Here is a 121,896-nt window from a genome sequence, read left to right as displayed (position 1 = left end):
CTATGGCTGGAATCGGGAAAAACTGATGATCTGCATTGGTATTGTAGATAGATTATTTGCTAGCGAACAGTCATCATCTTCATCGTTTTAACATCTATTTTTCCATGCTTACATGGGTCAGACAGAATTTGTTGAGGCAGATTTTCTATGGCTGGAAGTCCTTCTTGTCAAATGTCACCCATGGCCTGACAGGTTTCCACAGAAGATTGGAAATGAATGACACTGCTTGTATCACAGTGTCATTCATTTACATCAATCACCTGAAGTCAAAGCAAAGAGATACAAACACATACACCTATGCATACATATCTATACACTACTTGACAAGCTTCTTTCAGTTTCTCTCTCTTCCATAACCACTCACAAGGCCTCAGTCAACCTGGGGCTATGAAAGAAGACATTTGCCAAGGTATCACACAATGTAACTGAACCTAAAACCACATGGTTCAGAAGCAGACTTCTTACCCACACAGCCATGCTTGCATAATTCACAACTGTGTTGTTGTAAGGCAGAGTCATGGGTACAAGCATGGCTGTGTGGTTTAGAAGTTCGCTTCTCAACTATGCGGTTTCAGGTTCAATCCCAATGCAGGCACCTTGGACAAATATCAAATATCCTACCATGGTCTCAGATTGATCAAAGCTCAGTAAGTGTATTTTAATAGACAGAAGCTGTACAGATACTCATCAGGAAGATTGTTCCTGTTCTTAGGCAACAAACCTAATCCCTTTAAGGCCACTACTTAGTCCTTGAGTGCCTTTAACAGATTTCATTCCATTGCAAGCATTCAGACTAGATCTCTTGCCTGAAGATACTTTCTTCCGCTCCTTCCATTAATCATGGAGAACTAGGAAAAGGCTCATAGTTGCTTGCTTTCTCTGACTAAATCATTAAAAAGTTTTTAAAATGTTTAATTCAAATTTTCCAGTGAAGTAATATTCCTGCAGGAACAGGTATTTTAATAGCAGTAACTGTAAGGCACAGGTATACCAACCACATGGTTCCAGGTTTAGCACACTGCATGACACTTTGGGCAAGTGTCTTCTACTATAGTCAAGGGCTGACCAAAGCCTTGTGAATGGATTTGGTAGACAGAAATTGGAAGAAGCCAGTCATGTATAAACAAATATATATTATCATCATCCTTTAATGTCTGTTTTCCAAGCTGGCATGGGTTGGACAGTTTTACCAGAGCTGGCAAGCAGGTGAGTCGCACTAGGTTCCAGTCTGATTTGGCTTGATTTCTGTGACTAGATGCCCTTCCTAATGACAACCACTTTGCAGTGTGTGTTGGGAGCTTTTAACATGACACCAGCACAAGTGCTTTTTACATGGCACCAGTGCAGGGCTCTTGCAGGACAATCCTCTTCATCAGTGTGGACAGTATTAACACTTCTACTGAGGAGGAAATGTCAATGCTGTTCCCTCTCTCCTTCTGGTATATATCTAGACATCATGAGATGGTGGTAAGTGTGTAGCATTGTCATACAAGTGAGGCTGTTCATCTCCAGTCTTCCATGAAACATGTCTGGTCATGGGGAAATATCTACCTTGCTTGGAAACAAGGGAGGTTTGGCAACAGGAAGGGCACCCAGTTGTACAAAATTTACCTCAACAAATTCCATCTGACCCATGCAAAAATGGAAAAGTTGATGTTAAATGATGATAATTACTAGTAGTGATTGATTGTACAGCAAAGATCAGCATCTTCATATAAATTTTTCCACATTTTCCCATGGTCCACAAATATATTATATCATCTTACATACAGAAATATTCCTGTATATATCCACCATCATTTCTGTCACTGACAATGCTTATATAAGCAAATATTAAATAAAAAAATTATGCAAAAAGTTTGGTAAAAGCCATCACCTGCTCAATGGCCCACAACTACTTTAAATTTGAGAAATTTCTAGAAAGGTCTGAGGCCCACAGAGAAAACCTCAGGAGTGCATCTGTTATTGACCTATGTTACAAAGGGGGCCAAGAGCTAAAGTTGACCTTGGAATACCGATGCTTCAACTGGATACCATAAAGTATCAGTTCCTTCTCTCCTTAGATGGGCAGACTCAATCACTTCACACTTATCTTATGAAGTGAATGAATGTCACTACATCACATTCTGCTTCTTAAGTTTTTAGCTCATAATACATTAAAAAAATCCTTGTCTTAACACTCTTCAAATTTTTATATGCACATGTACACAAGAATTTGGTAGACAAGCATAACAAAAGACCAAAAAGCTAAATACAGAAATGTGTAACAGAGAAAAACAAGAAACATTTCCAAAAAATGGATTATTTGTAGAACTTTTTTCATTTTATTTTCTAATAACAGAAAGAAAAATATATAATAATAATAATCCTCCTCATAAATCATCAACATGTTAAATTCAGCGTCCATCCCACTTTTCTAAGCGTCCCTGAGAGAATACCAGGTTCTGTCGTGGTGCTGAACATATTTTGTACTCAGTTTCTGGTGTGGAACCATTTAAATCCTGGCTTCCATTTTTACCCTGCAACATGTTACAATAAGAGAATTTTAATAAAACACAAAAGAAAAAAAAAAAAACATCTGTTTGAGTTTAATATAAAAGTAAATTGTGACTAATTAACAACAATTATTTAATTTATGATTGAACATAATTAGTATGATCGTTATTATTAGAATTAGAAAAAATCATTAGAGCATTAGGCCTTGCAGTATTTGTTCTGGCTCAGTACATTTCAAGTTCAAATCTTTCCAAGGTCAACTGTGCTTTACACGCTACTATGGTCGATAAAATAGAGTGCCAGAACAAGTAGTGGAGTCGAGGGTGTTGACAAATGAATCTGCCCCCTCTCAAAAATTGCTGGCCTAGTGCCTAATTAGAGACAATTATTAAGGGTGGTGTTGGCAGAATCAGAGTATCAGACAAAATCCCTTGCAATATCTGTTCTTGATCTATAAGTTGAGTCCAAATCCCACCAGGGTGTTAACTTTACCATTCATTGTTCTGAGGACAATAAAATAATGTACCAGACAATTTTAGATCTTGTGTCTATGCTAGAAACAATTACTACTAATTAGGATCAGAAGGCAGTTAGCTGGCAAAATCATTAGCATGTCAGACAAAATGTTTTGCAGCATTTCTTCTGGATTTATGTCCTGAGTTCAAATTCTGTTGAGGATAACTTTGCCGTCCGTCCTTTTGGGAACCAATGTAATTGACTTAGCCCCCTCTCCCAAAACTCCAAGCTTTGTGCCTATGATAGAAAGGATTATTAATAAGACTGGAAGGCAGTGAGCTGGCAGAATCATTAGCACACCAGAAAAACATGCTTTGCAGCATTTCATCTGGTGTTGTGTTTGGAGTTCAAATTCTACCAAGGTCAACTTTGCCTTTCATCTTTTCAGGTTCAATGAAGTAAGTACCAGTTGAGCACTGGGGTCAATGTAAATGATTAGTCCCCTCCCTCAAAATTTCAAGCTTTGTGTCTTTAGCAGAAAGAATTGTTAATTAGGATCAGCAGAATCATTAGAGCATTGCACAAAATATCTTGTCATATTTAGTTAGGTCTCTATGTACTGAGTTTAAATTCGAACAAAGTCAACTTTATATATCATTCTTCTGGAATTAATAAAGTGAAAAAAAAAATCAAGTGGTGGATTGATTTAACTGGCTATATATATCCTTGCCCACAAATTTAGGGCCTTATGTCAATATTTGGAAATATCATCATCTGATCTATGGATAAAGGACATGTCATTTTACACTGGTGAGGTTGTTGTTGCTTCAATTTCTGTAGCTTGATGGTTGAAGTAAAATATAGAAAATAAATGAATGCAATATGGTCACAGCTGTTATTGATGTTGTTCAGCCCTAAGTTACCTCTAATCAAACAGATTTATTGATTATAAGCTTTTTGGCCATCATCACCATCTTGTCTTTTTAAACATGGAAATGACACATAATCTATAATGTCATTTCCAAATTTAAGACAGTACAGTGTTATCTGAGAGATCATTAGTCATAAAGTTTTGGTCACAGAGTAAGAGAAGAAGCTCAGAGATTGTCGTTGTCATCATCATCATCATCATTTTAATGTCCACCTCTTCAGGCTTGTATAAGTGGAATGAAACTTGAGACCAGTTTCTCTACAGCTGGATGATCTTCCTATTACCAACCCTTATCTGTTTTCAAAGAAGGTAATATCTTCTTCAATCCTTTGAGCAACAAATTACTCAATGGCAAGATATAGTTTCACAGAAGATTGCGAGAAAATAAGGGTAATAAGACAGAATTTAGCAGAGTCAGAGAGGCTGCATACCACACATTTATATATGTGGATGTGGAATCAGCAGAAAAGCCTGAAGAGTTTGGTGAAGATAGAAGTGAGTTTGGGAGTATAGTATGATGAAGAAAGGAACATCCTTGGAACCATTTGCCTTGTTTGACCAAAGTGATCACAGAAATTTTCACATTCAGTGATTATGTGCACCATGTGCAATATGCTTGTAAAGAGGAGAAATGCTGTCAAGATAGTAAAATAAACATGAAGTCAATAGCATTAAAAATGATTTCCTTTTGGTCAGGGAGGGTGTTTATTGGTTAAATTGATCCCAGGACATGACTGATATTTAACAATAACTGTTTATGGTTTAGGCACAAGGACAGCAATTTTTGAGGAGAAGCAGTTAAAACCATTGATTCCAGTATTAGACAGATACTTTCGTTTATCGACTTCAGAAAGAAGAAAGGCAACATTAACTTCAGTAGGATTTAAACTCATAATGTAAAGGACCAAAAGAAATACAAGGTATTTTTGCTTGAAACTCTTACAATTCTGCCAATCTACCCACCCACCAACCCACTTGATAATTGTTTCTTACACAGGTACAAACCTAAATTTTGGTGGGTAGGAGTTAGTTAATTATAACGAGCAGTCCTTGATTGGTACTTTATTGTATTGATTTTGGAAGGATGAGAGGCAGTGTTGACCTCAGCAGGAATTAAACTTACTGTAAAGAGTCACAACTTGTTTTACTCTAATTAAATTTTGCTAATGCTCCCAACCCAAAGAAACAAAACAAGGGAGATCATTAAAGAAAAGTTTAGGTATTTCTGAAAAAGGAATACTTTACCTGATAATGGGATATGAATGTTAATAGACGTAGAGAAAGTTTCCTACTTGAGTGAAGCAGTTGCTCTAAACTGGAAAACAAACCAGATACATATATATATAGTAGAGCTGATTAAAATAGTAGCCAATGATTATAATGATGGTTGTATTAGTTGCAGTAGTGAGGGTGATTTTATTATTATTCTGTTACAATATGAACATCATATAATGATTTAAGAGGCAAAATACACAAACACTGATATCCTAATATCGTATTTTCCAGCATACAAGTTGTAGTATATAGTGTAAATATGTAGAGTAAATGTTCAAACATCGTCACTATCCTTCCAAGTCCTGCTGCATTTCACATGGAATTTTGGTCCTCCAAAGTCATCTTGTATATGTTGACCTACCTTCTTTGGCTGTAAAATTTGGTCAGAAAAATACAACTTGTATGCCAGAAAGCACAATAACCTTTTCCAGTAGCACCGTAGAGGTTAAATTCAGTACTATGAGTTAATATAGTTGTCAAGTTTACAATATTGCTAGTATGTTGTCAGTCACCCAATACACTTTCAAAACAGCTACTCATACTCTCTAGTGATGAGAATGGCAAATGGGAAAAGAGGCTTGAATATCATCACTTTCTTGTAGCCAGAAGGAACTTTTGACACTCTCCTCATCTCACAAAGAGTCTTATAGCTAAAAATAGGAGACTTTGCATAATTCCTGGATTACTTACATTCCCATGTAGCAGTTACTACACTGATGTCAGCCAATTATAGATACAGGCAAAGGCTCACTGAATATTATTTGATGACCAGATAAGGTTTGGTGGAAGCAACAATACCAATAGAGGAAATGCAAGGGGAACATTAATACTACTTACTACACCAGTTATTACTGTACGAGAGATATAGATGAAGATTATAGAATTCTAGTATGGACATATAGTGCTAAAGTATACAGCAGTGGTGGTGGAATTGCTAAGTCATGATATCTGTGTCTTTGCACATTTTCAGTAGGAAGTCTCCACTATCAACTGCAAGCTTCTACTGATAAAGAAAAAACAGTAATTAACAAATCACTGGTTTTGAAAATAGCAAGCAGTCTTTTGCCACTTACTCACACTCCCTTTGCAATATCCTCTCACTTATATTATGGCATTTGAACCTCAAGGGTATGCCCTGGCACTTGCCACTATCTGTATCTCTCTCTTCCTTTACTCAACTATCTTATTTATTCTCTGATCCCCGTTCCGTGTGAGCATGCCTGGCATTTTACCATCTCCCTCCTGCAGTCTCTCTCTCTCTCTCTCTGTCCTTCTCCTGCACTCGTCTCAGGCTGGACAACCATGTATTTTCTTTGCGGTAGCACACCTGTTTCTATCTTCATTCCTAATCTTTCTCTCTCCAGCTGGGTAACCTTGTACTTCCTCTTCCTCTTGTATCTGTCTCACTATAACCCTTTCATCATTACCTCCTCCAATTCTGTTGACTGTTGTTTGAGCCACTTCTTCACTACCTCCACACTAACCAGATTTAGCGCCTTCAGACTATCATCTCTTCGGTGCCACGAAAGATGGGTTTGAGAGGCAGACATTATTCCAGTGACGAGGAAGTGAAAACTGTAGTGAAGAAGTGGCTCAAAGAACAGTCAACAGAATTTTACAGGGCAGGGATACATGCTCTCATTCGAAGGTGGAACATTGCTATTGAGAGAAACAGTGACTATGTTGAGAAGTAGGGATGTGATCCACAGAGGACCAGCTTCATTTTGATGTATGATACATGTTCCTGTGTTGGTAATTATACTTGTCTTAACAAAATGGCATTACTTTTTGATTCACCCTCGTATATTCACATTAAGATATACAAAATACTATATAATGTAGTGTTGTTGATGATGAAAGTAGTGATGAATGTAGACATACTTATAAATGTTTGCAGATAAATTTCCTTTATTTCATACAAAAATTAATGTAAGATTTTATACATGCATGACCACGTTGTTGTCACTGGTAGTGACACCATCATCACCATCATCATTTTTATGCTAACTTTTTTCATGCTGGCAGAAATTGGATGGGACTTCTTAAGGCAGTATTCTATGGCTAGATGCCTTTCTGGACACCAACTCTTGTTTTCAAGTCCAGAATTTTACTGTACCTCTTCACACATGACCCACCAAGCTGCCAGACATTTTCTTTATGCAGAACATAACATCACCATTGCTTCAGTGATGTCATTGTAAAGACAGAGATAAATGCACACACACGTAATGTACTTTCATATAATTTCTATCTACCAAATTTCATCACAATAGTTTCTGAGACTGGTCAACCTGAGGATACAGAAGACACTCACCCAAAGTGTCATGCACTAGTATTGAACCCAAAATCATGTGGCTGCAAAGTCAACTTCTTAGTCACACAACCATATGTGTGTGTATGTGTGTGTGTGGTTGCAGTTCTTTTTGTTGTTCTGTGTTCCCAGGTCAGCTCTTACAGAACAAACCTATTACATGTGTGTATTGTTGATTAACTTGAGATCAGCTATCATCTGGCAGACCTTTAATCAAAGATACTCCAGACTTAACTCACCCACCAGACATAATCTATTTAAGACTGTTTTGACTAATATGATGGGTTTGTTTTAAAAAAAACAAAAAAACACTGTGGTATGATTTAAGCGAGATTTTACTGCCATTTCTAGCAGGCTACTGAAGCAGCTGCGATTGTCTATTGACAACTGCAGTTACCTCGATATGAAACCCTAGTTACCATGCGCACATACATAGAACTGTATAACTCCTCCCACTAATATACAAAATATTACTAACCTTTCATTGGTACATAGTTTCCCAGATGCAACTCTCTGGCAAACCTCTTTGTTGAGCTTAGACTCAAATAGTGGAATGCCAAAGAAACAGTCTAGCAGAAGCCATGTGTCTTCACTGTCCTCTACAGTACTCTCGTCTTGGTCCTGTTCAGAAGGTGGAATGATGTTTAAAGTGAGGTTATCTCGAGCAATGTTACTGTGGTCCATTTGTTGATTCTGCAGATTATCCAATTCATTTGAAAGTATATCAGCACAAGCTTGGTTTTTAATGCCATTGCAGGGAGCATCTGAATGTTGTTGCAAATTACCCAGCTCATTGTAACTATTGTCAAAGCTGGTCACATTGAGTTCCTTCTCGTCACATTTTAAGTCAGAATCAGTCTCAGATGAAAGAATTAGATTCTGACTGAAGTTGGCCCCCAAAACATCCACTGATGATGGATGACCAGGTTTACCAATGTTCAATAATGTTATATAGCCACATGTGTGTTGTAGATCTATTGATTTAGAAAGTTTTTGAACAGCCTTATGGTATTGTGAATTTTTCAGAGAGAATTTTCCTGAAAGCAAATCAAAACAAATTATAATCCAAAAATTATTTCAATGGACTACTTTACACAATCTAACTGACACGGAAAATTTAATTTTAATTACAACCAGCATAGAAATATGGCCCTAAATTAAATCCTGTCTTATCATTTAACCCTTTCGTTACCAACCCGGCTGAAACCGGCTCTGTATGAGTACAGTCTCGTTTCCATAAGTTTTGAATTAAAATCTTCTACCAAACCTGAGTCAAAATTTATATTCCTAACACTAGCTGAATGATAACTAAGTTATTTTACTAAATTCTTTGTTATATTTAAAGTAATTGAAACAAACACAGAATATCTCAAAATAAATACAGTAAAGAAAGGGTTAAAAAACTCTCTGTAGGGAGTCTAGCTGCAACAACAAAAACAATAAAGATGTAGATATAAACAGAAGCAAGCATAGAGGAGAAAATTAAATCCATTTTCCCCAGAAAAATGACAATAAATTAGATTGAATTGGATTGAAAACTTTAAGTGATGTAGAAAATGCAAAAATTTTATTTATACTTTCAAGTTTCATCGACTCACCTGATGAAGGGTAACCATTTTTGTCGTTTAGAGGAAACGGCACAAAGATTGTGTTACCATCAGTTTCCCAACCATGGGCCTATTTGAAAATTGGTTGAAAGAAAAGAAAAAATAGAAAACTGTTACATAAAGCATGTGTGTGTTTGTGTGTGAGAGAGAGGGAGAGAGATGGAGATGATGCAAATGATGATGACTACATGAGCTAATTCTCATTTCTTTGTAATTAAATAATGATTACATTCAAAATCCAGCCAATGTTGATATGAAAACTAAATGTAAATGAGTGTCAGTTTTTGAGTATAAAATCAGTATTTTGTTTGTAAGATAATTTTGAAACCGGAGTTCCTATTATTAACAAAATCATACAAAATATTGAGATATTATTAAGTTTAGTTGCCATGAAAAGTGAAAACACCTAATGTTTTAATAATAGATGGTCCAATAGGATTTATAGCCATTATTCCCAATGCAGGACCTCACCATTTTCCTCAGATACCAGATTTTAATCTATTTTAAACAAAGTTGCAACTACAAACAATCCCAAGATCTTTGTAGGATTATTTTAAAATCAGAATGATGAATGGAGGGCTGTTGATCTATCATTGCTTTAGTAAAGTTGAATTCGTGGTAGATGATTAATCACAAACAAGTTCACTGCAAGTGATTAGATAACAAATTGCATTCATCACTGATCATCAAACTGAATTCACTGCAAATGATCAGATCACAGACTGAGCTCACCACAGATAAGAAGATCACATATGATCATATCACAAATTAAGTTTACCACATAGAACAGATCACACAGAGTTTGCAACAGCTGATCAAATGACAGATGTGGCTATGTGGCTGACAAGCTTGCTTCTCAACATACACCCATGGGCTCAGTACTCCTGTGCAGCACCTTAAGCAAACATCTACTACAGTCCTAGGTCGACCAAAGCCTTGTGAGTGGGTTTAGTAGATAGAAACTGAAAGAAGCCTGTTATATATGTATTTATGTATGTGTGTATGTACATGCATCTGTGTATATCATTGTCTTGTTTTGTGATGGTTGTAAATGAACTTCATCAACATACATAGGTGCAAGCATGGATGTGTGATAAGAAGCTTCCCAACCACATGGTTCCGGGGTTCAATCCCACTACATGGCACCTTGGGCAAGTGTCTTCTACTATAGCCTTGAGCCAACCAAAGCTTTGTGAGTGGATTTGGTAGACGGAAACTGAAGAATACAAACAAAGCTGTAAGAAATATGTCTGGCCAAGAGGAAACATTACTTTTCTAGGAAGCAGTTGAGGGCTGACAACAGGAAGGGCATCCAGCCATAGGAAAATCTGCTTCAACAAATTCTGCCTGGCCCATGCAAGCATGAAAAAAATGGATGTGGTGATGATGATGATGATGATGAATATTTCTGTTTGGTAAGGTTAATGTAATGTAAAGGTAGTGCTATTGTGGTACCAAGGAACCAGGAAGTGATGGGAAATCAGAGATCAAAAGATAAGTCAGTAAACATACCTGGATAAGAACAGCAGAATGAGAAAGAGCATCATTTAATGTCATTAAAATATTTGATGAAGCTATCACACCGGGGTCATGGTCCCATGTTGTTACCAAAAGACGGTCATATTCCTGTGCAGAAATAACAGAGAAAAAGTTTTTCCTAAATATCTGGTAAATTATCTGTGTATGTATTTATTTCCAGTTTCAAGTTTGTTGCATATTTATTTGTACACATATGTATTTAAACTTTATATATATATTATATACACATACACACATATGACTATATGCATATGAATACATGTCATTGTGTATGTGAATGTTTATACATGTGTGCATGTGTGTGAGTGTGTGTGTACATATGTATGTGTGAGTATGTGTATGTTTGTGTTACCTTCTCTAAACTTCACATGATAGTTGTAAATGAATGTCACTGTCACACAAGCAGTGTCATTCATTTCCAGCCATGGGAAAACATTACTTCATTTGGAAACAAGTGAGGGTTGGTGACAAGGAAAGCATTTGGTAATAGGAAATTAGCTTCAGTAAACTCCATTTGACCCATGCAAGCATGGAAAAGTGGATGTTAAAATGATGATAATGATATGAATAATTTATGTACATATATGGAATTTGTAGAAGTGAAGAACAAACAAGTTTTGGAGTAAGAGAAGGAGATACTTTAAATTGCTCTGACAATACTGTGTAATACTCTCTGAGTGTTTATTGATTTGATTTACAATATCACTGACCAAATTACATGAGTTTAAACTAAGACTTTGGGATTGTATTGTTACCACAGGGCAAGGTACATAATGATGTGGGGGGAAAATGAGAGTAGTTCCAACTAAAAACTACTATTTGTCCTAATTTACCTGTTAATTTTGTAAAAAACAGTATCTGTAGAGAGCCCAACAAAATATGCCTTGCAGTTTTCAATTAGAACCCTTTTATGTTCTCAGTTCAAATTTCTCAGAGGTCAACTTCTCCTTTCATCCTTCCAGGAGATCAATAAAATATGTACAAATCCAGAACTGATGTGAATTAGAAAAGCCATGTCACCGAATTTGTGACTTTATTCATCAGTTAGAGATCATCCTCATTATCATCCTCTTCAATGTAATTATTATTATTATTATTAAGGTAGCAAGTGAATAGAATCATAACCATGCATAAGTTAAAATACTTTGTGGTATTTCTATTGGCTCTTTATGTTATGAGTGTAACAAGAGGTAAATTAAGAGTTGGGCTTTACCAGTCTAGAAACGTATAAATGCATGCTCTACATAAAGGTAACGATAAAAATCAGAAGGTAATGTTTTTGGTTAACAAACATAATTTACTCCTTGCTCACACATGAAGTAGCCAGCACAACAGAGATAAGTATATGAGACAACAGGGTGTAGAAGGCATGAGTTAATTCCTTAATACACATCAAAGTAGTTAGTTCCAGTACTTGGCAGCAAATCTAAATTATCCAATGAATTTTGAAGTAGTAGTGAGGTGAGGTAGAAATCCCATAGTATGACAGGCCACAAACTTGTCAATAGTTTATTTTCTACATCTGTATGGGATAAAGCAGTGGCGAAAGGGAACCAGATGTTAATGTTCCGACATTTAGACAGCGACTGGATAAAATGCCTTTGAAAAGTGAGTTATTACTCTGGGCAGAAGTCATCATGTGTCTTCCTCTGCTGTTAGCTTTTAAAGAACAGTGGAATGCAGCACCAGTGTGCTACTACACTGGGGCGAAGTAACTCGACTGCCCTGCTAATGCTACATCAGTTTAAATGCTGCTGAGGCCATCTTTGCCCTTAATATTTTCAGGTTAGGTCAAATAAAATATCAGTCAGATATGGGATTGAAGTAATCAACAACCTCCTCCCCCAAAATTTCAAGACTCATATCTATAGCAGAAAGAATTATTATTATTATTATTATTATTATTATTATTATTATTATTATTAAGAGGAAATGACTGTTAAGCAACACAAGTTTAAATGCATTGAAGTAGTAAAACACTAGACTAAACATGTATAGAATAATTGGAATCTTACTATAATTGACTTTGATTTCATTCTATTGGGGAAAATATAATCATGTACTGGGGTTGATATTAATGAAATGACACCCTTTCACTACAAATGTGTGACTTAAAATAAGTAAAACCAAATACTAGGGTCAGCTAAATCAACTGTAGTCCAATATCCTCACCTAACAAACATCTGATCTTGTAACAATAGAAACTATAAAAGTACATACCTGAAATATTGCTGGTAACCGCCTCAGTTTTGTACCTTTTACTAATAATACTGATGGTGGCCCACTCCCAGTCAAGTGGTATATAAACAACTTGAACCATACTGAGTTAACCTGTTGAAGAAATTCAAAAGTTTCATGGGTGGTAAACATCTTCAAAGAATTACAGGAAATAATTAACCAAGGATTCTTTCACTTTGTTTTGTTTGTATGTTTTATCAAATAAAATATCATTTTTAAAGGGATTGAGACAAATTTTCTAATCATACAGGTGGTAATAAATAGAAGGTACAAAAATACCAGAACAAATTGAAGAGCTGAGTAGACTAAACTTAGAAGTTCCCAGCCTATAATCAAAATGTAATTTTGAAAGGTTTGCAACAACAAAAACTCTTTTTGTTTCAAAAAAAAAATTTGATAAACTATAAAACGTTCATGAATATGTTACACAAAAAAAAATAATAAAGGTTATATAAAAAATGAAATACAAAAATTACAACATTTAAAAACTGAAGAATATTCCATTCATCCATTTTCTGTGTTCACTGTTCCTCGGAGGTTTGTAGGGGTAGAGTAATCAGGCATTTCCTCTATAGAGTCCTGTCAGATGCAATTGTCATTAGACTTTCTGACTGGATTCCGAAGCATGACCAACTGAGACTAAGGGTATTCTCCAATCATTTCATTCTTGGTCTATCCCTTTATCTTCTGTTGGTTGGTTCAGCTTGAAGAATCCTTCTTGCAATTCTTTCCTGCAATATTCTAATTACATCACGTATCAGTGGTGTGGGAGCTGTGGCCTCCAAATGCAGAGAAGTAGCAGCTCAACCTGGAGAGACTCCCTAATCACTGAGCTATCCTGTCGAGTGACATTACTTCAGAGATTTTTTGGAGGAACCCCATTTTCATCATCATTTAGCATCCGCTTTCCATGCTAGCATGGGTTGGACGGTTCAACTGGGGTCTGGGAAGCCAGAAGGCTGCACCAGGCCCAGTCTGATCTGGCAATGTTTCTACAGCTGGATGCCCTTTCTAACGCCAACCACTCCGTGAGTGTAGTGGGTGCTTTTTACGTGCCACCGGCACGGGGGCCAGGTGAGGCTGGCAATGGCCACAATCGGATGGTGCTTTTTACGTGCCACCGGCACAATGCCAGTCGGGGCAGTGCTGGCAACGGCCACGTTCAGATGGTTCTCTTACATACCACCGGCACTGGTATCACAGCTGGCTGTTCATATTTGCAATGACACTGTTTTGGTCATTACCAACATTTTCTTCAAGAAAAGTACGAAATTCTAATTTTATAAAATTGTTTTATATTTAAATATTTAAAAACAAAGATTGTGAAGGGTTAATGAGGTGATGAGGTGCTAAAATAGGTCTTTTGATAAAATGTTGATTACTATTACTGCTTTATGAATTATATTGAAACATTTGGGTTACTGAGGAAGCCTCTATGTGAATCCTTGACTTGCAAGAAATAGTTGATCCCTCTCAAATGAGATCTTACTGTCTTGAAAAAAAGTTAAGGACATACTGGATAATCTAAGTCAAAATATACTTGAAATATATGGAATGGTCATATGTGAAGGTCTTTGATCATAAGTTTGCTCAATTAAAGCTGACTTAAATCTAAATGACAAAGACCAAGGAATTATATGTGATTACAGGATTTGGTTTTAGCAGAAGTTGAAGATATAAAGTATTGGACTACTTAAATAATGGTAAAAAATAAAAAGTTACAAAAAAGTGGTTAAGTAGTGTTGGCATAATCTTTGTGATTTTCTTCAGATTAAGCATGAATATGATTTAGGTCTTAGAGTGATCATAATGTTTAAGCTCACTAATTATGCAGTCTCATTATCTTACTGTACCATCCTAGACAGACTCATCTGTTACAAAAGGCAATATCCTAATAATGCTAAGGTCAGATTGATCAAACTTCTTTAAAACCTTTCTCTTTCTCTCTCTCTCTCTCTCTCTCTCTCTCTCTCTCTCTCTCTCTCTCTCTCTCTCTCTCTCTCTCACACACACATACACACACACACACACATTCACCACTGAATAAAAGCCAATATTTCATTTCATCCTTTAGCATTTAAACCAACTATATCAGGCCCAAATATACAACATGTTTTAGATTCTAACTTGCCAGATCCAGCCTCTTGCACTTCCCTTACAATGTCGTTCTAAAAATAAACAATCACGTCATCAAAATCTCGAAGCTACGAGATAATGCATGATTAATAATTCAAAACAATGCGAATAAATAAACATAACATTTGACAGAATAATGTAAATGCTAAAGGGTTAACATTCATATCCATTGTATCAGACGACTATATGAACTTAAGGAAGTAGCCTACTGATTACAGTCTTGAGTTTAAACTTTGCAACCACAACGATTTTACCACACTATTCTGTTTGCCTCAGCCAGCTAAGCTGACAAATAAATGTCTTTTAAAAAAGATGCATGGAAAAAGTTCAGTTTGAAAACCTTCCTACTACGGCCATTTTGGTGTACCGCTAGGGAAGGGACATAACTCTGTTGGCTTTAGTCTGTCTGCCTTGATGAATAGAGTCTAAGAGAGATTAACCGGGAAAATAAAAAAAAATGTCTTTTCTTACCTCTGGAATCGTAGGACCTATATGTTGTGGTGTACAACTACAAACTGGTTTTACTTCATAGCTCAATGGTGCCATGGAGACTAGCAAACTGAAAATAAAATTGATAAAGCAAATATTATTGATTTTTCACATTGGAAAAATGGCTCAAAATAAGAAAAGGACCAAGTCAGTTGCACTAATTCAGTATAAGAAGTGTAGGTATTAAACACATATAGAAGATGCTAGAATATGATAATAGATGGAAATGAAAGTGTAAACATTTAGGAATTATACTGAAGCAAAGATAATGGACAAAATGAAATGTTGCTTGTCATTCAAGCTCTTTCTGTCACTCCACTGCCATTACAACAGAAATTATATTACCATTGACCACCTTCACTCTCTAGTTACTATCAGCCCTCCTCTACTCTTATTACTGTCTGCTACCCATTCATTCTTTCTTTTTTTCTACTCACACTTCTTGCAACATAATCAATCTGTAGTGACGACATCTTGGAAATCTCCTGCACGCATGCGCAGAGTTGGATTCTTCCAAGGGGCCTGCCAGAAGTTCCCTCATGCGCATGCACAGAAAACTAGCAGCAGCAAAATTTCCCTTCTATCGATCTCTCGAATGCTGACAGCCGAACAGGACGGACGTGTTTTAGCAGCTCTTTCAAGCTGCACCTCATGGCGTTGCTACGCTATGCTTGAACGGACAGGATTTGGCTCACTCCACCTGACTACTGTGACGAGCTCCTAGGCTGCCGATTCGCCCCGAAGAAGAATGCATATATTGTGAATCCAGAAATAAAATATTTATGCTGCTGAAGTTAATCAGAAGTCTTGATTCTGTCCTTCGATTAATATTTTAATGTAAAGGATCAGAGCTGCACCCATCCAGTGCTACAGACCTTTCATCCTGTTACACATCCTTCCTGATTCTTCTATCACAGCTCTATCTTGAGTTCACCCTCATGGATACATTACTGAAGTGTACATCATAGGGCAGTGAGGACTCTCTAACCTTACTTGATACAAGACAACCCCATCTAGAGCCAGTACAATTATAAAATGCACCCTGTACACTCTTCTTGTAAAGTGGTCAGCAAATGAGCAGAGACTACATAGGGTCAAGTGTTGGTGCCATAATAACATTTACCCAAGATAATCTGTAGAGTGGTTGATGACAGGAAGAGTATCCAGTTGTAGAAACTAAGCCAAAATAATGAAATGTACAAGCAAGATGTGGTTCTCCAGTCTGTTCAGGAGAGCAATAACTCTGAATAAGAACTGACTCAGACTGTGATGACCTATCCAACTTATGCTAGCATGGAAAACAGATACAGCATGATAATAATGATGATACATATATATCTCGTTACTACCCACAAGGGGCTAAACACAGAGGAGACAAACAAGGACAGACAAAGGGATTAAGTCGATTACATCGACCCCAGTGCATAACTGGTACTTAATTTATCAACCCCGGAAGGATGAAAGGCAAAGTCAACCTCGCAGTTCGCCCGGCGTGCTAACGTTTTTGCCAGCTTGCCGCCTTCATATTCCTGAAATTTTGAGGGAGAGGTAAGTCAACCTCGGTAACTCAAAACATAAAGACAAACGAAATGTTGTAAAGCATATTGCCCGGAGCGCTAACAATTTTACCATATTGATTTTAATATCAAGGATAATGAAATCTTCAGAAACAGTTGGAAATTTGGACTGAATAGTTTGCAGTTTTTGATTTTATGCTCAAATTTTATTTGGGTTTCACTTTGGAGTTTATATCTCCATAGTTGATAAACTAAATACAAATAACCACTCAAGTTAATTCCTGCAACTGTACTCCTCCTCTTATAGAAAAATAACCATACATGTGTTGATTCATTCAACTATACGTGTATTGAGTCCCTCAGCTATATTTTCACTGCTATAAAAATTGGGCTTGTCCAAAAATAATAAAAAATTAAGCTAATTTCTTGAAATTTTATATTATATCAAATGTAAAACTTCTGACAAATTGAAAAGGAATTGTGCCTAGATTAGAAGGTATTATATATAGAGAGAGAGACAGCAAGAGGGAGAGAAGCATTTTCATAACTAGTTATTATTTCTGTGCTTGTGCATATATTAACTTAGTTTGATGGAGAAATATAATTGGCTGAAATTACTGGTTAACCAACAGAAGGGGTGACACTATTTTAATGCTGTGACCCAGAGCAGACTTAATACTCCTTGGTCCTGCTCACCAAGTTGCAAGTCTGTAATTAAGAACCAGCTTTCACAATCTCCATAAGCTGAAAAGAATCATCATCATCATCATCATCAAAGTCATCATCATTTTTGTTGATGTCATCATTTTTCTTATCGTCATCATCTCATTTTTGTTACATTTTAACATATAGTTTTTGAAACTAGTACTTTAGAATTTGTCAGATAGCTTTAACCAGCTCTGCACAAGCACATATATGTCTGGAACTAGTTGTCCAAATATGCGGATAGAACTTGCTGGTCTTGAACCTTGGATGTGATTCTTCAGGAATTATGCAGTAAGTGCCTCCATCATGTAATATTTAGATTTATAAACTGAAGAGTGACAGATAGAACGTAATGTCTATAATATGGTGGAAGTATAAAGACAGATAAAGTATAAATGTAAGAAGTACCTCTTGCTTCAGTTACTGAACTGTGACCATGCTGGGGCACCACTCTGAAGGATTTAGTCAAACAAATTGACCCCAGTACTTATTTTTTAAGTCTGGTACTTGTTCTGCTAGTCTCTTTTGCCAATCTTTTAAGTTACAGGAACATAAACAGACCAAACTGGTTGTCAAGCAGTGGGGAGAAAGTGGGAGACAAACACACACACATGTATATACATACATGATGGGCTTCCTCAGTTTCTGCCTACCAAATTTATTCACAAGACATCGGTTGACTAAGGGTTATTGTAGAAGGTGTAGTAAAAAGCTTTGTAGCAGGTATGTTTTGAAATCAACTGGAGTTGTTCCATGGAAATTTTCTTTTGGTGCCAAAATTCAAATTTAGACGAAGTCAATTTGAAAAGATTCTTTTCATTGGCTTACTAAGTTATTAGCCAAAGCCATCCTAGTTTTCAACCAAAAATTCTTCTGAAATTTAGTTTCTGGATGCTTCTAGAAATATCTCAAGTAACTTATAAAAACCCAGGATTTCTGATATTTTTCTGTGACTTTTAGGCTGCTGCAAGACGTTTTGTCACTCACAATTCTGCATGTCTTGCAGTGTTAAATTATTGTCATGCTCATGAAATAGACTTTGCATTATCTATTTTTCTCCATCATGACCTTAAGTCATTCACCTAAATTCTTTCTAGGGTAGTTTGAATAATTAGCTAAGAAATTCAATACTTGTGTTTCTTCTTGACAAGTAAACTCTCAGAAGAAAATGAATTAGAATAAAAGTCTTTTTTATTACATGCCTTCTCATAATTTGAAGTAAACTAAGGAAGAACAATCCTGTTTTATTGATAATACTGTTTAAACGATTGAATTTGGATTTAATAAAAATAATATTGAACAAGACCTTGCGAGTCAGATTTACATAATTTCTTGAATACTGGTTAGAAAACAACCTGCGTAACCTTGAAAAGAAAAACAACGAAGAGCTACCAAAAAGGTTTAAAAGTTACTTGTCCGAGGTGCTACTCAGTGGGATGGAGCCTGGAACTACAGAGTTGCAAAACAAGCTTGTCAAACACAGCCATGCCAACACTTATAGTCATGACTAGATAGGGTGCTTATTTTTTTTTATCGTTTAGTCACAGAGCCTCCAAGGCTGGTGGGTGTAAGTTAGCCTAGAGCCAAAGATTTGGCCTGAATGCTTGCAACAAAGTGAACTACATTAAAAAGCATCTCTGGGCTACCTGGTGATGTTAAACGGCAGTATGGGCATATAAAAACTGGTATGTTGTGTGTGTGTGTGAGGGAGAAAGAGAGAGAGAGATGGACAGACAGACAAACAGATAGAAAATCACATTAACTCATAATATCAACTGTCATTTTATGATACAGTAGCGGATACTAAGAATTATCTACCAAGAAACATTAAATATTTGATTTATAATTATTTTAAAATTTTCTAAATATACAGGTCAGTAAAATCCATGAGAACTTTTGGAGAAATGATAAATCAAAAACCAAGTGTAACAACAATAGCAAGCATATTATATGATACATACATAATACATATGTACAATGCATATTATACATATATACATATATATATTATTCAAAGGAATTCCAACTCTGTTTTTTTATGTTTTATTTATATTCTTTATAATATTAATGTAGAATATAGAATATATAGTATAAATAGTATATATAGTAAAATGAAATGAAGTATTGATTGTCTTATTGAATAGATGAAATATTGAATATAAAATATTAAGGGACTAGTATACTTTCTTGCATTAAAGCAGTCTTCAAGGTCCCAGGTTGTGACAGGAGTGTGTATATATATATATATATACACACGTAATATTATTGTAAAATAGATGTAAATAACTTACGTATAATTTTTGTTCAGAATCCGAGCTCGAGTAGCTGCATCCAAGCTTAAGAGACTCTCACATCGGATCAGATCTATGCCAAGGCCAGAGGAATTTGCGTTAGAGTCCGGAAAGAGGTTTTTGTTGTAACGAAGGAATCTGATCGTGTACCTTAGGGTAACAGCATGGTCGAAGTAACGCTGTGCTTCCCCTTCAGCTTCAGAACCAACCTGTTGTTTGAATCAAGCATGTTATTAATAAAGGATTAATAATAAAATAATCAATAAACTTTTCAGAAAAAAAAAACTTAATTCACCAGCTAACTATCGTTATCATCATTATTTTAATGTCCACTTTTCCATGCTCAGATGGGTTGTGTGGAGTTTATTGAAGCAGATTTTCTACAACCAGATACCCTTCCTGATGCCAACCCTTACCTATTTCCAAGCAAAGTAATATTTATCTCTGGTCAGACATGTTTTCATAGTATATTGGAAATGAATGACACTGCTTGTATGGTAGTGACAATCATTTACAACTATCACATAATGCCCAAGACAGAGGAGATAGTAACAGACACACACACAATGGGCTTCTTCCAGTTTCCATCTACCAAGTCCACTTACAATGCTTTGGTTGGCTTGGTGCCATAATGTAAGACACTAGCCCAAGTGCCATACAGTGAAACTGAACCTGACCTCATATGGTCAAGAAGCAAATTTATTACCACACAGCCATGCCTGCAACTAATATATGCGATAATGTTTTGAAATCATAAAAAATACCTAAAAATTCACTCAGTCTGTTTCTCTCTCAGTTCTGCAGTAGTAAGCATTCCTAAATGTCACATGAGTGACTGAGGTTAGATTCAACACAGTCAATGTTCACATTTTCCTTTTTAATCTGGGAAAGCCTGCAAAAATCACAGGTTCTTGCTCTCTTTTTACTCATTCACTTACTGAATTATGTTAATCTGATCAATGACTGAGAGAGTAGACAGATGAATGCAAAGAGAGCTAGACAACCAAAGGCTGGAGACTAATTGGTATACAGTTAGTGTTGCTATACTGTTTATGGCTCAACCCACAGTTATAAATAGGTGCTACAAAGAAACAATGACCCATCACATGGTAGGAACAACATGCCAAGTCAAGCAGTAATAATTATACAAAACTAATAAATATTTCATTAGTCTGCAGTTCAATTGGAATTGTTTGAAGGTGAAAGGCTCTACTATTCTAAGTTTCCTAAGATACATTGATGGTTAAAGGACTCACTAGTCATACAATTATGTAACAAGGATCAGTATTTTGTAATCTCCTTTTACATGATAAGTGCAAATCACATCATGGTTGAATTTGCTTTTCATCATAAAATTATCATTATCTGGGGTTGTCTAGAAATGCAACATCTACATAGTCACCTAAAACAATTAAGCGATTAGTAAAAGCATGGTATATGCTATCAAGTCATACTTGCCAGTGACAGCTATACAATATCTGTGTGTGTGTGTACATGTATGTATTCATGTAATAAATAAAATGAATCAATAATCTTTTACAGATCTGCAACTACGAATAAAAAATATGGCACCTACTTTTTCTAACTCTGTTAAAAAGCTGTCCATTGACTCATCACTCAGTTTCCCAACCTCAAACATTGTCACTGCATGACTCTTAAGACCCTGGTGACACAAAAGAAAAAAGAAGAGAATAATATAAACAATATATATACATATATATAAATAAAATAAATTATATTATCAAATAAAGTTAGGCATGAAAAATACTCATTATAGATACTATTTTTATTGCTTAATCTGAGGAGGAAGGTCAGGGGTCATGACATTTTTCAAGGTCTCTAAAAGTAGCAGAAGGAAAAGGTGGGAAAGTCCTCCTTAGAATAGGGACCTGGCCTGAATGCTTAAAAACGAGAGTGGACTCTGCAAAAGACAGACATCTAAGAGCCAGGTGATAGAATAACTGGGTAACAGATTAAAGGTATTATCAAAAGACACACACACATATTGAATGGGGGGAGTCTCTCTAGGTAGAGCTATTAATTCTTCACATTGAGCAGTCATAGCTTTGGTACTATGGACATGTGGTTAGAATGCCACAGAAAAGAATTGCAAGATGGATTCTTCCAGCCAAACCAAATGGCAGGAGACTTAGGGGTAAACCAAGAATGAGATGGTTGGATAATATCCATAGTCTCAGTTGGTCATGATCAGGAATCCAGACAAAAAGTGTAATAATAGTTGCTTCTGATAGGAGGAGGTGCATGAGGATTTAACTCTCATGGTCCTTCCAAGAGTGGTGAGCAGAGAAGATGGATGGATATATATTATACACACTATGTGTTCATTTAATGCTCAATTTTTCTTTCCATACTAATTGTTATGGGAGAATCCTGAACACCCATAGGAGAATCCTCAACACAGGCGTAGGAGTGGCTGTGTGGTAAGTAGCTTGCTTGCGAACCACATGGTTCCGGGTTCAGTCCCACTGCATTGCACCTTGGGCAAGTGTCTTCTACTATAGTCTTGGGTCGACCAAAGCCTTGCGAGTCGATTTGGTAGACGGAAACTGAAAGAAGCCCGTCATATAAATATATATATGTATATATATATGTGTATGTGTGTATACGTTTGCGTGTCTGTGTTTGTTCCCCCAACATCACTTGACAACCGATGCTGGTGTGTTTATGTTGTGTTTATGTCCCCATAACTTAGTGGTTCAGCAAAAGAGACCAATAGAATAAATACTAGGCTTACAAAGAATTCTTAAACTAAAATTAAAAGATTATTTAAGTGAATGTGCTGTAACTGTATTTTAATGGACCATTTAAGAGAATATGCTGTAAGAAATTGCATTTTGGAAACAAAATAATGTATGTAGTTACAGTGTAGTAGCAAGATAATCTAATGTTAATGATATAGTAAAGTTGAATAGATACAGTGTAAAAAAATGCATATATGTTGCTAATTTCTCTGTATACATGCACAACTACACCCATGTGCAATTATAATTCAAGAAAGCTGTACTCAGTTCAATAAAATGAATTTATCTGCATTCTTGCATTTTTTGGAAGCTTTATTTAAATACAGTTCTGTTGAGTGATTAGATTTTTCTCTGTTGTGCACAAGTAACATATATTCCTGCCATTTTTATAACGACTTGATTTTTCAATGATCTTTCAGTTGATACTGTAGTTTGATGCATTTTTTTTTTTCAATGATCAGATACAATTAAAGAGTTTCATTTCATTCTGCTTTTCATATTTTTGAATGAAGATGTACAATCTTTTAAAATTTCCTTTGGTTACATCAATTTCTGAGTGGTATCAGGATTCAGATTTGTTGAATTAACTTTTACTTCATATGTGATAGTCTCTGTGTTACAGGACCATTCAGTGTACGTGTATTGATGTTTCAACATGAACAATTGGCATCAGTAGGTTAAGTAATTTTATGAGATGTAAAACTCTTCATATCTGTTCAACAGCTTTCTATATTTATGGTTAGCAAGGTAGTATTTATAAGAAAAGATTTTACAATGTTGGACTTAAAGTTTAGGTATAAACCAAATGATACTGGGTTTGAATATGAGATTGTATCCTTGAATCCACTTGCTTTTGAGGTATTATTATAATAAGGAATTGCTTTGTCAAAAGTTTCCTTTCATTAGGACAAATTTAAATCTTTCTGCTTACATATTGCAAAATTTTTGTAGACTCAAGGTGAAGAGCATGAACCTGTGTCAATATAAGTGAGGTTTTCATTTCATTCTCTAAATGGTTTATTTATTCTTTTAATTTTCAATGTCCACTTTTCCATGCTTGACTGGGTCAGATGAAGTTTACTGAGGCAGGTTTTTTTCTATTGTCAGATGCCGTTCTTGTCACAAACCTTTGCCTGTTTCCAAGCAAGATAATGTTTCCCCATGACCAGACATGTTTTCACAGAATACTGGAAATGAATGACATACATTTACAACAATCATGCAATACCAAGACAACGTCTACAAACTTTCATAAATGCATACATACATAAGGAGCCTCCCTCAGTTTCTGTGCATCAAATCCATTCACAAGGCATTAGTCAGTTTAGGGCTATAGTAGAAGACCTTTCTTTATTCAAGGCACAATAGAACTGAAACTATGTGGCTGGGAAGCAAAACATCTTAAACACATGGCCATTCATCTTCCATGCTGGCATGGGTTGAATGGCTTGACAAGTACTGGTAAAATCAGGGGTCATACCAGGTTCCATATTCTGTTTTGGCTTGATTTCTACAGCTGAACACCAACCACTTTACAGAGTGTACTGAGTGCTTTATAAATGACACCATATGATTTAGAATTGGCAGAATTGCACAAGTGTTAGATATAATGCCTGGTAATATTTGTTATGATTTTCTATGCTCCACGTTCAAATACTGCCCAGGTCAATCTTGCCATTTATCCTTTTTTGGGTCAGTAAATAAAATACCTGTCTAGAGTAAAGGTGCAACAAAACTGTGCCAGGTAGGATGCTTAGTGGTATCTGCTCTGGCTTTTTGGATTCTGATAGCAAGACCTGAAACAATGCTGATACTGAACTGCAGTAGCAGACTGAATCTAAAAATATTGGTTGCCAGGAGACTAAAGGGGCCCACCCACGACTACAATGCTATCATTTTTTTTTTTTTGTTAAAAGTATTTTTTTCAACTGTCTACAAACACAGCTAGGCTGACATAATTAATACATTCTTCCAGGAGTGAATAAAAAATTCTCAAACTTGAGGGGATGGGCCCCTTAGATACTAACATGGGCCCCCATATATGAATTCTAATGGCACAGGGGCCCACTTGCCATCGGGCAAGCTGGCAACCTGGCCAGTCTTCAACTGTTGAACTGTATTGGTCTTGGGTTTCCATTGGGCAACATCAGTGACATAAAGAAAGGACACTTGCTTGTTTGAGCAACTACTAGTCTTCCACAAAAAAACCTTGTCCAGTTTTGTATTTTGGAGAACTATCAAGATGTATGTAGATACTCAGACCAACTATAAACAGACAACAAAGTCAACGTGTATGTATGTGCGTGTGTGTGTGTGCATGCATGTTTATCTGTTTATGTCTGTGCTTATGATGTGTTGCTATTTGCCAATCTCTCAAGTTATTGGCAAATAACTTAACAGTTTGGCAAGTAGAAATCAACAAAGCTGAATTAAGTATTGGGCTCGATACGAGGGAAGATTAAAAAAATTGAAAGCAGTGCCCCAGCATGGCCAAATTCCAATGACTGAAACCAGTAAAAGAATAAGAGAATGCACTCACACACACACACACACAAACACTCACTCACAGATGTATGTATACTGATGTGTGCAAAACTATAACAGAGCTGTGAAGTGAGTAAAATATCGGACCTGAGACAAATTTCCCATCATTAGGAATGCTGTTAGTGTAGAATCAAACAGGAAAACTATTCTCTTTGCTGACCCAGCATTTTGACCACTGACTTCTGTAAATGGATAGAAAAAACATAATTATTCCATGTAAATGCATCATACTGATATTGTTAACAAGGGATGGCACTGGACCTGTCAGTATTCAATTGCCCCTTTTTCAGTCATTATCACTATCTCTCTTTCCCATAAAGTTGTCTATGTATGAGGGGTTAGATCATAACTGTTTGTAACCAATACACCCTACCTTCACTCGTTCTGTGCCATCAGCCACACTCCTTCTTCCTCATGACATTTTTTTTATTGTCATCTATTACTCTGTTTCCCCATTATTTCTACTTACCATAAATCCTCGAGTATAATCCGCATTTTTTCCCCAAATTTTAAAGGTCAAAATCCTTAGTGCGTACTCTATACGAGGTTAAAAATGAAAATTATTTTCTAAGCAATGTCCGGGTCTCTATTTGCTGTCCGGCAATGTTTATTCAGACGCATTTTGTGATGTCGGGCGCGAAAATACCTTAAGCTAAGCCTGAAAGCAATGACATCATAAAAGAATCACCCATAACTTGCAGTAAGCAACATTTATTAAACGTTATTAGTCTCATTACTGTTATTTCTTTATTTTGTGCAAACAAAATGCACAAAAAAGCTACACGTTTGCATTATGTTATATGTACAATAATAATAAAGGACGTTACTGTATACATTTTTACAAACTAAGGACGTTATATAGACTTCCTTGACTCAAGTTAGAGAAAGGGTGTGTATTATACTCAAGGTTTAGGTTTTTCAGAGGTACAGCCCCCTAACAATCCCCTGCGTATTATACTCAAGGGCGGACTATACTCGAGGATTTACAGTACACTAGTTCTCTTGTCATACTCTCACTCCCTTCACCCATTCACCCTGGTTCTTCTCTGTCACAATTCTCTCTTGCCTCTCTGTCAGGTTCCTTGAATAAGCAATATATGCTGTTGGGTAGTGAGCACTTTCAAGCTTTGTGGAGCACAAAGCAATCTCACTAGTGCCAATGCCATGAAAAATGTGCTAAATACATTCTGTAAAAATGGATGGCAAGTGAGTGGAGACAATGTAGATGTCAATAGGATCCTTTAGTTTGGCCAATGGCATGACAGCCTCATTAGTGTTGGTACCATGGATAAAATGTGCCTAGTATATTTCACTCTGTAAAGTGGTTAGTCTTAAGGACATCCAGCTGTAGAATCCATGCTAAAAATGGAACATATGAGCAAGATGTGGTTCCTCACCTAATTATTAGGGCATTAACTCCGAATGAGGAATGTCTTGGAATATGATGATCCATCCAACACAAGTCAGTGTGGAAAGCAAATGTGATGTTGATGTTGACTATTGATGATGACTGTTGATGATGATGATGACGACGACAGTCTCAACAGTTTCCAAATTGGCATTATAATATATCTTTTTTACATTAGAATCTTAGCCGTTAATTCATAATTTATTCATATTGTTGTGCTTAATTCCCGTCACAACCATGAATTGAAGTGTGCTAGTTCACTATGTCAGGAGAAAATCTTTTCTCCTGGGGGCTTAGTAAACTAACAAATTACTTGTGATACAATTGCGATGTAGTGTTAGCAAACTATCTCTCTCTTTCTCTCATTCTTCACATCGTAACATCCTTTCTCCTCTATCGGCAATACTTCTCACATATGTTAGAGCTTCAGTTTATCTATGGATTAGATTATCAGGGAATGCTTACTTTCTCAAGACTGCTGGCTTAATTCAACTAATACCACATCTAAGCTAAACATCAGTCTGAGCAAGCACATTTGGTGTACTAAATACGTTTTACATTTACAATAATGCAATTTATATACAACTGTCCAATTCTGTCAATAATTATCTCACCTATGCTAGCATAGGGAAAAGGAACTACTGGAGACAATATTAAATATAAGGCTAACAGATGATAAATGTTAGTGACAACAGGTGTGTTTACCTAGAGAACTGTCAATACTTGAACTGTCAGTATTACTGGCTGTGTTTACATCCAACAGAGACTCGGTCTCAGTGAGTGGCATACTCATCTCCAGGAGAAGTTGGTCTTGACTTGGTCTGCAATAAATAAAAGTACAAAATTAGAAATAAAGAGACTGGCAATGATGGAGACAGTAATGGATTACAAATATTGTAGCTGTTGTTTACTCTGTTGTGAACTGGAGCTATGTGAAATAAAGTGTCTTGCTCAAGAACACAACACACAACCTGGTCCTGGAATCGAACTCACTACCTCATCATTGTGAACTCAATACCCTAACCACTGAGCCATAACGTGGAGAGTGGGAAGCTGGTTTGCATGGGCGACTGCTGGTCTTTCATAAACAACCTTGCCCGAACTTGTGTCTCGGGGGGTAACTTTCTAGGTACAATCCCATGGTCAGTCATGACCAAAGGGGAACTTTACCCTATTTACTCTGTCACAACTATATGTCTATCATTGCAGCCTCCCTTTACTACTACTCCTTATTTCTCTAGCACTATCTCTCCCATTTCTCCTTTCTCTTCCATCATGCTCTCCCTCTTCTCTCTTTCTTACCCTAGCCCATCTGCAGCAATCACCCTCTCTCCTACCTACATTATTGGTTATGCTACCCTGAACAAACTGACTAACAGTGCACAAAGGCTGAAGTGGAGTGGAATAATAATAATACATTAGGTAGGAGAGCAATGACAAATAAGGTGAGTAAAGGTGGCAATAACATGTGGGGAGAGTGAGAAATGTATGGTAATAAGATTGGAGCTTATAGGGGTGAGTCAATAGGGTTACAGGGGAGAGGGGGAGATAACAGATAACACAGAAAGGGTGATCAATGGAAAACATAAGAGAAATGATGTTAAGAAACAAGGCAAATGTTTTGACAGCTATTTTGGCCTCACTTATTTGGCATCGCTGATTCAATACCATATTATTGGACATCAGATATTTTTATGTTTCTCTTGTTTTAATATTTCTCTCTCTTAAGGTAACAAGCTAGTAGAATCATTACCGTGCAGGAAAAATTGCTTAGTGGCACCGCTTCTAGCTTTACATTCTGAGTTCAAATGCTGCCGTGGTCAAAGGGTGAAGTGGAGCAGAATAATAATAATACAGTAGATAGGAGAGCAATGACAGATAAGGTGAGTAAAGGTAGCAAGAACATGTAGGGAGAGTGATAGAAGTATGGTGATAGGATTGGAGCTTGTCAGAAGTACATAGAGGTGAGTCAAAAGGAGGTGATTCAGGGGAGAGGGAGAGATAACTGCCTTTCATCCTCCCAGGGTCAAAATACCAGTTATGCATTGGGGGTCAATGCATCCAATTTACCCTTCCCCCGAAATTTCTGGCCTTGTGCCAAAATTTAAAACCAATATTTCTTTCTCTCTCTCTCTTTGTTTATATATGAAAATATGTGAACATATTTCTATGTGTATAAGGCAGGGATCCCCAATCTTTTTACACCATTGACCTCTTCATGGAATCCTTGACCCCTTGTCAACTCCCAGGCATGTACAAGAAAATAAATAAATAAAAATAATAAAGTTCATGCACATTTATCAACCCTTTGAATAGCCCCATCGATCCCAAGGGGTTGATATTGACCACTAAGGAGACCCCTGGCTCTATGTGTATATACCTGCATGCCTGTACATGTGTGTGTATATGTGTTGTCTCCAGTGCCAAAAAGTACTGTTATCAATACAGGTTTAATATTCAGTTAGCCATACCAAATCACCTGTGTCCATTCAGCTGCACCCAATTGTCCCATTCTATAAGAATGGCTATGATGACTATAACGGTTACACTCACAGAAAAATCTTGTGCTTAAGGAAGCCAAGATGATTCACTTCCATCAACTTACTTTTTAGTTAACGTTTGTCGAGCTCTCCAAGATGAGTGTAGGTCATCTAAGTTGAGGTCATTTATTTTCTTGTGGGCAAAACCCAAACGACAGAACATGGAAACTGCATTCTACAACAAATATAAAATATTGTTTACAACATGAAAGAGAAGTGAACAGAGAGAAAATATATAGAAATACAATAGCAGTGAGTTAATGAAGGAGGTCATGTTATCATTAACCTGCTAGAAATTGCAGCCAAGTCTCCCTCAAGTCACACCTTACTGTTTTAAAAAGGATAGATAACAGATTAGATAATGTAGGTATATCTGAAATTAAGATACTTTTGATTATCAGTTCTGCTAACAAGCCTCTTACTCTTTCCTCCCTCAGACTAATGCCAATAATGGTCTAATATTATTAACATTTCTCATTCTTTATGCAGTGTTTTGACCTATAATATAATAGTTAAGAATATCATGAACCATACAGTAGAATACAATATAGAAATGTAAGCCTGCTGGAAAATTGTGGCTCACACTCCAATATCAATATTTGGTTAATATAAAATCCCTTTACTTACACGTAACAAGGGTAAAGGAATCATCATCCTCTTCTTCATCATCATCATTTAATGTCTGGTATGGGTTGGATAATTTGACAGGACCTGACCAACTCTCCAGCTAGTCAGACTCCATTTGTCTGTTTTGGCATGGTTTCCCTTCGTAATGCCAATCACATTACAGAGTGTGCAGGCTTCTTTTTACATGACACCAGCATGGGTGCTTTTTATGTGGTGCTGGCATAAATGCTTTTTACATGCTGCCAGCACATAAAAATTTTCAATTTCGCTCACCCTTTCTTGCAACCAAGAAACCAACAGGGCAATTATTGGGTTGTCCAGAAAGTTCATGCCAATTTATAGTAGCTTACCTTTCGACTTATTTTAGAACATGGTTGAGTCCATAAAATAAGATTTGACTACACCTCCATTTAGAGCACAGTTTAAGCTATCTTTTTGTGGAAGAAGGTTTATGTTCCTATAACCAGTGTTAATTTTGTAACCCTTTAAAATGGAAGATAAGAAAGTTCCTTTTCAGCACTTGATGCTTTGGAAACCAGACAAAAATTGCTGCAGCTTGGCTGGGATGTGCTACCCCACCCTCCATATTCACCAGATAGTGCTCCTTCGGATTTCCACTTATTCAGGTCTCTGCAGAATAGTCTTAATGGTAAAAAATTTCAATTCCTTGGATAATGTAAAAAGATACTTTGATAAATTCTTTGCCATGAAACTACCTCAATTATGGGAAGAGGATATTTTCAAGTTAAAGGAAAGATGGAGATGCACTGTGCAACAAAATGGTTCATATTTGGTTGATCAAATGTAATGGCAAGTGTTTATTGACCATTTTCTTTCCTTTAAAAATCAGCATGAACTTTCAGGACAACCCAATATTAACTATCTATCATTTTAGGATTGGTGATAAGCTTCTTGCAAGCCTTATAAGCAGTTTAATTTCAGTTTCTCATTGGAACCAGGAAATGAAATCTGGTTACCATACCAAATATTTTTGACAAAACACATGAACATCACACAATCTAATTTCAGTTCCTCAACTAAATCTAGAATATTTTACTAATAAAAAGATTCTTTATGGCTGTTGGTAAGTCAGGGTTCCTGGAGAACCTTTGCTTTATTATCAGTTGAAGCTATGGCAGTATTTACACTATCACTATCACTGACTAATGAGGAAGACTCTTTGTTGTTGCTTGACTTGACAGAAATAGTGGTCAAATCTTCTTCAAATCATATTTACTGTCTTAAAACACATTAAATAATGTCGATGAGATATAAATATTAAGTTTAATAAATTTAATATTGGATGGTCATGCTTGGGAAATCTTTGATCATAAGACTGTTTGATCAAAGCTGATCTGGTGTTAAACACGTCAAATCAAAGCCCTCTTTACAGTAGCATAGGCTTGTGAGCGAATCCCACTTCTGGGCCCAATTGTGTGTATTTATTGACAGTAAGCCACAGCATACATGGATCAGAATTGGGCCCCTAGACCCCTGTGGGCTTTGACAACTGTTCAGTGTGCCCATATCTTAATTCAGTCCTGTGTAGAGTGTGTCTTGTGTTCTTTAATTGGATGGTGATTATGTAGAGTATGTATAGAGTATGCAGCGTGTGTAAAACTAATCCTCTAGAGTATGTTATGCAAGTTGTATTATTTTATTGAATGCAAGTTGTTTAATATAATTGTATAGGGTATGTGTTGTGTGCAGAGAGGATAAGGTGAGTTATACTATTTAACTGCTTGGGCAAGTGTCTTCTACTATAGCCTCAGGTCGACCAAAGCCTTGTGAGTGGATTTGGTAGACGGAAACTGAAAGAAGCCCATTGTATATATCTATATATGTATGTGTGTGTATATGTTTGCGTGTCTGTGTTTGTCCCCCCAAAATCGCTTGACAACCGATGTTGGTCTGTTTACATCCTCATAACTTAGCAGTTCGACAAAAGAGACCGATAGAATAAGTACTAGGCTTACAAAGAATAAGTCCTGGGGTCGATTTGCTCGACGAAAGGCGGTGCTCCAGCATGGCCACAGTCACATGACTGAAACAAGTTAAAGAGTGAAAGAGTAACCTACATTACACAGTCCACATCATGAGTAAGGTATGGGCTGTACCTAGCAGGGACTATGTTTTGTATTGGGTGATGACTTGAGAGTTCTTGTATGGCTTTGTTGTTTTGTCATTTTACATATAATTTTTAAGATCAGATAGTGCAATAAATTCATTTCCCTCTAGAAATACAGAAAAATAACCAGAAAATGCATGAGACGAAACAAGAATAAAATATAAAGACAGAAAGGAGAAGAAAGAGTTTACCTTGACTAACTGTAAGTCAATCTCCAAAATGCTAGCCAGCTGTGAAATAAGAAAAGAATACCATCATCATTACCACTAGCACTACCATTAACACATTATTCAATTTTAGTACTTAACTATCATCATCAACAACATCATAAACACATCTATCATCATAAACATCACAATCTAACAAGCTCACAAGCATATGCAATTAAACACAATCACACTTCACCTGCATACTCTTTGGAAGCACTCCGTCGGTTACGACGACGAGGGTTCCAGTTGATCTGAATCAACGGAACAGCCTGCTCGGGAAATTAACGTGTAAGTGGCTGAGCACTCCACAGACACGTGTACCCTTAACGTAGTTCTCGGGGATATTCAGCGTGACACAGAAAGTGACAAGGCCGGCCCTTTGAAATACAGGTACAACAGAAACAGGAAGTAAGAGTGAGAGAAAGTTGTGGTGAAAGAGCACAGCAGGGATCATCACCATCCCTGCCGGAGCCTCGTGGAGCTTTTAGGTGTTTTCGCTCAATAAACACTCACAACGCCCGGTCTGGGAATCGAAACCGCAATCCTATGACCGCGAGTCCGCTGCCCTAACCACTGGGCCATTGCGCCTCCACTCACCTGCATACACACAAACACACACTCCTTTTACATATACAAGCTCAAAATTTAACTAACCAAATTATACACACACATCGGTTTCAAATTTTGGCACAGGGCCAGCAAATTCAGGGTACAGAGTAAGTTGATTACCTCAACCCCAGTGCTCAACTGGTACTATTTTATCAACCCCAAGAAGGGCAAAGTCGACTTCAGTAGAATTTGAACTCAGAACATAAAGACAGATGAAATGCTACTAAGCATTTTACCCAACGTGGTAACAATTCCGCCAGATCACCACTTTAAATTATGCACATGTGTCAAGAGAATCATAGTTTAAATAAAATAGTCAACATTCTCACCTCAGCCACTGTTGTGTGTTCATCAATAGATACAAATATTTTGTACAGTAATGTCTCAAAATAATCTCCAAGCACTCGGTTCATGACAAATCCTTGTAGAGGAGGAACTGTAAGAAGAGAAGGTCAGAATGCACCATATAATGATAGAATAATTGTAAATACACATGTAGCTACTATAGACCAACAGTGAATGGAACAGTTATAAATGAAGGATAGAATCTTAAATTTGAATGTATGTTTTATGAATTTCAGACATGAACAGACACAGGCGTAGTTGTGTGGTTAAGAAGCTTACATCCCAACCATGTGGTCTTGGGTTCAGTCTCACTGTGCATCACCTTGGGTGAATGTTTTCTACTATAGCCACAGGCTGACCAAATTTTGTGAATGGAGTTCATCATCATCATTCTTTAACATCCATTTTCCATGCTGGCATGGGTTAGAAGGCTTGATAGAAACCGATGAGGTCAGGGGCCACACCAGGTTACATGGTCTGTTTTGGCTTGATTTCTACAGCTGGATGCCCTTCTTAATCATCATCATCATCATCATCGTTTAACGTCTGTTCTCCATGCTAGCATGGGTTGGCCGGTTCAACCGGGGATCTGGGAAGCCAGAAGGCTGCACCAGGCTCCAGTCTTATCTGGCAATGTTTCTACAGCTGGATGCCCTTCCTAATGCCAACCACTCCGTGAGTGTAGTGGGTGCTTTTTACGTGCCACCCGCACAGGTGCCAGGCGAGGCTGGCAACGGCCACGGTCGGATTGGTGCATTTTACGTGCCACCAGCACGGAAGCCAGTCGAGGCGGCGCTGGCATCGGCCACGACTCAGATAGTGCTTTTTACGTACCACCAGACCAGGGGTCCTGGAATCTGCTGGGTGCCAGTCATAGGATTGGTTCAATTTCGATTCCGATTTCGATTTCATGCCAACCAATTTACAGAGTGTACAAGGTGCTTTTTACATGGTACTAGCACCTACACCAATGCTTTTTAAGTGGCACTTTGATTTTAGGATTTGTAAATGAAACCTGAAGGAAGCCAGCATGCATATATGCATGTATGTATATATGGATATATATGTGTGGGTGTATTTGTGTGTACCCTTGTCTTGACATCATGTGATGATTGTAAACAAACATTACTGTCAGTCAAGCAGTGTTTTTCATTTCTAATCTCCCATGAAAAACATGTTTGAGCACGAGGAAATATTACTTTGCTGGGAAACCGGTAAGGCACCCGGCCATAGAAAATCTGTCTCAATGAATTCTGTCTGACCCATGCAAGCATGGAAAAGTGGACATTAAACAATGATTAAGACTATAACTGAGTAATTTTAACATAAATATCAAGAGAATGAGAGATGCCATTAAGAGTCATGGCTCATAAAAATAGGAGTTTCCTGAGGTTTAGAAAAGAGGACTTTCTTGGGTGTGTGTGATTTGGCACTGTATGTGGTTTGGAACTAGATGTTTATAAAGTCTTTAGGTAACTATCAATGTAGAATATGTAGGTATGACAATATACAAAAGATGTCTACATATTGTTGTTTAGCACCAGATAAGCATTCATCAAGCAGACCTATGATCATAGTCATTCCAGTTATGACCATCTCTTAATTTTTTTTTTTGGACTGAATGTTTCCAAGACTATACCATTGTATGTCTCTTTTATTTAGAGCATACCATATCATTTGTTGATGACTTGGCTGCTATTTTTAGCAGGTTGAGTGACCATGAGGAAGATCTATTAGCTAAAAGACATGTCTACAAGTTGTTAATGTTTAGCCCCAGGAAAGCCCTGACTGAGCAGATTTATGATCACAGGCATTCAAGTTATGACTATGATAATTCTGTCTTTTCTTATGGCACACTAACACCTACTATTACCTTTATCCATGTATTGCTTTTAAGAACAGTAAGATATAATGTGAGAGAGATTTGGCTTCTATTTTTAGTATTTGAGTGACAAAGAAGTGTATGCTACATTGACTAAAAAAGATGTCGACAAGTGGAAAATGAAGGTGGAAGGTTTATGACTAGAGCGGTCAGAAGAGGTTATCAATGTAAAGAAGAACAGATGTACATCTATAACCAACTAGACTTCAATAGAATAACTTACCAACAATACAGTCATCATCAGCAATGGGCACATCTAAATAGACCAAACCTTTACGATACAAACCTGCAGAATGAAGGTAAAATAGGATCTTAAACAATTTTTGTAACAATATTTAATAATGAAATACACAACACATTTCAATTAATTTCTTCTCTCTTTTTTTTCCAAAAGACAAGAATTTAGAAGAATTTGATGAGACGATAAACTACTTATTTACTTGTGTACTGAGCTGGTGTTTGGAATATAGCAAAACAAAAGAATATAACATATGAAATTATAATAAAAAGTATTTATTTAACCCTTTAGCATTTAAACTGGCCATATCCAGCCTACAATATTCTATCTGTTTAACAAGCAAACCTACAAGACCCAGCCTCTCACACCTACCCTACAATGCCATTCTAGAAATAAACAATCACATCACCGAAATCTCAAAGCTACAAGATAATGAATGATTAATTCAAAACAATGTGAATACATAAGCATTATATTTGACATAGTAATTTGAATGCTAAAGGGTTAATTATAAGTAAAATAAAGGTGTGTACATTAATATTTAATTTTCAGATACATCCAAATTTATTGACTCTGAATTTTAATAATTAATGTAGTTTTTGTGTACACTCAAACATAGAAAGAGCTTCACAGCAGTAACTGTCTCAGAAGAGAACTCCTCCTGATGAACAATGTGTGTGAAATCACACCAAGTAGGGTTATGAATGGCATCATCAGACTCCATCATATATATTCCTGCATTGTTATATTTCATCAGCTACAGAAAATGAATCTGTCATTCATAGCCCACTAACATTAAAAAAATTTATAAAAAAAAAAGTCCATTCACATTTACATGAGTATCTAGTATAAATTAAATTTTATAACTTATCTATTTGTTCTTAAAACCCATATTAATCACACTGAGATGTTTTTAGTAATTCCACATGTAAAACCACAAAATTATCCAGCATAATGGCATAATGATATATGTGATCATATTGACAACCTCTGGTGATATCAAATCTTCTTTTCAAATCACAAAGGTCATGGCCTTTTTCTTATTCATGTAATTTTATAGATCTATAACAATAAATCTAACACCATAAGCATTATGAACATTAAAGGATTGGGTGGATGTAGTATAAAATTAGCAGATGTAGATTAGTAGAAGTTGAATCTTTCTTCCTCTTAACCTGTTGGCTGTCCTGTGTACCTGATGTGATACACAGAACATATTTTCTTGGTATAGCAGCATCATATATAATATACATTTCCAGTTTGTTTTGGGGGTTTTTTTTTTTCCCAACAGCTAGAGTAACTTGTGACTTATAAAAAGGAGAGCTTTATATTACTCAGAACTTCTGAAACAAGGGCTCTCTCAAAAGTCTGAAAACAAACATGGATGTTTAGGATAAACTTATGAAAATGCCTTGAACAGGCAAAGCATTAACATATTTTTAACTCCTTTTCGACTCTTATTTTCTCTTCAAGAACTAATCTACAACCATTATATCTCACTAATGTAAAGTAAATTAAGAATTGTAGAAAAACTCAGAAGGAAAGTAACATACCATGTAAGACTTTGTAATCAACATCATTTGCTAGCTGTGGCCCGTAGTCAATGACTTTGTCAATTGCTTCCTTCTCAGCAACATGGCACATCTACAAGAGACCCAAGAGAGAAATGGTATATTAATAAATAAAACAACAATAATAATGTCCTACAAAAGAATTAATTTAAAAGGAGTGGTTATACCTCATTAAATCAGCTCTTGTAAAAAAGTGCTAATTCTTTTAATGATCCTTAATAGGGTGAGAGACAAATTTTGTCCAGGTGAAGTTTCAACTTTAGAAAAAAAAACATTTATTTTGCTCCATAGTTAAGATAACATTTGTTTAAAGCGTTACATACATGTTTAAAGCATCTATTGGTGCTTAACTGTTTCAATCCAAAAGATTTTCATTCCACATTTCCTCAATTCACCTAAATATCAAGAATAAATATAGAGGCGATAACACTAGTAGACTTGGTCACCTTTGCCTTTGGATCTGTCTATAACAGCTGGGCTGTACAACAGCTTATTCCACATTAAAACTAATCATACTCTGGGTATATTTTACATTCCTTGCATACAAAGAATTCCCACCATATAGAGACACATATACACATGCACACACGTATTGAGAAAGACAGAAAGAGAGAGAGAGAGAGAAGGGGAATAACTATGGGGCTGAATTATATATAGCAAGTGCTAAATTTAGTAACAATACCTTGATATCATCTTCTGTGATGTAACCGATATTGACAATCCACCAATGGTCAGCCGATACTGAATCTACAGGTTGCATAGGTAATAGCTCACGTACTGGTTTTCTGCGGAAGAATTTCTAAGAAAAATAAAAAAAAATACAATAAATATTCCTTACCAGTAATATACTATCATCACCCACACCTCACTACAACAACTGGCTTCGTCTCTAGTCCAAAGAAATCAATATTTATATTTTCTTTAGTTTACCCACTATCTTCAGGAGGTTAGCTGTAATGAGTCATTATCGTATGTAAAGAACAAACTATACATCAACAACAGACTGCACTTAGCCTTAATATAGAAACATTTGATGTTTAAAAACTTACCAGATGTTGTAAGTCGTTTAGTAGCCATACTAAATACTGGTTGAAGAGGCCGTGGATTTAAAGATAGTCAACTGAAATCTCGGGACCAATATCAATAGGCTCAAAATACCAAATATATAAGTGCCTATACAGTATACTGGGGAGTATTAAGTTTCATTGTATGGTTAATGTCCAATCTCTGGTTATCTCAAAAGCTTTTTCTGGGTATACAGTTTAACCCTTTCGTTACCAAACCGCCCAAAGCCAACCGAAAAAAATTTTGGTTAATGTGACCAAACCACCCAAACCCGCCCGTATTTACCCATTCATATTTAAATGAGAATATCAGAGCAAATCTCTTTAGTACATTCGTGAAAACATGTATTATACTTCGTAAACAGTTCAACTACAGTTTTGTACAAAAATCGAAGTGTAATTTTAATTCCGTGAATTTTGGGAGATTTTTTTCCGAAATTTGTTCCTATTGTGTTTTTAAAATTTGTAATTTTGACAAAAAAACTGATACGAATTTCATTATATCAAGCAGTGAGTCAGAATTCGAAGGATTTTCTACTGAAGACCTTCATAAATCTAACTCTATGACTGAAAAAAAAAAGCACGTGGTATTTGATAATGAATCTGATGTTTCATTTTCTGAAAGTGAAAACAGTAAATCCGAGAGCTCCGACAGCGATAAAGAAAATGAATTGGCACCTGAATGGAGTGAAAATTTAAAAACTGTTTCTTTCGGTGATTTTTCTGAAGAAACTGGACCAAGCCACAGACTTTCCCAGGAGAGTAAAGCCTTAGACTATTTCTTTTTACTTTTTCGAATGAGCCTATTTGAAATCATTACGGCAGAAACGAACCATTACGCTAAATGTAAACAAAGCGAAAGAAAGGATAGTTAGTGGTTTCCCACAACCTTAAATGAAATTAAGACTATTTTGCCATAAATATTATTATGGGTATCAGAAAGTTACCCAGAATAACAAATTCTATTGTAAAATTTTGTTGTATACCCAATTGAATATTAGCTAATAACCCATTTTCTATAGCGATGTTTGAACAAAATTTTAATAATTTTATATTTTGTTGAATTTACCTGAATCTACCTGCAATTAGAGTCACTTTGTGACAAAAATTATAGTATAGAATTGGTTGAGAACATTTCATTAAATTATCTTCCAAAAATCTCATTAATATATTGATAAATAAAAAAGTTATAGTTGTTTAATGAAACCAGACTAAATTTATGATTATGTTAGAAATTAATTGAAACACATAAGGGGTGTATTTTGGTTAGAAATATAGTAACGAAAGGGTTAAGGAGGTAGGACTTAAAACATGAGGTCACCATTTAAAAAACATTATGCAATATCTAGTTACTAGACTGAACAAGTCAAGTAACTAGATACATACTCCTTTATGGGATTGTTATTTTAAAACAGTGACTATTGTTGTTGAGTAGTACTGACCACCTCTGCTAATACAAATACAGTAATTTGAAGACTTCATCATTCTACCTATGCCTATTCTGTTGGTTTTTATAGATATACTATCCAAGTAGTTAAAGTTTAAAACATATTCTTTTGCTTGTTTCAGTCATTTGACTGTGACCATGCTGAAACACCGCCTTTAGTCGAACAAACCAACCTAAGGACTTATTCTTTGTAAGCCTAGTACTATTGGTCTCTTTTGCTGAACTGCTAAGTTACAGGGACGTAAACACACCAACATCGGTGTCAAGCAATGCTGGGGGGACAAACACAGACACACAAATACATACATATATATATATATATATATATATATATATATATGGCAGGCTTCTTTCAGTTTCCATCTACCAAATCACTCACAAGGCTTTGGTCAGCCTGAGGCTATAATAGAATATACTTGCCCAAGGTGCCACGCAGTGGGACTGAACCCAGAACCATGTGGTTGGGAAGCAAGCTTCTTACCACACAGCCACTCTTGCTAGCTGGTTTAAAGACAGAAAGATTTTATTATGGTTAATTTGTATACTATTATGAGCAAGAAATTGTTGTGATAGCTAATTGACAGCTTAGTAGAACACTGTAAGAGAGCACACAGCATACTGTGTAATTTTTCTACTGCCTTAGCTCAGAGAGAAATTGAACCAACTCCTAAACTGCCTGTGTGTAAGTTTGTGACTTTAAACTGCTGGCATGCCAAGCCTCTATGATCTTGCATTCTATATCATTACAGGATTATTAAAATGCCAAAGACCATATATGATGACAGTAAAGGGCCTGGGCAGGAAAGTGTCTCTATTAAAACTAGCATGCACTATACTTTAGTTAGAGTATCCTGGAGCTAACACATCAAGGAATAATGTTTCTGCAAACATAATATTAACACAAATCCTTGGAGTAAGAGAATTTCAAAGCCACCACTTCTTGCCGGTAAAGTGAAAGTGGTACTCATATTTCCTATTACATTGTCTGGAAATCTAATGTATTTTGCATAAATGCATAACATAACATCTTCAGAAAACTTTAAGCTTGCAATTTCTGTCTTTAAAGAAAACAAAAAAAAAAGTTGATCTTAACATATAAACCCTTTGATACTGCTCCTAGTTCAATAATATAAATTCTCCATTTTAAAAATGACCTAAATATTTTCCACTAGATTCTATATGAATCTATACTCTAAAAACACCAGCTAAGTAATGATGAGGATATAAAAAAAAATAAGTCACTATTTTCAAAATTTACTGAAGCAAAGGCAGTGTATTTCAACAGAAGGATGATAACAAAAGGGTTAATGTAAATTTCAAATTTAAGAGGCCAGTCCATCACCCACATTGGCAGTAGAACATGACATTAAAACTGCAATAACAAATAATAAAAAAAAAAACTTACTTTACTAGATCTGTTCTGATTCATTAGGTCTATATATTGATTCCTACCAATTCCAAGAAGACGTAGACCTAGAAATAGAATATACAATTTAAAACACGCAATAAGTAAATGAGTGATAGACAAATGTAAATCCATTAATGTTCCCCCTTGCACTCACCCAGCCCCTAGTTCCTCACTGAACTCTTGTCGTCCCTCTGATTTCAAATAACCATTTTGCCAGAGCTGAATCAAGTTTTCCTACATCTTTCCCACCTACCTTTTTCACTCTAACTTCACGACCTGCAACAATTCAAATGAACAAAAACTGACTGCATGAAGTCCTCTCTTCCAATTTATTCATTCAGGTTATCAGCATTATGTAGATGAGAAATAAATGAAGATTACTGCTTTTTGCAAGATAAGCAGAAAACTCTTGATTTATAGAAATATTGATTTCTTTATAATAATGATTCCCAACATAGGTCTCAGATTTGGAGGAGGAGTACTTTATTATATCAACCATGAAAGCATGTCAGACAAAAATCAATCTAGGTAGAATATGAACTCAGAATGTAAAGGTATGCAATTAAACATGACAAAGCATTTTCTCTGTTGTTCTACCAATTCTATCATTCATTATCTTAATAATAGATTCTTTCTACTATAGGCACAAAGCCTGAAATTTGTTGGGGGGGGGGAGCTTGTCAATTATATCAACCCCAGTTCTAAACAGGTACTTATTTTAATCATCCATGAAAGGATGAAAAGCTAAGTCAACCTTGGCAGAATTTGAACTCAGAATGTGAAACTAGAAGAAATGTCACTAAGCATTTTGTCCCATATGCTAATAATTCTGCCAGCTTTCCACCTTTATCATAATAATAGTTGTTCATGTTATATTATATTTCTATGGACATGAAGCTCAACATTTTTTAAGGATATGTGTTTTTCAAAAGGTGGGATATCATTCAAGCTCTTTTTAACATTACTAAAGTGAAATGACTACAATGTGGAATCAAAATTGGGTTATGGATTTGGTTTATCAGATGCTTTATGACACTCACTAAAACATGATTTCTAACTTCATTTTAAGGCTGTGTATTTTGTGGGAGAGAAATATTTCATTAAAATCAACCCCAATATTTTACAGGTATGGAAAAGTTAAAACCCAAAGTTGACCTCCATCCCCAATCTGAATTTGAACTTGGTACATAGAGAGACCAAAGTATATAAAAGAAATGTTAACTTACAGTCTGCAGCAGTGAAATTTGGTAATGAATCATAACTTTTTTCTTGTGTCATGATAGAAGACATGATATCGATATAGTAGGAGAAAGGTGTGACACGCAAACCACGCACAACCACATCGGAAAGATGGTATGGATAAAGCATGAGGTGTTCACGACTGTAGCATAAAAGTTCTTCATAGTAACGGCGCTCATCTTTACGAAATGTTTTTACTACAAAACAAAGATAATATACATACACAAGTGAGAAGAAAGAAAAAAATTTGAAAAGGGAAAAGATCAGATTGTATCAATGGAATTTGTTTTAAACAGGAATTTGTAATAATGAACTAGTATTGTTACAAGTGAATTAAGCAGAATGTTAATCTAGATTATCAACCAAGTACCTCACAGGTACAAAGTCCATTGGCTTCCAGAATGATGCAAAGTGAAAACAACCTGCCAGAACTCTAAGTATGAATATAAAGACATGTATCAAACTAAATACTACAAGACTTTTAATATCACTATTGATCTAATTAATCCACTGTTCTCAAGAATTTGGACCCGGAGATCTCCATTTCCAGCGACTTCGAGGGCCACCTCCCAGTGGTGTCGGGCATCAATGAAGAGCCCTCGACTACAACAAGACGACCAAAGTTTTTTTTTTTCCAAGGTCTAGGGTCTCCCGCCCCTAAGCCCTAGACCATCACCTAATCACCCTTACCTGTCTTGTTGCTTAACAACAACAACAAAAACAACAGCAGCAGCAGCATTTTTATTAGCTGCAAAGACTTGTACAAACATATAAGGAAATAAAATCAACGAAAAATACATAGAGCAATTTTATATACATACAACTAGGATATGGGTCTTTTCTTAGCCACCCTGACACCTCCTAACCCTGAAAGTGCTTAGGGCATTTTTGGTATGAGCAACTTATCATAGACTCATGAGAAAAGCAGAGACTTGAGAGAAGAAGATTAGTGTTGCATGAAGCTTTGATACATTCCAGGTGGAGATTATTCACTAGTGCATCCATGGTTTACCTAGTTGTGTTTTTTATTGTTTAAATTTTATCTTTTTTGTTATCTTGGGAAGGTCGTTATACCAATAGTAAGCACATGCACTGGTTTATTTCATTTCTTTTATTATTTTTAGTCAGTCATTTAACCAATTAACTAATTTATTGATTGATGAATCTTTAATGATCATTGATGAGGTGGTTGCAAATGGTGATGGAAGGACTTTGATAAATTTAGCTGATTGACTGACTGAATGATTAATCAATCAATCAATTAGTTAAATGGTTAAGTAGCTGACAAATGGTAATAAAAGAAGTGAAATAGAACCAGTGTGTGTGGTTGTTATTGGCATAATGACCTTCCTGAGATACAACAAAATCTGTTCCAATATGTGATTTCACATCAAGACTCCCACAAACTAAATATAGAAACAAAATTTCACATTGTTTTAATTACTGTGATTTTATACATTTTGCTATTTCATCATCGTTTAACGTCCGTTCTCCATGCTAGCATGGGTTGGACGGTTTGACCGGGGATCTGGGAAGCCAGAAGGCTGCACCAGGCTCCGGTCTTATCTGGCAATGTTTCTACAGCTGGATGCCCTTCCTAACGCCAACCACTCCGTGAGTGTAGTGGGTGCTTTCTACGTGCCACCTGCACTGGTGCCAGGCGAGGCTGGCATCGGCCACGGTCGGATTGGTGCATTTTACGTGCCACCTGCACGGAAGCCAGTCGAGGCGGCACTGGCTTCGGCCACGTTTCGGATGGTGCTTTTTACGTGCCACCGACACGGAAGCCAGTCGAGGCGGCGCTGGCATCGGCCACGATTCGGATCATTTGTTCTATTATATTTTAACCTTTATCAAATTTTTAGAATGTCCATTGTATAATGTATTTATCTTCACACATTTACATATATAATTTTGTCTTGTACTCCTCACAAAAAACAGTACATGAACAATAACAAGAAAGATACATTAATAAATAGATGATAATAATAAATAGCACTAACAGCTATAATAACATAAATCTATAGATCAGCAATGCTCATACACTGTAGAAATGCATGTCAGTTTTACTATCCTGTGCATACTTGGTTGCCAGGCTCTCGTGTCTTGCAGAGTACAAGGCAATCCCAATCAGGCTGGTGATGTAAAATGCACTCAGTACACTCTGTAAAGTAGTTAGCAAACAAGCAGAGATAACACACCATCAAGAAGACTAGTTTGGCTAAGGACATGGCATTCCCTCTAGTGTTAATGCCAGAATGAAATGCACCTAGTACACCCTATAAAGTGGTTAATGTTTGGAAGATCATCCAACCAAAGAAAAGTATTAAAGGTTCATCAAAGTATTTAAATTATATATATAAAGGTGGGAAGATAAAGACATTATACAACAGACATTTTTAAAATGTTCATAATTAAGTGATGTTCTTTTTTGTGACATTATTGATACTGCCATTTACTGATATTGCCATTTAAGCTAATTCAGCCATAATTATTCAGCCATTTAAGCTAATTCAAAGTTTTCGAGATTAAATTTATATCACTGATAAGAGTAAAAATTTATCTTTCTATTGATATATAGTTTGAACTATGATTAACCCTTTAGTACTCAGGTTACTCTGTCAAATCAAATGCTTATTTATTTACATTGTCTTGAATTAGTCATACATTATCTCATAGTTTTGAGATTAGAATGATGTGATTGTTTATTCTTACTATGACATGAAATGTGAGATCTGGCCAGTTTGAACATAGAAGAGGCAGAATATTTTAACCAGATATGGCTGATTTGATTGTTGAAGAGTTATTATTAGTAAACACTTGACTTTAAACTAAGTGATGACTTAACATTCTAAAGCAATAAAACATTCATTCATAAAATAAAGTATCAAAAAAAGAATGAAAATTATGTTTTTAAAAATGATAAAGCATTCATTTGCAGTAGTTACCCCACTCCAAAAAAACACAAACTTGAATTATCAATCATTAGTAGTTTATCTGTTATTTTTTTACTTTTTTCAGTCATTGGACTGTGGCTATGCTGGGGCACCACCTTGAAGGGTTTAATGAGGTTTTTTTTTATAAGTCCAGTACTTATTCTACTGGTATCTTCTGCCAAACAGCTAAGTTACAGGGACATAAACTAACCAACACTAGTTGTCAAGCAGTGATGGAGTATAAACACAACACAAAGACACACACACACACACACACATACACACACACACACACACATGTACATGATGGACTTCTTCTGGTTTCTGTCTACCAGATCCACTCACAAGACTTTGATTGGCTTGGAACTATAGCAGAAGACACTTGCCTGAAGTGCTAAGCATTGGGACTGAACCCAAGACCACATCATTGGGAAGCAAGCTACTTAACCCCACAGCTATGCCTGCACTTATGGCACACAGCCACACACACCTGCACCTGTGTAGATTTTTTGAAATAGTCCAGCTGTGATGAAATCTTTCTAAATAATGATATCAATACAGGACAAAAGTTGAATGAGTGGACCTTCTAGGTGGCTGCTGTGGTACTAAGCAAGAAGAATTGATGTGATAAATGGTGGAAATAAGGGCTGGCAGTGTGGTGTGAGTGTTTTTCTATTTTCATTTTTTTCTTTTTTAAGATTGTACTTTGACAGACTTAGTGAAAAAGAAGTGGTTGGACAACAAAATAATATTCCATTGTCCTTTAATTAAAATAGGCCTTCAGTACCCTCTCCTCTAAACTCCACTTCATTTCAGTTGTCATGGAAAATTTCAAATCTTAAGTAGGCTACTTTCTATTCACTGCAACAATCCAATCATAAGAACAAACACACCCTTCTGTTCTTTTTCCTTTTCTCATCAACATCAGTTGTTAGTTGTCGGAGCACCGCATCCTTCAAAACTTCCATGCTTCCTGAGATTCACCAACACTACACCTGATTTTCTCCCCTCCATACACACGCAAGCATGTATCTGACTCATACACTGTTTGCTTTACAGTTATTTGTACATTACTGCATACACTTTATATGCACCTGAGCACTGTATACAATAATTTCATTATTATTATTATTAAAGGGTAAAGACCCCCTTCGGTCATGAGTGACCATGGGTTTGCACCTAGAGAGTTACCCTCCTAGACACAAGTCCGGGCAAGGTTGTTTTATGGAAGACCAGCAGTTGCCCATGCATACCGGCCTCCCCTCTCCACGTCACCGATGTTGTCCAAGGGAAAAACAAAGGGGCCGATACAGCTTGGCACCAGTAACGTCGCAACTCAATTCTACAGCTGAGTGAACTGGAGCAACGTGAAATAAAGTGTCTTGCTCAAGAACACAACACGCAGCCCGGTCCGGGATTCGAGCTCACAACCTCACGGTCGTAAGCTCGACGCTCTAACCACTGAGCCATGCGCCAAATTCCAGCCATTTTCTATTTGTTGATGTTGATCCCTCTTAAACCACACATCTCAACTTATTATTGCAACCAATTCTCTCTACCATTTACATATGTATATGCAAATGGTGGAGAGAATATATATATGTGTGTACGTATATACCATATTTCTAATATTCTACAAAGTTTGAAAATCCAGCCTTCGGTGAAAGTTTGAAGTAACGATAAATCTTTTCATGATAAAATAATTGACGCTACATCTTTCACTGATTCTTTTTAATGTTCAGTTTCTTTATATATATAAGAACACTTTTATTTACACACACACACATACACACCTCTATTAATTTCATTTGGGTTTAACCCTAGAATTTACCCTATTAAGCTTATCCATGCATACAAGCTATCAGTCAGTTAGTAATCAAGGGATTATTTTATCAAATGCCTGAAAATCCACAAATATCCACAGTTTTTGCAATTATAACCAAGGAGAAGTAAGTGAGTAATCATTAGATCAATTTTCAATGAAACAATTAATGTAATAAAAAAACATTTGCTCATTTCAGTTTCCTTGGTTATAATTACAGAAGTTAGCATGGCAGCAATAACGAGCCAATGGCATGACCAAAAACATATCCCTCCTCATATACGATATGAAGAGGGATACATCCAGAAGTGAACTGCTATATCCTATCTTTACTCTCTGTCCCTGTTACAAAATTACAAAATGCAAGGACACAATGCACCTATTCTAATATATATATATATATATATATATATATATATATATATATATATATAATAAAATATTAGGGAATAAATCCAAATTTACAGGGAAAAATCAGATTTAGGATTGAATCCAATTTTACAAAATAGTGGTTTTGTCTCTAATTAATATTATATATATATATACCTCCTCCACAGCAAGACACCTATCTCTGTCTCACTATAATCTTTCATCATCTGACACAAGTTCACCTCCATATTCTCTTATACATATTGTACTTATTGTATCATATTACTCCTTTATGTACACACCTCTATGTACACTGTTTTGTCATATATTATTATGTTTGACCTTAAAGTTTCTTATGTAGTGGCTTAATAAAGTATGTGATTGGGTATTATCTGGTAGTTGATATTTGATTTGGATGTATTTCTCCATTTTCTTATTTTGTATTATGAATTTGTGGTAAAACACTTTACCTTTGCCCATACAATACAGTAAATGAATTAATTGCATCGCAATTCTTAACATTTATGTATTAACTTTGTTGGGTACTTCACTGGCAGTATATTGGATATATGTTATCCCATGGAGGGTTGCATTTACAACCCCTATCTCAATTTGCAACTATATATATATATATATATATATATATATATATAACTGAGATTCAGTTGAATTAGGTACTTAAGTTGAAGCACCAAGTCAGCCTGGTATTATCCTCACAGCTCGAAGTAAGGTGAATAAAATCAAAATAAGCAACAGGATATCAAGAAGTGATGCAGTACAACCATTTCAAGTGGCTCCATCTAATTGAACAGTGCAACCATTGCATCAATTTAAATGCAGTGCTATCATCAGAAATTGCTGAAACTGACCAGTCAGGATGGAAATTCTCAATCGGTATTGTCAGGCAATTATAATCTGTCAGTATATATGTATGCAATTATGTGCTTTGACTACAGCATTAGAGCATTTTAGCTCTTATTTCTAGCAATGTAAGTGTTTCTAACACCCTAGTCATATTTAGTTACAATTATAGCTTTCCTTTTTGGTAAAACATTGCATACTGCTATCCATATCAATTTTCTCTCTCTCTCTCTCTCTCTCTCTCTCTCTCTATATATATATATATATATATATATATATATATATATATATATATATATAATACATTCAAAATAAACAACATCAAGAGATCTCAACAGAATAGAGAATATTATGTTAGAAGAAAAAAATATATATAAATAAATTTGAATATTCTGGACCAAAAAGGGTTTTCAGGCTTTGCAGAGTCTTCAGTGAGAATTAAATAACAATGAAATTTGGAAGACGAAATTATTCAAATTTTGGTCCAGAGTAGTAGAATATTTTTTGTTACAAATCAAAAACATATATTCTTTAAACACACACACACACACATGCACTTATCTACATTCGTCCACATCCAGAGATCATTGTTAGGTTACCATACTTAACTGCCCATAAATTTATGATCTGCAACAGCCATTAAGAAAATCAATATATAAAATGATAGATTTCGAGAAATTGATTTTTGTTTATTGACATTTTACTGGATCTCCCATTGTATGAAATGAAAGCATTAGGAAGCTTTAAAGGAAGAAATGTCTCCACAGAGTCGTGGCTGACTACAGATTTATGGTGCCGGTCTACCAGTTTTACAAGTCTATAGTTTATATTCTGTTATTCATGCTGCATTGCATTATCTTCAGCAAAAACGAGATGCATAACTCATCAGCTCTACTTAGCTAACTTTAATAGGGACCTTAGTAATGTCACTGTCACAACTTACTACTTTAAACAGTAAGGCAGACTAAGAGAACCCTATATAATGAGTGTGTTGCTCTTCATTACTTTATTAGATTGCAGTCTACAGTGTTGGATTCTTTGATCGTCTCTGAGGTTACTAGATAAGGGATTGATACCTATTTCCTTACTACCCACAAGGGGCTAAACACAGAGGGGACAAACAAGGACAGACATAGGTATTAAGTTGATTACATCGACCCCAGTGTGTAACTGGTACTTAATTTATCGACCCCCGAAAGGATGAAAGGCAAAGTCGACCTCGGTGGAATTTGAACTCAGAACGTAATGGTAGACGAAATACGGCTACGCATTTCGCCCGGCGTGCTAACGTTTCTGCCAGCTCGCCGCCTTAGTAAGGGATTGATACCACTGCCACCACCACAACCATTACTTTTAGAACTGCTTTTCTATGTTAGCATGGGTTGGACAGGACTTTTTGATACTGTTTTACAATAGCATGTCTTTCCTAGTGCCAACCCTTTTAGTTAATTCTTACAACACACATGGATATAGTGTATCTATTCTAAAAGCCAGGGACACACTCAGAAGGACATGTCTGTCAAAATATTTTGTGGTATTTAGTTATGTCTTTTTACACTTTAAGTTCAAATCTCATTAAGGGTTGAACTTTGCTTTCTTCTGTTTCTAAATAAAATAAACACTAGTCATGTACTGGGGATTCATAGATCACAAGATCATGGATTCAGTTCCCATTGTAGGAGATGTGTTGTGTTCTTGAGCAAGGCACTTTACTTCATGTTACTGGTCCATCAAAAATGAATACTAAAACTGACAGAGTACCCAGTCAACATCAAGTTAGCATGGCAGCAATAATAAACCCATGGTATGACCAAAAACATATCTCTCCTCGTTTATGATATGAAGAGGGATACATCCAGAATTGAGCTGTGGTATCCTATCTTTATCCTCTAACCCTATTACAAAATGCAAGGATACAATACACTTATTCTAACACCTGGATAGAAATAATACAGCTAAAGTGTGCATTTGTAGCACCTACGCTTCCCTATAAGTTAATTACTTCAGTATTATAATGGCTTGATGTTGCTTAACTTTGATGATTAGACGAAAACCAATGTTTTTAATGTGATATGGCTGTAAGCAATGTTTAGAGAGTAAATAAAAACAAAAACCGATATTTCTTACCAATATTTCCTTTATACCGTAACTGATTCTTCACACTAAATTCTACCACAACCTTTTCATACTCTTTTTGTGAATTTCCAAGACTCTGCAATAAATAAACAAACAAATGAATGAATAATCAAAAGATAACAAAATAGACAAGGGTTTCTTTCTTAGGCAAAGGGCCCCTCTTTTAATCTGATCTTCAGAGTATTAACTATTTCACAGGGCACAGTTCCAAGAGAGAGAAAAAATATTACAAAGGGAGAAATAGTTGTAAATATAAGATAAAGGAATGGACAGGTATAAACATCACCAATTCACAAAAAAATAGTGTCATTCATCCCTAAGTGTTCAGGCCACTTGACTGATGATGATGATGATGATGGTGGTGGTGGTGTTGACAATGGCAATGACGACAACTGGCAGTTTCAATAACACAGTGTTTATTAACCTTCCAATATAAATCAATTTCTACAGATAAGGAACAAGGTTAACCATTGAAGATGGTTGATGACATTGGGTAGTATAGTTGAGAGAACCATTCCCATTGTATTACTTTTTCTTAATAACACAGTAATAGTGAAAGAGGTTATAATATTGCAACTCATTTTTTTTAATGGTTTAAGATTTCAACTTATTTTTTTAATGACTAAGTCAAAGGAGGAAAGAGCAGAGACTAAGATCCTTCTCAGGGTCTCCAAGATTGGTGGGTGGAGGAAAGGAAGCTAACCTCTGACTGGGGCCCTGATTCAAATACTTACTACCCAAAAAGATAGTAGTGGTATTAAAATGGATGGTATATTAAATCCACTATCCAAGCCCAGAATCAGTCTCTTTGATGTATTTCTAGTTTCCATCAGCCATATTTCACTCACAAGACATTGGTCAACCTAAGGTTATTTCAGAAGATGTTTTTTTTTTTTTTTTAGAAGACATTCAATGTTTTATTATGGAAATTGAATCTAAAATCACATTGTTGTGAACTTAACCACACAGCCATGACTGATTGTATGGCAAGACAAAAACCAACTACCGAAAGAGACATAGCCTGAAGCTCTGGAGTTTTTGTCTACTTGTTGCTCATGGGCTTCCAATAATAATAATAATAATAATGACTGTTTGACATGTAAATATGAAACCTGAGAAATTCTAGAGAGGAGAAATTGCATGCTGTGTCGTTCATGCCATTCTTAAATGCATTAGTATTGTAATGAAAAGGGAAGTTATATGTGTAACTCAAGACACTACAGATAAGGCCAATTAGGCACTAATAACAATAATAGTAATTTATTTTTGTTAATCTTAAAATAACAAGATATTTAGATAAAGAGTCAGTGTGTGCAGAACCTATTACATAAACACATACAGCGAAGAGGAGAAAACATAGTAATGAAGAAGACAGGGTACATTTAGCTATGAAGATAACATATGTACGTACAATTAAGAGTGAAAAGTAAGACATGCTGGTTAGTAAATGCACACACACACACCTAATTAAGCAGGACATCAGAACATAAACAGCCTACATTGGGAGGATTGTGTTTAGCTAAGAAGACTGTTCATAGTAGAGAGGCTAGATATACTTAACAACATGGGCTATGAATGTCTAGAAGACAAGATATAAAAAATATTTTTGATGTAACAAGCACAGTAAGTAAATGGAAGTTTAGACATCTCATTTTATTGTATTTATACAGCGTTCTACATTTTGCTGCAAGAGTGATGTTTTTAAATGCAATGGAACATATGTCAAGTTATGTAGTATTAGTAACAACAATAAAATGTGGAAGAGAAATAGTGAGTGAGAGAGTAAGAGAGAGGTCCAACAAATCAGAAGTGGTGTTTTATATTTTAGAAGCTTCAAACAAACAAGCTCCTGCATTAATGACAATTTCACACACTCTGTTATTATCTCAACTGGTTTTGTAAAATAATAAGGATGGCTTCTCAATATTTCAGTCGTTGTTCAGTCCCAGGTCAGTCTGTTTGATCACTCATATAATCAAATGAATTACTATATTTTGTATTGCATTTTGCAAGCAATAGTGTCGTTGAGTATACGTTTCCAATGAACAGCCAATCATTGGCTCACTGTATTTAATCCATAATCTTCCCATCTTTATTTACAAATATTATATATCCAGGTCAACATTAACTGGGACACATACATTGTCTCCTTCCTTTTTTAAGACAGTTGTGTTGATTTGAGAAAGATTTGGCTAATATTTCTTACAAGCGGAACAGCCAAGAAGAGAATTTGTGATGCCATATGAAATTTGATATCATGCAAAAAGAAATTATATGTGTGTGTGTGTGTGTTATAGAGTACAGAAAAAATTTTTAAAACTATTTCCACAATCAAAAGCAGTACCACCATTTTAACATCCACTTTTTCATACTTGCATGAGAAATATGAGGGAGCGATGAAAAGTTCCTGGCTTTAATGGTATTGTGTAAAGCCTGGTTGGAGGTCCAACCTTCCAAGTTCTTTTACAGTACTTAGAAAAACTGAAGGACCACGAAAATAAGCATGTGAATCTGAGAGGGTAAGATGTCAAATAAAATTATAATTAACTGATCCTGCTGTATTTTCTTTTACACAAAGCCAGGAACTTTTCAACACCCCATGTGTGTGTGTGTATATGTTATAGAGTACAAAAAAATAATAAGATATTGCCACAATCAACAACAGCAGCACCACAATTATAACATTTACTTTTTTATGCTTGCATGGGGCAATATATATATATAGGGTGCAGTGAATAAACTGTCACCTAAATTACTTAAAAATGAAAATAACACTGACACCTCATTTAAACAAACATATTTACCAAAATTACATAAAAACATCTAGAAATACTAAAGAGTAAATTTATTCAATAAAATTGCCATTGGCTTCAACCACAGCCTCCAGACGACTTTGGAATCTCTTGCAACTCTTCTGGACGGTCTCCTTGTTTAAGTTAGTGAATGCTGACATAATTCTTGCCTTCAGTTAATCTTTCATGTTACAAGGAGTTTTGTTGGTCTCTCACTCAACTGTGCCCCACACATAATAATCAGGGGGGGGGTGTAGTCTGGGGAGTTAAGTGGTCAGATGTTAGAGGTAGTGTGGTTGCAGAAATTGTCTGACAGCCATGACTGGGTTTTCCTGCTGATGTGGCATGGTGCAGAGTCCTGTTGCCAGACATAGGGTCTCCCAGCAGCCACCCTCTTGACCCAGGGCAGCACTACCTCCTCCAGATACTTGATATAGACCTCCTTGTTGAGTCCAAGACTGTGTGGGAAGATGAATAGAAGAATAACGTTGTCATCAATAGAGATCACTCCAAACACTATGAAGTTGACTGGATGTTTGATTTATATCACTTTTGGTACGTGTCTTCATATTGCACTGTCCTCACACTGACACCCAAATACTCTGAAATGTTTGTATTGGAGCTTCCGGCATGAATGCTAAGCAGTACAGCATGTTGTTTACAAATTTCTAGCAGTGAATTGCATCATGGTACTGTTTTTCTCACAGACAGTGCCCAACTGACCCAACTATACTGTGTAGTTAATAAAATCAAAAACAAACTATGTGCATGCATTAAATTAAAAATATAAAATGGTGACGATTTACCCATCACACCCTGTATATTATCATTTAACGGCCGCTTACTATACCAGGTTGGACAACATGGAAAGCAGACAGTAAATGATGATAATGATATGTGTGTGTATCATCATTCATGAGTCAGAGAAAACAGGCACTCATACACTAAACAACAGAGTGAGTGTATTAATATTTATACAACACAGTATCACAGGTGCATTTCGGCCAATTTTACCAATGGGTTTTGTATACGAGATGTATTAAGTGTCACTACATGTAAAACATTCTGACATCAAGTGGCAAAGAGCCGGCACTATACTCTTTCCTACCAGCCTTTCCGACAAATGCCAAGATTGGATTATTTTTTGCCAATGAATCTGTACTACTGTATTGTGTGTGAGATCATACATACATACATACATACACAATCACACACACAAATGAGACTAAGAAAAATATGGCAGTTGAACTCTCCTCTTACATACAAGATAGTACCCCACAATGCATTTGTAGTATCAGTACTGATCCCAACATCTGGGATACTTGACTGGTCTGTAGAAGAAATTCACTCCATAGACATTAAAACCTGCAAGATTCTAACATCAACTGGAAATCTCCACAAAAATAATGATATCGACAGGCTCTACCTAAGAAGAGATAAAAGAGGTAGGGGCTTGAGATAAGTGCAGACAGCTTTGAATGTCACAGTCTTTTTCAGACAGCACTTGCTAGACAACAGCAGCAAAAACAAGTACATTAATTTAGTGCCAAAAAGTGAAGTAAACAATATCCTATATGTCAGAAGTGAGCTCCTCAGGAGGTACTTTCTTACTGATGGCCTTCAGATTACAAATTTACATTTATGCCAATAATACAAATAATTACAAATTAATATTTATGCCAATAATAATTGGAGCACTTGGTTTTGTAAGTAAATGCCTTTTACTATTTCAGAGGCAGATCTGAAACCAAATTAAAAACAAGATAACAGCCTTAAAATTGTCCTAATTGTTGGGTCACATTATCACCAAGGATCTCTTCTGGTGAAAGCACATCCATAACATAGATAGGACTGCATTACAACAATTGGTTGTTCTGTTCAAGACCAGAAGATACTTCAACTCCTAACATTATTGATACTCTACAAAACTCAGCTGAGACCCACACTGGAGTATTACTTCCATATCTAGGATGGAGTTGTTACTGCACATACAGACTTACTAAACAGCATCTAGAAAGGGGCCACCCAACTGACTAGCAAAATGCTACTGACAGATACACTCCAGTCTTTGAGCCATAGACAATCTGTCTCTACGCCTTACCTTTTCTACTGCTACCATAATGGCCTTTGCTCCTCATATCACCCCTATCCCATTTGTCTCTTCTCCTTCCACCCTCAAAGTTCTTTCTTCCCAGAATGTTGACCCTCAGAAATTTCTTCCCTGCTCATAACTTTCCTGTGGTCTTGACTTACAAAAGCTAATGAGGAAGATTAATGGCACCAATCTCAACAGTTTAGGAGCATCAGCAAAGACCATGAGCACAATCACTTTCTCCAAACCCACCAAATAAAGTATGATTTAACCGTTTAATATTCAGCTTACTCTGTCTAATGCAATGCTTATTTATTCACATTATTTTGAATTAGTTAAGCATTATCTCGTAGTTTTGAGATTTTGATTATGTGTTTGCTTAATTTTACAATGACATTGCATGGCAGATGTGAGGGGCTGGATATAGCTAGTTTGAACAGAAAAACCAGCTAGAAGAAAACACAGGCTAGATATAACAAGTCTAAATGCTAAAGAGTTAGACTAAACCTTTGAAAAGCATTAATTAATTCAGCCAGAATTCAATAATCAAAAGTTTCAAATACTTTATGTAAATGAATAAAGAGCTCACAAAAACTATTTCCTGTAATATTAATTATTAAAGTATTCACTAATGAAAAATTATTTTACAAGCCTAACTGAATACAACAGAGGAATTTTTCAGGAGAACAAGCACTGTGTCAGTGTATTCTCAGTTTTATAAACTTTTTGGAAATATTCATCATCATCATCATCATCGTTTAACGTCCGCTTTCCATGCTAGCATGGGTTGGACGGTTCAACTGGGGTCTGGGAAGCCCGAAGGCTGCACCAGGCCAGTCAGATGTGGCAGTGTTTCTACAGCTGGATGCCCTTCCTAACGCCAACCACTCCGAGAGTGTAGTGGGTGATTTTATGTGCCACCGACACAGGTGCCAGACGAGGCTGGCAGACGGCCACGCTCGGATGGTGTTTTTTATGTGCCACCGACACAGGTGCCAGACGAGGCTGGCAGACGGCCACGCTCGGATGGTGTTTTCTTATGTGTCACCGACACAGGTGCTAGACGAGGCTGGCGGACGGCCACGCTCGGATGGTGTTTGTTACGTGCCCTCAGCACGGAGGCCAGTCATTGCGGTACTGGCTACGGTCACGTTCGGATGGTTTTCTTATGTGCCACCGGCACTGGTACCACAAGGATACAAATTCCATTGATGTTCATCTATTTTGATTTGGTTCGATTTGATTTGATACGATTCGATTCGATTCTCACTTGCCTCAACAGGTCTTCACAAGTGTCACAAGAAGGAAGGTATGCACAGGTGGACTGACTACGTCCCAGGTAGGGGCCATGGATTATGGCTTCACTAGTCTTGCCGGGTCTTCTCACGCACAGCATACTTCCATAGGTCTCGGTCTCTAGTCATTTCCATGGTGAGACCTAACGTCCGAAGGTCGTGCTTCACCACCTCGTCCCAGGTTTTCCTGGGTCTACCTCTTCCACGGGTTCCCTCAACTGCTAGGGATTGGCACTTTCTCACACACCTCTCTTCATCCATTCTCGCCACATGACCATACCAGCGCAATCGTCTCTCTTGCACACAACAACTGATGCTTCTTAGGTACAACATTTCTCTCAAGGTACTAACGCTCTGTCGAGTAAGTACACTGACATTACACATCCATCGGAGCATACTGGCTTCGTTCCTCACGAGCTTACGCATGTCCTCAGCAGTCACGGCCCATGTTTCACTGCCATGTAGCATAGCTGTTCGTACACATGCATCATACAGTCTGCCTTTTACTCTGAGCGAGAGGCCTTTAGTCACCAGCAGAGGTAAGAGCTCCCTAAACTTTGCCCAGGCTATTCTTATTCTAGCAGTTACACTTTCAGCGCACCCACCCCCACTACTGACTTGGTCACCTAGATAGCGGAAACTATCAACTACTTCTAGTTTTTTCCCCCCGGAAAGTGACAGAAGTTGTTTTCTGCAGATTTTCGGAGGTCAGTGCTCCAGAGCACCTGCCACATACAAAAACTATCTTCCCAGTTAGCCTACCTTTGACATTGCTGCACCTCTTATGTGTCCATAGCTTACACTGGGTACATCTTATAGAGTTTCTACCTACACCTTTTCTACAGATCGAACAGGGCCATCTTCTTGATGATATTTGTGGGTTTTCTACCTTTCTACTTATTAGTACTTTGGTTTTAGCTAGGTTGACTCTAAGGCCCCTCGATTCTAAACCCTCCTTCCACACCTGGAACTTCTCCTCCAGTTCTGATAGTGACTCAGCGATTAGAGCGAGGTCGTCAGCATAGAGGAGCTCCCAGGGGCAACCGGTCTTGAATTCCTCCGTTATTGCCTGGAGGACTATGATAAATAGGAGGGGGCTGAGTACTGAACCCTGGTGGACCCCAACCTCTACTTTGAATTCTTCTGTGTACATGTTGCCAACTCTAACCTTACTTACGGCATCTCTGTACATGGCTTGCACAGCCCTCACCAGCCATTCATCTATCCCTAGTTTCCTCATTGACCACCAGATGAGGGATCGGGGGACCCTATCAAAGGCTTTCTCCATGTCAACAAAAGCCAGGTACAGGGGCTTATCCTTGGCTAGGTATTTCTCCTGCAGCTGCCTTACCAGGAATATAGCATCAGTGGTGCTTTTCCCTGGGACAAACCCAAACTGCATCTCATCTAAACTAACTCTCTCTCTAATTAGTTGGGCTAAGACCCTCTCCGTAACCTTCATTACCTGATCCAACAGCTTGATACCTCTGTAATTATTTGTATCCAGGGCATCACCTTTACCTTTGTAGCAGTTGACTAGTATGCTGCTACACCAGTCATTGGGTATGACTCCTTCGTGTATCACCTGGTTGACTATACGGGTGACTAGGTTATAGCCGACACTGCCAGATATTTTGAGCATCTCTGCAGTAATTCCTGATGGGCCTGGGGCTTTCCCTGTCTTCATGCTCCTAACTGCCTTAGCTACTACGGAACTATCAACTCGGATAGCTGGTCCCTCTGTTGGGTCAACATTTGGCAGACTCTCTTTATCCCATTCATTTTCTTTATTCAGCAAACTTTCATAGTGGCATCTCCAAACCTCTCTCTTTGCATCCTCATTTAGCGCAAGTGAACCATCATCCATGCGAACACACTTCTCTCCTACCACATCACGATTCTCTCTCACACACTGTCTTGCAACACGAAATACCTCAAGTCTTTCATCCTCACGGCTCAGAACATTGGCAAATTTTTTCTTATCCGCTTCCCCTCTGGCTATATAAACCTGTCTCCTAGCTTCCCTTTTGGCTGTCTGATACAATTCCCTGCTACCACCGTTCTTCCAGTCCTTCCAAGCCTGTCTCTTTTGTCTAATAGCCCCGTCAACCACCGTGTTCCACCACCATGTTACTCTGGGTCGAGATGGTACTTTGCTCCATCCACAGATCTGGTCAGTGGCTGTCAGCAGATTGTCCCGTAGGAATCTCCAGTTGTCTTCCACATTAAGTGAAGCTATATCCCCTTCTATTTCGTCAGAGGCTTCGAGTAGTATGTCTCTAAATCTCTGTGCATTTGCAGGATCTTTAAGCTTCCAGACCCTTCTCCTCCAAGCTGGTCTTCTTCTGGGCGACCATTTAGCTCTGATCCTGAAGTCGCTAACTACTAATCTATGTTGGGGAGTACATTCTTCGCCTGGGAAGGTTTTGGCATTTATAATCAGCCCTCTTTCCCTTTTTCTGGCAAGGATGTAGTCAATCTGGCTGGTGTGTCTGCCAGAACGGTAGGTGACTAGGTGAGAGGTGGGTTTCCTGGAACGGTAGGTGACTAGGTGAGAGGTGGGTTTCCTTGATTTGTAATTTTGAAACATGGCTAGCAATATAGGGGAGAGGAAAGCCAATTACATCAACCCCAGTGTTCAGCTGGTACTTATTTTATCAACCCCAAAAAGATGAAGGCAAAGTCGTCCTCAGCAGAATTTGTGCTCAGAATGTAAAGAACCAGAAGAAACACCACTAAGCATTTTGCCTGGCATGCTAACAATTCTGCCAGCTAAGTGGCTTAATTTTTTTTTTTTTTTTTCTAAAACATTAAGTAGCAGAGAAATAGGCTTATAATTACAGCATTCTAAAAGAATCTTTGTAGATTTAGGTTATTTTCTTCATTTTAACATACTAGGGAATGTCCTATGGTTTGCAAATATCTGTTTAAAGAGTTTTAATACATTATGAAGAATACTCTAAGGAGCATACAACTTGGCCCCTTTGAAGAGTGAAATTTCTTAGACTAAGTAAAATTTTTTATCTTATATAAAGTGCCACTCAGGTGACTGGTACTTTATTTACTGAACCCCTGAAGTATGACTGAACCCTTTTCTCAACAAATGTTTTGGCCTAATGCCTATAAAAGAAATTATTTCTAACAATATTAAGCCCAGAGCAGTGATTCAGTTAAAATGAGAGAGACCCAATCTTTCGCCTCCTACACAAAGCTTTACCAATTTTGGAGAAAAATCTATTACATTGTACACCATCCTCATCATCATTTAACATCTGTTTTCCATGCTGGCATGGGTTGGATAGTTTGACATGGAGCTGGCCTGTTGGGGAGTTGTCCAGACTCCAATTGTCTGTTGTGGTATGGCTTCTGCAGCTGGATACTCTTCATAATGCCAACCACTTTACAGTGAGCTGGGTGCTTTTTGTGTGCCACCAGCACAGGTGCAGGATCTTTTCGGTTTGAATGGCAGTTTTTAACATAATTTCTAGGTAACTAAAAAATTTTAAACTTCGTATACTGGTAGAATGTGTTTATAAAACATCTTTTCCTCTTGGCTTTATTGGGAAAATTCTATAGTTTGTAAGATATTTGTTGGGGTTTTTTTTCTTCAATTTCTTCAATTTCAACCAATCAATGACGTCCATTGAGGTAAAAAAAACATTCTGTGCCGTATGAATATGTCCCTCGTTTAAGAAACATATTGGGTTTATTTACATTTGTGAAGGAAAAAAAAGATACCCTTCCCCCCACCCCAAACCCTAAAACAGATTGAAATGCAATAGATCGATACTAGGGTCATAATTATGGGTGACAATTTCATATGACACCGCTAGAAAAAACTGCCGTTCAAACCGAAAAGATCCCAGGTACATTTACAGAGGACTGGCACAAGTGCATTTTATGTGGCACCTTACTTGTAAAGAACAAGTCTACAGGAGATTTGGGCTTGAGTCCCAAAGGCAGCCTTCTACTTTTTCTATTCAAAAGGGTCATTTGAAGTTTTATGTGCTTTACACACACACATACACAAGAAATGAGCGGGGGCGGTTTAAAGAGTAAGTCACGGGAATTTAACATGTATTATCCTTCAAAACTAGTGGAATGCCATGGAAGTAATCGAGGAAAACAGGTGATTTACCATTTCCAATACTGAAAATGACGTTGTGTGTGTAAGAACATTTAATAAAGTGTATGCGCGCGAGAGAGAGAGAGGGAGAATATGAGTGCATAGGGAAAGAAATACTACGTGTCCATGAGAGGAGGAGAGTTAGTATGTGTGTGTAAAGAATTAGTGTCAGAGAGAGAGAGAGAGAGAGAGAAAATAGAGGGTATGTAGGTTTTTATTTGTATTTCAGCTGTTATCAATAAACGTTCATTTACACGCAGAGGAAAGCCAAAACATCTTAGCAAGATAAGAGGAAGGATTAAGACATCTGTGGGGAATTGTAGCGACTCCTACATAAACAAGGAAATAACTACCTACTCTGATATCATCACTTGCCGCGAAGCAAAAACAACTGGCAAAAGATTTTTTTTTTATAAAATCCTAGATTACATACACAGATAGAAAGAGATTATAATTAAGAAAAAAAATTTAGACATGTAGAAGAACAAAAAGAAAACGATGACAAAGACGAAGAAAATGAAGGAGGAGAAAAAGAAAAAAATAATAATAAATGTAGAAGGATGAAAGAAGAATGTGAAATTGTGCAGCCGCATGTGTTCATGACATCATGGAATAGTTAAAGAATAAGAAAAGAATTACAGCAACAATTATGCAACGTCTCCAAATTGTGGAATGTCGAAACGAAACAAAAAAAACCCAGCTGAATAAAACTACTGTCAAGAAGAAGAAGAAGAAGAAGACCACTGCAGACTAATTATTTTAAAAATCAGTGTTAGACACTGAGAAAGGGGTGTGTTGAAGTAATTAAAAGACGTTATGTGTCATACCAAAGCAAAAAATGAAAAAATACAAAAAAAAGATGGAAGGCAAAAAGTGAAACGTGAGTGACGAAAAGAATTATTTCAATCGATGCTAATAGAAACACATCACGAATCAGAAGGGAGGGATGGAAGAAATCACATTAATTATATATTGAAGAAAGAAAAACATAAACTAAAAGCCAATGAAATAAGTTGTTGTCTACGTCAGCAAATAAAAATAAATAAGTAAATAAACAGGTTTTTAAAAACAAACCAATAGTGTGGGGGGGGGTGCTCGTGGAGGGACGGGTCTACGTGACATTCTGGAGGTAACAGCTTCATCTGTATCTCAAATCATAATATGAAGAAAGACACAATGAACAATGTACTGGGTAAATTGAAAGAAAAAAAATGGAATAGTCATGTCTAGAACGTCTTTGTTCATAGGTTTACTCTATCAAGGCTGACTTGGAGCTAAACAATGATAATTTTAAAATTAGTAAAAGAGGCTCAATGTGCTGTTATTTCTTTATTGCCCACAAGGGGCTAAACATAGAGGGACAAACAAGGACAGACAAAGGGATTGAGTCGATTACATCGACCCCAGTGCGTAACTGGTACTTAATTTATCGATCTCGAAAGGATGAAAGGCAAAGTCGACCTAGACCGAATTTGAACTTAGAACCTAACGGCGGACGAAATACCTATTTCTTTACTACCTACAAGGGGCTAAACATAGAGAGGACAAACAAGGACAGACAAACGAAGTCGATTATATCAACCCCTATATCTATGTCACGCTGGTGAGACCCATATTGGAGTATGGGATTCAAGCCTCTTCTCCTTATCTCCTCAAAGACATACAGCATCTCGAAAGAGTCCAGAGGCTGGCTACTCGCATGGTTCATGGTCTCAAAAATTTGTCCTACGAAGAAAGGCTGAGGACGCTCGACCTTTATTCTCTTGAAAAACGCCGCCGCCGTGGTGATCTCATTCTCGCCCACAACATCAAAAGCGGGAAGTGTAACCTCTCGAAAGAGCTGTTCTTCACTCCTGCTCCGGAGCGTCGGCTGCGGGGTCATTCCGAAAAGCTCTACCTGCGACGATTTCATCTCAATCGAAGGAGAGGAGCTTTCTCCGTCCGGGTTGCGGATCCGTGGAACAAGCTGCCAGACGAGATGGTGAAGATGCCGACGACCGCTTTGTTCAAAGCCTCCCTGGACCTCAAGTGGCCTGAACTCTTTACATGAACACCACCCTGTACTTAACTCCATGTCCCCCTACATGGCCTTGCTATTTGCTTTTGAGCCAAATTAACTAACTAACTAACTAAATAACTAACCCCAGTGCGTAACTGGTACTTATTTAATCGACCCCGAAAGGATGAAAGGCAAAGTCGACCTCGGCGGAATTTCAACTCAGAACGTAACGGCAGACGAAATACAGTTACGCATTTCGCCAGGCATGCTAACATTTCTGTCAGCTCACCGCCTTGAGGCTCAATGTGTTGTGGCAGAGAGGTGAGTTCTAACATTGTTGGCAGCGGTTTTTGAACCAGGGTCTATATGGCCTTTTGGGGTCCATATAAGAAGATTTTGTTGTAAAAAAAACTGTGCAATAAATTTTACAATACTTCTACAATACACAAAATATTTTCATTCTTTTTTTTATACAATTCCTAATAATACTTGATTATAAAAAATATAAGGTTTTTTAAAAGTCAAATGACTATGAGAGCCCATCCGAGTAAAATTGGAATCAAAGGGATCCATAGGTAAAAAATGGCCGAGAACCACTGGTTTAGTGGGGAAAGGCCAGCCCTTAAAAATTGCTTCTTTGTTAAGACCCGAAACTAGTTTTTTTCTTTGGTTGTCTGTCTCTCTTTCTCCTTTCTTTACTCATTTTTTGTTTTCGTCTCTCTCTCTTACTTTCTCTTTTTTATTTCCTTCTTACTTTCTCTCTCCTCAGCATTTCCTTGTTCCTTTCTTTCTCATAAAACATCTACTGAACAAACCCAGTAAATACTATGACTTATTTCACAGGCCATATAGGGATGAAACTCAGAACCAAACCCATTAGGGTTTTAGCCAACTTAGGCATTATATATATATATAATATATATATATATATATATATATATAATATTAATTAGAGACAAAACCACTATTATGCATAATAGTGGTTTTGTCTCTAATTAATATTATATAATATTTTACTATAAAATTGGATTCAGTCCTAAATCTGATTTTTCCCTGTAAATTTGGATTTATTCCCTAATATTTATTATATATATATATATTATATATATATATATATATATATATATGAGTGACATTTATCAAGCTAGATAAGTGAAAATATAGTGACATTTATTAGCTTCACGTGTGAATGAAAATAGTGTGACATTTATTAGTTAGACAAAAGAGGGCAGCGTCTAATACGTTCACAGCCCCACCCTGCACCGACTAGTGAGATCAATAACTAGCCACTGAAAGAACTGCTGTCTGATCACTCAATCAGCCACATATAGTAGCTAAATCTCCCTTAGAATGCATTTGTTTATAATTCTGCTTGCTCTATCAGGCTCACTCACCTAGGGTTAAATAACAAACATCAATAGAGCAGATGTTTGAACAACTTTGAGCTGACGTCTCCAGGATACAATAGGAGAGACAGATGTGTTAGATGAGTCCAATGCTGATTAAAGAGTGGGCCGCCTATGATATTTGCCATGGGCTTCCGTTACTTTTTTTTTTTTAAATACTGAACGATAGAAAACACACTTCTATAAGTGGCAGTTATAGCTGTGAATTGTCAAGTACACCTCTTAACACACACACACACATCAGTCAATTGTTTATAAGTCTGAAAAAAAAGAAAAAAAATTAAGTTGCCTGTATTGCTAAGAGCATTAGCAGAAGTGAAACCAATGGTAACTTTCTGACCAGGCATAAACATGTAAAAAGCATACAGCACACTCTGTTAAGTGGTTGGCATTAGGAAGGGCATCAAGCTGTAGAAACCATGTCACAAGAGACAGTTGGGAGTCTAGAAAGTTGAGAGTCCCTGCTAGCCAGCTCCATGTCAAATCATCCAACCCATGCCAGCATAGAGAGCAGATGTTAAACAATGACGATGATATAATACACACATAAAAGCACACACATATGCATGTATATGGGCAAAGTAACACATGTGTATGTATATAACAGTGAGTTGTCTAACAAACATATTAATGAAAAGACATAAGTACGTGTGTGTGTGTATGTGTGTGTGTGTGTGCGTGTAACAGTGAATTGTCTGATGTACATATCAATGAGAACATCTCTTGCACATCCTCTACATTCTGTGTTTATATTTCATTACCTTGCAATATTACACATTCTCAAGACAGCAAGCTGGCAGAATTGTTAGCACAGTGGCATTTTGTTCATCTTTATGTTCTGAGTTCAAATTCTGCCATGGCTGACTTTGCCAATCCTTTCAGGGCCGATAGAATAAGTACCAGTCGAGCACTGGGTCAATGCAATCGACTGACCCACTCCTTTGAAATTACTGGCCTTGTGCCAAAATGGGAAACCAATATTGTACATCCTCTATGTTCATCCACCACGTTCTCCTTTCTTTCTTTTGCAAATAGAAGATGACAGTGAAGTCAGTTCACCTAGCTTAGCAACCACTATGAGTTGATCCAAAAGCAGAGCTTCTAAACTGTCAATCACATCACATTCTACAGTCTTAAAATTTAAGTGACACACCGGATATTGTAACCTTAAATAAACAATGCCCAAGTAGATGAAACGATCATGGTTGGAATAATTTATAAGTTTACTGGATCATGATTAACCTGAAGCTAAACAATAATAATTCATTAAGAGCCAGTTCTTTTCATAATTGCAAGTTTGAGCTGAAAAGTAAATTTCTCTAGTGCTCATCATTATAAGCACATTTGTTCTATTTCGTATCATTCCATACTTGAAGACTGAAAATGAAAACAGACCCTAACACAGGAAAGTAAATTTCACAAGCATTGATAGCTGTGATCAACACACCTAGTCTGTTCTCTTGTGGGCATCACAGATTTCTTAGTCCAGTGAGCCCTCATACAATGCCACTTAACCACCAGACTGGAATTGTTTTAACCCTTTCGATACCAACCTGGCTGAAACCACATCTGGCTCTGTAGTACAAATGTCTTGTTTTCATAAGTTTTGAATTAAAATCTTCCACCAAACCTTAGTCACAATTTATGTTTCTAACACTAGCTAAATTATAACTAGTTATTTTACTAAATTCTTTGTTATATTTAAAATTTATTGAAAGCAACACAGAGTATCTCAAAAGAAATACAGTAACAAAAGGGTTAAAACACTAGATCTTTGCTTATAATTTAAACAGCAGAAGAAGTCCATCATCCAATTAGTTTCTGAGCAGGAAAGATGCTACCGTCATTGATCACATACACATAAGCCCAAACTATGAGCTTCCTAGCCAGTGAAGGATCACCTACATAGAGGATTCACCTACTTGAAATAGCTACCAAATGTCTTTCATGTTTTTATAAAAACAAAAAAATCAGGAAAGAGAATTACAGGACGATTATACCTGAAACATAGTTGATCAAAAGTATACTTGATTAGGACTGACCTAGGGACAAAAAAAAAAAAGAAAGAAAAAAAACAGCAGCAACAACATATATTCTCTTCATTTTCAAACAATAAATGATTTGTTTTCATTTCCTTCTCAGGAAAGTGTCCATGCTGAGAATGTCAGAAAGTACTTGACAGAAAATAAATAATATTTAGTTGGTATAAACGGTATTGTGAGATTGAGGACAGAGCGAATCAGAACTTTATGTGGGTGCACCAGCTGTAAATAGAGTCATAAATAGCATATGCAGCCATAAATTGAAAACTTGTACAGCTATAATGCATCAGTACTCCTCTCCCTGTCTGTTAAATAGAAGAAATGTTTGACCCAATATTAACCAAATGATTAACATATGGAAACAAAAAGAAAATTTTTCTCCACACATTATTTAGTTTGTTTTTAGCCACCATGACTAAAACCACCTTTACATATGCGGTCAATATTTAAATTTATTTTGTACTAGTAACTATTACAGTATGAAACATCTTAAAGAAATTGTTTGTGCTGCAAAGTGAATATATTACTAATGCATTTCATTTTTTGTATAACCTTATTTTGTGCAGCATAGAGCATATTTATTAAAGCTGGATGGTGTAATTAATCATCACCATCATCATCATCATCATTTAAACCTTTAGTATTTAAACCGGCCATATCAGGCCAAAATATTTCATCTGTTTTATGTTCAAACTGACCAGATCCAGGCTCTTACACCTACCCTTCAATGTTATTCTACATTAAGTAATTACACCATCAAGATCTTGAAGATATGAGATAATGCATGATTAATTCAAATCAATGGGAATCAATAAGCATTATGTTTGATAGAATAATCAGAACACTAAAGTGTTAACATCCATGACCAGGGCTGGCAAACTGGAGGGCTGCACCAGATTCCAGTCTGATTTGGCATCGTTTTCTACGGCTGGATGCCCTTCCTAATGCCAACAACTCCAAAAGTGTAATGGGTGCTTTTACGTACCATCGACACGTGCCATTTGTGTGACACCAGTATCTGCTATGACTGCGATTTTGCTCGGCTTGATGGGTCTTCTCAAACACAACATATCGCCAAAGGTTTTGGTCACTAGTCATTGCTTCTGTGAGGCTCTACCACATGTTCCCTCAACAGTTAGAGATCAGTACTTCTTTACACAACTGCCCTCGTCCATATACATCACATGACTATACCAGTGCAGTAGTCTCTCTTGCACACCACATCTGATACCCCTTATGCTTAACTTTTCTCTCAAGATGCTTACACTTTATTGAACATGCACACTGACATTGCACATCCAGCAAAGCATACTGGCTTCATTCCTTTCAAGCCTATGCATGTCCTCAGCTGTCACAGTCCATATTTCATTGTCATGTAGCATCGGCCTTACAGGCCAAGATCAATATCAAAATTCTCATAGCTGTTCACACACAGGCATCATACAATCTGCCTTTCACTCTGAGAGGCCCTTTGTTGCCAGCAGAAGTAGGAGCTCTCTGAACTTTGCCCAGCCTAAACTTAATCTCATAGCTACATGCTCAGTGCATCCACCTCCACTACTAACTTGGTCACCTACATAAGAAGCTATCTACTACCTCTAGCATGACCCCTTGGCAGTTGATGGAGTCTATTTTCTACACATTTTCAGTGTTATTGTACATGTGCATCTTCCACATACAAAAGCTAGTTTCCCTGTTACCTTCTTCTGATATTGCTGCACTTTTTATGTGTACAAAGCTCATATTGGGTGCATCTTATGGAGTTTCTACCTACACTTTTTCTACAGATCGAGCAGGGCCATCTACCTGAAGGGAGTTGGGATTTGACTGCCTTCCTACTTACTAAGACTTTGCTTTTTGGATAATTTATTAGCCAAATAAATTAACTAAAATTCTAAGGAAACCAAAATGATAATTGAAAAAGCATTTTTTTTTAAGTAGCTATCTATGTATCATACTTAATGTATATACACAGTTGACATACAAGTCACTGCAGTTTTTATCTGAGATAAAATCTCTTATGAATGTGATGAGTTTAACCCTTTAGTATTCAGATTATTCTGTCAAATGTAACTGTTTATTTATATTGATTTAAATTAATCATTCATATCATCTTGTAGTTTAGAGATTTCAATGATGTGATTGTTTAGTTTTAGAATGACCTTGTAGGGTTGAGGTGAGAGGCAAGATCTGGCCAGTTTCAACATAAAACAGGTTAAATATGGCCAGTTTGAATGCTAAAGGGTTAAAAACACAATCAGAAGGAGATAAAAAATCACCCTGGCAGCAGTTAGCGAGAATGCCAAATGAATTTTGGCCTTTTTAGGCCTTTTCAGTGACATGTGCACACCTAAATGAGATTTGTCACCTCTGATATAGGAGACAGTGAATAATAATATTCAATGGTATTGACAATAGATGCCAGGCTGAATATATTATCCAGTGTACACAACTAAAACAGTATTAAATTAAAATAGCTGTTGTTGTTGTCTCTTCTTCAAATGCCGTCACTGCATGCGAGACTGCCACTCTTGTGGGGGCCTGTGCAGTCATAGCAGATGGTGCATCACCATCAGCAGCTGACACAAAATTCCCCAGCTACAGATCCATGGCCTTGCAAGACCAATGCCCACCCATCCATCCATCCATCCATCTACTTACCTATCTATCATCGTTGATGTCATTGTCATCATCATTATTATTATTAGTAAGGTGGTGAGCTGATAGAATAGTTACCAAGCTGGACAAAATACTTAATGGTATTTCATCTGTCTTTATGTTCTGAGTTCAAATTCTGCCAAGGTTAACTTTACCTTCCAGAGTCCGATAAAATAAGTACCAGTTGAGTACTGGGGTTGATGTTATCAACTACCCTGATCCTGCTGAACTTGCTGGCCTTGAGCCAAAATTTGAAATCATCATCAACATTATTATTATTATTATTATTATCATTATCATTATCATTATTATTATTATTATTATTATTAGTGAGCTGGCAGAATCATTAGCATGCCAAACAAAATGCTTAGGCAGCATTTTGTCTGTCTACATTCTGAGTTCAAATTCCACCAAGCTCAACTTTGCCTTTCATCCTTTCAGGGTCAATAAAATAAGTATCAATTGAGCAATGGGACTGATGTAATCAACTTCCCCAGTTCTCAAAATTTGCTGGCCTTATGTCAAAATAAGAAAGGACAATTATTATTATTATTAATTCAAACTACTAATTTAATTAACAGGGACATTATCTTGGGGTTTGACATCAACAAGTTTCTGCATATTGCAAGAATCTTTCACAGGATTCTTGCAGAATGCAAGATGGCACTTTTCTGCAGGTTAAGAATGCATGTCTCAATTCCAGTATCCTACAGTTTCTTAGGTAGCAGCTTGGGTGTTGTGCCAAGTACACCAATCACCACACGGAACAACTGTCACTTTCACTCTTTCATCTTCCATTATCTCTTTGTCTCTCTTGCTAAGTCCTAGAATTTCTCAGTTTTGTCAACATCCTTGATATCTTCTATCATATGGTATTCCAGAGTCTATGATATTACATTTTTTTCTTATGATCATATCAGGTTTCCTTGCTTCAATAATGAGGTCATTCTTTATGGAGAAATCCCATAAAATTCTGTAATTAGCATATTTGATAATGACAGATGTGAATTGATTGCAGAGAATGTTGGTAGTGATTAGAGAAACAAATCGAGTGAGTATGGGTCTTTGGGTGTATAATAATAAGAGAAAGCATGAGTGGAAGTGAAATGTGAGAGTTAGTAACTGCTAAGTCCCGGGGAAAAATTTAAGGGTCAGTGTTCAGTTCTGGTTTCATGAAATTAAGAAACTGATATAAATCTTCCCTTGGGTAATCTACTGCATGGAAGATTCCCAAATAGTCTAATATAGTGGTTCTCAACATTTTGGAGCTCAGTACCATTTAATGTAAATGTTGTTTTACAAATACCCTTCAACATACACAATTCTCTTGTTTTGCAAAATAAAAAATTTATTATCCACACTGTACTATTTTATCCACTATGTACTTCTTTTTAGATAACTGAGTGGGCGTGTGCCTCTTCTGTTAAATTTTTGTAGAGATTACTAAAGGTAAGGACTTATATAATGAATTTATGTTGGACCTTGGCACATCACCATTCATGTTTCTGCTCACTGATAACACAATTTTCTATTCATGTTTTAATCCTGACAAAGTATTTTTTTCTTTTTAAGTGTTTAAACTATGAGTATTTTACCCAGCATCCCTACAGCACCACCCCTTGACATCTGTCACTCCCTTGTGATCTCTCAGTGCTCCCAAGAGGGTACCACCCAACCAGGTTGCTAGTTGGTTAGTTCACCTAATCAACAGTGATTAAGGCACTTAAATGTGCTTCCAAGATTCATATAAAGCATATATAATGGAACTGATCTCAAGACTGTTAGTGTTCCAAACACTGTTAATGTATCCATTCAAACAGACTGCTTTTACAGGCTGAAAATGTAGCCAGTTATCAAAAGTATTGGCCAATAAAGGCTATAATGTTTCACCACTGATAAACCCTGATTGAGTAGACCTATGATCAAAGGTTTTCCAACAGTAACCATCCCGTCATTTTTTCCAAGGCTACTACATTAAAATTTTTATAAGACCGTAAAATGTGATTTGAGAGAAATTTGGCTGTTATTTCTATCAGGGGGAGAAATCACAAAGTGGCATCTGTGTTGGGTTCTGGCCATTATAAGAGAGTTAAACAAGTTGGTTGTTTGGGATATAATACAAAAGGATGATCAATGCTGGGTTGTGAGGAGTAACTGTTAACTCTTTTAGGACCATATTTTTAGCAAGTCAACTGCCCAGGTTTCAATTAATTTTTAATACAACTAAGATTTTAGGCTGTTTTTGTATTTGGTTTGCAAGATTCTTGATGTGAATTTGTGTGTTGAAGCAAATTTTGTTGTGTCATTACACCAATAATGATAACACACGCACAGGTTTAATTCCACTTCTTTATTGTCAGTGAATTGGTTAAATATCTAATCAACTAACTAATCAATTGTTTGTTTAATGTGTTGGTTAAACAATTAATTGTTTGTTAGTCAAAGTCTTTTTTGTCGCTGTTCACAATCTTTTCAGTGACTTAGTGATTTACTCTCTCACTCCTGGCATCATGACTCTCCCAATACACAATAAGATTTTAGGAGTATTTAATAAAATATCTGTAATATCCACCCATATATTTAATGGATCTCAAGTAGAATCAGCATGACACAGTATTATAAAGCCAGACCTTTGAATTGTAAGTAGAATCCATCCAGCAGGCTCTCATACAGTTTCTGTCTACCTGGTTTCATGCACATGGTATAACAGAAACTGATACTGCCCAACATGTCACACAGTGGAACCAGAACCTGGTCCTCATGATTACAAAGCTAACCCCTTAACCATACTGAGGGGGAAGGAGAGACAGAGAGAGAGTGTGTGTGTGTGTTTAGTGTCTGTAGTTATATGTATATATGGTTTCATGCTAGTTTCCAGAAATTTGAACAAGGCAGACTTCAGCAGATTTTCATAAAAGTTGATCAAAATGTTCACTTTGCAATCATAAGATGCTGGATTTGACCTCACTGTGTGACACACCTTGATCAAGTATCTTCTACTATAACCACAAGTCAACTAACATCTTGTGGGTCAAATAAGGTAGACAGAAACTGTATGAAAGGCTATCAAATAGACTACATCTGGAATACTTAACCCTCTCATTACTGTATATATTTCGAGATGCTCTGTGTTTCTTTGAATTACTTTAAATATAACAAAGAATTAGTAAAACAACTTAGTTATCATTCAGCTAGTGTTATGAACATAAATTGTGACTCAGATTTGGTGGAAGATTTTAATTCAAAACTTATGAAAACAAGACATTTGTAATATAGGGCCAGAGCCGGTTTCAGCAGGGTTGGTAATGAAAGAGTTAAAAGGCCAGCTTTACCACACACTACAATACTGATTCTACTTGAGGAGAATTCCAGCAGGTTACCAAGTTCAAAACCTCTTATGAATGTTACTTTGAGAAGGAAGATCTCGACCAGTCTGATCTGGAGTATATTCAGTCATTTACACCATAACACAGTATTTTTTCTTCTTTTATCTTCTAGTCAGGAGGGAAATCAGTGCCCATGATCCTTCACATTCTAAGACTGATAAGAGTGAGAGAAGTATCCTCAAACTGGAGACTAGGTCTGAATGCTTTCAGTGAACTCTGTACTAAATGTGCCAAAGGTACCAGGTGGTTGGTGGAACACTAATTTGTAGAAACCACAGTGAGATCTATCCCACACAGAAGGCTATGAATGTAAATCACTCAACTGGTGGCCATATTATTGTGTGTTCAAAATCTCAAGGCACCAAGCTTGCAGAATCTTTAGAGAGTTGGAAAAATATTTAGCAGTATTTGTCCCAAATTTTTACAATCTCAAGGGTCAATAAATTAAAGTACTAGTTGAATACTAGGGTCAATATAACCTACTTACTTCCTCCCATTAAAATCACTGGCCTTGTGCCAAAATTCAAGATGTTATATCTTCAAATTTTACAGCCAGTCATTGCAATGTTCTACTCCATTAAAAAAGATTTGTAAATTTGCCTGCTTGCCTCATCTTGCCTAGCTGACAAAGAGGTCTCCAAATAAGTGTATCATCCAGCAGTAACAATATGACAATACACAAAACCAAATTCTAGGCTTCTAGGATTTGGCTGAAAGTACTGGTAACTTGAGCAGTTGCTTGGGACATTACATGTTTAACAACACCACATCATATTTGGGATGTTCGAAGAAAAATACTAAATAGAACAGGTACTTTATTCTTACTTTTAATAAATTGTGATAAATGCTTCATTCCGACATTTACAAATTGTATTACTTGTGAAAATTAAACAAAAAAAAATTAAAAAATTAAATAACTGTAAGAGCACCAAAATTCTGCTAGTCCAAGGTTCCAGCAACTATAAAACCAGTCCAGTCTAGGCTTAAGGAAAATATTGGAGAAGTTTTGGGACAAAGGTGAAAGCTACAAATTGAATATCTAGCTAGAACAGAGCATGAGACTAAATATATATATAACATACTTGGGTGACACTTTATATCAATGTGTTGGATTTTTACAAGTCAAGTGATTCATTTGTACATACCCTACAATGGTTCAAACTATCCAGTGACCATACTAGCCTTGGCAGCTGGCCAAAACAATTAAATCCTTACCAAAAGTGTCAGCAATTCATATCTTGGCTTACTCTACTTAATGTTAAAGAATTACCAAAGGTAGTTGTTGAGAAGAAATGACTCTTAATACTCAAAGAGCCCACTGAGGACCAGTATTTAGTTTCACGGCCTAAAGCAAATGAGAAATTAATCTTCCTCTGGATAACACTATCAATTGTAATCTATCAGTTAACATCCCCATATGATCTGGTACCTATGTCTGGCTTGAGACATAGAGAATAAAATATCTAGCCCAGAAGTACTGCAAAATACTTGCAGCAGATTTAAACTCACAAACTATGAGACAGTAGTCCAATACCTTATTCATATAGCCATTTTGCCTGTACAAGAATACGAAACAACTTTTTTATGAACTTTTTTTTTTGTTAAGTCTTAGGAGAAGGGACTGAATGCAACACCTTTGCAGATCCTTAAAATAACAGGGGAAAAGGCATCTCTCAAGACTGATGAGATAGATTCAGTTTATATTCAGATCGGATATCTAAAAGTCAGTATCGACAGGAAATACAATGGTGGTAGTGATAGCAAGGAGAATTCCAGCAGGTTGCCAAGTTCAAATATCTCCCATGAATTTTTACTTGGAGAAGGAAGATCTCCCCAGCCCGATCTGCTCAAGACGTACTTCACAAAAAGACAAAGAACTTCAATAAGTAAGTAGTGTCTGTCAAAAGACTTGTACAATATCGAATAACACATGAAAACTAATCATGTGCTTAAAACCATTGTAGATGTCTTTGTCAACAGCTTTTACGATCGACATTTCTACATTATCTATATGAGAATTATCGTAAAGTAAAATGCAAATACCTTGAAACTATATACAAAATTGAAAATATTATATTCATGGAAACTGGTTTTTTTATGCTGTAATCAATAACCAAAACTGGAGAGGGTTTTTTTTTTTACATAATAATCAATATAAATTAAAAATACATATTGCTATATTTCCACTAGAAAATGAAATTAAATTTTTCCAATAAATTACAATGACTGATGATTAATTTTTTTTTTCTTGTCAATTACAAGGATTAAGAGATTTTCTTTGAATTTTAAAAATTGTGTTTAAAAATAGCACTGGCTGAACGACTACTAATAATTCTGCTGTTTATGTGTGAATATGTGTGTGTGTATGAGAGAGAGAGAGAGAGAGAGAAAGCTGTAAGAGTTGGAAAGTATATATTTTATACAATGCAAACATTATCTCATGTCAAACTCAATATGTTAGGTATATATAATACTATATCATATCATGTGTGTGTGTATATATACACACACCTCTCTCTCCAGCCAGGTCACCTTGTACCTCCTCTACAGCAAGATACCTGTTTCTGCCTCCCTGTCCCATTATCATCTGACACAAGATCACCTCCTCCAATGCCTCCTCCTCTCTCAAAAGATTTTTGTCTTGCAAGTTACTTGGTGACCCTTATAAGTGCTGGTGCCACTTAAAAAGCATTCTGTCTACACTGTAAAGTGGTTAACTTTGGAAGGGCATCCAACTGTGAAAACCTTGCCAAAACTGACCTGGCCTGTGCTTGTGCTATGTATAAAGCACTAAGTCCACTCTGCTGGGTGGTTGGTGTTAGGAAGGGCATCCAGCTGTAAAAATCCTGCCAAAACAGACACAGAAGTCTTGTGCATGCTTCTGCCCGGCCAGCTCCTGTCAGACTGTCCCACCCATGCCAGCTTGGAAGGCAGACATTAAACAATGATGATGATGATGAAACCACGAGTCCCATTAGTTTGTTAGTTTGTTTTTTTTTCTAATGTTAACCCAGGACTATTTTATTCAGAATCACTCACCTTCTGGGAGAGTAAGGTGTAACCTGGAGAAGACTTGGTTCTTATTTCTAGCAGTTTTAGTCAATGTGCAGAAGTCCCCTCATTGGTTCACAGGAGGTACAGCTTCATTTAGGGATATCTGATAATTTTCTGGATCTCATAAAGGTAACATCAACATTGAGAAGCCAGTAATCTAAAATATAGACACTTGGTCCCTCTTTCTCATAATGTATTCTTCATATTCAGGTGAAAACATACAAAGCTAAATGCTTGGTGCAAATGAAAAAGAACTTCAAAGCAATTTCCAAAAATGTAGAGTGGGTTAATCCCAAAAAACAGTGTTTATCCAAACAACTATGCTAATAATGATTTCATATATCAGAAAGCCAAAGATTTGAAAGAGAGGGAGTGTCACCCTCAGTATACAACTGGTATATAATTGGCCTGGTAGCCAATATGAAGAGTAGTTAGAGCAGAAAACACAATGCTTGTAGTATTTGTGTCATCTCAGTGCATTCAAATCCTACTAGGGTCAACTTTACTTGTCACCCTTTTAGCATCAATAAAATAAAGTATCAGTCTTGGGCATCGGACTGGTGGAATTGTTAACATTTCCAAGTGAGATGGCTTGCAGTATCTGTCATGACTTTCTGCCTTCTGAATTTTGGGGAAGGAAGCTTAATATTACCCAGTCCTCAGTGGAGTTCATTCTGCTGTAAGCACTCAAGACAAATCTCCAAATTGAGGATGGCATCCTTCTTTCTTCTAGTGGAAGTGAAAACAAATAAAAGTTCAAAGACACAGTCGTGGGTGTGTGGTTGAGAAGCTTGCTTCCCAACCACATGGTTCCAGGTTCAGTCCCACTGAGTGGTGCCTTGAGCAAGTGACTTCTACTATAGCCCCATGTGAACTAAAACCTTGCAAGTGGATTTGGTAGGCAGAAACTGAAAGATGCCCGTCATATATATATATATATATAATATATATATATATATATATATATAGGTAGAAGGTGTATGTGTGTAATAGGGGAGGTGTGTGTATGTTTGTGTAGCAAGCTTTAAAAAAAAATACCACCCAAGCACTGGGATCAATTCATTCAAATAAAGTTCTTCAAGGCAGTGCCCCAGCATGGCCACAGTCAAATGACTGCAACAAGTAAAAGATAAAAGATATAGTGCAAGAGAACACAAAGTAAGCCTGATGTAGATATTACAGAGTAGTACTCATATGGATGAAAACTTAAATGCCAACACCTTCAACCAAGGCTAGTGTCTCTGGGGTTGAAAGTTACCTATGAGAATGAGCCTTGTCGAGGATCATTCTACAAGGGTAGAAAGGTAGATTTAAACACCAACAGGTTTAATGCATATATTTACATGAAATACAATTACATAACTCATTTTTACTTTATCCCATAATCTGTATTTTATGCCAGAGAGCCTCCTAAAACTAGACACCAATATATAAGCTTTGTTCGAACCTGATTAGGTTACCTATGGAGAAAACCAAACAATACTAAAGTAATTGCCACAGGCTATGAATCCACATTTTCTACTTTACAAGAATGAAGGACAATCCAGAAAAACAAGACTAAGATATAAGAAATTCACAATCAAGCATAACATATGTGCACTCCTATCATCAGCTGCACAAATGGATATAATTATGGTTCCGACACTTGGGTAGTACCATTCAATCCAATGGTGTCCACAGCATATAAAATATAAATGTTGCCCCAGCTGCACAAATGGATATAATTATGGTTCCGACTCTTGGTTAGTACCATTCAATCCAATGGTGTCCACAGCATGTAAAATATAAATGCTGCTCAGGAATCCATGTAAATACATGCATTAACCCTTTTGATACTAACCTGGCTGAAACTCCTCTGGCTCTATAGTACATCCAGCTGTAAAAATTCTGCCAAAACAGTTACAGAAGTCCAATGCAGGCTTCAGCCTGGTCGGCTCTTGTGGTACTGTCCCACCCATGCTAGCATGGAAGATGGATGTTAAATGATGATGATGATGATATATATATATATATATATATACACACATACACACATGTATGTATTTTTTTTTTATTATCAAAACTGCAAAAACATCACAAAGAAACTACTACTCAGAGTTTCATGTTCCCATTTGTTGGGCAATTTAGCAGCTTTTTGTGATGTTTTTGCAGCTTTAATAATGAAAAAAAGCATATTACTCTACCTCCAGTATTTGAGTACTATATTGTTCCACCTTGTTTCACATTTATGTGCTTACCTATATGTATGTATGTATGTCATTATTCAGTTTTATTTCAAAATTTCTTGCCAACAGAGAAAGAGCCGGTTTCTAACCTAGATCCAAGACTCCTTCATTGGAATTTCAACATCAACAACAGGGTATTTTTGTTTGTTTGTATGTATGTATGTATGTACGTTCATATGTATGCATGCACGTATATGTGCAGATTTGTATGTTTTGTTTAATGTATGTATTCTCATGCATATAGTTGCATATCTAGACATGCCTATAAATAATTAAATGATAAACTTCTGGAAAGTTTTACAGAATTTTACAGTTCCAGTGATGGACTGGATCTATAATCTTTGAATTAGCTTTCTCCTTTCTGGTTTTGAGAAGCCTAATTTCTCAAGATTGTATGTATGTATGTATGTGATTGTTCAGTTTTATTTCAAGATTTCTTACCAATGGAGAAAGAGCTGGTTTCTAACCTAGATCTAAGGCTCCTTCATTGGAATTTCAACATCAACAACAGGGTATTTCTGTTTGTATGTTTGCATATATATAAAAAGGAATACAAAAAAATAGGACAAGAACGCAAAACAACCATACAGTTAGATGATGCAAAAAAGGGACAACAAAACATCCAGACAGATGATGCAAAAAAGGGACAAGAAAAGACAAAGATGAGTCATTCGGAGTTTTCTTTCCTCAGTTGAGTTCCAGATTATCTTTGCAATTTTGGCTGGTTATACTTGAGATTGCTCCAATCTGGCCAGCCCCAAGGGAAAACTAAGCTAAGAGCACTAGATGCCTTGGAAAAAAGCAGTGAATGTATACAAAACAAGGACAGAAAAAAAAAACAGAACAAAGAGACACAAATAAAAATAACAGGACATTAACAACAAGTGTCTTTCGACTAAGGACAAATTAAAATAAGCTGGTGTGTGTGGAAGTGAAACCTAATGGCAGATTTGTATGTTTTGCTTTATGTATGTATTCTCATGCATATAGTTGCATATCTAGACATGCTTATATATATATTGAAATAACAAACTTCTGGAAAGTTTTACAGATTTTTACAGTTCCAGTGATGGATTGGATCTGTAGTCTTTAAATTAACTTTCTCCTTTCTGATTTTGAGAAGCCTAATTTCTCAAGATTGGCATTTAGGCAGTGCGTTACATATCCCAGAGCCCCAATAATTACAGGTATAAACCTGAACTTGTAATCTGGATAGAGTAACTGCATATTATGATGATGATGATGAGTTCAGCATAGGTGTTCTCTTTTTCACTGATCTTCAGCTTTATGTTAACATCCACTGGACAGCTAATTTCCACAACTGTGCACAGTTTCTCTTCTCTATCCCAAATCATTATATCAGGTCTGTTGTGCTTACATTCTATTGAGGTCTTCACTAGGACATACCATCAGTACTCCTTTTTATTATGAGTGGCTATGGCTTCTACTATACTGTGGGTTCTTATTTCTTTGTCCTCGGAATTATCCTTCCAATGGATTTCATTATAGTGTCCTAGCTACAGCTTCATGTCTCATCGGTAGATAACACCATGATGACATTTGAATGTATGTATGTATGTGTGTATGCATGCATGTGTGTGTGTGTTCCCTGTCTTATTATCATATAACTGTAAATAAGTGTCACTGTCATATGTATAGGCAGCGTTATTCACTTCTGGTATTCTACCACAAGGAAATATTACATTGCTTGGAAACAGGTGAGGGTTGGGGTCAGGAAGAGCATCCAGATGTAGAAAATTTGCCTCAATAAACCTCTATCAGACCCATGCGACTATGAAAACATAGACATTAAAACAATGATGATGATGTGTAGAATCAGGTCAATTAAATTGACCTTCGTCTACCTCTGTACACCACAGGTACTTTATCAACCCTGGAAGACTGAAGGGACAAATTTGATCTGAACAGGATTTGAACTCAGAATCTTAATGAGATATATCAAAACTACAATACAGTACAATATAGCCAGTCATCATTTATGAGTGAGTATGAGCTGGGTGCATGTATCATGCTTTTGCTAACTGCTTTAGGTAGCTATATAGTCATGAGCAAACACAGATGTCCACTACCCTTATCCCTCGACCACTGAATGTGACAGCTGGTGGCAGAGAATGCTGCACCAACATCTGGCTGGTGATTATTACAGCAGAGTAGGTTTGGAAAAACATGAAATGAAGTACCTTGCTCAAGGATACAACATGCTGCCTGATTGAGGAAGTGAACCCATGACCTTATGATAATGATCCAAACATCCTGACCACTAGGCCAGGTACCTTCACCACAAAAGATACCGTTAAGCAATTTGTCCAACACTCAACAGTTTTGATATCCATTGCATTAGTTTCGATAATACCAACATTGCCATCATTATTTTCATCATTGTCGTCATCATCATCATAATTATGATTTTTTACGTCTGCCCTTCAACACTAGCATGTGTTGAACAGGATTTTTTTAATAATAGTTATTAATGACCAGATATCTTTCCCGATGCTAGCCCGTTTAGGTATTGCTTACAACATGCAGGAACAGAGTGTAGTCTTTCTAAAAACCAGGCTACACAAGAAGAGCATAGCAACAATTTTTATTTACATCTAAGATAATATCATATGCGTGAAGATAAGAAAAAAAATTCGGTCATAGCATCAGAATATTACACACACACCCCCACACACATACATATATATAGAGAGGTATTTATGTATATCTAAAATCAAAGTATCTGAACACAAAATATAAAAGTTTGGACCTAAATACTCAGAGATATTTTTGATTTTATTTTTATTGGCACTTCGCTTTATCATTTCTTTCCTCCCCAGTCTGCTAATGGTAATAAATAATAACCAGTCCAAATCGTATGTATATGGTTCGATAAGTTAAACAAATCTTTTTTACACTTGGTTTTTAAGCTCCATTTTTTTCCTATTGGTTTATTTATTCTTCTCCGACAGAATTAAATTCTTTAAATTGAAGTCATACTCTTTCTCGTCAAAGATTTGAAGATTCTCGGAAGTCTGGTGCAAGTAAAGCATCAGCCAGCTGATATGTTTATGTGTTAGAAACAAGAACCCGTTCACCATCTATCAGTCACGAGATGGATGCATTTTTGTTTTTTTTTATTTCGTTTATTCAGTTTGATTATTTTCTTGATCAGTTTGTGTTTAATCATGTAATTTGTGGGTGGATTGTAACAGTAAAAACTGTTAAGAGAAAGCATAATTTTACATGAGATGGATACGAACAAGCATGATTTAGCCCCAGTCGCCTAATTAAACTGATATACATACTCGTTTGAATAGGAAGTTATTCAGACAAAAAGACAAATGACACAAAGAAATAGACAGACAGGTAGCTATGTTGAGAAAGAAGTAAAGGTAGATATGAAGACAAATATATATCTCTCTCTCTGCATTTATATGCGCGCATCTGAGTGTATGAGTGGGTGTGCATGCTTATATATATATATATATATATATATATATGCACGCGCACACATATATATATATATATACACACACTCACACATACATACACACATTCAGACATGTGTGTATACGTGTGAGGGGAAAACCAATAGGGAGTTAGATATACAGACAGGTAGGTAAGTAGGTAGTTAGATATAAGGACAGGTAGATTTGTGTGCATGTATATGAGTGAATGTATTTCTGTGTTTGTATGCGTATATCTACCTGCACATACATACATGTATGTATGTGTGTGTGTGTGAGGGAAAACAATAGATAGATACATAGAGAAGTTGATATACAGACAGGTAAGTAGGTAGGTGTTTAGATATATAGACAGGTAGGCTTGTGTACGTGTATATGTGCATGTGATTGCGTGTATGCACACGTTCTTTTTATTCGCTTGCAGGTTTCAGTCACTGCACTACGCTCATGCTGGAGCAACGCTTTCAAAGATTTGATTAATGTGTGTGTAGAAGCAAAATACATAAGTGTATATATCTATAAAAACTAGTTCAGTTCTTGAATTCAATTCTAAAGATGGTAATTTAATGACGTACTTCGGTAGAACACCTAATTCTACCTCCAGTTCACCTGGCTTCCAGGTGACACCAGTAGGGAATGTTACCTCAACCTAACGGGTTGACATCCTATCTATCATCTGTTCAAATGGCTTGGGACTAGATATAAGCACTTTACTGGCCTTTAAAACCCTTTCGAGACCACAAGAGTACTGGCAGATAAATACAAAGAGATACGTAAATAGATGGACAGATAGGTAGCAGAAACACAGAGGAAAGAAAGATAAGGGAAATTGAGATATTTCAATAGAGTTAAAGAGAAAGAGAGAGACTAAAATAAAAGTGGAAAGAGAATACTGATGTACATTCACAGATTTATTATATTAGAGACTCGTAATTAATGGAGAAACAGTTACACCTACACATATGTATGCAGTGTATGTAAATGTATGATTACTTTTTTTTTTGCCAAGCCGCCAAACCATCAATACATAACACATAAAAACCATATGTGTGTACGTATGTTCAAGAGATGAGGATGCTGTTTTCAAGAGCACGAATGAGAAGAACAAAAAAAAAAGGAATGGAATCTGTAATATTCCTTCATAAACATACCTATCGTAAACACTGATACAAACGTGTGTATGTATCAAAATATGTTCATGAGATAAAACATAAGGACAGGAAAATAGATGCACATGTTTATATAGATCTACATGCAGGTTTTTGTGGCTTCACAATATTACAATGACGATGAAATTCGATGGATGTTAGAATCGATGCTTTTAAACAAGTTACACGTACAAACAACGCCCTATAATATAATATATACATACATATCTATCTATCTACCTATCTATCTATCTATCTATCTATACATACATATATACCTATGTGTGTGTGTGTATTTGTGAGCGAGAGAGAGAGAGAGAACTTTCGGGCATATATAATGACAAATAAATGAGGTAATGTTTATATCTTCACGGTGTATTACTGAATTTTCTAAATAGAGGTCGGTTATCTTCAGCCTGCTATCTGTATCTGTCTTACACTCACTCACACACAGAATGAATGTGGGCTGTGGTATTTTTAATTAGCTCACTAATTGTACAAGGGTTCCCAAATAGAATATAGAATTGATGTTGAATCGTAATACAGTTGCGTGACAAAAGTGACTCGCTTATTTCACCCTTGGCCTGCCCAATAAATAACTGCAAGGCAAATTTATCAGAAATCATGAAGATCATTGCTGCTGTCATTACTGTTGTTATCATTATTCTGGAAACGATTTTAATTTAAATAAAACCAAACTTTAATTTTTGATACATGTGTGTGTGTGTATACACATATCCATATGCATCCATATATTCATACATACGGACATGAATGTACATACAAACACATAAGTACGTGTGTGTGCCTGAGTAAGCAGACACATAAATATATATCACAAAGCTACAATTGGTTGCATATACAGCGTATAAAGGGATCCCCAGAACAAGTGATTCCATTAAAAGAATGTGGCAACGATTTTCTCTCTGGATAGGTCACTGACAATCTCATGCTTTCTCAAAGGGCTGATATTTTCCCCTATAAATAGGTGAAACGGGGCGTGTAGGTTTTAACAGGATTACAGACAGTTAAATGCCTGCACTGCATTCATATTCATGATCCATGCAGTTTGTTTTCCAATATATCATGACAATTCATTTCACCTCTATATGCACAACTTGGTAGTTATACATGGAAATCAAAACACAAGCACACACACTCATCAAGCTACATTAAGTCATATATATATATATATATATATATATATATATATATATATATATTGTTGCTCTAAGATATATCACTCACACATGCATGTATCTAGGGAGAGTATGACGATATCATCTTCATCACTAATCTGTTTTCTATGTTGATGAGGATGAGATGGGATATCACTCTCTGGGTCAGTTTTTTTTATACAGATTTCCTGCACTTGTAAATGGATCAGAGACATCTATCACCCAGACATTCTATTTTTGCTGTGGTTTCTATGGCTGGATACGCTTTCTAATGCCAACCGTTTTACATATTGTACAGGGTGCATTTTATCATGACACTAGTAATCAGAGAGGTTAAATCTATCATGGCCAGAATAAGGGTCTTCTCTTAAAGGGTCAGATGGAATTTGTTGAGGCAGATTTTCTACAGTTGGGTGCCCTTTCTGTCACCAACCCTCAACTGTTTTCAAGCATGGTAATATTTCCCCCATTCTTATAGTCATTTTGTGGTTAAAGTCGAAGAACTGCAACCATGCTGGAGCACCATGGCTTGATATGTTTTTCACAGAACACTGGACATGAATGATGTTCATTTACAATGATCATGTGATGTGAAGACAAGGACAGCACCCACTTCATGTATATATTGTAGAAAACACTTGCCCAAGGTGTCACATGGTGGGACTGAACCTGAAACCACACGGTGGGAGGCAAACTTTTGAACCATGCAGCCATGCCTGCATTTTATGAGGAATTCCTGATGAAATGGTTTATTCTTTTGTTCTTTTTACTCATTACAGTCATTTGACTGTGGCTATGCTGGAGCACCACCTTAAATGTGAAGGTTTATCCATCACATTTAAATCATTTAAACGTATTTTTTAATCTCTTAATTGCATAATGGTATGGATGATGATGTTTGTATTCTAACCACCGAAACAGCTGTAGAACTTAGCATGAAACTTTAAAACATCTGTGAAATCTTTACTTTTTTGCTCTTCTAGATTTGCTACTCTGAACACTCAATTTACACATATGCAAATCCATTCTATTTAAGATTATTGCATTTTAATAATATATTGAAGTGAAGGTAGCAAACTGGCAGAATTGTTACAGCACTGGACAATATGCTTACTAGCAATTCTTCCAGCCCATTACATTCAGAGTTCAAATGGTACCCGAGCTCGATTTTGCTTTTCATCCTTTCAGGGCCAATAAAGTAAGTACCAGTCGGGTACTGGAGCCAATGTAATTGACTTGCCCACTAATCTCAAAATTGCTGGGCTTGTGCCAAAATTAGGAAAGGATAATATATTGAAGTTTAACAATATAATAGGTTAATAATTGAGCTCTTAAATTCAGTGGATACATTTTATAGTGCTTAAAATACTAATTATATATATATAGGTTCAGTACAGCCAAATAATTAAGATCCTGGTTTCAATCTCAAGGCAGCATCTTGGACAAGTGTCATTTTCTATAGCCTTGGATCAACCCATACCTTGTGACTGAAATTGGATAGAAGGAAACTGCATAGGAGTCTGTTGAGTGGATTATATTTGTAATTCAAATGGTACAATATTGTCACACATTGTGTAACTGAAAATCACATTGAGGGTACATGTGTTTATGGAACTCTCATCCATTTACGCATTAATTTTGTAGCAGGTTATCCAGTTCATCAAACAGACGAATCCTCTTTGTCAAACGATAGAGATCCATTGTTTGATGATGGATCTCCATAACCACATGTGAATCGTTGGCAATTTTCTTCCTCCGTCTTCCTTTCTATTGGACTTTCCTGTTTCTGAAGAAGAGCATTGCTCGAAGCATTAAACCATCTTTCTTTCCTTCCCTGAGTGCCTGCTAATACTTTACATGTACCATGTCTTCGTATTGTTGGGGTTTTTTTTGTATTTATATTTACTATATATATATATATATATATATATATAATCATCATCATCTTTTAACATCCACCTTCCATGCTGGCATGACACACTCTTTTATATATGTGTGAGTGTGTGTTATATGTGTGTATATCGGTATATATTTTGCCATATCTAGTTATTATCATCATTTTAGGTCCCTTTATTTCCATGCTTGCCAAGGTTGACTGGATGTTCTCCAAAACAGTGTTTTGCCACTTGTTGCAGTCCTTTGTTATCTCTTTTGTGAGGTTTAACTTCTTGGGATTAGCCTTCACCACCAGTTTTTCTCTTCCATAGATTCCTTCCACTTGGATTCCTTGGCACTTCCTTTACCCAACTGCCATCCTCCATACACATCACGTCTCTTTCAGCTATCATTTCTCTAACACACTATACCTGACTCTTCATATGTACCTTCTCATTCACTCACACTAACATTACGCATCCAGCAGAACATACATAATTTCTTTCCAGCTCTTCATGCATCCACCCTCCACATATGATGCTCCTGTTTCATTAACCACACAGCATCACACTCCATACACACACATCAGACAATATGCTCTTCACTAGGAGAGAGGAAAAGGACCCTTTGTTGCCAGCAGGGGTAATAGCTACCCAACCCCTTTTTACTTGGGCTACTATGTTTTCAGAACGGTCTGCTCTGCTGCTACTTTGGACACTTAGGTAATAGGAGCCATCGATTCCCGGGGAGCTCTCTACGCATCTGAAAGAATTTATTTTATATATGTTCCTACTAGTACATTATACTTAGGCATCTGCTACGTACAAAGTCCTTTTCTGTTAGCCTACATGCAATCCTACTGCATGCCTTGTGCACCCATAGTTTATTTATACTGAGCACAAGGTACTGAGTTCCTACCTACCAGTTCTTTTCTCTCAGACTGAGCATGGCCACCTCTCAGATGGCAGTAGAGTCCTGTCTTTGTTCCTGCTAACTACAACTTTTGTCTTGGCTATCTTCAGATTTTTCTTGATAGGATCATCGGTATGCAGAAATTGCCACAGGTAGCCAGTCTTAAACAACCTGTTATGGCCTGAGAACTACAATAAACAGGAGGAGGCTGAGAACTGATTCCTGCTGGGCACCTGTCTGCACACCAAATTCCTTGCTTTCCTGTGCATTGCCAATTTATATGTGTGGATTTATATATGCGTATATAATGGAGGTCGAGAAGATATCTCAATAAATCGGCTAATACATAATGTAGAGCGTGTATATGTATATAAATGTATATGTATATAAATAAAAACGCATACGCGCGCGAGTGTGTGTGTGTGTGTGTGTGTGTGTGTGTGTGTGTGTGTGTGTTGCACAATATAAATTACATTATGTATAAACATAGAATCAGTGTATGTATCACAATGTGACAATTCTTGAGAGAAGTCATATTTTATACAGACAAACAGTAGCACACAGCATCAAAGGAGATTATTGGATAGGTTGTGTGATGGCAAGGAGGAGGCGTCAATATATATAAATTGATTGTGTCGTCCCTTTTCGTAACTGACATGTAGAGAAAAATGGTTTATAGTTATTCTTACCTGCTTTACTAGTCCTGGTAGTTTCGACCATGGTGTATTCTGACGAATATGATCCTCGACGTCGCTGTTCATTTTATTCTTGTGTTATTTTGACCAAATTTTTGGTTTGAGTTTGTTTATTTTTTTGTTGTTGAAGAGGTGGAGGCGACAGCAGCAGTAACAATAACAACACCACCACCAAAACAGACCTTATCCTTCCCTTTCCACCTTTTTCTCTTTCTCCCTTGTACACTTCTGCTTCCTTCCAGGGTGACGTAAGGTTGTTGATGTTAATGGCTATGTTTGTTGTGGTGTGTTGTGAGCTATTATTTAGGGGCCAATGCCGGGCGTAAGTACCCGGGTCATCGCTGATGACACCCAACTGGAAGTGTAGCAGCAGTTTTTATTGAGAACTGTTGTCGGAATGCAAGCGAAAAACAACAAAATTCCCACATATAATATGGGAGCATGTAAGGGAGAAAATAGTAAGGGAAGGAATGAGTTGATAACGGAAGAGAAAGCATAAAAGAAATTGCTAAAAAAAAAACAAAAGAGGATAATGAATCAGATTGAAGCCAAGAAAGGAATAAAAGATGGATAAAATGTTTAGCACAAAAGTAAAAATAGTGAAGCACGAGCAGTTAGGTGCCCGAAAGATAACCAGACGCAGCCATTACCTCTTCCTCAACGCTACATCTGACAACGCGCCACCCTGACTACAACAGTCAGCAGTTTAATGCTATGGAAGACACGATATGCTTTAAAATATGAATTGAAGCAAGATTTCGATATCACTGCGGTATTTTTTTGCTTATTTATTACGATTGCGTTTCTCGTGTTTCGTTTAATTTTGCTTTCTTTTGGAATTTTATTTTTAAAATATTTTTTTACTTAAACGGTTGGCTTGTCGGAGTTTACTACGAGAAAAATCAACGTTTGTTTCTTGTACATTTAGCTGACCCATTTTTGCTCTCAACTTCATAAAATATTGAAACACACTTTTTGCTCTCAAACTCACAAAATATTTGGTACTCTTTGCTCTAAAACGTACGAAATATGCGACAGACGTTGCTCTCAACACACGATATCGGATACACTTTGCTCACAAACTCACAAAATATTGAATACTCTTTACTCTTAAACTTGCAAAATATTCTTGGATGGGGAATATTTAGTGAATACTCCCCATCCAAGATAGCTGACTCCTCTCACACAGTGTCTTCCTATTCTGGCGTACAACAGAACCTGTTTCCACTTAGTGACTCAATTGAGGTTTCTGAAAAGATGATGAAAAGAATATAATACAAGAAATGTTACACAAGATTCAGAACTTTGGTAATATAACAGGGTTAATGAAATATTCTTTTGCACTGGTAATAATGGTTTTGATGACTGATATGGATGATGGTCAAGAAGAAACAGTCTGGATGCTATTACCTGACTGTTCAGATTAAAAATAATGACTGCTGTTGCTTTTTAAAATTTTTTTTTTACCATTTTTACTTCTCAGTCTGTGGACCATACTCATCATGGTTTAGTGTTGGTTTTGGTTGCCGAATTGGCTGTCCTCTTCCTTAAATATAACATACCTTCAACTACATCAACAATCATCATCATTGTTGTTTTGACGTCCACTTTTCCTACTGATATGGACTGGACAGATTTTGTTGAGGTAAATTTTCTGTGGCCAGATGCTTTGCCTGTCACCAACCCTTACCTTTTTCCAGGCAAGGTTAATATTTCCCCATGGTCAAACATTTTTGCAGAAAATTGGAAAGGAATGACTTTCATTGACCACAATCACCCAATGCCAATACTAGGAAACACAAACATGCACACACTCACACACATATACACATGCACACACATATACATACATACATACAATCACAGGCTTCTTTCAGTTCCTATCTACCAAATCCATTCACAAGGCATTGATTGGCCTGGGGTTATAGTAGAAGACACTTGCCAGAGGTGTCACACTGTAGGACTGAACTCAAAACCATGGGTTGAGAAGCAAAATTCTTAACCATACAGCCACACTTCCATCCCTCGCTTTTTCCAAATGTCCTAAAGAATGGGTCATAACCATGAAATATAGAAACACCAGGTAAAATTGCAACTTTGTTTTGCTTTATTTTCCTTTTCCTTTTATAGTTTACTGTGTACCTTCTTGCATCATTCCAGGCTTACAATGGACCTTTTTGATATAATGCTTCAGCAAAACTACTCCGTTTTAATTTTATCTTTTTTTTTTTTAATGCAGTTATAATAATGAATTTCAATAAATTTGTATGGCATGGAGAGATAAGAAAATTTGTGAATTGGACCTGATGTTTATTTTAAATGTATAATAACTTGCAAATTATTTTGACACCAAAACTATAAACCATTCATGGACAAACTGTGACCTGCAGGACTTTCTGAATGGAATGCCTAACAAAGAATTACCTTGAATTATTTTAGTAGTGTGACTTAAATCATGTCTCATGCAGCCAACTCCTCAAAAAGGGGGTTAAACACAGAGGGGACAAACAAGGACAGACAAAGGGGTTAAGTCGATTACATTGATCCCAGTGCATAACTGGTACTTATTTAATCGACCCTGAAAGGCAAAGTCGACCTTGGCAGAATCTGAGCTCAGAACGTAATGAGAATCTGAGCTCAGAACGCCTGTGAAATACCACTAAACATTTCACCCGGCGTGCTAACGATTCTGCCAGCTTGCCGCCCCCAACTTATATTCTCCAAGTAGAGCATGCTGAAAATATTTTCCCTACTTCTTTTTATGACAGGTATTATTTTTTTGTGATACATTATGTGACTGTTTCATTGTCATGTCTATTCTTTTTCAGTTTACACAACAACTGCTCATGATGTCAACAGCTGCTATATATATATATCATCATCATCATCATCATCATCGTTTAGCGTCCGCTTTCCATGCTAGCATGGGTTGGACGGTTTAACTGGGGTCTGGGGAGCCCGAAGGCTGCACCAGGCCAGTCAGATCTGGCAGTGTTTCTACAGCTGGATGCCCTTCCTAATGCCAACCACTCCAAGAGTGTAGTGGGTGATTTTATGTGCCACCGACACAGGTGCCAGACGAGGCTGGCGAACAGCCACGCTTGGATGGTGTTTTTTGTTTTTTTTGTGCCACTGACACAGGTGCCAGACGAGGCTGGCGAACAGCCACGATCGGATGGTGTTTGTTACGTGCCCACAGCATGGAGGCCAGTCGATGCGGTACTGGCTACGGCCACGTTCGGATGGTTTTCTTATGTGCCACCGGCACTGGTACCACAAAGATACAAATTCCATTGATGTTCATCTATTTTGATTTGGTTTGATTTATATATATATATATATATATATATATAATATATATATATATATATATATATTTACCTTTTATATTTTACTAGTTTCAGTCCAGTCATTAGACTGTGGCCATGCTGGAGCACCATCTGAAAGAATCTTAGTTGAATGAATAGACCCCAGTACTTTTTCTATCGGTCTCTTTTGTTGAACTGCTAAGTTACGGGGACATAAATACACCAAAACTGCTTGTCAAGCAATGAGGGAGATGCAACAAATACAGATGCAAACACATACACATATATACGAGAGTATTCTTTCAGCTTCCATCTGCCGAATTCACTCACAAGGCTTTGGTCAACCTGAAGCATTAAGTAGAAGACATTTGCCTAAAGCAATCTTTAGTTCAACAACAACTGATGAAGTGAATAGACCATTCTGAGGTCCAGTCTTCTCATATGTTTAATTTATACATTGTCATAGCACCAGCTACCTGTTGAGCCATTGTGCACTTTCATTGATTAAATATCTTCTTTAGATGATTGAGAATTGAAAATTGTGTGTGTGTGTGTGTATATACATACATACGTACACACACACACACACATATATATATATACACACATATATATACATATATATTAATTAGAAATGGAAACCAAAATAATAAATTGAACAATTAAATAATTTAATCATTAAATGATAAATTCAATTCAAATTTATTATTTTATACAAACAAATAACACATCTAGTTAATTACAACTGTTTCTACACCGTTAAAAAAACCGGTTTTTCAAGAATAATAAAATGTCTTTTAAATATAATGAGGTTTCATCAGACAGACATATCTTCTTAAATATCTTACATATACACAGAGAGTGAGAAAGAGAGAGTTACACACACACACACACACATACACACATGTGTATATGTGTGTGAGAATGAGTAAGGAATATTGAGAAATGTAATAAATTGCTGCATGATTCAATTTTGGTTATTAGGTGAGAATCCTAATGATTTTTGATTAAATGAAGGTTAAGTATATTTTGTGATTTTACATTCCAAATTTTTAGATTTTTAATATAGGTGTTGGGATTGATGCAACTGATCAATAACTGCCAAAGATGATTAATAAATTTGCTAAAAGAATGTTTTTTTTCATATTGTTTTTAATGAATAAATTATATTTTTATATTGTGCATCATATTTCACATGTAACTTTATGTTTTATATTACAAGGTCTATAGCATTATGATTAACAGCAAAAATTAGAAAGAATAGTGCCATTATCCTTTTAGCATTTAAAGCAACCATATCGGGTCAAAATATTCTACCTGTTATATGCTCAAACTGACCAGATTCAACCTTTCACGCTTACCCTACAATGTCATTCTAAAATTAAATGATTACATCATCGAAATCTCAAAGCTATGAGATAAAATGTATGATTAATTTAAAACAGTATATGAATAAATAAGTGAATAATTTGACAGAGTAATCTGAATACTAATGAGTTAAAAAATTATTAAAGTAATTCATTAATCATTACATAGCAACTTTTGGAGAGCAAAAGGCAAACTTCCAGTTGACATTGTTGTTATTGATGTATAATCTAAGGCTGTATGCTGGCAGAATTTTTGGTATGTTGGACAAAAATGCTTTTTGGCATTTCTCCCAACTCATTATATTGTAAATTCAAATTCCACCAGGGTCAAGTTTGTCTTTCATTCCTCAGGGATCAATAAACTAAAGTAGCAATCTAATACTGGGGGTCAATGTAATTGGCTTTCTTCTTCTCCTCCAAATTGCTAGCCTTGTGCCAGAATTAAAAAAGAATTTTTGTATAATCCTTGGTCAACTCTGATTCAACAAGTCTATAAGAGGCAATGCCAAATGATTGAGACTTTTGGCGATTTGCTGTGCTTGAAAAGACATGTCAAGCCAAGTGAAACCATAGTTGTGGCCTGTGCTGGTGACACATTAAAGGTAACTATGCCAGTGACATGTATAAAGTACCTGTGCCAGTGACATGTAAAAGACACCCACTACACTCTTGGAGTGCTTGGTGTTAGGAAGGGCATCCACCTGTTGAAATCAAGCCAAACCAGACTGGAGCCTGGTATGGCCCTCTGACTTACTAGTTCCAATCAAACCATCTAACCCATGCTGGCATGGAAACAGACGCTAAATGATAATGATGTTTCCAACCATGACCATCCAGCATTTTTTTCAAGTGAAATGAAAAATAGGACTGTGGTTGGAGGGAGATTAAGCTGGTTGGTGTTTCTGTCAGGTAGAGCAACCATATACAGATTCTCTCATGGGCTTCACAAAGCTTACATGAAACAATATACCACAGTCTTCATTCCTGCTTAATCCTTTTGATACTAATCTGAGACCACCCCTGATTCAGTGATACAAACTTCTAGTTTTAAAGTAATCTAAATTAAAAATTCCCATCAGATTTCTATATTAATTTGTTCTCACCAGATTGAAAGTGAGCAAGTTATTTTGCCAAATTCTTCATCATTTTCAAAATTAACTGAAACAAAGCCAATGCATTTTGAAAGAAGTGTAAAAAAAATCTGATTAACCCTTCAAGGGCTGGCAGGGTCCCTTGGGACTCCAGCAAATTTTAAAAGTTATGCAACTTTTACATTTTTTATTTAAATGATTTTATATCTCATGACATTTATTGTCAATAGTTTATGTATGCACATACAAATTTTGAGTTAAAAATTTCCAGTCATAAGGATGTTATAACATAAATATGATCATTGGGGTCCGACGGGATCCCATTGGCCTTCTGTGAAATTATTCTTTTCTGTTCTTTTTTCAGATATTCTGATGAACTATAAGTCAATTTTCTTTGTATTTGTTATTATTTATTTATTTATTTATGCACCCTTTTCAAGCCAGCCAGGCTCATGGGCCCAGTTTCCTGGTTTCTGTAGTGTATGTGTTCCGCCCCAGCTGGACGGGATACCAGTTCGTCACAGTGTTACTCAAGAAACAAGAAGAGAGAATGAGAGAAAGTTGGGGTGAAAGAATACAACAGGGGTCACCACCATCCCCTGGCGGCGCCTTGTGGAGCTTTAGGTATTTTTGCTCAATAAACACACACAACACCCGGTCTGGGAATCGAAACCATGATCCTCCACCCATGAGTTCGCTGCCCTAACCACTGGGCCATTGTGCCTCCCTTTGTATTTGTATTGGTATGAATTTATATACTTTTTTGTTTTATTTTATATTTAGTGCTATATGTATAATTTATAAAACTATATAAAAAAAGTGCTAAATTTCTTGTTCTGTACCCAAGGGGGACATTGAAGAAAAGTGGGGTGATATTGGGATGGCCAAAAGGAGGCAATGGATTTAAAAACAACAAAATTATGGGTTAATTAGGTTAAGTTTATTTCTGAAATACACAATTTCTAACAGCTTTAGATTGTGCTTCTGGTTTTTAAACATGCAACACACATACATACTTTATTTTAAAAAATTAATGGGAACGTGAAACTTTTTTAATAAAGCATATTACTCTACCTCTGATATTTGAGTATTATTTTCACCAGCTTGTTTCACATTTATGTGCTTACTCTGGTATATATATATATGTATGTATATATCCAAGAAAACCCAAGAAGACTTGGGATGAGGTGGTGAGTAACAACCTTTGAACATTAGGCCTCACTGAGGCAATGACTTGTGACTGAGACCTTTGGAAATATGCTGTGCTTGAGAAGACCCGGCAAGCCAAGTGAGACCATAACCTGTGGTCTATGCCAGTGGTGTAACCAACCAGCCCACTTATGTATGCCTTTCCTTCATTGGACACTAAACTCTGCTTGCGAAGACCTGTTGAGACAAGTGAAATCAAAATTGAAATCAAATTCAATGACAGCACCACATCACTGGCATCTGTGCCAGTGGAGCGCGAAAAGCACCATCCGAGCGTGATTATTGCCAGGGCCACTGACTGGCTTCTGTGCTGGTGGCACATAAAAAGCACCATTTGAATGTGATCGTTACCAGTGTCGCCTTACTGGCACATGAAAAACATTTGAGCGAGGTTGTTGCCAGCACCACTAGACTGGCTCCTGTGCAGGTGGCACATAAAAACACCATTTGAGCATGACCATTGCCAGTAGCACCTGACTGGCCCCCATGCCAGTGACACGTAAAAGCACCCACTACACTCTCAAAGTGGTTGGTGTTAGGAAGGGCATCCAGCTGTAGAAACTCTGCTGATCAGATTGGAGACTGGCGCAGCCATCTGGCTCGCCAGTCCTCAGTCAAACCGTCCAACCCATGCCAGCATGGAAAGCGGACATTAAACAATGATGATGATGATATATATATATATATATGTGGGATGGCCATTTTATTTTTTTTAACCCCAGATCAACCATGAGCTTGCAGACTAGTGATCAAAGGCTGTTCCAGTTTTGAATTTGCTGCAGAAAGGGCTTCATGTTTGTGGTACTGAGTCGGAGTTTGTGATGCTAGGAATGTAGCCTGAGATCCAAGGGGGTGGCAACCTGGAAAAGTTCGGGAACCACTGCTGCAGGGGATATATATGGCTACTTCACATTGTATAAGGGTGAAAGTAGCTGGAAAGAAGATAAAGAGGATGGTGATGAGTTGTCAGAACATACTCTCAAGGTAGAAGCAGTAGGTGAGTATAAGGGAGAATAGGGAGAGATGATCAGGAAGTGTAGGTGGGTAAGTTTGTAAGAGTGTGAGAAGAGAGTGACAGATAGTTAGAGATGGGGGAAGCTGAGATGAATGTATGAATGATGGCAGTCTCTCGTAGTCCAAGAAAGATGGTTCTGCAATTTAATGCTGAATCTACGCAAATGCTTTGTTTATAGTGATCAAATGTTTGTGCTGTACATTAAGCCCACTCCCTCCATCAAATCAACATTGCTCGAACAGGTGCAGTGTTGGAGTGATCATAGAGCAATGTGAGGTGAAGTGCTTTCCTCAAAATACAATGCACCACCTGGTCCAGGAATTGAAACCACGATCTCATTATTGTAAGTGCAATACCTATTTCTTTATTACCCACAAGGGGCTAAACACAGAGCGGACAAACAAGGACAGACATAGGTATTAAGTCGATTACATCGATCCCAGTGCGTAACTGGTACTTAATTTATCGACCCCGAAAGGATGAAAGGCAAAGTCGACCTTGGCGGAATTTGAACTCACAACATAACGCAGACGAAATACCGCTACGCATTTCGCCCAGCGTGCTAACGTTTCTACCAGCTCGCCGCCTTGTAAATGCAATACCCTAATCACTTAGCCATACTCCCTCACAGGGGTGAATATAGTGAATGATGAACAAAAGTGAAGGTGTGGTTGGTGGTGAATATCAGTTGAGTTGGGTGGAAGGTGAAAGAAATAGGAGTGGCTCAGAAAAGAGGTGACAAGTGGCAGTACACAACACACACAAAACTATACAAGATAAATTCTTCATTTATTGAAATCATTTTCTATTTCTGAGAAAAATAAACGTAGGCTTTATGATAATTGCGATCAACTCAAAATAACGAGGGGAGATAATCTCAAGACCAAAAAAATGCTTCGATTTTGATATGACATTAAGAAGACAATTTGATAGTCTGCAGACAAGAGGACAGTTGAAGACATGCTTCAGCCACAGCAGCCGTCATCAGCACACACACACAAACCTTCATGATCTTAGCATTTCTATAAAGTCAATAAATCAACTAGATGTAATAAAAAATATGATGGAGATTCAGATACATTTTAGCCTCTCAAGATCAGGCATAAAGACACATTCTTCTCTATAACACCTACTCAATAAATCTACAAGATTTATTTAAAAAAAGAAAAAATTGCTCCCGCTAATCAATCCATATTTGATGAACGAACGTTTATTTGTAAATAACATATTTACATTATGTCTTAATATCTTATGTTGATACTTTAAAAACAATTCTTTCCGTCGTAATAAAAAAAAATATTCAGATTGTACAGGATTACTAATTATAATGGATTACTTATTTCCTCTTGACTTCATAAACTGTCTCTCATCGGCGTCTAACATATTACATTAATAGCTACTTAATGACTAGTTGCGGCTTCCGTAGTTTTTCTAACCTGCATTCTATTCTATTGTAGATGCAATTTACAAGTTTAGAGGAGATCGTAAATACATCTAATTTCATTGGATTTTAAAATCTTCTAACAACCAATCATATCGGTTTTGACAATCGATAGTTAAATGTATAACAGTAGGTCAAAGGACAGCGAAGAAACAACAGCACCTTAAATTACATACACAAATCATTCAGTGAATGAATGAACTTTGACCTTTCCTGTTCTACGCCCCTTTCACCATATGGCAATATTGATTTCTTGGTGACAGGTATAAGGTCTCACTTAATTATATATACGAATACATATTCGTATTACCATATTGAATGTATCACTATTTATCTATCCTCGTTATTTTATATATGACCAGTCAACGACGGAGCGTCCACGTAGTTCTTCAACCTGCTAGAAATAGCAGGTAAATCTTCTCAAACAACATCACTGTGTTAATATAAGGAATATTGAATAACGCAGTTATGCTAGTTTCTAATACAGGATGGCCTTTGGTCACGGATCACGGTCGATTTGGGGTTAAAAAAAAGATGGCCATCCTACATATATATATATATATATGAGTGGCTGTGTGGTAAGTAGCTTGCTTACGAACCACATGGCTCCGGGTTCAGTCCCACTGCGTGGCACCTTGGGCATGTGTCATCTACTATAGCCTCGGGCCGACCAAAGCCTTGTGAGTGGATTTGGTAGACGGAAACTGAAAGAAGCCCGTCGTATATATGTATATATATGTGTGTGCGTGTATGTTTGTGTGTCTGTGTTTGTCCCGCTAGCATTGCTTGACAACCGATGCTGGTGTGTTTATGTCCCCGTCACTTAGCGGTTTGGCAAAAGAGACCGATAGAATAAGTACTGGGCTTACAAAGAATAAGTCCCGGGGTCGAGTTGCTCGACTAAAGGCGGTGCTCCAGCATGGCCGCAGTCAAAATGACTGAAACAAGTAAAAGAGAGAGAGTGTATATATATATATATGCGTTGCATGTTCCAGTTCAAAAAACCAGAAGCCCAATCTAAAACTGTTAAAAATTGCTTCCTCAGAGTCATTGCGCATATATATATACATACGTACATAAATAAACACACACACATATTCATAGTGCTAATGTATAATACACACAGAACAAAGTATTGAAATAACTGTTTAATAGTTTATATTGGAAAATAGATGAGTTTTGCAAATTAATTATAGTTTGCCATAAATACTTAAATGGAGTTTTGGCATAATTGTTTCCTTGAAGTCTCATACGCAACAGGGAAAGAAAAGATTATGGAATCGAGGTAAGGTACAGAATATAAAGATTAAAAACAAAACAAAACAAAACTTGAACATTTTGGAAAAATTTTTTTTTATTCAAAGTCATGCAATTTCCATTGCATGAAACAATACAAAAAAAGAGAGAGAAAAACTCTTTCCTTCAAATGAAGCAGAGGACTTTGAGGAACATCAATCCCAAAATTCCACACCAATGCTCATCATATATTCCCCTATTTCTTGCATTAGTTAACCCTCCTCATACAATGTATTGAGAATGGGTTATATGGAACCAGCAGAGTATATCACTCTCTATGCTATTATACCCTTGCCTGGAGTTGAACCCAGTTACTCCTGATCTATGGTATCTGTTAATAACTAGCAGGCTGAGTTATGTGTCCTTATAGTGGACACAAACACAACTTGGTGACAGGGTGTGAAAGACAGATGATATCTTCGGTTGGTCATAGTGAACTAGTACCAAACTAATCACTATGACTATGAGCTGATAAAGAAGCCTTTGTAATTGTTTAACCTGCTAGAAATAGCTGCAAAATTTCTCTCTTGTGCACCACATCTGAGACTTCTTAGGTCTAACTTTTCTCTCAAGGTACTTACACTCTGTCGAGTATGCATACTGGCTTCATTCCTTGCGAGCTTACGCATGTCCTCAGCAGTCATGGCCCATGTTTCACTGCCATGTAGCATGGCTGTTCGTACACATGCATCATAGTCTACCTTTTACTCTGAGCGAGAGGCGTTTCACCAGTAGAACTTTACCCTGGCTATTCTTATTCTAGCTGCTATGCTTTCAGCGCACCCTCCCCCGCTACTGACTTGGTCACCTAGGTAATGGAAGCTATCAACTACTTCTAGTTTTCCTCCCTGGAATGTGGCAGAAGTTGTTCTCTGCACATTTTCAGTGTTATGGCTCCTGAGCATTTGCCACAGGAATTTTCAAAACAAGAATCTCAGATGCTTATTATTTAGCCCATGTCAACCTTCCGTAAGATTTGAGGGAGATTTGGTTGCTATTTGTACTGGTTCAATGGACCATGTATATAAAAACGCATCCTGCTGAAGATCATGAAGGAAAAAAAACTCAATATTTGTAGTAAGTTGTTAAAGCTAAAAAAAAAAAAAGGGGAATTCTTTAATCTTACCTATTTATATATATGTATGCATCTCTCTCTCTCTCCCCCCACATATATATATATATATATCATAAATTTAACAAATACCCAACAAACGGAAATTTGTAGCTTATTCCGCATCAGTCAATGTCCAAAAGATTTTGCTCCTATAACATTGATATTGTTCACTTTTGGTGGCACCAGTGGTGAAAAGCCACTGGAAATAGCTAACAAATGCATGGGATAATGACGAAAAAGAAACATGACAAAATAAAATATACACATACAACTAAAAAAGCCATGCAGCTGCAAGATGGACTGACATGGAGTAATGCAAAGGAAAATGTTCTGTAGGACTGGAGACAAGAGAAGGACAGGTAGAAAGCTAGAACGAAGGAAAAAGTAAAGTATTAGGGAAGGAAAGAGAATGGGAGGAAGGCAAAGAAAGAGAAAGAAATACATATGTGTGTGTGTATATATATATAAGGAAAGAGAGGGAAAGGAAAAACGATTTTCAAGTACTGTAAATCCCCGAGTATAATCCGCATCCCCCCACCCAAAAAAAAATTTAAAGGTCAAAATCCCTAGTGCGTACTATATACGAGGTTAAAAATGAAAATTATTTTCTAAGCAATGTCCGAGTCTCTATTTGCTGTCCGACAATGTTTATCCAGACACATTTTGTGATATTGGGTGTGAAAATACCTTAAGCTAAGCCTGAAAGCAATGAAGTCATAAAAGAATCATCCATAACTTGCACTAAGCAACATTTATTATTCATTATTACTGTTATTTCTTTATTTCCTGCAAACAAAATGCACAAAAAGCTGCATTATGTTATATATATAATAATAATAAAGGATGTTATATTCAAGTTAGAGAAGGGGTGCATATTATACACAAGGTTTAGGTTTTTCAGAGGTACAGCCTCCTAAAAATCCCCTGTGTATTATATTCAAGGGCGGACTATACTCGAGGATTTACGGTATGCAAAATTTATTTCCCTATATTAAAACTACATAAAATATAACAGTAATTATACCAGATATTGAAATTTGAAACATGCAAATTTCAAATTGGGTTGCAAATATACATTTTCACTGAGCCAATCTATTTCACATTGTTTGCATTATTTATACATCACATTGTATACTGTCTTTGAAACACAGCATTTATTGATGTCCATTGCCTTGATATTAGATATTGAGTCTCAGACTTCTCCCCAGCCTCTCCGGTGACCACTCACTGCCAGTGAAGTCAGCTGCCCAGTCCAATGATGTCTAGAGTATATATCAATGATTTTGTTATTGATATACATGCTCTGATCATCATCATCATCTGGCTGGATGTAGAAGATGATTTTCTCAGCTGACCAATAAGATAGTAAAAAGACAGCTGCAATTTACCAAGTACTGTCTGAGACACCCAGAGTTGCCTTCCCACCAGAAACTGATGGACAGAATGATGACCCGTGGACATCCTTTCTAAACTATAGCCAAAGCCCTAAGAACAGCAGTGCAGTGAATGCTGAACTTAGAACACTAATGATATAGGGATATCTGCTATATTCAATTATGTACTTATTTCATCCATCATTGTTATTTTAATGTTCACTTTTCCATGCTTGCATAGATCAGGTGGGGATTACTGAGGTAGATTTTCTACAGCTGGATGCCCTTCCTGTCAACAACACTCACTTGTTTCCAAGCTAGGTAATATGTCTGTACAGAATATTGGAAATAAAAGCAGCATTCCATGCAACGGTTTTTTTTTGTTGATTTCTCCTCTGTGGTCCCTTTGGATGATTTGAGCTTGATACCAAAACTAGCAAAACTCTAGTGCTTTTACTATATAGTACTTAATATAGTTACAGCAGTTAACTATATTCAGCTAGGATATTAATTACTATACTGAGTGAAATTAATCATTGCAAAGGTTATATGTAACTTGCAGTGCCAGTAACAGAAATAAATAACCAGCCCCTCAAGTAGTGAACTAGTCTCCTATAGACCTACTTCACTGCAACTGTTACAAAGAAAGTTACTAAAACTTTGCATCTGATGTTGCTTCTAATGTAGGCACAAAATCGGAAAGGGGCAAGGGGAAAAGTCAGTTAAATCAACCTCAATATTTGACTGGTGTTTTATCTTATTTATATCCCCAGAACTCAGAACATAAATTGCTGGCACAAATAGTGTAGATTCAGTTAGTCCACTATTATCTGACATTAATCCTTTAGCATTCATATGATTCTGTCAAATGTAATGCTTATTTATTGCTTTTAGTTATTCCTGCATCATCTAGTAGCTTTGAGATTTTGATAGTGTGATTGTTAAATATTTTCAAAATGACATTGCAGGGTAAGTATGGGAAAGCAGATCTGGCTAGTTTGAACATGAAAAAAAAGGTAAAATTTTGGGGGCAGATATAGCTAATTTAAATACTCAAGGGTTAATGTTCTGTTTCAGTAATAGCAATTATTAACACAGACACAGGACCACAAATTGAGGTTGGGGGGGGGGGCAGATTTATCTATCAATTCTGAAGGATTGAAGGGGCAAAGTTATTTCAAGTAAGATTTTTGAATTTAGAATGTAAAGAAACATAACAGGATATAAGTCATGCTGTTTGGTGCTCTATTGATTCTGATGTTCGTATCCTTTAAAAATAAAAACAACTAAAACAACTTAAAACTATTTACATTAGAGACAAAAAAATACAACAATATTGAAAGTCATGTTGTGTAGTGCTCTATAGATGTCAATAACCTTAAAAATAAAAGTGACTAAATTTAAAACTATTTACATTTGAGACAATATTATTACACATGGATGAAGAGAAGAAAAAAAAAACAACAGAATACTGAAAGTCATGTTGTCTAATGCTCTGCCGATTCTGATGTCCACAGCCTTAAAAATAAATGTGACTAAGTTTAAAACTATTTACATTTGGGACAATATTATACATGTGAATGAAGAAAGAGTAAAAGGAAAAAAAAAACAACAACAAAAATAAATTTCTGTCATGACTTCAGAAAGACATAAAAATAATGAAGTGAATATGAAGTAGTATATTGTATTATAAGTCTATATCCTTCATGGCAAACAAAACGTCATCTTGGCTGATGTTTAGTCGGACCTTCATCTGTAAATCCATCTGGCCATGTTCGGATAATAAAATTTTCATGGAGCTCAGGCGGGAACAGATTGAAAACAATTCAGAAAATGTGGGTGGTGGAAGACCTGTTGTGAAGAGAAAGAAAGTTAAAAATAATAAAAGGGATTATGTCACATGTATATCTCCTCTTCTAACCTATTAAATTTTTTTTGGTACTTTTACTAGTTTTAGTGATTGGACTATGACAATGTTGAAGCATAATCTTTAAGAGTTTTAGTTGATTCCCTCAACCCTTGTACTTATTTCATCCATCATTCTTATCTTTTTAATGTTCACTTTTCCATGCTTGCATGGATCAGGTGGGGATTATTGAGGCAGATTTTCTACAGCTGGATGCCCTTCCTGTCAACAACATTCACTTGTTTCCAAGCTGGGTAATATCTGTTCATGGCCAAACACATCTGTACAGAATTCATCATCATCATCATCGTTTAACGTCCGTTTTCCATGCTAGCATGGGTTGGACGGTTCGATTACTTTGATTACTTTGTCAAATATAATGCTTATTTATTCATATTGTTTTGAATTAATCATGCATTATCTTGTAGCTTCGAGATTTCAAAGATGTGATTATTTTAAAATGGCATTGTAGGGTAGGTATGAGAGACCAGATCTGGCCATTTTGAACATAAAACATAGGTTCTCTGCCTCCCTTTCTTTCAATTTATCTGTGTGAGCATATTTCTCTCCATGTGTATGAGGGGAGGAAATGTGTTTAAGTTCATTCATGTTCAATTAATAAACTGTCATTCCTCACTCTCTCATTTTATAAGTCTGTATATATTTTTGCATGAGAGAGAGTGTGTGTGTGTGTGTTTGTTTTCAGCACCAAAAAAGATAATGTCGCTAAAATAGGTTGGATGTCCAGTCAGCCGTACCAAATTGTCAGCGTACAAACGGCTGCACCCAATTGTTTCATTCCATCACTACAACTATTAATACACATTGCTTTTAGAAAACAAGGTAGATAACTCTTCCTGTAACGGTAGGTTTTTCTCCTTTAGCTGAGTGGTGACTGGTAGAACATCAATAGAGCATTAAAACCAAAACATTACCCAAAACCAACGCTTCATAAACTATGAGTCGCGACGCCATTTGGGGTCGCGAAAATTAAATACAAACACCTGAATCTCAGTTTATGTGTTATTTCACAAACGCACATTATTTAACGTGATGTGTCATTTAATATCTGGGGTTGCGAAGAATCTTGTGATGAAAAATGAGGTCATGAATGGAAAAAGTTTAAGCGCTGCTCTAAACAATAAATGTCTGAATTTCCAAAGTAAACCACAAATCACTGTTCACACGTCATGGTAGAGTGATTAGCAATACACAAACAGGAAAGACATCTGGGATACCACCTCGGAGGGTTTTAGTCAAACAAATCAACCCCAGTACCTATTTTTTAAAGTCTGGCACTTATTCTATCGCTCTCTTTTGTCAAACTGCCAAGTTATAAGGAAGTAAACAAACCAAGGAACCAGTTGTCAAGTGGTAGTGGGGGGACAAACACAGAAACAAAGACACACACACAATTGGCTTCCACAGTCTCCATCTACCAAATCCACTCAAAGTATTTTGTTTAAATTCTAGTGGGGAAAAATATGAATATGAAACAATATAAAATTTTTTAAAAGCACAGAAAAGGATAAAGATAATCAGAACTGAGCCAGAAATATGGAGCAGAAAGATTGTTAATGCAGTAAAAACAAAATCGTGTATTAGGTTACTATTGAGAGCAGCAACAGCCAAAATTTGGGCAACCCCTATACAATTTAAAAAAATTTTACTCTTTTGATATTTTGCTAACACAACATTAATTGATTCAAATTACATTGATTTTATTTGATACTAACCTTCTAACCTGCAAAGAGAAATGTGTTGAGTGTAAAGCTTGGAAAACTGTGCTTCTTCCAAACCACAACGCTGGAACTCTGCAATAATGGCTCTAAGGAATAGTTGCTCTTGTTCGGATGCATTTCTGAAGAATAAAAGTGGAGAGAAAGATTATTTATCCGAGTTCTCATGTGGGTAGCAACACACTGTGACATCATCCATATCATTATCAAGGTGATTAGTGTTCTGTAATTTTAAGTAAACAGATGGATTTTTAGAGAAACGTTTTATTCAGGTTTTCAATATTCAACAGCATTAGATTTATGCACAAAGAAATGTCAGTGAATAAATATGCCACATACAAAAACATGCCTGATCTTTCCTCCATTATGTAATGTAATATAGTATAGTGTGTGTATACATATCATCATCATCAACATTTAACGTCCATTTTTCATGTGGCATGGGTTGGACAGCTTGGCATGAATTGGCAAGGCCAGGAGCCACAACAGGTTCCATAGTCTGCTTTGGCATAGTTTCTATGGTTGGATGTCCTTCCTAATGCTAACCACTTTATAGTGTACTTGGTGCTTTTTATAAGACAACTTGGTTTTAGAACCTCAGTTCTATTGTGATGGGAGGTCTTCTCGAGTACAGCAATGTGCCACATTATATATATATATATATATATATCATAATGAAGAATGGAGAATTTATACAGTTTCAAAATTTATTTAATAACTTATTTTCTTCATATTCTATTCCAACATGTATTTCTACTGGATAAGTATCCTAGTATTCTTTGGCAAAGCAGGTATGTGCATTAGGTTGATTTATATTAAATCAATTCCAACACATTCAAATCTAAAGACAGACAATCCTATACAGCTTTATTTTGTACAAAGGTGGGTGAAGTATTATATATATATATATATATATATATATATATATATATATGTAGATGCATGTACAGCTGCATGGTTAAGTTTGTATCTCAATCACAAAGGCAAGTATCTTCAACTATAGCCCCTGGTTGTTGAAAGTCTTGTGAGTTGATTTGGCTGACAGACTGAAATAAGCTTGTCATATGTGTATATATATATGTGTGTGTGTGTTTTCACATATGTGCGTGTCGGTGGTTGTCTCCTTGTTTTGATATCACAAAATAACTGTGAGCATCACTATCATACAAGCTGTGTCTTTCACTTCCAATCTTCCCTAGGAACAGGAAGGGCATTTGGCTGTAGAAAAATTTCCCTGAACAAATTCCGTATGACCCATGGAAAAGTGGACATTCAAATGATAATAATGAAGATGATGATACATACACAGGTAAAATTGCTGCCTGTATCTAATATTTACCTCCACTGTCATTTCATGTATTCATAAGTCAAGGTACTTATATGTTACCATTGAGTCTGAATGCTCTTGCTTAACCATCACTGGAACAGATACTGCAAATTACTACCAACTAATGCTCTAACAATTTTATCAATTTATCGCATTGGATAAATACTTTATCAATCTAATGGGATGCTAGGAAGCTGAATAGGTAGGTAGATATACCAACCATACTGTTTTCTTCAGTGGTTTTCCGATCTTGCCTTTTACCTCTCTCACACAATACATCCACACCTAATCAACCCTCCTTTCACACTTGTACACCTCCTCTATGCCTCCTATATACATGGATACCCTCCAAAACTTGCTTACTACCCACCTCTTCTCTCTTCCACACACCTCCCTATAGAACCTCATTCTTACCTAGTCCCGAATTGTTTTTATTCACCACTTTCTCCACCTTTCTTTCCTTTTTTCTGATGAAGGACTAGCGCTCAAAATGTCAAAGACTCTTTTCTTTCCTCTCAAGCATTATACTAATACCACCTTTGTTTAAACTTTTCCCTCTCATTCATTTCATCTTCTTGTTTTTGCTCATTGCATCATAAGTAGATATAGATATATGTATGTATGGCTTGTGTGTGTGAAAATAATATCTGAAAATTAGGGCATAAGAATAGAGAAAACAGTGTCATAGTAAGACAATATGATTCAAATTTCAATCCATGTATTCTACTGAAGAATGAAGTTACCTGATAGCAGAAACCTGGCTAGATGAATACATTTCCTGTAATGATTGATTCACATGTGACATGCCCACGAGTTTCTGCCCTGTACTATCAGAATTCTTGCGTCCGGCTATTTCAGTAGCTCTCCTGCAGATGTCTAATGCACGACGTGCATCTCCAGACACAGCTGCAACCTGTAAAATTGATAGATGAATAGCTCAGTCCTGTTTGAAAATAACTTGTGTGTGTGTGTGTGTGTGCATTTCAGAACTGTATGTATATGATAAGAGACTTGATTTTAGATTATGGGTTTAAACCAAATTGGAACCTGGTGTAGCTCCCCAGTTTACCAGTTCTCAGTCAAACCGTCAAACCCATGCTACCATGGGAAACGGACGATGATGATTGTGTTGTAGAGCCATGATAGCTGTTTAAAACTTTACACCATTATTCTCAGAAGCAGTTGTAAGTAATTTTGAAAGAGAAGATGAACAATCCATTGTTAACTGTCAGGACACTGTATCTTTCAAAAATTCCATGCTTCCTTGAAATTCACCAGATCTATACCTTATGTGCACCCCATATACTTTATGACTCATTTTAATGTTCCATTTTCCCTACTTTTGTGCTTCATTCTGTGTACTACACATATATTTCTAGCTTCTATTGCTATCATTCTTTATTCACTTGACTGATATGTCTGGTTTCTGTCTCTCTTTTAACCATTTCCAACAAGTCATGCATTTGACCACTGTATACAATAAGCTCATTATATTTCTTTACTGCCCACAAGGGGCTAAACAAGGACAGACAAACGGATTAAGTTGATTACATCGACCCCAGGGCGAAACTGGTACTTTATTTATCGACCCTGAAAGGATGAAAAGCAAAGTCGACCTCGGCGGAATTTGAACTCAGAACGTAGTGGCAGACGAAATACGGCTACGCATTTCGCCCGGCGTGCTAACGATTCTGCCAGCTCTTTATATCAACTGACTTGAACTGTGATGACATATCCAACCTATGTAAGCAGAGAAAGCAGACATAAGATAAGTGTGGGTGTGTTTTATACATATATACTTATTGAATTTATTTACCATTACAGTTGTACATAGCATAAATGTGTTTGAAAGTTGTGGTTTCTTTGGTTTGTTTGTTCCCAAACAACACTTATTTTAGTGCTGTTGACACTGCTGGATTGAACGGTACTGTCCAGGTGTCAAAACCATAATGATAGCTGTGGGGCAGCTGATGATGGAGGTATGTTGGATGGTTGGTATGGCTGTTTTTGTATATGTGGAATGGTATTATTGGATTGTCAGTATGGGTGTGGAATAGCACATCCTTTTAATATATATATATATATATACACATCTCATTTTAGCAGATATATTTACCAAAACTGCATAAAAATATCCTGAAATACTAAAGTGTAAATTTATTCAATAAACTTGCCATTGGTTTCAGCCATGGCCTCCAGTCGACCTTGGAATCTCCTGCAACTCTTCTGGATGGTTTCCTTGTTTAAGTTGGTGAATGCTGCCACAATCCTTGCCTTTAGTTCATCTTTCATGTTACAAGGAATTTTGTTGGTCTCTCACTCAACTGCACCCCACACATAATAATCAAAAGGGTTGTAGCCTGGGAAGTTAGATGGCCAGATGTTAGTGGGTAATGTGGTCGCAGAAATTGTTTGACAGCCATGACTGGGTTCTCCTGCTTGTGTGGCATGGTACAGAGTCCTGTTGCCAAGCATAGGGTCTTCCAGCAACCACCCTCTTGATCCAAAGCAGCACTACCTCTTCCAGGCACTTGATGTAGGCCTCCGTGTTAAGTTTGAAGCTGTGTGGGAAGATGAATGGAGGCATAACGTCACCATCACTAGTGATCACTCCAAACACCATGATGTTGACTGGAGGTTTAATATTTATGACTCTCGGTACATGTTTTGGGGATATGGCAAATCAACTGTTGTTCTGTGTGTTCACCATTTGTTTGTACTGGAGCTTCCAGCACAATTGCCAAGCAGTAAAGCAGGTTGTTTCCAAATTTCTGGCAGAGTTAATTGTATCAGAGTGCTGTTTTTCTCACAGGCAGTGCCCAACTGACCCTACTATACTATGTAGGTAACAAAATCAAAAACAAACAATGCAAGTGTGCAAAATTAAAAATACAGAATGGTAACAATTTACCCATCACAATCCTGTATATATGTAATGTTGTGAGTGCTTAATATATATGGGTATATGTTATACACTGAATAAATTTAAATCTATAAAGTCTATGGTTACTGGATTTATAGAGGTTAGCAGAAATAAATTTTGAAACCTAGGTGATCTTGGTTGTTGAACTCACAGAGCTTCCTCTACCCAGCATCAGATGTCACCACTGGTCAGTAGAATGACCCAAGCTGAGACTGACTGCACATCCACTATAGTGCTTCTCATCACATACCTGTAAACATAGGTTGAGTGGTTGCCAGTTGGTGTTTTGGCAAAAAGCATCGCACATTTTGGCCCAAGATGACTTATTTCTATATTTGCCACTAATTCCTATATCTAGAGGCTGTTTACCTATCCACCACTTGGGTGTACAACTACATAGGAGTTCTCTCTCTTCTAGTTTTAGATATACAACCAATAAGTTCAGCATTAGGTCCTCTGGAATATCCTCCTTGCAAACATTTGCCTTCAAAACAAACCGACAGCAGTTCAAACTGAACAACACCTGTATTAATTCACTAAACAACCAATATGCCTTTGTCTAGAAAATCTTGAAGGGGATTTGTTCTTTCCTACCTTGGACAAACTAATAATTGAAAATAGGGAAAAACAAACACGAAACTACATTGTATGGTGACAGAAAATTGAGACGAGACTAGAAGAACAAAGGGGAAAGTTCCTTACCTTGCGAGCAGCTAGCTGGATGGCATCTTCATCAAATGCTTTCAGTCCTTGCAGTCGAGACAGAACAATTTGCTGAAGTTGCTTGAAAGTGTAAGGCTGAAAAGTCATTCGAGTAAGTCCCTGCAGATAGAATTAATAGATTTGAAGATAATTAGTTCAAATAATTACATCTCTCCAAATATCTACTACACAGTTACACAATTTTTAAAAAGCACCCGTGCTGGTGCTACGTAAAAAGCACCTGTGATGGTACCACATAAAAACTACCCAGCACACTGTAATGTGGTTGGTGTTAGGAAGGGCATCCAACTGTAAAACCAAGCCAAATCATATTGGAACCTGATGCAGCTTTCCAGTCGGCCAACTCTGATCAAACTCCACAACCCATGCCAGCATGGAAAGCGGACTTTAAAAGATGATGATTAGAACCAAGTGTAGTTGAAACGTATTCTTTTAGAATATTATAAGGTGTAGCAATTGGTGGTTATCCATTATAATATTTAAAATAACAACTGTCAAATGCATAACAACAAAGTTAAGAAAATTGCTTGGCAACCATTTGGTTCTATGATTGATTCTGCTATATAACACATTGGGAAAATGTTTTCTACTCTAACTTTGGGTTGGCAAATGCTATGTGAATGGAATTTGGAAGACAGAAACTGCGTGGAAGTATATATATTACTTTGCTTGGAAACAGGTAAGGTTTGTAAAAAATCTGCCTGAATAAATCCAATCTCATCAATGCAAGCATGGAAAATTGGACAGCAACTGATAATACACACACACACACATATAAACACATATGTATGTATGTGAACACTAGCACCAAATGTGCCTTTCATGTCAGAAGATAATTAAGGCATTTGATAAATAGGAATCAAGACTTAAATAATACGAGGGTTGATATAATCAATGTAACTCCCTTGAAGGTGTTCAATGATTAAAAAAAGAATAACAATAACACTGAAAAAAGTTGTGGGAGAGGTATTGGTAATGTAAAAGCCCTTCCTTTGCCATTTGTGATGTCAGCAATGAAATGCCCTCTCTACACCAGGTCTGACAGACTTTGACAAACTTAGCTCATTTATCAATTGAACATACAATTAGTCAAACAATTGTTTACTTAACGAATTGAATAATACTGATTTCAAATTTTGACACAAGGCCAGCAATTTCAAGGAAGAGGCTAAAATAATTAAATTAACTCCAGTGTTTAACTGGTACTTATTTTTATTGACCCTGAAAGGATGAAAGGCGAAGCTGACATCAATGGAATTTGAACTCAGAACGTAAAGATGGATGAAATACTGCTAAGCATTTTGCCCAGCATGCTAACAATTCTGCTAGCTGGCTGCTTTCCAAATTGATTAACAATATCAAAAGAAGAGCACCATCTGAGTGTGATCGTTACCAGCGTCGTCTTACTGGCACCTGTGCCGGTGGCATGTGTAAAAAGATTCGCGTGAGGTCGTTGCCACTACCGCCTGACTGGCCCAGTGCCAGTACACATAAAAAGCACCCACTACACTCTTGAAGTGGTTGGCATTAGGAAGAGCATCCAGCTGTAGAAACTCTGCCAGATCATGATTGGAGCCTGGTGCAGCCATCTGGTTTGCCAGCCCTCAGTTAAAATCGTCCAACCCATGCTAGCATGGAAAGCAGACGTTAAACGATGATGATGATGAATATTAAAAGAAGTGAAATAAAATCAGTGCATTTGCTTATTATTGGCATAATGACTGCCCTAAGATACAACAAGATTGATAAAATATTTGGTTGATAATAAAAAAAAAATGGACTGGAAAAATATCGAGAGAGTTGAGGATAAAACTATTCATAATGCAAAATTACTTACTAGACGGCTAGAAACTCGTCTCATCATGATGCGTTCAGGTAAATCCATGGTGTTTGCTACAGCAAGTACCACAAGTCGGGCTTGAGGTTTTGATGGCCAATCAAATATATTATACATAACATCTTGTTTTCTTGTCCACAGTAGATCAAGCTAATTTTAAGGTAACGAAAAACAAAGATTAAATACATGTGTGTGTGTATACATAAAGGCTCCAATAACAAGAAAAATAGATTAAAACAAACTATCTATGCATTCTGTGTCTGTGGAGAGTGACGGTTCTTAATGGAAACTCCTTGCAACTTGATGGTACATACTGACATGTTTGTATCACCATCTTCTTTCTTTTTCAACTAGGGTAGCTACGTATCTCCCCTACAGCAAGACACCCGTTCCTGTCCCTCTATCATACTTTAACCTCTTGTCACTTGGCACAAAGCCACTTCCCTCAATACTATACCTACTTTTGCTGAGGGTTCTTGCCCTGCGAAGTACTTGGTGATCTCACTGGTTTCAATGCCATGTAAAAAGCATCCAGTACACTCTGTAAAGCGGTTGGCATTAGGAGGGGCATCCAACCATAGAAATCATGACTGAGAATACATTGGAACTTGGCACAGTCCTATGGCTTGTTAACTCTTGTTGAACAAACCAAACTATGCCAGCATGGAATGTGGATGTTATATTGTTATGATGACACAGACACACATATCACTAAAGCTCCAGAGAGCAAAGATCCAAAGTAGAAGTGTTATTACAGAATGAAAAGCCGTGTGAATGGCTATTACTTTGCATGTGTCTCTGAAGAGGGAGCTAATTTTGATTCAACTTTCTTTGGTCATAGAGAAATATCACCTTGCTTGGAAACAGGTGAGGCTGACAACAGGAAAGGTATCCAGCTGCATAAAATACCCTTCAAGAAATTCTGGCTGTCCTCATGAAGTATGGAAAAATGGACATTAAAACAATGATGATGATGATACACAGAGATTTACAGGCAAACATAGAAACCTGCTACAGCTGTATGTACTGCATATTTTATCAACACATTGTGTTAATGGTTACAAAAACACATCCTCAGATCTGGAAGTAGACTGATAACATCTGGAATTTTAATATTTATTGAAAGAGCCATTCTTTGAAAAAAAATAATAATAAAATTAACAAATTAGATTTAAAGAAAAAAATATCTGAAACTATTCATTCATGGATTAAACAAAAGCGAGATGAAATATTTCTTTGATTACTTCCAGGAACTTACCTCATCAACAAGTAGAATATTGGTTTCTCTTCTTGGTGCCAAATTGTTGAATCTTTTATGAAGAATGTCTACAGCATGTTCAGCACTGGTTTTCTGTCCAGTCAATTGCTACAAGTAATATCATTATTATTATTATTAATATAAAGAATGGCAGAATTAGTAAATGCAGGGAAAATGCTATGCAAGCATTTATGCCTCATGTTCAAATCTCACTGATGTTTAGTTTCTCTTTCAATAATACAGGATTGATAAAATGTGTACCAATCAAGTCCCGCGGTTAGTGAATTGACTATTCTCTATCCTCTTAAATGCAAAACCTTTTGTCAATGTTAAAACTCATTATTATTCATCAGTTTTGTATCTCCTGTGTGTGGAGGCGCAATGGCCCAGTGGTTAGGGCAGCAGACTCGCAGTTTCGATTCCCAGACTGGGCATTGTGAGTGTTTATTGAACGAAAACACCTAAAAGCTCCACGAGGCTCCGGCAGGGGATGGTGGTGATCCCTGCTGTACTCTTTCACCTCAACTTTCTCTCACCCTTACTTCCTGTTTCTGTTGTACCTGTATTTCAAGGGGCCAGCCGGCCTTGTCACTCTCTGTTTCACGCTGAATATCCCCGAGAACTACGTTAAGGGTGCACGTGTCTGTGGAGTGCTCAGCCACTTACACGTTAATTTCATGAGCAGGTTGTTCCGTTGATTCGGATCAACCGGAACCCTCATCGTCGTAACCAACGGAGTGCTTCCATCTCCTGTATTAATCTATGCATAGTTTGGGCTTGTTTGAAAATGCAGCAGCCTTCCCATATAAAGTCAACATAACACCTCGAAGATGCCCTATCATTAGTGCAATTAGTTGCTGTTCTGGATAGGTGCTTTTTATTACTAGAAGTCCTTCTTTATTGCCAACTGGTATGATCACACAGACTAGACCATTCATGGCTAAACTGCAGCCCAAGGGACTTTCTGAATGGCACACCTTATGAAAAATTACCTAGAATTGTTTTAGTTGTGCAGCCCACCAGGTGATGAGCCATGTGTCATGCGGCCCAATTTTTGAAAATGGTTGCTCATGCCTGGACTTGACACACACTTAGGACTTATCTGATGAAGTTTCTGGAGGTGGGGACTTCTTTAATTTATGCCAACTACAGCAAATCTCTATGACTGATACAACATGAAATAAATAGATGAATAAAAAAAAACATAAAAACACATCAGGACACTGCGTCCTTCCAAACTCCCATGTTTCCTGAAATTTGCCAACTTGCTCGATATAGAGGGTGCATATTTTAAGATGGTCCATGCACAGCTGAAAGTTCTAGTTTGTAATCTCTCTACTGACATGATATGCTTCAACTCTCACTTACTGTAATACATACCTTTAAAAGTTGGACATAAGCTTGATGGGGTTCTGTTAACTTCATTCCATTCAGTTCGATATACCGGAACATTCCAATATCACCAGCCTCAGCAGCTTCTCTTAAGTTGCGAATAACTTCCTGCACTGTGGCAGTCTTTCCAGTACCAGGTACACCAGATATGTACATACACCTTAAAGAACATAAATACATTAAAGGGGCTCTTGTTATTATGGACTGATAGGTCTAAAAGAAGCAGCTGTACTGATATGTAAGGCCTCTCAAAACACTGAGATTTATATATTTAATGTTCTACTTGCGGGGAGTAGTGTCATTTTGAGTGGTATTTTGCTGGTGTTTAACTTCAAGTCAGGCCTGACTGAGTAGATCTATGGTCAAAGATGTTCCAGCTGTGACCATCTTGTCATTCTCTAAATTGGGTACAGACCTGGCTATGTGACTGCCCAACCACCTTCAACAGCTTTGGGCCAACCAAAGCTTTGTGAGTGAATTTGGCAGGCAGAAACTGAAGAGATTCCCATTATATATATATGTGTGTGTGTGTGTGTGTGTGCATGTATATATGTTTGTGTTTCCTTGTCCTCACATCACTTGCTAGTTGTAAACAAATGTCACAGTCATACAAGCAATGTCATTCTTTTCCAATAATCTGTGAGAGCATGTATGCCTGACCATGGGGAAATATTACCTTGCTTGGAGACAAATGAGGGTTGGTGACAGGATGGACACCTAGCTGTAGAAAAATCTGCCTCAATAAACTTTATCTGACCGATGCCAGCATTTGAAAAGAGGATGTTAAAATATGATGATGATGATGATATTATCCAATGTGTCATTTTTTAAAAAATGAGGATCCCTAATTCCCTCATATAGAGTAGGGTGGCAGTGTGGTGTAACGTGGAGCTGTGTAGTCTAACATGGTGTTACAATTTAGTTCCAAATCAACATTCCTGATCAAACACATTTGTAATCAGAAGCATTCAACCAGTGACCAGCTCATCAATTTATTATTATTATTTTTTTTTTTTTAATAGAGTGTACTTGGACTATCACACCAGCCCAATCCTGCCTGACTGAACTTCCTCCCCTCTTGGATCCTCATCTCTCTTACCTTCTTCTTGGATCTTTGATCCCTCTCCTTATCCACTTTATCATAAACTACACCTGGATCACCATTGGACTCTACCATCACAGATCTTATTGTGCACTGTTGTTGATTTGTATCATACATTATATATATATATATATATATGTCATTAAAAAAAAAGGTTTGAGAGAGCTTTGACTGCTATTTGTAGCAGGTCAAAAAAGTAGTGTGACTTGACCTGTTGAAGACAGCAAGCTTATCTTCATTAAATCACACCCTATCTCAAACAAAAAGACATACTGGATGCTGCAGTACCTAATATACAGACAGTATGGATGACTTTTTTATGTAATATAGAGCAGTGAACTGTAGTATGGAGTAGTGTTATGCTAGACAAAATGCATAAGCATTAATGTTATATTAATCCTGACAGAAAATTGTAAATTAAATAAGTCTTTAATTAACCTCGAAATCATGAAAAATAACTCTGGAAAGATAAACACATTTGTGCTTTGAATACTGAAGATGAATATTTTAGCCAAATAAATAGACAGAGTTTTGACAACTGATTCTCACCATATCCATAGAACCATTTGAGTATGTCAGTACCAACTTCATAGATCTCTTATTGCTATGTGTTTGTGATTATAGATGAGTACTCAAGGTTTCCTTTCAGTAAATTGCTTTATTCTAAATATATTCCTTCATGTTTGATGCTCCAGTTTCAAACCATTCAGACCAAGGATCGTAATATGTGTCATGAAATTTGTACCTGAGGAATTCCAGAGGGCTGACGTTCTGGGATGGAAGGCCTAAAGGGTTGGGTGGACACAACAAGAGAACAGAAGAGACAAGTAAGATAGGAATGCCTTATTGGAGGTAACATGAGTCCGGCTATTTCCGAGAAGTAGAGGCCACTATAATAGCACTAGAAAAGGCAAAGACAGGAGATAGCAAGCCTGCAGGCTGGAGTCTGAGGTATGTCTGGGAGTGAAAGGTGTCAACCAATTAAACAAACATCATTAACTGAACTTTTCTTACTTTATGGAATATAACATGAAAAACATTAAGTTTCTTACCCTCCAGTCCCATCAAGGATTTTACTTTCCACAAATGAATAAATATCTGCAAATTCTTTTTCTCTGCATGGTAGTGACTCAGGAACTGCAGAAACATGAAGTCTGTTTGAGAACAAAAAAAATATTACCATTAAAATACAAATAAAAAATAACAAAATCAACATCAACTGAATGGTTCTAAGAAGATATTGGCAACAACATTTTTCCTCAAATGTCTTTAAAAAAGGAAGGATACATTAAATAATACTGTCTTAGATACATTGTGTCCGAACTAGATGGAGTGGCCACAGTTAGAATGTATGTGATCATCGATTTCTTGGATCTGAGCTAATCTGGAGCAAAACAATAATGACCAGTAAAAAATAAAGCTTCTACAATGTTGCTCAACTAGCTAGAAATAGCAAGCAAATCTCAGTTACTATCTTAAAAAGGCACATTGGATAATGTAGTACTTTGTTCCTTACATAATCAGGTTGCTGAATAATTTCTGATGAGTGCTATGATAATCATATTGTACTTCTCATGAAATTTTCATGGGAGGATATAAAGGTGGTTTCCCATGGTTTCCTTTGGATATTTTTTACAAGACACTATCCTGTTAGGATTAGATGCAGACAAGTTAACCAAATCTGCGCAGACACCCAGAACAAATACCAGATCTTCTGATCTGTTTCTGAGAACTGACACAGTATTATATTGAACTCACAAGGACGGAAAGCAAAGATGACCTTGGTGGAATTTGAACTCAGAATGTAAAGAACTGAGAACAAAACTACATAGCATTTTCTTAGATGCTGTAGTCTGATATATGTAAAAGAAAAAAAAATTTAAGTAATAGGTCTGATGGTAGCTTGAAAGGTGATATAATGTTAAGTGTGGCCTAAAATGGCTAGCACTCATGATATTGATTTTAAATATACCCTTAGATGAACATATATTGTTGCTCCTATTCTATATGTATAGTGAAGGTGGCGAGCTGTCAGAAACGTTAGCACGCCGGGCGAAATGCTTAGCGATATTTTGTCTGCTGTTACGGTCTGAGTTCAAATTCCGCCAAGGTCGACTTTGCCTTTCATCCTTTCGGGGTCGATTAAATAAGGACCAGTTACGCACTGGGGTCAATGTAATCGACTTAATCCATTTGTCTGTCCTTGTTTGTCCTCTCTGTGTTTAGCCCCTTGTGGGCAGTAAAGAAATATATATGTATAGTGAATAAAAATTGTGGGACCTTGCATGGAGTAAAAGTTTGATTTCAGTTTTCAGAATATATATATGTAAATCTTACTGAAGAAAGGAGAGTAAACCATTAGAAATATTCATTAAAAAAAAGAAAAAAATTAACAGAAAAAAAAGAGAATAAATAGTTTGCCAAATTGTCCAATATCAGTATGAAATGAAGTCAAGAGTTGTCAGGAAAAAGAATTGTCTTACAATAAAATCTATCAAAACCTAATGTTCGTGGACATACCTGCCTCGAGCTACTTCAAATACATCACCAGATTTAGACATTGGTTTCACTCGTTCTGGGACACCAGGAGTTCTTATTTTCTGTAAACAAAAGAAGCGTCATTTAAAATTAACCAAGTTGTAACTTTTTCTGGGTAACATTGTAACATTGCCTGTCACTTAAGAGTGAGTGAATACAGAGAGCTAGGGAGAATGATGGGAGGTGAATGAAGTGGATATGAAATAAACATGGGGTGAAGGGAGTTAGATGTATATAAAGGATGAATGCAAAACTTCTACCATATGACAGATACTCGTGCATATAAGAGAGTTGAAAAACTTATTTCTGAGATAGAGACAAGACCAGATGTTTTGGAGAAGAGGGAATGAGAGTCATTTATGTCAAGAGAGGACTAAATATTTAACTGGTACTTATTATATCAACTCTGAGATGTTGAAAGCAAAAAAACGATACCAGTAAGATTTGAACTCAGAATGTAAAGAAATGTAATGAAATACAGCAAAGCATTTTGTTTAATACTTTACTGATTCTTCTGTCAATGCCTCCATCATCATCATGATGAAAACAAAAAGAATTTCTAACATAGCTACAAGTCCAGAAATTTGGAGGACAAGAACAGTAGGATATGATGAAAGGTACAGCAAAGTTAAAACTGAAAACAACTATAATTAAATATCACAATGGATTTTGTTCGTTGCTCTACTGACTGTGTAATCTGATCTCTTAAAGAAGAATTTATAAAATGTTATGAATGGTCAAATTTTTTTTAGTAGAGATGATTTTGTGACATCCTGTACCTATATATGCATATATATATATATATATATATATATATATATATACATGTATATGTATGGATATATGCATATAAGTATATATATATTTTACTTATATTATTATATGATTGAAAGCCATGCATCCATTTCCAAGTAAGTTTATCTTAATTTTGATGTGACTCTACTCTGTACTATTCTCTCTCATCCTTTCTCTAATTCTTTTCCCCCCTTCAGTTTTCTATCTCTCTCTCTCACCCTCTTTCTCCTTTACTCTCTCTTCTTGCTCACACGTGACCATCATCCATCTTTCTTTTCCTCATGTGATCATCTTTCTTTTCCGTCAGTCTGTCATACAGACCACACGCATTCTTATCTGTCTCCTTTTCTATCATTTCTCTTGTCAAAGACAATATTTCTCCAGTGTCTGCTACTTTTACCTTGTCTAGCCTAATGGCCCTCCATGTTTATTTTTGTTTGGTTTATTGTATATCTCCACTGTCCTGTTTTTGTTACCAGCTTTAACCCTCTGCAAATACCAAATTTAATTATGGTTCACGGGAGCAACTACCTCTCAAAATCTCATATTGTCATTCAATGCTCAAAATGAGGAGTAGATAGACAGCTGACAACTGATGAAGGGTCGTTCTTTATGTTACTTGTCTTGTTTTCCATTTGTTCCTCTCGTTGTTAGCATACCCAAATCTATTTTTGTGCTTCATGTCGTTTATGTTTTGTGACGTCCTGTACACATATATACATATATATGTATGTATGTATGTATGTATGTATGTATATATGCATATATATTTTATTTATATTGTTATATATATATATATATAGTCGGCCCAAAAGGTATGAAAAGCAAAATGACATCTAATTTGGACTGTATAAGGCATGAGACTAAATGAGCAAAGCACCTAGTCCAGTTCTAGCCATCCAACTATTTTATTCTTTCACTGGTTTCTGCCATCTAAGATCTTTCAAAGGCATAATTGATTATAGTAAACCCCAGTGTTTGATTGGCACTTGTTTTATTGACCTCAGAAAGTAGAAAGGCAAACTTGGCGTGGGTGTGATTTGAGCACAGGATGTAAAGGAACATAACCCAAAATACAAAAAAAAAGTATTTTGCTGGACACTGTAAATTCTTCTATGAACACATTCTCTTTCTTCATGTGTCATATCAACAGGCATGTCAAAGTCAGAAGATACCTGATTTTTCTCTATACAAGGGGCTGTTGAAAAGTCCGTGGCCTTAAATGTATTGCATAAAGTCTGGTTGGAGGCCCAAACGTCTGAGTTGTTTTACGGGGCTTAGAAAAACTGAAGGACTGATACAATAAATGTGTGAATCTGAGAGGAGAATAAGTTGAATAAAATCATAATTGATCCTCCAGTATTTTTCTTTACCGAAAGCCAGGAACTTTTCAGCATCCTTCATAGATTTTTGTAGCATTCTGCCAGGTTATTTGCAGTTCTCTCAAGCTTACCCTTGAGACACAGTGTCTATTTAAACCACAAGCAGAGAGACTGGTTCACATGATAGGGCATGTCCATATACCTGTGGGCCTGTGTAACACATGTTCTAAGGGCCAGTCGTCTTCTGAGTCCTGTATGCCTTAGCAACAAAGCCGTTTTCTTCTATATGACTCGTAACTGCAGTCCTTGAAAGGTTCTACTATTCAAGAGCCATAGCAAACTTTGGGGTAGTGATGACTAAAAGATAACCTCATACTCTCTAAAACCCCTGAACTCCCAAGGTAGAGCCTCACAGACGGACCAGGTTTGTGTTTCAAATCATTTTATTCCACAAGTTACTAATGAAGTGGCTAGAAAGCGAAACAAAACTGGAGACCTGTCTTTTCTGTAATAATGAAAAATTTATAGTGATAAACGTAATGCTAAATTTAAATTATTCTTATCCACAGTATTGTGTCCTCAGGGGAAGCAACTAAAAAAAAAAATTCTTTAAGGGAGATAACAATAAATAGATCCCCACCACCACCACCACCACCACCACCACACCCAAGATTTCGAACTGGCAGCCATAAAGCCAACAGAGGTTAAAAATTAAGGGGCTCGGAGGTTATAATGCTTAAACCAGTGTTTCTATGACAGAAAGGGGAAATAGTGACGATCGAAAATGGAGCGAACAAACTGCCGTGTTCGATAAAATTACAGTAGCTTTGAACTCGTCTGATACAGGTGAAAAAACAAAAATTATATGGAAGTAAACTTTCTTCTAATTAATAATGGGAGAAGGCACTAATATTGGCAAGTGGGGATTAGGCTGGTTTTAGCGGGAGAAACATTTGCTAGCAATCACTCACTGAGTACCATTATTTTAAGCATCAATTAGTTTGGATGTGAAATGGGAAAATAGAAACTATATAAAGCCCACTGGGTGTTCACAGGAGGTAGAATTAATCTAACACTTGCTTTAATAAATTCCCTTCGTCTATGGTGCCTTTAGTAGAGTCCACTGTGTTGCAAAAATTTGGACAAAGTCACTAATCTGAAGACAAGGCAGGAATCCCTCTGGGTTGTTTGCTGTTCATCAGACTGTAAGATTATTTCTCCACTTGCAAGTAAATAAGGGAAAAGCATCCTGCCATATATATATAAATAAGAGATAATGGTGTCATTGAGACCCAAAGGTGCCAGGTAATGCTGAATAAGTGCTATAGACAGACCATGGATTTACAACTTCAATACCCATACATATCTTGCATCTATTTTCTTTCCTCCACCTCACTCTCTATTTTGTATCACCTCTAAACTAACTATGACTTAACTATCCTCTCACACCATCTCCAATGAAGGGATATAATTAATAAATATCCTAGAAATGCTGTAAGACCTTCTATCTATAAATGCTCTAATATCTACACATCCTTGGTGTTTTTATCTTATTACGCAAAAAATTCTTATATATATATATTTGTATATGCATGCATAGTGTGGAATCAAGTCATTGCATTTGATCCCATGCTTTCATGCTTCTCCGGTATATTACTTTATTGACCACAAAAGGATAAAAGGCAAAGGTGGTCTTGGAGGGATTTGAACACAGAATGTAAAGAGTTGAAAGAAATCAACGAAGAATAATGACAGCAAAATTACTGCCAGCAAGTTTTAAACTTGGAATTTAAAAACATGTCGTTTTAAATGATACAAAGCATTTTCTCCATTGGTTTACTGATCCAGAAGCCAATTAAATTTCTAAAAGACATTCCAGGATATGAAGACTTAGCAATTCCAGTATTTTGATAATCATGTTTTTGTTTCTTATTATTTATAAGCAAAGAGATTATTGTATTAGGCAATGATTGGTTTAGCTGGCATTTGGGTATAGCCAAAGAAAACAGGAAATATGGTAGTGTACATTGTCAATATTTGCATGAGAACCCCTATGCAGTTATTGAGGCCTAGAATTAACAGCTAAATGCTTTTTAAGCCTTTTACTGTGGAAATCAGATATATCCACTCAAACTTTTATTATCCTTAACTGCAGAAAGCAGCTTTAAATGCCAATCAATCCTTCGTTGAGAAATGTCATGTTGGAAACTAATTTTTGTTGAGATATGTCACGTTTATTAAGGCAACACGACATGCAGAAAATACCAATTCTATTCTTTGATAGAAATTTAACATCATTAAAGGAACCATGAAATTTTATTTTGAAGTTAAAGGGTTACATAAAAGTCATGTGTTTCAAACATCTGTCAAGCTGCACTGTCCTTGAAACGGTGCAGAATTAAGATAACAGGAATGATTTTCTAATTGATAGACCTGATGTTTTGATAAACCAAAACCAAAAACTTAATCCTTCTGATCTAAATCAAATGTTTTGTCCTTGTTTTAAAGCAAAATAACAATATATTGTATTGAAGATGAAGTAAAATACCAAATCATTCCAGTACATAAAATTCCATACCTTGTTACTTTTAGAAGACTTGGAAGTTTTTCGCTCACTCAAAATTTTTTTCTTTACAGAAGATCGTGGGGTCTTTTTGCTTGTCACAAAGTCGTCATCATCATCATCATCATCATTATCATCATCAAAAGTGCCATCAGTTTCAGAATCACTGGAAGGGCTGTATTCATCAGAAGATAAATCAGTTGATTTTGACTTTTTGGACACTTTCTCTTTGTGACCTGATTTCTTTGAGGACAAATTTTGTTTCACTTGAGGACTATCTGTTTTCTTCTCATTCTCACCATTGTAGTTTGAAACCAACTTTCTTTTGCGACAAGACTTACGCAATGTACTGTTATCAAGTTGTAACTTCAATGGAGTCACATGTTTGACAGTCGCTGATTTCTTGTCAAATTCTTCAGATTTTATCTTACTCTTTGATACACTGTTGTTCTTTGTTTTGGTTTTAACTTTGACCTTTAATGGAGTATTGTTGTTTTTATCAGTTCCTCTAAGTTTCCTTTTCTCATCAGGAGCAACTTTTTCAGACAGCCTTGAATCTTTTGATTTAAAACTGGACACACTATCTGAATCAAAATCATCTTCTTCAGAACTTGCTTCATCCAAAAGATTCACAAGATCAACAGATGCTACCTTCCTCCTACACAAAAATTTAGAGTACATAAAAGATGTTAAATATAATGGTAATGACAATGACAACAATGATGATGATGAGGAAAAATGTTAATTGTGGAAATATATGTCAAAAAT

The 121,896-nt window shown here is 36.6% G+C and overlaps 2 protein-coding genes and 1 long non-coding RNA gene across 4 annotated transcripts in view; all 3 read right to left on the bottom strand.

The window, feature by feature from the left end:
- Positions 1-2,301: 2,301 nt before the first annotated feature.
- LOC115213912 (protein FAM91A1) lies at positions 2,302-87,187 on the bottom strand. 2 transcript variants are annotated; one of them, XM_029782889.2, is made up of 21 exons: positions 86,484-87,187; positions 50,128-50,212; positions 42,000-42,209; positions 40,771-40,838; positions 37,537-37,653; positions 36,837-36,927; positions 35,269-35,331; positions 33,148-33,254; positions 32,192-32,230; positions 29,311-29,420; positions 27,411-27,526; positions 25,385-25,479; positions 21,568-21,654; positions 19,992-20,200; positions 15,461-15,548; positions 12,836-12,946; positions 10,589-10,702; positions 9,068-9,146; positions 7,948-8,506; positions 5,129-5,198; positions 2,302-2,519 (listed from the first exon to the last, which is right to left on the bottom strand). In XM_029782889.2, the coding sequence occupies exons 1-21, from the start codon at positions 86,553-86,555 to the stop codon at positions 2,397-2,399; spliced, it is 2,613 nt and encodes an 870-aa protein (XP_029638749.1). In that variant the 5' UTR covers positions 86,556-87,187; the 3' UTR covers positions 2,302-2,396. The 2 variants fall into 2 exon arrangements, with proteins under 2 accessions (XP_029638749.1, XP_036360594.1); XM_036504701.1 differs by lacking the exons at positions 42,000-42,209; positions 50,128-50,212; positions 86,484-87,187 and having other exon boundaries at positions 2,305-2,519; positions 40,767-40,838.
- LOC118764217 lies at positions 30,752-32,183 on the bottom strand. The gene is made up of 3 exons (XR_005000009.1): positions 31,947-32,183; positions 31,651-31,656; positions 30,752-31,613 (listed from the first exon to the last, which is right to left on the bottom strand). It is a non-coding gene; the product is annotated as an uncharacterized LOC118764217 (long non-coding RNA).
- Positions 87,188-99,227: 12,040 nt separating the features above from the next.
- The window catches only part of LOC115214117 (origin recognition complex subunit 1-like), a 40,286-nt gene continuing 17,617 nt past the window's right edge, over positions 99,228-121,896 (bottom strand). The window contains exons 6-15 of the mRNA XM_029783178.2: positions 121,144-121,786; positions 116,431-116,510; positions 114,963-115,064; positions 112,797-112,968; positions 111,417-111,524; positions 110,159-110,308; positions 108,301-108,420; positions 105,419-105,588; positions 103,346-103,470; positions 99,228-101,554 (exon numbers count right to left, since the gene is read on the bottom strand). Of these exons, the coding sequence (XP_029639038.1) occupies positions 101,391-101,554; positions 103,346-103,470; positions 105,419-105,588; positions 108,301-108,420; positions 110,159-110,308; positions 111,417-111,524; positions 112,797-112,968; positions 114,963-115,064; positions 116,431-116,510; positions 121,144-121,786 (1,834 nt within the window). The 3' untranslated portion in view covers positions 99,228-101,390. The remainder of the gene's footprint in view (positions 101,555-103,345; positions 103,471-105,418; positions 105,589-108,300; positions 108,421-110,158; positions 110,309-111,416; positions 111,525-112,796; positions 112,969-114,962; positions 115,065-116,430; positions 116,511-121,143; positions 121,787-121,896) is intronic.

This window comes from Octopus sinensis, linkage group LG7 (genome assembly GCF_006345805.1).
Source record: "Octopus sinensis linkage group LG7, ASM634580v1, whole genome shotgun sequence".
NCBI classification, from domain to species: domain Eukaryota; kingdom Metazoa; phylum Mollusca; class Cephalopoda; order Octopoda; family Octopodidae; genus Octopus; species Octopus sinensis.
Note: the sequence above shows the minus strand (reverse complement) of the source record. Positions and strands in the feature narration are given on the sequence as shown.

Excerpts from the sequence above, each read along its gene's own strand:
- LOC115213912 (XM_029782889.2), bottom strand. The coding sequence starts at position 86,555 with ATGAACAGCGACGTCGAGGATCATATTCGTCAGAATACACCATGGTCG. Across the intron at positions 50,213-86,483 it reads TACCAGGACTAGTAAAGCAG|AGTCTTGGAAATTCACAAAA; the intron begins GTAAGAATAACT and ends TATTTATTGCAG. Across the intron at positions 8,507-9,067 it reads AAATGGTTACCCTTCATCAG|GAAAATTCTCTCTGAAAAAT; the intron begins GTGAGTCGATGA and ends ATTTGCTTTCAG.